Below are 144,179 nucleotides of genomic sequence, written 5' to 3'. Positions count from 1 at the left end.
TAGGTCTAACTATAGGGGGCAGAGGTAACAGTTATAGCCGGGCCTGGGTACATCAGGGGTCTACATAGGTCTAACTATAGGGGGCAGAGGTAACAGTCCCAGGCCCTGGTGACACATGTGACAAGTACATACAAGTAAAGGCCTAGTCAAACCCTTCAGTACTGACTAGGCCTGATGAACCCCATTACTGTTGCCCACAGGACATCATGTGACATGAAATCACTATGGACGCCTCTTCGCTGTGGCCTAGTCATTTTATTGGGGACCAGCAGCAGTCTAAGGACTTTTGGTGTCCTTAGTGGTTTCTGGCTGTCATACAAAGACGCCATTTTTAATGTTATTAATATCATGAGATCCAAGCCTTGTCCATTTTTGATAGAAACAATCAGTATATGGAGGCGCTATTCATCTTCACACCGTACAATCCCTATACTATTTGCCGTCATAGTCACCATCTTTTCTCTGCATTACTGCCCAGAAGGTACCAGTCACAGGCTCATCTGTTGCCTTCATTGCCCCCTCCGGGCCTCCTAAAATGTCACGATTGGGGTCATAGGTCAACTCTGAAGTGCTATTCACAAACAGCGCCACTTTATGGCCACATTAGACCCGGCTCTGTACAGTTGTCTTGGGCCGTCATAGTAAAAGTCTCATAGACATGGCAATGGCAATGGCTGCTGTGAGGGGCAAGTAGAACAATGGGGCATTAGTGGGCACTGGGACCTAAATACAGCGCTGGGCCTTTGTCTCTCGGCAGAAGTCTAGGGCCTGTCAGCGTGGTGCGGTCATTACGTTACGAGGGGCCTTTAGTGCTACAATCTTTTTATTGTCGTGTAGGTGATAATTTGACCCTCAAGTACCCGAGTAAATGTGAACCATCTGTTAGCGGAGACTTCAGCTGTTAGAAGAAGACTTATGACTTCCTCCAAGGCTTTGCACCAATTAGTTCTGTACTTAGAGGTGGTTGTTCTCAGGCTGTAATCCATACCCCTACCCGGGACGTCTCTCCCTAAAGTCACCCACATATACAAGGGCCGCAGTGTTATAAGGTTCAATTCACACCTATGTCCATACACATGTATGGAGATCCTCCGGAGTATTCCTAGACCATCTGTCAAATATCACTTTGGTGTGTGTACACACCATATTAAAGGGATTCTACGATTAAAATCACATTTTTTCTTGATCACACGATGGAATAGCCTTAAGAAAGTCTATTCTCCTACCTTTAGATGTCTTCTGCGCGCCGCCGTTCCGTAGAAATCCTGGGTTTCATCTGTATGCAAATGAGTTATCTCGCAGCACTGGGGGCGGTCCCCAATGCTGCGAGAGAAATCTTGAGCGCTGCCTCCATCTTCTTCAGGAACAGCCTCTCCCTGCGTCTTCTTCCAAAGCTGCTACGCCTGCGCAGCCGGCTCTGCCATTGGGCCGACTGTGCATGCCCACAGGCCACAAGAAAATGGCCGCTTACACAGTGCTGCGAGAGAACTCATTTGCATACAGACGAAAATCGGGATTTCTACCGAACGGTGGCGCGGAGAAAACATCTAAAGGTTGGAGAAGAATAGTCTTTCTTAAGGCTATTCCTATGTGTGATTGAGAAAAGTTTGTTTTAATCCCTTTAAGGCGCCATGCTAGCGCTAAGGTGTATGGAGTTGTAAGACTGAGGTTCTTTGGGTACCACCAAATAAAATGACTCTACAGCCCACCCTCCAACAACCCCCTAGGAGATAGACCATAGCAGCGTTCAGATTTGGGTGTCTTCTACTGGGCCATCATTGTCTTAGATCCTATCATATTGTATAAGCAGATGCAGCAGAGCTGAGTGTGCTATTTAAAGGGATCAAACCTGTCAGGTCATTTTTCGAGCAGGTCTATGAACCATACCCCAAAAAAGTTATAAAGTTTTAATAAGCTTATTGGAATATACAAAATTTACCTAGTTAGTCGCGGTGGGCGGTTTTTACTACTGATGGAGCCAGACGGTTGTCACAAACTGGTGGCTTATCTTAGAGATAGGTCATCAATATATAAGTCCTGCAAACCCCCTTTAGGACCCCTCCATTGAGTCATAGTGGAGAAGAAGCACACTGCGGTGGCGTCTACTCCAAGAAAAATCATCCTCTTGCTGCAAGATGCTTATCTTATAGGACTGGTTTTAGTTCAATAGAAAACAACAGATAACAGAGTTTTCTATTGCTATGACTTGCACAAATAACAAACCCATCACTGCTACATTACACAAGTCAACAACACTGTGTAAACATAGACCTATATACTGTAGTACTGGTAGAAGACAGCAGCCTGCTTTTATCATTAGAAAGAGAATGGTCATTCCTCTGTCCAGCCCCGGGGCCCCGCTCCACACCTAGGGCCATCTGTCAATCATTCGTCCATCTTGTACAAGTGTCCATGTCACTGCCCCCAGACTAGATAGCTGGCTATACCCCCAGGGGGGGAACAATGATATAAGGAAACACATTAAACTCCAGCAGGGGATTGTAATGGCCCCATCTCTGATCCCTGGGGACACAACTGTTCTAATGGTTTGAGGATTTACACAATTGCAGAGGATGTAACACACACACACACACACACACTAGACACACAGACACATACACACACAGACACATAGACACACACACATACACTCATAAATACACATATAGACATATATAAAACACACATAGATACATACATAAACACACATATAAACACATATAGACACATATACATACACACACACATACACAGACACATACACTCATAAATACACATATAGACACATATAAAAGCACACATAGATAAATACATAAACACACATATACACATATAAACACACATATAGACACATATACACACAGATAGACATATATATGCACACACATACACATATACACACATACATACATACACATGCACATATCATGCACACATAAACACACATACATGCACACACATACACATATCATATACACATACACACATACACATATCATACACACATACACATATCATACACACATACACACACATACAAATGTATACACACAATTCCTTTATGTACACTGTAACGAAGATTTGTTCCAGAGAACTAGAGACGTTTTCCTCCTGTTTTATATGTTGATTTTGGGTTAATAGAAGGAGGTTCCTCTGTGTAGGATCTTCATCTCTTGACCAGAATAAAGGAGGAGGACAAAAAGAATCGCTCGCTCTGGAGGACCCGTCCTGTCCTGCATTGCACATGAAAGCCCCATGATGTTGCAGCTTCTCACCTGACCACTGAGACCCCTTCACCGGCCTCAGCTTTGACCCATGGCGCATGACATCAGCCAAAAGTCGGAACATGACGCTAGGGGACCTTCGGCCCAAAATTAACCTACGCATATTTTTTGTAACAAATCTCTAGTGGAAACAATTTTTGCATAGAGGAAATTAAAGATTGGATAGAGTATAATCCAAACTGTCCAATCCTTGTTTTAATCCCAATTTGTCGGTTTGTTCATATATCCAAGTACGTGGCCAAGAGCCACCAACAAAGAGACACGTGGAGCAATAAATTATATGATTTGTCCCCAATTTGACTAGTTCACTTTCAATATTTTTTTTTTACTATTGGAATGGTCTTAAACATTTCATGGCTAGTGCCTACAGATATCTCTATGGTTTCCTTTCATTCAATTGCTCTTCAACAAATCCAGAAAAAAAAATTCATACTCAAAATGTTGTGTACTAAAAATAAACCCAAGATTACACAAAATTACAGGCCAAGAGGTCCAAGAAATTTGTCTACAGACTAATTGTTGCCAAGACAGATGGGACTACACCATTCGCATGCACACACAATGCCCCACAGTGGAGTGGCCTTGAGGGATTGACAGCATAAGATGGATCTCTTGTAGATTGGTCGTCCATATCAATGTCCTATATTGTAATTCTAAAGTCAGGCATAGCCATGAGACCGAATCTTCAGGGATGAAATGAAGATCTGGACTGACCTATGGAAATGTGTTCCATAATCAATAATTATCTTATAGGACTCAAGTCAGAATCGTATTGGCTAAGAAATAACATTTACAGGAATGAAAATTTGCAGATTGTTATCCCCATTGTTTCAGATTTCTCTTTCAATGATGTTCTTCCAATTGGGCTAAATGTGGCTGACCATGTCCAACATGGATGGGCTAAATTCTCATGGTCAGAAAACCTATGACATCTCCCTTCAGGTGTCCAAATCTTCTATGGATTTTGTATCATTGCCCCATCTCTTCAAAAAATGTCTAATAACCTTCTTTTCTTTCCCAAGGCTTCGTTACAAACCTCAAATTCCAGCTTCTCCACCCATTGTATCTAGAGTTTCATCCTACATGGCAAATTCTCTTGTCTTGGATCTTCTTCTCAAAAAGTCCTTTTGTAATAATGCCATATAGTGCCCCCAAAAATACTGAGATTGAATTAACATATTAAACAATGGTATGATCCACAGTCCAAATTGAGATTGAAGCTAATCTTTCTTAAAGAGTCTGGAAGCCCCTGTAGATGTCAACCAACACATGGGTATCACATCCAATAGATCATTTTAACCCATGACTCAGTGGTGGCAGGGTAATTTTAGACTCGAGAAGATGTAAATTCGAGCATAGTCCAGAGAAGCCTAAAGAGTTGCTCCAACAATTGAAGGAGACAGCTGTAATGTCACAGTCATATCAAGTGAGGCAATACATGATGTAGACCCATCATGGAGGTTGGTGAAAGGCTCCACAGTCCACTAAGGATTCAAGGGTAGAAGAATTATATAATATCTATAGCCATGCTTGAAAGAAACCTGGGTCTCGAAGGGTGGAGATGGTAGGGAGAAACCAAAGAATACATTGGAGGAAAAGGAGCAATTAGGAGACTAAAATCTTACACTCCATTGTCAAACAAATATTTCAGACATGATCAACTTCTTTCCTCACAATGGTGGTCATCGGTTGGCTAAAATGATCGTCTGGTGAAAATTTTTTGTTATAGTTGGACTCGTCCACGTTAGACCATTTTGTATGGGCACCTTAAGACCTCCAACTAAAGTTCCCAATGAGCTCAACTCATTGGTCATGTAAGGGACATCTGAGGGGAGCTTTGGTCTCCTAGTATCATCTTAGATCACCATGTTGCTTGGAGTCTGGGCCTCCTGACTGGGTTTGGGCCGATAAATACGTCCAACGTAGGTACCTGATTTTCTGCCCCATATTGCCCTGGGTGTAGGAGGCCTAAGGAGGCAAGAGAGACTTGGATAAACCATGAATTGGTTTGTGTACAAATTTATATCTGGAACCCTTTATACTAGGGCGTACAAAATCTACTAAAAGTAGGCCTCACTCTGGGGTACACGGCTCATTTTGGTCATTTGTGATCTGCAATGGTTTTACTGGGGCTAATACTTGCCAGCTTTGACAAATCATGTTTTATTAGAAAGGATATACAAAAAAAGATCTGATCACATGGTGTCCTAATGTTAAGACTCCACCGATCAATTAAAAAAACCTATCTACAAATGTTTATGTTTTTGCAGCGCCACCACTGGATAAATGAAGCATTACGTGGTCCTCATTGAAATTTATTGGATGTCCACCTACGGGCATAGATGTGTCTGGTCTTCGAGAGTGATATCAAAGGAGGAGTCTCCTATATTATCTAAGAGGGTCTCCAATGTCTACAGGGCCAACCGGTGTAGGACTGGCCCACCTAAATACTAGAGGATCCTCCAGTGGGCCCAAGCTCTAACACAATATGGTCCAGCAGAAGACACCCAAATTTGAAGGGTAATGTGGTCTGTTCCATGTGGACCCCAGAATCATTTTATCGTGTAGGTCTAAGATACAGTTTCTGTAATGTACAGCGCTCAACTGGGGGATGACAATTCCCTTCTGGACCATAGAGTGGGGGATGCTCGATGATGTCCAACTGGAGTCTATATACTCACCACCCGTGTAAAATTCACGAGTAGCTTTTTCCAGAGACAACTGCATGGAGAACTCCTTACCCCCTTCCACCATGAGAATGACCATCCTTGAAAGCTCGGGGAACACGAATTGCCTGTTCCTTGCCGACTACCATCTAAACTGTTGTGACATCCGAATCATTCTTGAGGCCCTTCCAATGAGATAACCTAAGGGAAATCTAATCTCTCATCACAAAGGACATGATCTTAGATGAGTTCTTCTCTTAGTGTCTATTGTCCAACCTCATGTACATTGAAAGAAAGTTCACAATTGACTTCTATAGGATAATAGGCAAGACAATGATTGCCTTCTCTCACCAAATTGCAAACCTCACACAAATGGCTGGAGACCAATTGAAGGGAATTACGAATGCAGATTCCTTCCTGTCAGTCAATGTGTAGACAGAGAATCATTAAACAGGTAGTTCAGTCTAACTGGGTCAATCCCTGGGAGACAAATGCATTTACATCTGTAATTAGCCTATATTCCGGAGAGTTCCACCGCCGAGAACTCCATGGCCAGGCCGGGCAAAAGTGATACCGCACCAGATAAATTCATAGAACGCAGATTAACATGAGCCGAAGGGATTAACTTTATAGAGAAAGTTCATTTCATTTATCAAATCATTAACAATTCAAAAGCAACCGACAGCAAGATGAGTCCGAGTAGTGAAATAGCCCCAGAGGTAAGTACCTACCCCCTGTAATAAGTCATCACCTACCCGGAGCCATGGCCATCATTCACACTCACAGACTTCTTCATGTAACTGCTACAGAACAAGGGGCAGTACTATAGACTTATTATAGTAGTTATATTCTTGTATATAGCAGTATTATAGTAGTTATATTCTTGTACATAGGAGCAGTATTATAGTAGTTATATTCTTGTACATAGGAGGTAGTATTATAGTAGTTATATTCTTGTACATAGGAGCAGTATTATAGTAGTTATATTCTTGTACATAGGAGTAGTATTATAGTAGATATATTCTTGTATATAGGAGGTAGTATTATAGTAGTTATATTCTTGTACATAGGAGTAGTATTATAGTAGTTATATTCTTGTACATAGGAGTAGTATTATAGTAGTTATATTCTTGTACATAGGAGTAGTATTATAGTAGTTATATTCTTGTATATAGCAGTATTATAGTAGTTATATTCTTGTACATAACAGGTAGTATTATAGTAGTTATATTCTTGTACATAGGAGCAGTATTATAGTAGTTATATTCTTGTACATAGGAGGTAGTATTATAGTAGATATATTCTTGTACATAGGAGCAGTATTATAGTAGTTATATTCTTGTACATAGGAGTAGTATTATAGTAGTTATATTCTTGTACATAGGAGCAGTATTATAGTAGTTATATTCTTGTACATAGGAGCAGTATTATAGTAGTTATATTCTTGTACATAGCAGGTAGTATTATAGTAGTTATATTCTTATACATAGGAGGCAGTATTATAGTAGTTATATTCTTGTACATAGGAGTAGTATTATAGTAGTTATATTCTTGTACATAGGAGGTAGTATTATAGTAGTTATATTCTTGTACATAGGGGGCAGTATTATAGTAGTTATATTCTTGTACATAGAAGTAGTATTATAGTAGTTATATTCTTGTACATAAGAGCAGTATTATAGTAGTTATATTGTTGTACATAGGAGCAGTATTATAGTAGTTATATTCTTCTACATAAGAGCAGTATTATAGTAGTTATATTCTTGTACATAGCAGGCAGTATTATAGTAGTTATATTCTTGTACATAGTAGGTAGTATTATAGTAGTTATATTCTTGTACATAGGAGTAGTATTATAGTAGTTATATTCTTGTACATAGGAGCAGTATTATAGTAGTTATATTCTTGTACATAGCAGGCAGTATTATAGTAGTTATATTCTTGTACACAGGAGATAGTATTATAGTAGTTATATTCTTGTACATAGCAGGCAGTATTATAGTAGTTATATTCTTGTACATAGGAGTAGTATTATAGTAGTTATATTCTTGTACATAAGAGCAGTATTATAGTAGTTATATTCTTGTACATAAGAGCAGTATTATAGTAGTTATATTCTTGTACATAGGAGCAGTATTATAGTAGTTATATTCTTCTACATAAGAGCAGTATTATAGTAGATATATTCTTGTATATAGGAGGTAGTATTATAGTAGTTATATTCTTGTATATAGGAGGTAGTATTATAGTAGTTATATTCTTGTACATAGGAGTAGTATTATAGTAGTTATATTCTTGTACATAGGAGTAGTATTATAGTAGTTATATTCTTGTACATAGAAGTAGTATTATAGTAGTTATATTCTTGTATATAGCAGTATTATAGTAGTTATATTCTTGTACATAGCAGGTAGTATTATAGTAGTTATATTCTTGTACATAGGAGGTAGTATTATAGTAGTTATATTCTTGTACATAGGAGCAGTATTATAGTAGTTATATTCTTGTACATAGGAGGTAGTATTATAGTAGATATATTCTTGTACATAGGAGCAGTATTATAGTAGTTATATTCTTGTACATAGGAGTAGTATTATAGTAGTTATATTCTTGTACATAGGAGCAGTATTATAGTGGTTATATTCTTGTACATAGGAGTAGTATTATAGTAGTTATATTCTTATACATAGGAGCAGTATTATAGTAGTTATATTCTTGTACATAGGAGCAGTATTATAGTAGTTATATTCTTGTACATAGCAGGTAGTATTATAGTAGTTATATTCTTATTTTTAGGAGGCAGTATTATAGTAGTTATATTCTTGTACATAGGAGTAGTATTATAGTAGTTATATTCTTGTACATAGGAGGTAGTATTATAGTAGTTATATTCTTGTACATAGGGGGCAGTATTATAGTAGTTATATTCTTGTACATAGAAGTAGTATTATAGTAGTTATATTCTTGTACATAAGAGCAGTATTATAGTAGTTATATTGTTGTACATAGGAGCAGTATTATAGTAGTTATATTCTTCTACATAAGAGCAGTATTATAGTAGTTATATTCTTGTACATAGCAGGCAGTATTATAGTAGTTATATTCTTGTACATAGTAGGTAGTATTATAGTAGTTATATTCTTGTACATAGGAGTAGTATTATAGTAGTTATATTCTTGTACATAGGAGCAGTATTATAGTAGTTATATTCTTGTACATAGCAGGCAGTATTATAGTAGTTATATTCTTGTACACAGGAGATAGTATTATAGTAGTTATATTCTTATACATAGTAGGTAGTATTATAGTAGTTATATTCTTGTACATAGCAGGCAGTATTATAGTAGTTATATTCTTGTACATAGGAGTAGTATTATAGTAGTTATATTCTTGTACATAAGAGCAGTATTATAGTAGTTATATTCTTGTACATAAGAGCAGTATTATAGTAGTTATATTCTTGTACATAGGAGTAGTATTATAGTAGTTATATTCTTCTACATAAGAGCAGTATTATAGTAGTTATATTCTTGTACATAGGAGTAGTATTATAGTAGTTATATTCTTGTACATAGTAGGTAGTATTATAGTAGTTATATTCTTGTACATAGGAGCAGTATTATAGTAGTTATATTCTTGTACATAGGAGTAGTATTATAGTAGTTATATTCTTGTATATAGCAGTATTATAGTAGTTATATTCTTGTACATAGCAGGTAGTATTATAGTAGTTATATTCTTGTACATAGGAGTAGTATTATAGTAGTTATATTCTTGTACATAGGAGCAGTATTATAGTAGTTATATTTTTGTACATAGGAGGTAGTGTAGTAGTTATATTCTTGTACATAGGAGGTAGTATTATAGTAGTTATATTCTTGTACATAGGAGCAGTATTATAGTAGTTATATTCTTGTACATAGGAGGTAGTATTATAGTAGATATATTCTTGTACATAGGAGCAGTATTATAGTAGTTATATTCTTGTACATAGGAGTAGTATTATAGTAGTTATATTCTTGTACATAGGAGCAGTATTATAGTAGTTATATTCTTGTACATAGGAGCAGTATTATAGTAGTTATATTCTTGTACATAGCAGGTAGTATTATAGTAGTTATATTCTTATACATAGGAGGCAGTATTATAGTAGTTATGTTCTTGTACATAGGAGTAGTATTATAGTAGTTATATTCTTGTACATAGGAGGTAGTATTATAGTAGTTATATTCTTGTATATAGGGGGCAGTATTATAGTAGTTATATTCTTGTACATAGAAGTAGTATTATAGTAGTTATATTCTTGTACATAAGAGCAGTATTATAGTAGTTATATTGTTGTACATAGGAGCAGTATTATAGTAGTTATATTCTTCTACATAAGAGCAGTATTATAGTAGTTATATTCTTGTACATAGCAGGCAGTATTATAGTAGTTATATTCTTGAACATAGTAGGTAGTATTATAGTAGTTATATTCTTGTACATAGGAGTAGTATTATAGTAGTTATATTCTTGTACATAGGAGCAGTATTATAGTAGTTATATTCTTGTACATAGCAGGCAGTATTATAGTAGTTATATTCTTGTACACAGGAGATAGTATTATAGTAGTTATATTCTTGTACATAGTAGGTAGTATTATAGTAGTTATATTCTTGTACATAGCAGGCAGTATTATAGTAGTTATATTCTTGTACATAGGAGTAGTATTATAGTAGTTATATTCTTGTACATAAGAGCAGTATTATAGTAGTTATATTCTTGTACATAAGAGCAGTATTATAGTAGTTATATTCTTGTACATAGGAGCAGTATTATAGTAGTTATATTCTTCTACATAAGAGCAGTATTATAGTAGTTATAGTCTTGTATATAGGAGCAGTATTATAGTAGTTATATTCTTGTACATAGGAGGTAGTATTATAGTAGTTATATTCTTGTACATAGGAGCAGTATTATAGTAGTTATATTCTTGTACATAGGAGGTAGTATTATAGTAGTTATATTCTTGTACATAAGAGCAGTATTATAGTAGTTATATTCTTGTACATAGGAGAAGTATTATAGTAGTTATATTCTTGTACATAGGAGTAGTATTATAGTAGTTATATTCTTGTACATAGGAGGTAGTATTATAGTAGTTATATTCTTGTACATAGGAGGTAGTATTATAGTAGTTATATTCTTGTACATAGGAGGTAGTATTATAGTAGTTATATTCTTGTACATAGGAGGTAGTATTATAGTAGTTATATTCTTGTACATAGGAGTAGTATTATAGTAGTTATATTCTTGTACATAGGGGGCAGTATTATAGTAGTTATATTCTTGTACATAGGAGGCAGTATTATAGTACCGTATTTTACGGACTATAAGGCGCACTGGACTATAAGCCGCATTGCCCATGAGCGCCTTATAGTCCGTCTCGGTTCATATATAAGGCGCACCGGACTATAAGCCGCAGTCCGGTGCGCATTATATCTTATTGAAAGCGGCGGCAGGCAGACTTTGCCAGCGGCCGCTTAACCCCCCACGTGCCAGCCGCTTCTATTGGAAGCGCTCGGCAGGCGAGGAGGGGCTCTATCAGCAAAATCATGCTGACAGAGCCCAACCGTAAACGTTAGGTTAAACTACCCCCCCCCCCCCCCGTTTTAAAATAAAAGCCTGAAACAGAATGTGAAACTTACCGAGCGGTGCAGGGTGGGCGGGCATTCAGGCCTCCTCTTCCTCCGATGTTCCGTTCTCCTCCGGCGCTCGCAAGCTGATAATGGCCAGGGCACATGCGCAGTAGAAGCATTATGATATTGCGCATGCGCCCCGGCCATTATCAGCGAGCGCCGGAGGAGAAGGACGGAACATCGGAGGCAGAGGAGGCCTGAATGCCCGCCCGCCCGCCCTGCACCGCTGGGTAAGTTTCACGTTCTGTTTCAGGCCGGCGTGACAGCAGGGCTGCCGGACACTTCCTATTCATTTCTATGGGAGCCGACATGCGAGCGCTCCCCATAGAAATGAATGGACTGCTTTTTTCCATTCATTTCTATGGGGAGCGCTCGCATGCCTGCTCCCATAGAAATGAATAGGAAGTGTCCGGCAGCCCTGCTGTAACGCCGGCGTGTACGGCTGTGATACACGCCGGCGTTCGGTAGTGTGAATGCACCCTTACGGTGCCTTTTATGTATGTATGGAAGCGGCACGCAGTCTTTGCCGCCGCTTCCATCCATATATAAGCCGCACCGGACTATAAGCCGCACTTACGATTTCTGAGGAAATCGTAGGTTTTTATGTGCGGCTTATAGTCCGGAAAATACGGTAGTTATATTCTTGTACATAGCAGTAGTATTATAGTAGTTATATTCTTGTACATAGGAGGTAGTATTATAGTAGTTATATTCTTGTACATAGAAGTAGTATTATAGTAGTTATATTCTTGTACATAGGAGGTAGTATTATACTAGTTATATTCTTGTACATAGGAGCAGTATTATAGTAGTTATATTCTTGTACATAGGAGGTAGTATTATAGTAGTTATATTCTTGTACATAGGAGCAGTATTATAGTAGTTATATTCTTGTACATAGGAGCAGTATTATAGTAGTTATATTCTTGTACATAGCAGTAGTATTATAGTAGTTATATTCTTGTACATAGGAGCAGTATTATAGTAGTTATATTCTTGTACATAGGAGTAGTATTATAGTAGTTATATTCTTGTACATAGGAGCAGTATTATAGTAGTTATATTCTTGTACATAGGAGTACTATTATAGTAGTTATATTCTTGTACATAGGAGTAGTATTATAGTAGTTATATTCTTGTACATAGGAGTAGTATTATAGTAGTTATATTCTTGTACATAGGAGCAGTATTATAGTAGTTATATTCTTGTACATAGGAGTAGTATTATAGTAGTTATATTCTTGTACATAGGAGCAGTATTATAGTAGTTATATTCTTGTACATAGGAGGTAGTATTATAGTAGTTATATTCTTGTACATAGAAGCAGTATTATAGTAGTTATATTCTTGTACATAGGAGGTAGTATTATAGTAGTTATATTCTTGTACATAGGAGGTAGTATTATAGTAGTTATATTCTTGTACATAGGAGCAGTATTATAGTAGTTATATTCTTGTACATAGGAGGTAGTATTATACTAGTTATATTCTTGTACATAGGAGCAGTATTATAGTAGTTATATTCTTGTACATAGGAGTACTATTATAGTAGTTATATTCTTGTACATAGGAGTAGTATTATAGTAGTTATAGTCTTGTACATAGGAGCAGTATTATAGTAGTTACATTCTTGTACATAGGAGTAGTATTATAGTAGTTATATTCTTGTACATAGGAGCAGTATTATAGTAGTTATATTCTTGTACATAGGAGTACTATTATAGTAGTTATATTCTTGTACACAGGAGTAGTATTATAGTAGTTATATTCTTGTACATAGGAGGTAGTATTATAGTAGTTATATTCTTGTACATAGGAGCAGTATTATAGTAGTTATATTCTTGTACATAGGAGTAGTATTATAGTAGTTATATTCTTGTACATAAGGGACAGTATTATAGTAGTTATATTCTTGTATATAGGAGGCAGCATTATAGTAGATATATTTTTGTAGATAGGAGGGAGTATTATAATAATTTAGAGATTATGTTCTGGTACATAACAGTGGAGTGTTTACTTTTTCTACATTATTTTAGGATCAGATAAAATATTTAAAGGGACTGTCTCACAGACACAACCCTTATCTATATATTATGTTCTTGGTGGATCGGGTCTGTCTATGTGTTACATAGTTGATTATTATTTTTAATGGCTCACATATAATATATATATACAGATGATTGTGAGATACAACCCCTTTATTATATATTAATAGTAAGAAATGGATATTATACTTGATGAATATATACATGGTATAATATGCCTGTAATACAGAACAGTACATATTCGTCTAAAAAAGTGAAAAATGAAAGTTTGTGAGTTTGAGCTTTTTTTTGCTAAAGATAACATGCTATTTTCTCTGCACTTGCTGTTTACCACTATCTTCCAGGAAATCTCGCTGACACCCACCCAGGAAGCACAAAGTGTTCAAATTCTAAGAAAGTTACAAACACTTAACATGTGTGTCCTGTGTACACGTTTGTGTGTTGTCATATGTGTGTACTGGACAAAGGAGATTATGTTTTTTGCAAAGTTTTACAGGAAATTATAGTAAAACTCAGAGTGTTTTCTGCCTATATCTGCCATTCACCACCTGCGGTATGACAGTATAGCATCAGCCCAATAGTGGCATGGCTTTATTAATTTGACTATCACTTTGTTGTATTACGGGCTTTATGCCTGCAGATCTCTGCCTGACGTTGACTTCGATTTGCTTCCATTACAGATGCTCTCTGTTGTTTCATCATCTCTTTCCGATTAGTTTTTGGCAGCTGCTCTCTGTAGCTGATTCATCAGTGGAGCAGCTGATCACGAGCAGGATTGTTAAGGGTAAGTTCATACGGGGTTTTTTGGTCCGGAACCTGAGGTGGAGGCCGCTTCAGGTTCCGGACCAAAAACCAGGTAGCCTTGACTGAAAGCTGGTGCACTACATTGGGATCCAGTCGTGCACTAGAGTATAATAGAGTATAATAGAGTATAATACATAGAGTCCCAGGGTAAAAAATAACAAACAATTATACTCCCTTCCCTCGCCTCTTCTAGGCTTCCTCGCGGTGTCCGTGGCTCTCTCTGGGTCCTCTGGGTTTCTAGTAATGTCATGCACCCGGGGTCCCTGCTAAGTCCTTTGATTGGACCTTAGGCTCACATGGGGCATGTACCAAGCCTGTGAAGAGACCCCAGAATATAATAAGTTCACTTATTTTGTCTCAAAGTTGCAGGCTTGGGACAAACCTGAAATTTTTGGAATATTCTAGTCGCATATGATCCGATTCGCCCATCTCTACCCCTAACCTTTCTGTCTGCGGGGCTGGGTTGAGACAGACTGTCTAGTAACAGACTCCCTTTAACTCAATGGCGATGTGACCACATCTTGAGGAGAAGTAGAATATTAGCAAAGAAGGTCTGAACTCAATATAGTAAAAGCAAATGTTCTAGTAAGTGTCTGCGAAAGCTGCTTAAGCAACGTCTACGAAGTAACCAGATATGAGAGACGGCGAAGAGTGGAGAGGGAACCATCATAGCCAAAACTACATGGGCTGTACTATCATACTCTGCAGCGTGTTCCTCTATAAGCCATTGTAGCCAAAACCACCCATTGATTTTTTGCTCATGTGCAGGAACCGCTGCGGGACTCCACAAAGGATGGAAACCTTCGGCAATAACTGACTGCTGAAGATGTAATACCTGAAGGCAAGTCTTTGCACACTGCATTTTTTAGCCACGGCATGTGGATGAGATTTTTGGATATCAGGACATGCTCGGCGTTGGTCACTCTTATGGTTAGGATGGCGACTGCACGAAATGCAAGAGCTGAAACCATCAAAGTTCAAGTCAAGCGAACCTAGATCCATATGATAGTCTTAGTTTGGATCAGCTGAACCTCAGGGGTGGAGTAAAGGAGTCTGAATCCGCCCCCTTCTACAAGCGCTACAGGGTGGCCATATTATAACTGAGTGGAAAGTGAAATTTTACATTAGAGATTCTTACACTGGTCACCGTATAATGTTGTTCCTATAAATACCACTCCATGTTGTCTTAAGCATCTTCCCTTGCTCTGAATTCACACCTGCAGGAGAAGGTAGTTTGGGCCCTTTAGACACTAGGACCCCATCAGGGAGGAGGTGATGCCTGGATACAATGCAGAGTTGTTACACAGTAGTCGTAGTCAGGTGGGCAGAGGTCCGGGTTGGCAGAGTTTAGGCAGTGTGGGAGACAGGCAGAAAGTTTGGACAAAAGTATTGGTCCAAAACGAGTCGGGTCAGTAGTACTGGGTGAAACAGAACAAGACAGCACCTTGGCCTAGTATGGGTATCAGAAGGGCTTTATAGGGGGTCCCTTTAATAGATTGGATACAAGGGCATTAAATGATGGATACAATGTTGCCATTTACTGGTTCATGGATGTGTGCCCTCGAGCCCACACCGTAGTCTATAGGGTGCGGCAGAAAAGCAAAAGCTGCCAGACAAGGCCATAAAGATGGTAAGAAAAGCCAAAAACCGCATGAAAAAAAACACTGTATGTGTGTTTACAGCCTAAGGGAGCCTTCACACAGAGTTACGCTGCGCTCATTCTGATCGTAAAAACACCTTCAGAATGAGCACGTAAAAAGCAGCTCCCATTGACTTGTTTGGGTGCCGGCATACGTGCACTCCCCATTGAAATCAATGAGAGGCTTTTTCCCTATTGCTTTCAATGTATTACGCGCGCATGTCGGCACCCAATCAAGTCAATGGGAGCTGCTTTTTACGTGTTTTTACGATCAGAATGAGCGCGGCGTAACTCCATGTCAAGGATCCCTTAAGCCACAACTCTAACCAGTGGTCCAGACAGGCGTCCATTAGACTTTTACCACCAAATGTATCCCGTTGGTCATTTAAGGGTTAACAGGACTGGCACGTAGATGTCAGGTAACAGGGAGCGATTTGCCTTTCCTTTTTGGAAATGGAGCGTGTTGACAAGCCCTGGGCTATCTGCTGATGGTCTCCTCATACCCGCCTGTCAGGGGACCGGATGTTCCACTTTCATTCCGATTGCTGTTGGGAATTCGCATGCAATAAACAAACATCTTTGTGAGGCTGCGGCGCCCCAGGAAGCTTCACCCAACCTCATGACAAGTTCCGGGTGACTTCTTCTTACAAGGAGCTGTCACCTTTAACATGTAGGCTACGTGTCCATGTCATGTGCTGCTAAGTGAGAAGGAAAATACATGTGTAGATAAGGATTAGGCTCTCTCAATGTGGCATCGCAAAAGCAAACACGGATGTAGCAGAGCCGAGCTTGTCACATAGGACTGCAGTTACACTCACTGACCAAAAAATACCGCACCTAGATGTAGGGGTCGCTGTTACCCTCATCCTGCAGTGATGTCTCAGGCTGATATGTAAATGATTCCAGGAGAGGGCTGGTCAGATACTGGGGCATGCCACAAGAGGGCACTGCCCTATAAAAAGGCTCTCAGAGGCTCCTTTTGGGTAGTGTACTTCTTGGTGAGACATTGTTGACGCTGGACTTGTCACATTCTGTCCAGTTGACCTGCTTTGAGAGGGGACACATCATTAGACTAAGAGAAGCAGGGTGGTCGGTCATTTTGACAACTTGGCCACTATCTAGACCGGTCTGACCTAGCTGTTATTAGGTGCTGGGGCAGTGTAAGGGCACACGCACAGTGAACAGGTTCTGGATATCCCAGACAGATCAGTAGAGGATTGTTGGACCCCCCAACCAGCACCAGCAGTTCACATGGTACCTTGCCCTCCATCCAGTCATAGGGGCGCCTTCATTACACCCCCTTGTCTCTGCCCAGACTATTTCCAGGTTCTTAGCAGAAGGAAATTTGTTATTATAGCACCCGTCACATATCCTGCCATTGACAGTCAGCCACCGTCACCTTCGTCTGCAGTGGTGTCAGGAACGAGAAACCAAGACTACTATGGACTGGAAACATATCATCTTTTGCAAAAAAACCCGGGTCCTGTTTGGGATCCAATGATGGTTAGGTTGAAGTATGGAGGCCTCATGGTGAAGAGCTTCAATCCTACCTTTGCAGTGGAACAACACACTGCCCCCTGCTGGTGTGATGATGTGGGGGCCATCACATAGGACAGACGGTCTTGGCCCTTTGAATACATGTGGCTATGGTAAATGGTGCCCAGATAAGATGTGCAATACAAGGCCCAGGAACATAATAAGTGCACCATATAATGCCAGGCGGTGTTTGGATGGAAAGTGATCTATAGTATCGTGTAGTGCCTATAAATACAGTAAAAAGTGCCCAAAAAGTGATTGATAGATAGATAGATAGATAGATAGATAGATAGATAGATAGATAGATAGATAGGAGATAGATAGATAGATAGATAGATAGATAGATAGATAGGAGATAGATAGATAGATAGATATGAGATAGATAGATAGATAGATAGATAGATAGGAGATAGATAGGATATAGATAGATAGATAGATAGATAGATAGATAGATAGATAGATAGATAGATAGATAGGAGATAGATAGATAGGATATAGATAGATAGATAGATAGATAGATATGAGATAGATAGATAGATAGATAGATAGATAGATAGATAGATAGATAGGAGATAGATAGATAGGATATAGATAGATAGATAGATAGATAGATAGATATGAGATAGATAGATAGATAGATAGATAGATAGATAGATAGATAGCGCCCATATCATTCATACTATTATTAGCTGCTTATATGTGAGACATTGTAGGGATCAGCGAGGGGCAATGACTTGTATGTGAACGTCCAGTCCCCCATCCCATAGAGAAGAGCACGGCCGGCCTGTAGATAACAGAGAAGATTTGGGCTGAGGGTTTCTGTAATACCGCCTGTCCTTCTGTGCCATGTATTACTCATATTCACTGATGTCCAGCTGAAGAATTTATAAGGATTCCCGGTCAGGGCGAGGCCGATGTGTGGAAAGAAGTAACAGGCCGAGGTTTCTACATTTCCACAGAATTATGTGATATGGGCTCATTGTGCGGAAATATCTGATCTGTGTTATCTATCAGGAGCTACGGACTCAATGGGACTATAAAAGAGGGTCAGTCTGACAGAGAGTAAAGAGATAGATGAATAGATAGTATAAACTAACATTTGCCTGCGACTTCGTCCGCGTGTTGTTGGTGGCGACGATTTGTGCATGCAATTGCTGCTGGCAATGATCCGCCTTTGTCTGTGTCTCGGCTGTGGTACATCTCTGTATATACGCAGTATACCGAAGTGTGCCCCCCAACCCACCTCCCGCGTACACCCCCAAACCCCTTTCCTGTGATCCCCCCCTCCCCAGGCCCCGCTCCCGTGCCAAAGGTTGCAGAGCAGATTCATCCGGCGTACTCACTGAATCTGTACACCTGATACCCTATGCGACGGCCCATATAGGCGGCATGTTCGCTACAGTGCTGACCTTGTCTTAGATTCCATTTCCCGCTGCTGGCACCAGCCGGTGCGGCGGAGAAGACCACACGGATGCTGCCGACATCTGTGTAATTCCCCCATCCCCCCCCGGCAGAGGCCGAATACTACAGTCCCCCATCATACTCACAGACCCGGCACACCCGATACAGACCAAGGCTGCATGATCGCTACTTTCCGGATCTTCCAGTAGACGCCATTTTCTTCATCTTGCACATTCTCCATAGCCCCGACCACACAATGCTGCGATCCTATCGGAGAACGGCTCAAGGACCTGTGATGACGTCATCTCGGGTCCTTTAACCTAGTGTGAGCATCAATTTGGTGGTAGCGGTCATACCTCCCAACTTTTGAAGAACTGAAAGAAGGACAAAATGTGCGGCGCGCTATGCGCGCCGCGGCAAATTTAGCCCCGCCCACTTTTGTGTTGACTCCGCCCACTCATTAATTTTTCGTGTGCCCGCACACAGTATAATCCTCCTACAGTAACCCGTAAATTATATGCCCCCCTCTATCTCTTCCCCAGTTTCATATACACCCTTCATCTGCCCCCAGTTTCATGTCCCCCTTCCATCTCTGCCCCCAGATTCATGTCCCTCCATCTCTGCCCCAGATTCATGTCCTTCCATCTCTGCCCCCAGTTTCATGTCCTCTCCATCTCTGCCCCCAGATTCATGTCCCTCCATCTCTGCCCCAGATTCATGTCCTTCCATCTCTGCCCCCAGTTTCATGTCCTCTCCATCTCTGCCCCCAGATTCATGTCCCGTCCTACTCTGCCCCCAGATTCATGTCCCCTCCATCTCTGCCCCCAGATTCATGTCCTTCCATCTCTGCCCCCAGATTCATGCCCCCCATCTCTGCCCCCAGATTCATGTCCCCTCCATCTCTGCCCCCAGATTCATGTCCCCCATCTCTGCCCCCAGATTCATGTCCCCTCCATCTCTGCCCCCAGATTCATGTCCCCTCCATCTCTGCCCCCAGATTCATGTCCCCCCATCTCTGCCCCCAGATTAATGTCCCTCCTTCTCTGCCCCCAGATTCATGTCCCCTCCATCTCTGCCCCCAGATTCATGTCCCCCCATCTCTGCCCCCAGATTCATTTGCCCCCTCCATCTCTGCCCCCAGTTTCATGTCCCCCTTCCATCTCTGCCCCCAGATTCATGTCCCCCCATCTCTGCCCCCAGATTCATGTTCCCTCCATCTCTGCCCCCAGATTCATGTCCTCTCCATCTCTGCCCCCAGATTCATGTTCCCTCCATCTCTGCCCCCAGATTCATGTCCCCACATTTCTGCCCCCAGTGTCATGCCGTCCTCTCCATCTCTGCCCCCAGATTCATGTTCCCTCCATCTCTGCCCCCAGATTCATGTCCCCACATCTCTGCCCCCAGTGTCATGCCGTCCTCTCCATCTCTGCCCCCAGATTCACATTCCACCTCCACATTACACTTACCTTCTCCTCCGCTCCCTCGCCGATCTCTGCGCGCCTCTCTCGCTGACACATGTGGCTGAAGAAAGGAGATGACACAGGTCAGCTCCTTGCTTCGCCGCTGCGTGGCCGGCTCCTGGCTTGTAGACGCGATGAGGAGCCGGCGGCAGCGGCGAAGCGAGGAGCTGACCTGTGTCAGCTCCTTGCTTCAGCCGCATACGTGTTCAACTCAGATCTGCGTCCTCTGGACGCAGATCTGAGTTGAAATCGGGACATACCTCCCTCCAACCGGGACCGCGGGACATGTCACCCAAATTGTGACTGTACCGCGGAAATCGGGACGGTTGGGATGTATGGTAGCGGTCACGAGGTCCGGGCATTTACCAGCATAATACGTAGCCAATGTTTCATTCCTGGTTCCAATCTATGTATGTGCCACATGTCAGCCAAATCCGTGCAGCCATTTTTATCTAGATAGATAGATAGATAGATAGATGATTGATAGATATTGTATCGCACTGTTATTAGATGACTGTATTATGATCCTGGTATGTTGACACTATTAAGGATAAATTGTATATACCATAGATGTATGTCAGTGGCGTAACTAGGAATGGCGGGGCACCGTGGCGAACTTTTGACATGGGGCCCCCCCAACCGACACCGACGCCGAAGACCTTGACCGACCCCCTCCTCCGCACTCTATTATGTCCCTTAGTAAGTCCTGCACACAGTATTATGCCTCATAGTGGTCCCTGCACACAGTATTATGTATCAAGTAAATAGGGCCCGTAACGGCCTATTAAAGAAAAAAAAAAAAAGGAAGCGTTAGCGGCTGTCACCGGGCCCCCTAATGGCCCGGACCCTGTGGCAGCCGCCTCCGCTGCCTCTATGGTAGTTACGCCCCTGATGTATATACTAGAGATGTATGTACTATAGATTGACAATTGACCAACCCATCTCTGCGACTCCTGGATGTACAGCCCTTCTTTGTGTGACACATCTGCTCTGTACATAAGCCATTAGCAGAGCTCTCTCTTGTTTGTTACATATCTAGTGGGAGTTGGAATTTGGTTTGTGCTCCAGGTAAAACTAAGGGATGGAACCGTTCCAGACTGAGCAGAACATCCGTTGCGGCTCCTCCCGAGCGCCGCTTTCATCGGGAGCTCATGCATGAAGTGCAATCAATTCTGTGCGGACAATACAGGGTAGAAAAATGTATAGCCACCAGCAACAGTGATTGATGGGAAACCGGAGGATTTGGGTGAAACCACAAAAAAGCGTTAATGTGAACATGGATACAAACACACGGCATTGTGGGAGAACAATGGATAGAATAACACACTTTTATCATGTGAGCCTGTATTTATAGAACGACTTCTCTTACATACAGTTCACACTCCAGGTAAAGATAGCTGTGGTTGTGCAATGTCAACAAATCTCACATTGTGAACATTCATATCATGGGGAGCCCTGTAAAGGGTAGATAGATGGATAGATAGATGGATAGATAGATAGATAGATAGATAGATAGATAGGAGATAGATAGATAGATAGATAGATAGATAGGAGATAGATAGATAGATAGATAGATAGATAGATAGATAGATAGGAGATAGATAGATAGATAGATAGATAGATAGATAGATAGGAGATAGATAGATAGATAGATAGGAGATAGATAGATAGATAGATAGATAGATAGATAGATAGATAGGAGATAGATAGATAGGAGAGATAGATAGATAGATAGATAGATAGATAGATAGATAGATAAATAGATAGAAGATAGATAGATAGATAGATAGATAGATAGATAGGAGATAGATAGATAGATAGATAGATAGATAGATAGATAGATAGATAGAAGATAGATAGATAGATAGATAGATAGATAGGAGATAGATAGATAGATAGGAGATAGATAGGAGAGATAGATAGATAGATAGATAGATAGGAGATAGATAGATAGATAGATAGATAGATAGATGATAGATAGATAGATAGATAGATAGATAGATAGATAGATAGATAGGAGATAAATAGGAGATAGATAGATAGGAGATAGACAGATAGGAGATAGATAGATAGATAGATAGATAGATAGATAGATAGATAGATAGATAGATAGATAGGAGATAGATAGATAGGAGATAGATAGATAGATAGATAGATAGATAGATAGAAGATAGATAGATAGATAGATAGATAGGAGATAGATAGATAGATAGGAGATAGATAGATAGATAGATAGATAGATAGATAGATAGGAGATAGATAGATAGATAGATAGATAGATAGGAGATAGATAGATAGATAGGAGATAGATAGATAGATAGATAGGAGATAGATAGATAGATAGATAGATAGATAGATAGATAGATAGGAGATAGATAGATAGGAGATAGATAGATAGATAGATAGATAGATAGATAGGAGATAGATAGATAGATAGATAGATAGATAGATAGATAGATAGGAGATAGATAGATAGATAGATAGATAGATAGATAGATAGATAGGAGATAGATAGATAGATAGATAGATAGATAGATAGATAGATAGGAGATAGATAGATAGGAGATAGATAGATAGATAGATAGATAGATAGATAGGAGATAGATAGATAGATAGATAGATAGATAGGAGATAGATAGATAGATAGATAGATAGATAGATAGATAGGAGATAGATAGATAGATAGTCAGGAGATGGGACCTTGTCTACCATTATATCTTCAGTTTTGCACTGGTTTGTAGTTGTCTTTCTTTGAGGGGAACCCCACTGGTAACCTCACCCTACAAATAGTGTAATAAATCTATTATAGACATGGAAATGATGCAGCCACAAAGATTCAATAGATAAATTGAGCTCTGCTACATCTACAATAACCTCTCCACTTCTCGTGTCTTATTTCCATATCTTCATGCAGTTCTCCATCCATGGACATGCCCCTTGCATGCGGAGCCAGATTGCAGAAGTTAGTACATCCTGTCTGAAGGGAGAAGTGGACACCATGACTAGCCTGCGGCTCAACATTGTCTCCCAAGGAGGAACATCCAGAGCAGAGTCCTCAGCTGATGTTCTCACAATATGGTTTTTTTTATGAATGAGACCTACAGGAGGGGAAACTGTAAGTGTCACTGTAAGGTTTGAGGTCACGGATCACACCATTCATCTCTGCTCTGTCAATGAAGAAACCAGCCGTGATGGGATTGGTCTAGTCATAGGCAAGAGTTAAGTCCGATGAAGATTCTCCGGCAGACTCGAAATGTAGAAGATTGTTCTGGCCAACTGTTCAAGTGTCTTGAAGAAATTACAGTAAAAAAAGGGAGTTTGCAAAGCTCTAATTGTCTCCCGTGTGCTTAATCCTTTGTGTACATCAAGGGCACCCCAACCACCATCAGATGGTAGACATTATCTCAGGGTAACGACCAACCACCATAGTATGGGCCCGTGCTTCACTGCCCCAGCCCTGAAGAGTGCTGTAGGTCCTGGTAGACTACAACCTTGTGGAAACCAACTACTACTCCATCTTCTGCACACTCCTCCACAGGAGATGCAACCATCTCAGAAGGTCACCTACTATCTACATGGGTGCTAATATCTTCGTTCCATAGATAAAAGCAGTATTCCAAGGCTACATCATGATAACTCATCAAAACTGGACCCTTGTGCCCTCGGCCATCGGTATCAGATTGGTGGCAGTCCGACTCTGTGCACGGGACTGATCTGCAGTACCGTTTCTGGCCACTATACAATGTCTGGAGCTGTGTTTGGCTCTGGAGCTCCACCTACTCCTCAATCAGATGATCAGCGATGGTGCTTGGACTTACCTTCCACCGATCTGAATTTGATGACCTATCCTAAGGACACCATTTTGACCTCCTTAGGTTGTGACTTGTTACATAACTTATTACATAACACTTTCTTCTAAGAGCTAAGCAAAATTTGACAAGGTCATACAAGATAATACTGACTTTCTGTTCCCCAAGGAGAAAAGGAACCCGAAAGAAGAGATTAGATTTCGATTTCTGGTGGTTCAAGTGTTTCCGAATCCAGACAAAAATGTCAGCTCATCCAGTTAGCCGAGATCTCTTCGAGACTTGGCATTTTTGAGGCCATGACACATCGAACACTGGATCAATTGGGGTACTGGATCCATAGTGATCAGGAGGATCCATAGTATGATGCTCCATAGCATGGTAGATACATAGGAGATGAGGTTGGATGAAGACATCAATCCATCTGGTCCAACCCATCCCCTAGAGTATTGATCCAGAGAAAGGCAAAAATCCCCATTTCAGGGGAAAAAATTCCTTCCCGACCCCAATCTAGCAGTCAGTATAAAAACCCTGTAAAGCCCTTTACAACTTTGTGCCCCTTAGGGGTTCTCCAAAATTTGACCAATCATATGTAGACATCCCACCTCGGGGATACTCACCGAACCCCAAAATTTTACCTTCTGTAACGCCTATTGACATGTGCCCTGTTTATGGCCGGGGCCACAATTTTTTGTATATCAAATAATAGAATTTTTTTTTTTTTTTTTTAGCAAATAAAGATTTACTTAAATTTTTTACATTTTTTGCAAACAATGAAGTTCCTAGATGTATAATACGATATTGCAATTAATTCTTGGAGGGTTAAATCCGTGACCTCCACGCGCAGGAAACATCTGACGCTGTCGGGGTCACCCTGATGATCTGGTTTTATGCTCGCACAGATTAAAAAGATGCAATTGAAACAGAATCTTGCCAAGGGCAGGGCCAGTAAGAGAAGACGGATGAAGGAGACACCAGACTGCCTTGCCCGGAGCCACATTGCAAACCGTGTGTGACCATTTGGAAGCCGTGCCGTGCGGATGGTGGCCACAGTGAGAGATAAATGGATGACAGATACGGGGCCATTCAAAAAGACTCAACATTTGGTGAACGGACCGTCCCTTCCACCCTGAACTGGGATATCTGTGATACTGGGATTAGATGGACACTGAAAGACTTACAGTATTTGATGATTACCAGGAGAATTTTAAATTCTACCTCAAATTTAAAAATTTGGAAAATTCAAAAAAATTCAAAAAAATTCTAATAAATACAAAATTTGAACTAGACCTTACCTGTCACTTTGTCGTAATCTGTCTTAAAAATAGTTTCCCAGGACTTATTTGATGATCTGTCCTTCGGAGAGGGACTAACATTCACGATCCCCTGTTTGTAGCAGCCTCATGTTCCCAGGCCAGTTCCCTTTAAGTGAATGGGCGAAGCTGCAATACCAATCACAGCCACTATAAGATCTACAGAGCTGTGTTTGATCAGTACATAGCTGACTGGCAGGGGTCCTGGGTGTTGGACTCCCACCGATCTTCAGTTGATGGCCTATCCTAAAAATAGGTCATCAATTAATAAGCCTTAAAAAAATTCCTTTAAAAAAGTCCGGTCACCACCTCCTCCAACTCCATGCATCCTGCAGTAGGCGCCTTCCACTTGAAATTTTTTTTCTAGCCCCCACTCTTCCTGAGCAATCAGTTCTGTTAGTTTCAGCATCCAATCTACTACTTAGTCTCCACACTGTAAGGTAGGCCGTTCTGGGCTGGAGAAGAGAGTTTGGGACCGCCTACTTGACAGTAGAGAGCTTCATTAGCATATTGGATGCTGAAACTAAGCACTGATTGCTCAGGAACGGAGGAAAAATTCCAACTGCGTCGGAATCAGTGGAGAGGCGGCTTTTGAACAATGGAACAGTTGGAGTTGTTGGTAAAAGATCCTCTTAACATCATGTTGACAATCAACATAGCTGCCATGACAGTCTGCAGACTGTTTTGTGAAATCGGAGTTGTTGGCCATATTCGTTGCCAATTATGTTTCTCATAAACCTGATAATGACCTGAATTTATTTTTATGGAAAATATTGGCCTACTGATACGTGGAGAATGGAGCAGGAAGCAGACAGCTCCGTTCTCTATGTAGTGGCCAGACCAGGTACTGCAGATCAGCTACTATTTATTTGAATGAGAGCAAATCTGCAATGAGTCAGTTCAGCCACTGCACAGAGAATGGCGCTGTCTGCTTCCTGCTCTATTCTCTGCACATCAGCAGGTTTTAGTCTTGAAATCCCCTTTAAGTGATGTATTCTAATTGTTTCCCAAACCAAGGACAGTAAAGGCATTATTAATCGGAAGAACATTATTGTGGTCTATCTGGTCGCTGACTAGCTACACTTGGCAAGCTAACATCCTAATTCTACATTTTGACCTCTATACATTTCCCGTTAATTCCATCCAGATATCAGTCCTACACGTTAATCCTATTTATTTGTGTAGCCCTATAGGACGGGGGGAAGTTGGGTAATACGGTCTGAACTTTTAGGAAATGTATGAATCATCTGTGCAGCTCTCCTCCACCCTATGTGGAGAGAATACGCCACCCCAAACACAGACAGACCCTGAGCCGGTACAGACTGAGCGCCCACAACCTAGAGATAGAGACGGGGCGATACAGGTAGACGTACAAGCCACGGGAGAACAGACTGGCCGACACTGTGACCAGGGGGCCCTAGAAGATGAGACCCACCCACTTCCTGCTACACTGCACCAAATACTCAGCTGTGAGGGCCGTCTACTACCAAAGACTCTCTGCCCACATCCCAGACTTCATATCTGCAGACGAGAAGAGGAAACTCTACATCCTACTGGGAGAAGAGGAGGCCACTGTGGAGATCGCTGCCCAGTACGTGTCCAGCTGTCACCAAACAGAGGAAGATGAGACTCCATGGATTGTTATACCCCAAACCATCCACCCCACCCCACCCCACCTCCCCATATAGCAGCCACCAACTAAGAGGAAGATGAGACTCCACGGACTGTTATACCCCAAATCAGTCCCCCCCATACTCTCCCCCTTGACTCCAACTCCCCCACCCCCCACTTTACTAGATCTGGCAGTGCCAAATATCTATTCGGACGTGCCAATAAAGCCGATTTGATTTGATTTGTATTTGGGAGAAGGGAACTTACAGATACGAAAACAGGTCAGGACAGGGACCAGGGGGCCCTAAAACATGGCTGGTGCTAATTCTGGGATAGCTGAACAGATTTGCATAAAGAAAACACCAAGGATTTCCAGATTGATTCCAATACCAAGTATCTAGCGTTGAAGACATGTATACATAACAAACACTTACATGTGACACGTTTCGCAAGTACTTGGGTCTCTTCTTCAGGATGGTTCTCAATGAAACCTACCCAATCATTGCAATACTTACTAGATACAATGTATTGATTGTAAATTCTCTGTATATCTATGGTGGACTCTGTACGTTCCACAGATGACACATCACATTTACCACTTTTCTCCCATGGTCTTTGATACTGAAAGTTTTTGTAGATGACACAATGTTTTTGTATTATTGCTCGGCCGTTATATGACCCCCTAATAGATAAGTAAACAAAATATGGGAACAAACTTCTAAGGAGAACATTCTCCAGGTATAATTCATTGGCTCAACAGCCAAGGTCATGGAGATACCTCACCGGCGATGGCCGTGTTGACAAATGAGTGAAAGACGACTATTACACTTGTCAGGTGGAGATGAAGATACCTTGTTAGCCTGGATGGCTGGAATTGGATAATCCCTTGAGTGCTTGGGGTGACCAAGGAATGTAACAAGGGGTTAAAGGTCACCTTTGCCGGATTCCTCTATGTTATGAATAGCCGCGTAGAGTTGAATATTTTGAGACTTGATGGTTTCTTGATTTGGGCTTCTTAATGAAGAATCCAAAACAACTGAAATAACTGAGAATTACTAATTCCCGAATTTAGCCACAACAAATGGACCCTACTTTTAGTGGCCAAGACATTTCATTAATGAGCAACAGGTGGAGATGTGAAGCCAAAACTAAGCTGAGATGTGACATCCATATTGTCCTCTCAAGGGCGCACATACTACAAAAGCAAGTCCTCGAGAAGTTTCCTTCTATATCAATTGAGACATGTCCCATTGGGCAATAATGGGTTATCCTCGTTATGTTTAGAGAAGACTCCCAAAAGACAATGTTTCTGAGGACATTGCTAACTTGACCAAATATACTATGACAGACGTTGCTTTCTCTCATATGCTTTGTATGCTGATCAATCTCTTTGAGAAGACGACTCTTCAATTTTTGTAGACCATAATGCAACACATCGGTACGTTGTGTCAAAAAGAAATCAATAAGGTTTGTATGATGACACATTCTTCTCACCTGTCCAAGGAAAACCATAGAAAGCCAATGCAACTGATGAAGAAAGTCAATGGGATTGATATAGAATAGAATAGAATAGCAAAGAATAGAAAAGAATAGAAACATAGAATAGAATAGAATAGAATAGAATAGAATAGAATAGAATAGAATTCTTTATTGATCCACAAGGGAAATTCATTGTCTAACAGCTGAACATTACCTTACCTTCCATTACATGGTGCAGTATGGGGGAATACATAGCTAGAGCGTTCAAAAGGAAGACGTTGGTGGGGAATTTGGACAAGGAGAACCCCCTATGCAAAGAGATATAGTAAACAGTTCAGTTGAAGCAAAGTTGTGATAAAGTGCCATCTGGTTTATGTGGGTATAGATAGATAGATAGATAGATAGATAGATAGATAGGAGATAGATAGATAGATAGATAGATAGATAGATAGATAGGAGATAGATAGATAGATAGATAGATAGATAGGAGATAGATAGATAGATAGATAGATAGATAGGAGATAGATAGATAGATAGATAGATAGATAGATAGGAGATAGATAGATAGATAGATAGATAGATAGATAGATAGATAGATAGGAGATAGATAGATAGATAGATAGATAGGAGATAGATAGATAGATAGATAGATAGATAGATAGATAGGAGATAGATAGATAGATAGATAGATAGATAGATAGGAGATAGATAGATAGATAGATAGATAGGAGATAGATGATAGATAGATAGATAGATAGATAGATAGATAGATAGATAGATAGGAGATAGATGATAGATAGATAGATAGATAGATAGATAGATAGATAGATAGATAGGAGATAGATAGATAGATAGATAGATAGATAGATAGGAGATAGATAGATAGATAGATAGATAGATAGATAGATAGATAGGAGATAGATAGATAGATAGATAGATAGATAGATAGATAGGAGATAGATAGATAGATAGATAGATAGATAGATGATAGATAGATAGATAGATAGATAGATAGATAGATGATAGATAGATAGATAGATAGGAGATAGATAGAAGATAGATAGATAGATAGATAGATAGATAGATAGATAGATAGGAGATAGATAGTAGATAGATAGATAGATAGATAGATAGATAGAAGATAGATAGATAGATAGATAGATAGATAGATAGATGATAGATAGATAGATAGAAGATAGATGATAGATAGATAGATAGATAGATAGATAGATAGATAGATGATAGATAGATAGATAGATAGATAGATAGATAGATAGAAGATAGATAGATAGATAGATAGATAGATAAGAGATAGATAGATAGATAGATAGATAGATAGGAGATAGATAGATAGATAGATAGATAGATAGATAGATAGGAGATAGATAGGAGATAGATAGATAGATAACGTTCCTAAAGCCACATATAATATAGAAGTGTATGCTATGAAGGAGGCATAGCCCCACATTTCATTGTCTGGCATCTCCCATGCCTTGGTGACATAACATACTACAATATTTATACACAAAGAAGTTGTCATTAATGACCCAGAACTAATAACTGCTCCAATAATGTGACATCACAGAGCCGATCATAAGGCTGATACATGACTGCTTAGTAAGAACGTCCTAGATGATAAATCCTCACCCAGGGTAATTGTGTAGAAAATATCAGTAATCTGTAACTAATCCTTTATTGACTGACAAGGACGTCTACAAACTGCACTCTCAACGGGATAGTGTAATTGTGATCAGTGATGTGACAGTAAAACATAACAGCAACCATATACAATACAAGGAATTACCAACATTATTAGGAAATCTAAAATCTATTGATAGGATGAGTATAATTCCATTTGTGGAATTTGTAATATAATACTGCCCCCTATGTACAAGAATATAACTACTATAATACTGCCCCTATGTACAAGAATATAACTACTATAATACTGCCCCCTATGTACAAGAATATAACTACTATAATACTGCTCCTATGTACAAGAATATAACTACTATAATACTACTCCTATGTACAAGAATATAACTACTATAATACTGCTCCTATGTACAAGAATATAACTACTATAATACTACTCCTATGTACAAGAATATAACTACTATAATACTACTCCTATGTACAGGAATATAACTACTATAATACTGCCCCCTATGTACAAGAATATAACTACTATAATACTGCTCCTATGTACAAGAATATAACTACTATAATACTGCCCCTATGTACAAGAATATAACTACTATAATACTGCTCCTATGTACAAGAATATAACTACTATAATACTACTCCTATGTACAAGAATATAACTACTATAATACTACTCCTATGTACAAGAATATAACTACTATAATACTGCCCCTATGTACAAGAATATAACTACTATAATACTACCTCCTATGTACAAGAATATAACTACTATAATACTACTCCTATGTACAAGAATATAACTACTATAATACTACTCCTATGTACAGGAATATAACTACTATAATACTGCCCCCTATGTACAAGAATATAACTACTATAATACTGCTCCTATGTACAAGAATATAACTACTATAATACTGCCCCTATGTACAAGAATATAACTACTATAATACTGCTCCTATGTACAAGAATATAACTACTATAATACTACTCCTATGTACAAGAATATAACTACTATAATACTGCCCCTATGTACAAGAATATAACTACTATAATACTACTCCTATGTACAAGAATATAACTACTATAATACTACTCCTATGTACAAGAATATAACTACTATAATACTGCCCCTATGTACAAGAATATAACTACTATAATACTGCCCCCTATGTACAAGAATATAACTACTATAATACTGCCTCCTATGTAAAAGAATATAACTACTATAATACTACTCCTATGTACAAGAATATACCTACTATAATACTGCCCCCTATGTACAAGAATATAACTACTATAATACTGCTCCTATGTACAAGAATATACCTACTATAATACTGCTCCTATGTACAAGAATATAACTACTATAATACTGCCCCCTATGTACAAGAATATAACTACTATAATACTACTCCTATGTACAAGAATATAACTACTATAATACTACTCCTATGTACAAGAATATAACTACTATAATACTACTCCTATGTACAAGAATATAACTACTATAATACTGCTCCTATGTACAAGAATATACCTACTATAATACTGCTCCTATGTACAAGAATATAACTACTATAATACTGCCCCCTATGTACAAGAATATAACTACTATAATACTATCTCCTATGTACAAGAATATAACTACTATAATACTTCCTCCTATGTACAAGAATATAACTACTATAATACTACTCCTATGTACAATAATATAACTACTATAATACTGCTCCTATATACAAGAATATAACTACTATAATACTACTCCTATGTACAAGAATATAACTACTATAATACTGCTCCTATGTACAAGAATATAACTACTATAATACTACCTCCTATGTACAAGAATATAACTACTATAATACTACTCCTATGTACAAGAATATAACTACTATAATACTACTCCTATGTACAAGAATATAACTACTACACTACCTGCTATGTACAAGAATATAACTACTATAATACTACTACTATGTACAATAATATAACTACTACACTACCTGCTATGTACAAGAATATAACTACTATAATACTACTCCTATGTACAAGAATATAACTACTATAATACTACCTCCTATGTACAAGAATATAACTACTATAATACTACTCCTATGTACAATAATATAACTACTATAATACTGCTCCTATATACAAGAATATAACTACTATAATACTACTCCTATGTACAATAATATAACTACTATAATACTGCTCCTATATACAAGAATATAACTACTATAATACTACCTCCTATGTACAAGAATATAACTACTATAATACTATTCCTATGTACAAGAATATAACTACTATAATACTACTCCTATGTACAAGAATATAACTACTATAATACTACTGCTATGTACAAGAATATAACTACTATAATACTACCTCCTATGTACAAGAATATAACTACTATAATACTGCTCCTATGTATAAGAATATAACTACTATAATACTACTCCTATGTACAAGAATATAACTACTATAATACTACTCCTATGTACAGGAATATAACTACTATAATACTACTCCTATGTATAAGAATATAACTACTATAATACTGCTCCTATGTACAAGAATATAACTACTATAATACTACCTCCTATGTACAAGAATATAACTACTATAATACTGCTCCTATGTACAAGAATATAACTACTATAATACTACTCTTATGTACAAGAATATAACTACTATAATACTGCCTCCTATGTACAAGAATATAACTACTATAATACTACTCCTATGTACAGGAATATAACTACTATAATACTACTCCTATGTATAAGAATATAACTACTATAATACTGCTCCTATGTACAAGAATATAACTACTATAATACTACCTCCTATGTACAAGAATATAACTACTATAATACTGCTCCTATGTACAAGAATATAACTACTATAATACTACTCTTATGTACAAGAATATAACTACTATAATACTGCTCCTATGTACAAGAATATAACTACTATAATACTACTTCTATTTACAATAATATAGGTTTTATTCACACTAGCACTACACAGTACGTTGGTCTTTTGTCTTGTGTCTGTACATTTTATTACTGTATACTGGCAGTAGATCACATTCCCCTTGTTACATTAGACACAGACATGTCTTTCCATGTTATTTAGCTCATTAATATTCAGGTATTTTAAGTGAAGACGTTAATTATAAGTCATCTCAGTCTGTTGCTTTTTCTCCACATTTTTGGGTGTCTCCATAGATAGATAGATAGGAGATAGATAGATAGATAGATAGATAGATGATAGATAGATAGATAGATAGATAGATAGATAGATAGATAGATAGATAGATGATAGATAGATAGATAGATAGATAGGAGATAGATAGAAGATAGATAGATAGATAGATAGATAGATAGATAGATAGATAGATAGGAGATAGATAGTAGATAGATATATAGATAGATAGATAGATAGAAGATAGATAGATAGATAGATAGATGATAGATAGATAGATAGAAGATAGATGATAGATAGATAGATAGATAGATGATAGATAGATAGATAGATAGATAGATAGATAGATAGATAGATAGAAGATAGATAGATAGATAGATAGATAAGAGATAGATAGATAGATAGATAGATAGATGATAGATAGATAGATAGATAGATAGATAGATAGATAGATAGAAGATAGATAGATAGATAGATAGATAAGAGATAGATAGATAGATAGATAGATAGATAGATAGGAGATAGATAGATAGATAGATAGATAGATAGATAGGAGATAGATAGGAGATAGATAGATAGATAACGTTCCTAAAGCCACATATAATATAGAAGTGTATGCTATGAAGGAGGCATAGCCCCACATTTCATTGTCTGGCATCTCCCATGCCTTGGTGACATAACATACTACAATATTTATACACAAAGAAGTTGTCATTAATGACCCAGAACTAATAACTGCTCCAATAATGTGACATCACAGAGCCGATCATAAGGCTGATACATGACTGCTTAGTAAGAACGTCCTAGATGATAAATCCTCACCCAGGGTAATTGTGTAGAAAATATCAGTAATCTGTAACTAATCCTTTATTGACTGACAAGGACGTCTACAAACTGCACTCTCAACGGGATAGTGTAATTGTGATCAGTGATGTGACAGTAAAACATAACAGCAACCATATACAATACAAGGAATTACCAACATTATTAGGAAATCTAAAATCTATTGATAGGATGAGTATAATTCCATTTGTGGAATTTGTAATATAATACTGCCCCCTATGTACAAGAATATAACTACTATAATACTGCCCCTATGTACAAGAATATAACTACTATAATACTGCCCCCTATGTACAAGAATATAACTACTATAATACTGCTCCTATGTACAAGAATATAACTACTATAATACTACTCCTATGTACAAGAATATAACTACTATAATACTGCTCCTATGTACAAGAATATAACTACTATAATACTACTCCTATGTACAAGAATATAACTACTATAATACTACTCCTATGTACAGGAATATAACTACTATAATACTGCCCCCTATGTACAAGAATATAACTACTATAATACTGCTCCTATGTACAAGAATATAACTACTATAATACTGCCCCTATGTACAAGAATATAACTACTATAATACTGCTCCTATGTACAAGAATATAACTACTATAATACTACTCCTATGTACAAGAATATAACTACTATAATACTACTCCTATGTACAAGAATATAACTACTATAATACTGCCCCTATGTACAAGAATATAACTACTATAATACTACCTCCTATGTACAAGAATATAACTACTATAATACTACTCCTATGTACAAGAATATAACTACTATAATACTACTCCTATGTACAGGAATATAACTACTATAATACTGCCCCCTATGTACAAGAATATAACTACTATAATACTGCTCCTATGTACAAGAATATAACTACTATAATACTGCCCCTATGTACAAGAATATAACTACTATAATACTGCTCCTATGTACAAGAATATAACTACTATAATACTGCCCCCTATGTACAAGAATATAACTACTATAATACTGCCTCCTATGTAAAAGAATATACCTACTATAATACTACTCCTATGTACAAGAATATACCTACTATAATACTGCCCCCTATGTACAAGAATATAACTACTATAATACTGCTCCTATGTACAAGAATATACCTACTATAATACTGCTCCTATGTACAAGAATATAACTACTATAATACTGCCCCCTATGTACAAGAATATAACTACTATAATACTACTCCTATGTACAAGAATATAACTACTATAATACTACTCCTATGTACAAGAATATAACTACTATAATACTACTCCTATGTACAAGAATATAACTACTATAATACTGCTCCTATGTACAAGAATATACCTACTATAATACTGCTCCTATGTACAAGAATATAACTACTATAATACTGCCCCCTATGTACAAGAATATAACTACTATAATACTATCTCCTATGTACAAGAATATAACTACTATAATACTTCCTCCTATGTACAAGAATATAACTACTATAATACTACTCCTATGTACAATAATATAACTACTATAATACTGCTCCTATATACAAGAATATAACTACTATAATACTACTCCTATGTACAAGAATATAACTACTATAATACTGCTCCTATGTACAAGAATATAACTACTATAATACTACCTCCTATGTACAAGAATATAACTACTATAATACTACTCCTATGTACAAGAATATAACTACTATAATACTACTCCTATGTACAAGAATATAACTACTACACTACCTGCTATGTACAAGAATATAACTACTATAATACTACTACTATGTACAATAATATAACTACTACACTACCTGCTATGTACAAGAATATAACTACTATAATACTACTCCTATGTACAAGAATATAACTACTATAATACTACTCCTATGTACAATAATATAACTACTATAATACTGCTCCTATATACAAGAATATAACTACTATAATACTACTCCTATGTACAATAATATAACTACTATAATACTGCTCCTATATACAAGAATATAACTACTATAATACTACCTCCTATGTACAAGAATATAACTACTATAATACTATTCCTATGTACAAGAATATAACTACTATAATACTACTCCTATGTACAAGAATATAACTACTATAATACTACTGCTATGTACAAGAATATAACTACTATAATACTACCTCCTATGTACAAGAATATAACTACTATAATACTGCTCCTATGTATAAGAATATAACTACTATAATACTACTCCTATGTACAAGAATATAACTACTATAATACTACTCCTATGTACAGGAATATAACTACTATAATACTACTCCTATGTATAAGAATATAACTACTATAATACTGCTCCTATGTACAAGAATATAACTACTATAATACTACCTCCTATGTACAAGAATATAACTACTATAATACTGCTCCTATGTACAAGAATATAACTACTATAATACTACTCTTATGTACAAGAATATAACTACTATAATACTGCCTCCTATGTACAAGAATATAACTACTATAATACTACTCCTATGTACAAGAATATAACTACTATAATACTACCTCCAATGTACAAGAATATAACTAATCTAATACTGCTCCTATGTACAAGAATATAACTACTATAATACTACTCCTATGTACAAGAATATAACTACTATAATACTGCTCCTATGTACAAGAATATAACTACTATAATACTACTCCTATGTACAAGAATATAACTACTATAATACTGCTCCTATGTACAAGAATATAACTACTATAATACTACTTCTATTTACAATAATATAGGTTTTATTCACACTAGCACTACACAGTACGTTGGTCTTTTGTCTTGTGTCTGTACATTTTATTACTGTATACTGGCAGTAGATCACATTCCCCTTGTTACATTAGACACAGACATGTCTTTCCATGTTATTTAGCTCATTAATATTCAGGTATTTTAAGTGAAGACGTTAATTATAAGTCATCTCAGTCTGTTGCTTTTTCTCCACATTTTTGGGTGTCTCCATCATTCTATCGTTTCATAACGTCTCTTGTCTGCCGTTGCTGATCTCTGCCAGGTATTTGGGGTTGTTCTGCCCTGTTATGTGCCGGGGTTAATGTGGTTATTCATTAGGTATAGCCGGTGCCAGCTGGCATTCCTGGGTCCTCACATTGTTCTGTGGCCACAATGCCAGGGAGACGCTTCGTACGGTCCGGACCGTATGGCAAGTAATAGCCACAGACGTAGGATTGAGGTGACGCAGGGTCTATGAAAGCCATAAAGCAGCTGTGATGACATAGTAAGAGCGCTGACAGCGAGAGGTGTTTTGCTGATGTCGCAGCGGGTTATGTAACAATATACGGACTTATATAACTGCTATTGTGTAACATTTCTATGAGCTAAGTCGGGATGAGAACAGCGATGTCTGAATAGTGTCTGAGTGCTGGGGATGGAGAAATATAGGAAATGGTCAGGAAATGGAGAAATTGTAGTCTAGGCCTAAGCAAAGACATCTGGCTTAAGATCCTGAGACCCTAATGCAAGTTTAGCCGCATCAAGTGCCATATATAGTACCCTATAGGGGTGTAACATGAGGCTCATGGGCCCCAGTACAAAATCTATACTTGGCCCTCCAAATATAATGGGACTGGCATTCTTAGATTGGGAAAAGAGACCTTATGTAAGTCTCCTGCACCCTCTAAAATCCTTAAAGACATTGGTTGCCTGTTCATGAAATGAACAATGTCAGGGAAATCCTGCAGAGAACATGAGGTTATCCTCTTGATTTGTTACAATTATGCTCCCATACGCCTCAAAACTACTTGAGCAACACGTCCACTCCGAACTCTCCTCCTATCTCTCATCCAACCTGCTCTGTGACAGACTTCAGTCAGGCTTCTGACCCCGGCACTCCACTGAAACTGCCCTAACAAAAGTCACCAATGACCTGCTAACCGCCAAAGCCAAGCGCCATTACTCTGTCCTCCTCCTCCTTGACCTCTCCTCTGCCTTTGACACAGTTGACCACTCCCTCCTGTTAGAAATTTTCTCATCCCTTGGTATCTCAGACCTGGACTTTTCCTGGATCTCCTCATACCTCACCGACCGCACATTCAGCGTCTCCCACTCGCACACCACCTCCTCACCTCGCCCTCTCTCTGTAGGTGTCCCCCAAGGCTCTGTCCTAGGACTCCTCCTGTTCTCTATCTACACCCTTGGCCTGGGCCAACTCATAGAATCTCACGGCTTTCAGTACCACTGCTATGCTGGTGACACCTATGCTGGACCAGACATGACCTCCCTGCTGGCCAGAGTTCCAGATTGTTTAGCAGCCGTAGCCTCCTTCCTCTCCTCCCACTTACTCAAACTGAACATGGAGAAAACGGAGTTCATCATCTTCACCCCACCCCGTATGGCCCCTCCACCTGACCCATCTATCAAAGTTAACGGAACCACAATTACCCCTGTCCCATGGGCCCAATGTCTTGGAGTAACACTGGACCCCGACCTATCCTTCAAGTCACACGTTCAAACCCTCAACACCTCCTGCCGCCTCCAGCTCAAGAACATCCACCGAATTTGCTCCTTCCTCACCCAGGAAACTACCAAGATGCTCGTCCAGGCCCTCATAAACTCTCGCCTAGACTACTGCAACACCCTTCTCCATGGACTCCTGGCTAACACCCTCATCCCCTCCAGTCCACCTTAAAATGCGCTGCTCGTTTAATCCACCTCACCTCCCGATCCTCATCGGCTGCTCCCCTCTGCCAGTCCCTCCACTGGCTACCTATAGCCCAGCGAATTGAGTTCAAGCTACTAACACTAACATACAAAGCCATCCACAACCTGTCCCCTCCATATATCTCTGACCTCATCCACAACCTGTCCCCTCCATATATCTCTGACCTCATCCACAACCTGTCCCCTCCATATATCTCTGACCTCATCCACAACCTGTCCCCTCCATATATCTCCGACCTCATCCACACCTGTCCCCTCCATATATCTCTGACCTCATCCACACCTGTCCCCTCCATATATCTCTGACCTCACCTGTCCCCTCCATATATCTCTGACCTCATCCACAACCTGTCCCCTCCATATATCTCTGACCTCATCCACAACCTGTCCCCTCCATATATCTCTGACCTCATCCACAACCTGTCCCCTCCATATATCTCTGACCTCATCCACAACCTGTCCCCTCCATATATCTCTGACCTCACCTGTCCCCTCCATATATCTCTGACCTCATCCACAACCTGTCCCCTCCATATATCTCTGACCTCACCTGTCCCCTCCATATATCTCTGACCTCATCCACAACCTGTCCCCTCCATATATCTCTGACCTCACCTGTCCCCTCCATATATCTCTGACCTCACCTGTCCCCTCCATATATCTCTGACCTCATCCACAACCTGTCCTCTCCATATATCTCCGACCTCATCCACAACCTGTCCTCTCCATATATCTCTGACCTCATACACAACCTGGCCCCTCCATATATCGCTGACCTCATCCACAACCTGTCCCCTCCATATATCTCTGACCTCATCCTCACCTGTCCCCTCCATATATCTCTGACCTCATCCACAACCTGTCCCCTCCATATATCGCTGACCTCATCCACAACCTGTCCCCTCCATATATCTCTGACCTCATCCACAACCTGTCCCCTCCATATATCTCTGACCTCACCTGTCCCCTCCATATATCTCTGACCTCATCCACAACCTGTCCCCTCCATATATCTCTGACCTCACCTGTCCCCTCCATATATCTCTGACCTCATCCACAACCTGTCCCCTCCATATATCTCTGACCTCATCCACAACCTGTCCCCTCCATATATCTCCGACCTCATCCACACCTGTCCCCTCCATATATCTCTGACCTCATCCACACCTGTCCCCTCCATATATCTCTGACCTCACCTGTCCCCTCCATATATCTCTGACCTCATCCACAACCTGTCCCCTCCATATATCTCTGACCTCATCCACAACCTGTCCCCTCCATATATCTCTGACCTCATCTGTCCCCTCCATATATCTCTGTCCTCATCCACAACCTGCCCCCTCCATATATCTCTGACCTCACCTGTCCCCTCCATATATCTCTGACCTCATCCACAACCTGTCCCCTCCATATATCTCTGACCTCACCTGTCCCCTCCATATATCTCTGACCTCACCTGTCCCCTCCATATATCTCTGACCTCATCCACAACCTGTCCTCTCCATATATCTCCGACCTCATCCACAACCTGTCCTCTCCATATATCTCCGACCTCATCCACAACCTGTCCTCTCCATATATCTCTGACCTCATCCACAACCTGTCCCCTCCATATATCTCTGACCTCATACACAACCTGGCCCCTCCATATATCGCTGACCTCATCCACAACCTGTCCCCTCCATATATCTCTGACCTCATCCTCACCTGTCCCCTCCATATATCTCTGACCTCATCCACAACCTGTCCCCTCCATATATCTCTGACCTCATCCACAACCTGTCCCCTCCATATATCTCTGACCTCACCTGTCCCCTCCATATATCTCTGACCTCATCCACAACCTGTCCCCTCCATATATCTCTGACCTCATCCACACCCTGTCCCCTCCATATATCTCTGACCTCATCCTCACCTGTCCCCTCCATATATCTCTGACCTCACCTGTCCCCTCCATATATCTCTGACCTCATCTCCCGCTACCTGCCCACACGTAACCTCAGATCCTCCAATGACCTCCTACTCCGCTCTGCTCTCATCCGCTCCTCACACAACCGTCTCCAAGATTTCTCCCGTGCATCCCCCATACTCTGGAACTCCTTACCACGACACATAAGACTGACCCCCACAATCACAGGATTCAAGAAGGCCCTGAAGACTCCCCTATTCAGGAAGGCCTACACCCCCCAATAACACTATCACCGCACCGCCATCTGTACAGTCTCCCCCTCTCCTTCTGTCTCTCCCGCCTTCCCTCATAGATTGTAAGCCCTCGCGGGCAGGGCCCTCTACCCCACTGTGCCAGTCAGTCATTGTTAGTATTATATCTACCTGTATATTCTGTGTATTGTATGTAACCCCCAAATGTAACGCACCATGGAATTAATCTAATAATGTAAAGCACCATGGAAATAATAGTGCTATATAAATAAACAATAATAATAATAGGCTAAGGGGGTGGGGTTTAGAAAAGTGGCTAGGCAGGAGCAGGGGTGAACCTACCCCTGTCGCCGCCCGAGGCGAACTACAGACCCCCCCCCCCGGGAGGGGGCGGAGCTAGGGGTGTGGTGGAGCAAAGGGGGCATGGCAGAGCGAAGGGGGCGGGGCTTAGCGCCATTCGCAGGCACGGAGAAGACCTGCTCTCTGCCTGAGCGTGAGGGGAGGCTGCTGGAGCAGCGCTGCTTCAGTGGCCTCCCCAAACCACCGCTCGGTGCTAAGCCAGTCCAGGACAGCTTGTCCTGGACTGGCTTAGATAATCAAAAATGCCGCCCTCCCTGGGGTCCTGACATAGCGCCGCCTGAAGTGCTCGCTTCAGGTCGCCTCATGGGAGGTGCAGCACTGGGCAGGAGGGGGGGAAGCTCCTGCTGCAGCTGGTTGTCTTACAGGCTGTGACAGGACAGTGAGGAGGAAGAGGAAGGACATTGATATGCTCCTGGGACACACAGAGAAGGTTTCTTTATATATTTTTCAGTTTAATTGCAATTTGAGATAAAAAATAGAATTTAAAAAATAAAAAAGATATAATAATAATAATAATAATAATAATAATAATAATAATAATAATAATAATATATTTAAGTTATGTAAAATTACATCCATATATATCCAAAAAATGTGATATTTAAGTAACCGGGAATTTTTTTTTTTTTTTTTATAGTCTTCACAACTGCATGGACCAGAAAACCCCCAAATGCGTCATGGACCAGTAAAAATGGCCCGGCCATGAGGTGGTTACTAAGATGGAGTCCTGCGATAGAGCATGGTATGCTGGGTCTTGTGGTCCTGGAGAACCCCGGGTGGTCTCATCTCCGCTTCCAGAACAGAGTGTAATAAACCAGATTAACCCCGCGCCTGCTGAGACCCTGGCTCCCTGCGACATGATGTCATATCCTCATAGCCTGTTACACGTAAACTCTTATTTGATGTCTGATCCGATGTCGCGGCCTCATAAAGCGCCAAACATGTCGCAGCCTATTTAGCAGACGGATTTCAAAGCCTTTATAGTGTTCATATAAAATGCAGCAGAACGTGGGGCGTCGTATAAACCTACAACAATCCGAGCAATAAAAACTCGGATTAATCAAATCGTAAGACACAACAACCTCTTACACTAACTATTAAACTTTAAGTAAGGCCTCAGAAGTTGCAGACGGGAAGAAATTCATTATGTCTGGGGCTCTGGTGCGAGACGTCTTATTGTCCGCCAGGTCCCGGATTTGTTCAACATGAAACGGTTTGAGCGCTAAGAGCTTGTGTCATAAAAGTGGGAATATGAGGCCGACCTGCTGAGGTCAGGGGGGATTAGGCATTTGTTACAGTATATTCTTTATAATTTCACTAGTTCATAGAATTTTGGGCATAGGGGGCGCTGTTTTACTGCCAGTGAAGAGTTGCACTCCTGTTGTTTTCCCTTCCACAGCAGCGCTCATGTCTACTCACTGTGCACGGACCTAAAGAACAACCCACTAAACATACAGATGACTAGATATAGTATAGGCTGTCAGGGAATGAGAAGTCTGTTGTGCAATATTCTTTGCCCTTAAACTAAAGGACACAGTTTAAAAACCCGTTCATAGTTATATACTACCGCCATAGTGTGAGCAGAAATAGTGCTGCATAGATAGCGTCCTCAAAAAGAGTGCCATAAAGATAGAACGACTAGACGTAGTAGAAAAAGATCACCCTGAATAAGGTAAATGCAACCTAGTGCACCTGTAAATAGTGCTACACAGATACTGCCCTTATAGTCAATGCAACATTGTGCACCTGAAGATAGTGCCCTTGTAGTCAATGCAACATTGTGCACCTGAAGATAGTGCCCTTATAGTCAATGCAACATTGTGCACCTGAAGATAGTACCCTTATAGTCAATGCAACATTGTGCACCTGAAGATAGTGCCCTTGTAGTCAATGCAACATTGTGCACCTGAAGATAGTGCCCTTATAGTCAATGCAACATTGTGCACCTGAAGATAGTGCCCTTATAGTCAATGCAACATTGTGCACCTGAAGATAGTACCCTTATAGTCAATGCAACATTGTGCACCTGAAGATAGTGCCCTTATAGTCAATGCAACATTGTGCACCTGAAGATAGTGCCCTTATAGTCAATGCAACATTGTGCACCTGAAGATAGTGCCCTTATAGTCAATGCAACATTGTGCACCTGAAGATAGTGCCCTTATAGTCAATGCAACATTGTGCACCTGAAGATAGTGCCCTTATAGTCAATGCAACATTGTGCACCTGAAGATAGTGCCCTTATAGTCAATGCAACATTGTGCACCTGAAGATAGTGCCCTTATAGTCAATGCAACATTGTGCACCTGAAGATAGTGCCCTTATAGTCAATGCAACATTGTGCACCTGAAGATAGTGCCCTTATAGTCAATGCAACATTGTGCACCTGAAGATAGTGCCCTTATAGTCAATGCAACATTGTGCACCTGAAGATAGTACCCTTATAGTCAATGCAACATTGTGCACCTGAAGATAGTGCCCTTATAGTCAATGCAACATTGTGCACCTGAAGATAGTACCCTTATAGTCAATGCAACATTGTGCACCTGAAGATAGTGCCCTTATAGTCAATGCAACATTGTGCACCTGAAGATAGTGCCCTTATAGTCAATGCAACATTGTGCACCTGAAGATAGTGCCCTTATAGTCAATGCAACATTGTGCACCTGAAGATAGTGCCCTTATAGTCAATGCAACATTGTGCACCTGAAGATAGTGCCCTTATAGTCAATGCAACATTGTGCACCTGAAGATAGTGCCCTTATAGTCAATGCAACATTGTGCACCTGAAGATAGTGCCCTTATAGTCAATGCAACATTGTGCACCTGAAGATAGTGCCCTTATAGTCAATGCAACATTGTGCACCTGAAGATAGTACCCTTATAGTCAATGCAACATTGTGCACCTGAAGATAGTGCCCTTATAGTCAATGCAACATTGTGCACCTGAAGATAGTACCCTTATAGTCAATGCAACATTGTGCACCTGAAGATAGTGCCCTTATAGTCAATGCAACATTGTGCACCTGAAGATAGTACCCTTATAGTCAATGCAACATTGTGCACCTGAAGATAGTGCCCTTATAGTCAATGCAACATTGTGCACCTGAAGATAGTGCCCTTATAGTCAATGCAACATTGTGCACCTGAAGATAGTGCCCTTATAGTCAATGCAACATTGTGCACCTGAAGATAGTGCCCTTATAGTCAATGCAACATTGTGCACCTGAAGATAGTACCCTTATAGTCAATGCAACATTGTACACCTGAAGATAGTACCCTTATAGTCAATGCAACATTGTGCACCTGAAGATAGTACCCTTATAGTCAATGCAACATTGTGCACCTGAAGATAGTGCCCTTATAGTCAATGCAACATTGTGCACCTGAAGATAGTACCCTTATAGTCAATGCAACATTGTGCACCTGAAGATAGTGCCCTTATAGTCAATGCAACATTGTGCACCTGAAGATAGTACCCTTATAGTCAATGCAACATTGTGCACCTGAAGATAGTGCCCTTATAGTCAATGCAACATTGTGCACCTGAAGATAGTGCCCTTATAGTCAATGCAACATTGTGCACCTGAAGATAGTGCCCTTATAGTCAATGCAACATTGTGCACCTGAAGATAGTGCCCTTATAGTCAATGCAACATTGTGCACCTGAAGATAGTACCCTTATAGTCAATGCAACATTGTGCACCTGAAGATAGTGCCCTTATAGTCAATGCAACATTGTGCACCTGAAAATAGTGCTGCACAGATAGTGAGGTGGTACAGGCCAAGGATCGCCTTGGGCATTTGCTAACTGATCCAGAGAGACATTGCCTTTGGGCACCATAGCCCAGGGACCCAATTCTATCTGAACTGTTAACCACAGGGGCCTGTACCCTATAATGGGTCAAGATGCCAATAATAGTGGAATACACTAACCAACTGGCTCTGTGGATTGGAAGAACCAGACAGAACCAGCCACATCCCCCCCATGGCCCTTGCAATAATAGCCCATCTGCCTATCTCCTTGCAGTAGATGTCTTGGCCAGGTGGTTGGTATCTTCATCTCCGTGGTCTATGTCCCATTGATGAGCGCCAATAATTTTACTGATCTCCTGCTGATCTAGAGTTTGCTCCTCTCTGTCTTACATGAAACCTGATGCCGGACCCGGGGGATCAGGAGCCTGTGCGGGGCCAGGTGGGCGTACGTGCAATTCTCGAGTGGTTAATGGTTATTGGACAAAATAAGAGGCTCGAGAACGACGGCCGTAAACATACAGCGATCCATGAAAGAATGTGCCCCTTTGTGTTACCTGGAGGTAGATCAAGTGCACAGATCGCCCTTGGCCTTAAAATCTGACAGGTGACTACGAGAAGGCCCCTTAGTCTCGCCTTTGGGGATCGTACAGTTTGTTCCCTTCCATTTACCCTACTTCATCATCCTCGGTGAGAGTCTTCGTAGCCTGCACCTTACCCTGACCCCCTGACATCTGCCTGTTGTTTGTAGTCAGACCACATCAAAGGAGGCAAAAAAACTCTGCTCACTTGTGATAGGGTAGAAGGTTACAAGGGCCACAAGCAGAATCCTTCTGATTGACGGGGGACAAACCGTTTGATCTAGATCATTTTTCTTTTTCCAGCTCCAAATTTGTCACGTCAACTTGTCCTTAAGTTGTATGCACTGATGTGATCTTGTAGAAGGGGCGTGGAGACTTCATCTATGCACCTAGACTCAAACAAAAACACCTTTACAGTCTTCATAACAAATATCTTAAAGTTTTAGGGCACATTGACATATAGGAATCCACCATGGATTCCGATCTTGAATCCGACCCGAGATCGTAGCAGGAAGCAGAAAAAAATCAGAAGTCTCCGCCTGTTAAACAGATCTTTTTGTCATGGGGGACCTCAAGGTTGGACCTTCACTGATCAAACCTGATGAGGTTAGGCATCAATGTTACCATCCTGAAGAATCCCTTTAAGATATTATGGCTTGGGCACAGTTCTAGTAGAGCTAAAAATTGGTTCCACTTCTGTTCCACCATCTGGATTCTTGGAGACCACTCATGGCCAAGTCTTCATCAATCTTCAGGAGGATGTCCACTGATGAAAGAGCGCTGGTGACGGTGTGAGAGCCTTGCCTGTTAAACAAGACGTCTACATCCTCAAGGTTGCACCTACACTGATCATACTTGACCTATCTTGAGGTTAGCCATCATCTTAAGACTCCCGTTAACATATCATGGTTAGGTCACATTTCTAGTAAAGTCCTGTGTCTGTGGGAACTTCTTATTCTATTTCATGGTTGATGTTCTTTGCATAAGCTGAAGACCTGTATGGGGCAAGCTCTTCATGGGTTCTATTTCTTGTCCAACCTCTTAGGGATTTGTAAGGTAATTACTAGACATATCATGTTTACATACGTCTGACCGGCTCTTCCGGTATGGATGTCTTCTTGTCACCCAAGTTACTAATTGTAACTGGAAATTTGCCAACGTTACATCCTTCAGGAAACTCGATTCCCCTTGGCTAACACTTTTGTTGTTTTAGTCTATCAGGTTTTGCTGGTCTTTTGTCTTTTCTTCTACTGTATGTCATGAGGTTATCCTTGGTAAGGATCCAGGAGAATAGGGGCCTACACGAAACCTTCTTGGGCTGGATCTTCTCTTTGTATCTCCAATAGGAGAACTTATTGGTTCCCTATCTCTTCCACTGTGTACGAGAACAAGTGGATGCTATCATTGATGGGATAGGAGACCACTGGCATGTTCATACAACCCACAGGGATTAGGACAACCTAAAGAGGTCCTATCACCACCTCCACCATTTTCCACTCTTCTGATTTTGGTGCAGTTGGAATCTCTTGTGTAGCCCCAACCATTGCTGAGAAATCACTTCTGATAGTTTCAGCACAGTTAGGCTCTCTACTATCAAGTGGGCTGTCCCAGGCTAACCTGCTCCAGCTCAGGACCGCCCACTTGTCAATAGATAACCTAATTAGCATACAGGATGATGAAACTGACAATACAGATTGCTCAGGAACGGTAGGGGCTAGAGAAAAAATTCCAACTGTGCTGGAATCAGCGAAGAGGCGACTACTGAAGGTTACAAAGAACTGGAGTTGGTGGAGGTCCTCTTTAAAGGGGATTTCTCACTACAGATATTAGTGGCATCTTTGGAATTGGTGGGGTTTGATTGCCAATACCCCCAACAATCCCTAGTATTCAAGTAAATGAGCTAGTGCTTCAATTCCTAGCCTTGCCAGGAGGGGCGCTATGTCAAGAAAAAACCCATTAAGTGATGATACGGCCCCCACCGATATGGCCCTGATCTTAGTATCTTCCAGTCTGTCTGGGATAACAAAAAGAGACAGACGGATTGGAGCAAGCCTACATCCACGAAAGATCTGTGCTTAGTTCTCCAAGATGGCGGCGGGAACATCTTCGCTGCCCAGTTCTGCCAAAAACTGACCGAGAAGAACTGATGGAAGGCAAAGGGCAAAGGTCACACCGAATATTGACGGGATTTACAAATCAATGATTACCCCTTCAATTTCGGAAAGCATTCTTACTGCACGTCATTTTCTTTCTCCACGCCTGCCTAAAACTTTTGCACAGTGCTGTATGTCAGTAGCACCCGGGATCAGGCAGCAGAGCTGAACTGTTACGCTCAATTACAAATAACAAATTGTGACATTGACATTGATGTTCTGCCAGGTAACACTCTTAGCTCTGCTACGTCACGTCTTCTACGACTATATTTGCAGTCAGGAATCCTGAACGTCTCAATGAGAAAGGGCTGCAAAACTTTAAAGGGATCTCTCATGCTGGACGTGCTCCGACCGGCCATCTACTAGTCACATAGGCCATAGGATCCCTGGCGTTATGTCCTAGGGATCAGTATTGGACAAGTAGGGATCTCTTCCAACTAGTAAACAGTCTCTTCTAGAGACGCCGCCCGCTGTCTTGACACGTCTGTCTTCTCATCTTAGAACTCTATATTGAACTGTCCCTCTGCTATTCCTCCTGGAAATGTATAACTAAACGGGCAAACCTGCCCCTTGTTAAAGGAGGACATGTCCAATAAGTGTCAATATAGATTTTGATAGCTGCAGTACTGTGCAAAAGTATTAGGCAGGTGTGGACCTATATGAACACACAGGATAAGGTTATACCCCAGAAGAATGATCGTGTCTAATTATCGAATTCTTAAGATTTCCAGGAGGAGTAACGTTTTGGAAGATTTTGGATGCAGATGAGATCCCCGGGCGCAGGTTCCCTCGCCAGCGCTCGCTATGACGGTAATAGAATAGTAAACATGGTGACAATTCTGGGAAACGCCAGTGTGACCTGTGACCCGTGCGGAGGTGCCGGCCCTGTTAATGAGTGATGGCCGACATCTGCTCGCTCACACGGGAGAGCTTCAGCAAGTTGGCACCAGGATACAAATGACTTGAAGAGGTCACTGTGAAAGGTGGGAAGAGGTAAAGGGCGAAATCAGGCCGTGAGGGCGACCTGGATACGGAGAGGGCAGCGGTGGTGCCAAATAAAAATTAAAGGGGTATTCCCAGTTTAGAAAGTGATGACATATGGCCAGGGTGTGATTAGTGGGGGTCTGACCTCCGGGACCACCACAGGTCATGGGAACGAAGGTGTTGCCATTGGATCCCCAATAACGTGATATTGATGACCTACCCTAAGGTTAGGCCATACATGTACAGCACATATGGATGTCGGCTATAGGTGACGCCTGACAGATGTGACTGTTTAACCCCTTCAATGCCACTTTTAATTGTGACCATAACATCTAAGCAGGGGGTCGGTGCCGTACCAGGATCGGTCCTGGAGATTGGATCCCGAAACATTGGTGGAGAAATCACCCTGTGACATGGAGGGCAGCCATTATTTTTGGGCATTTGGCTGTAGCTTATAGATGGGTCTCAGTACATGCATCCTTGGACGTTGCGACATGACTGGAACCAATGGAGAAGCCAATGAGAAGTCCAGGACAGGTGGACATTGGGGTCACTTTCTCCAGTTTACGTTGGGACCCCAGGACTTATCATGGAGCCACCATGTCTGTATCACTACAACTTACTGACATGAACCTTTCTCGTACCACAGAAGCTTACAATCTAATTCCGTGTCTGACAAGCCGGAGTCTCAGATAAAGGGAGAAGCAGCTGTTCCTCATAGTATTTCAGGACATAAATCTCCTTGCTCTTGGACATGTTGTTAGTGAAACCTCTCTGCCTTCATGTTTACCCAGGGGTCATCTCTCCTGGTCAGACAGGTTATCAGGTTATCCCAGCCTTGCCCTCCTGACCTCAGGAGACTTCAGTAGCCGCAGTAAATCCTCCCTGTAGATGAGTTTTGCAGCAGTTGGCTCAGGAGGACATCACTGCCCCTGGTGCACTTTACCTTTAACTCTCAGGGGATAGTGGGTCTTTAATGGAGGTTACTAATAAAGTGCTGCAGGTACCATCTTTATGCTGATGACACCCAATTATACACATCTTCCCGGGACATCACCCCTGCACTCATACAGAACACCAGTGACTGTCTCTCTGCTGTCTCTAATATCATGTCCTCTCTCTATCTGAAACTAAATCTCTCCAAGACTGAACTACTACTGTTTCCACCATCTAACAGATCTGTCCCTGATATATCCATTGCAGGCCTCAGGCCTTACTAATTTATTCCCCCCCTCCTCAGTCTGTATTTCCTAACAGAACTTTGAATCACTAAATAGAGAAGAATTCTGCTACTTTCTGATATATTTTATATTTCGTGTCATGTTCCTGTGCTCGGCCTCCCATCACAGATCTCTTTCTTGCCCTTGCAATCTGTTACAATGTATCAGCCTGGAGCCCGGGCCTCGCAGCTCAGACCTTTACCTGCGCCCGGATTCTCTTCAGGGTTTCCGTCCCTGAATCCGCTTAAGCAGGACTTTTGTCTCCAAATTTTTCCACCTTTTTCGGGACACACGGCGACCCCATTATGGTCTACAGGGTCCGCAGGTTTCCGCCAGGTAAGAAGTGGAAGCAGAAATCTTAGGGCTAGTTCACATGGGGACATGGACGCTGATTTTGACAGCGGATTTCGCGGCCAAATCAGCGTCCATACAATGTATCCCTATGTGAACTGCTCGCTTTTTTTTTTTCCTGCTAGCGAGCTAGCAGTAAAAGAAGCAACATGACCTTTCTTCAGGCGTTTAACGCCTGAAAAAATGAATAGGAGTCTATGGGGCACTGAAAAAACCGCTAGCGGTTTTTGGTCGCTTATTTTTGCAGCTGTTTTGGCAAAAACAGCGACTGAAACCGCTAGCGGTTTTTTTATCATGTACTTTTTTGTAATGCAAAAAAAACAGCTTCAAAAAAACAGTGACTGAAAAAGCGTCAAAAACAGTGTCAAAAACAGCGTCCAATGCAAAAAACAGTGTCCAAAAAAAGCGACGCTGAAAAATCAGTGACTAAATCAGCCAGGCTTTTTTCACGTGTGAACTATCTTTCTTAAAGAGGACCTTTCACCATATCCGGGCACAGGCAGTTCTATATACTGCCAGAAAGCTGACAGTGCGCTGAATTCAGCGCACTGTCGGCTTTCCCGATCTGTGCCCGGTGTGAAGAGCTTACGGCCCGGTACCGTAGCTCTTCTATGGTCAGAAGGGCGTTTCTGACCATTAGCCAGGAACGTCCTTCTGCCTCGCGGCGCCAATCGCGCTGTGCTGTGGAGTCGGGAGGAACGCCCCCTCCCTCTGCTCACACAGCTTGTCCGTAGACGAGCATTATCAGGAGAGGGAGGGGGCGTTCCTCCCCGCTCCACAGCACAGCGCGATTGGCGCCGCGAGGCAGAAGGACGTCTCTGGCTAATGGTCAGAAACGCCCTTCTGACTGTAAAGCGCTACGGTACCGGGACCGATAGCGCTTTACACCGGGCACCGATCGGGAAAGCCGACAGTGCGCTGAATTCAGCGCACTGTCAGCTTTCTGGCAGTATATAACACTGCCTGTGCCCAGATATGGTGAAAGGTCCTCTTTAAGTAACTTTTTTTATTATGTAATCTCTTGTATCTGCCGCCCGGTCATGGTTATTCCTAGGCGGACGCTTTCCCTTCAAAGTCACCTGCTGTGTGTGAATGAGACCTTGCGTAACAGTTGCACAAACAATAGTGCTGGAGGCCCAAGTCTTGTAATCTACGCTCTGCACAAGGGAAGATAACACAAGGAGATCATAAAAGACTGGAGAAGTTAGAGGAAGACTATTATTGAGCAATAAGGACCCTGCGGAGGAGGGGTAGGGGGGGCCTAGCAGAGATAACATGTTCTTCAAAGCCGGCAGGTGGGTATCAGCGGGCCCCAGCCATCCCTTTATCTATGTCAGGGGCCTATCAGCAGAACATACTGTATGTCAGTGCAACCCTGGGATGTTGTGCAATGCTCCTTGTACGGCTGCGGTGACCACACAAGTACACAAATGGTCTCCACATTATAGAATGAAAAGTTCTGCAACTTTCTAATATACTTTGTGTTTCGATTCTTCATCATTGACTCTGCTTGCTGTACAGATGTAAGACTTCTCCCAGCTGAGGGTTTGTTACAGGTGTATCCAGTCTGGATAATGCTATACATGGCCTGGACCTCAGACTGATACATGGTAGCAAAACCTCAAGACACGAGATTGCTGAGATAGTCAATGGGGAACATTGGGCTCTGTATGCAACCAACATTGTCGGGGTCCTCCTATCCATCGGAGGACTAGAACAATGGAGAGAGATTGTTTAGACTGGATTACAATTGCAGCGAACCCTCAGCTGTGAGAAATAGTTGGTACTAGAGATGAGCGAGTACTATTCGAAACTCACGCACCCATAGGAATGAATGGAGGGGTTTAAGCGACAAAGTCGGTACATGAGTTTATGGAGGGATCCATGAACATGGAAATATAGGACATGACCTGTATGATGACTAGTCAGTATTATATAGACTCAGTGTACCGCTATCATACATGTCATCCATATACAGTCACTGCGTTGCGGTACTGATGATGTGAGGCTGATGTACTGTACGCCATGTAAGCCGGGGTCAGTATACATTAATGCTGAGAAACTATTCATTGTATGGGAACAGAATAAACTTCTACAAAGAGCTGAAGTGCTGGGTACGAAATGTCCCGGAGTCAGACGCCCCCGCGCAAAACACGGGAGAAGTCTCTGTTCTGTTTACAGATCAGCTGAGGCGACTACGTGAAATATTATAATGTATCCCCGCGTGTATATACATCTGACATCACTACATGTGGGGAGCATTGGGATATGGAATGTAGCATGTAGGGGCAATTCAGGGAGGTGACCCCCTTTATATGCACTATTAGGGTATATGGAAACGATGGGAGTGGGGGAGGACTGCATATATGAATGTTAATGGGATAGGAAGGATACAGAGTTTAGAGCAAATCTAGTGCACATGTTGCATGATAGAACATTCATTGGAAAGTTTGGCATGTAATACTGCAATTTGCCTGTAGTGGCCACTGTAGGTAAAAACAACGGCTGGTTTCTCTGAACCTGGAGCGATCAATGGTTAGCAAATCACAGGGAGAGCTTCAATAACAATAACAAGGGGGTCTCCGACCAAACTGACTTATATTGTTGCACATTGATTTTTTTAATCAGAATTTTTCATTATAGAGGAACCAAGATAGGGATTTTTTTCCCAATTTTAGATAGATAGATAAATATTTCTTCAAACCAGATAGTGAAATCTATCACTTTTTTCTAAAAAAAATTATTTATTTTTATTGTAGATTTTCTGTCCATGATTATGGGGGCGGCCATCTTGTCTGAGCCTCTCCTCTGCTCTATTACAGCATTTAGTGATCTGCTTTACAGCATAGTCATGACCATAGGCAGCACTTGTCTGGAGACGACTCATTGAGGTCTATGGGAGAGTTTTCTAGACATGCCCAGCGCAGCGAAGAGTAGATCAGCTGTGACATTATCATCAGAAATGGTTGTAATGACGAGTCACCTGTAATATCTATCGAGGTGTTATCTTCTATTGTAATCCAGTCGGTGAGGTAAATGAGATGACCACTGCAAAGAAAATTGGAAAATATCGGTCTATTATTAGGTTTAGTGGGCAGAGTGAAAGTTTCTTAAAATATATTTAAAATATATTCAGAGGTAGCAGCGAACTCACTGCTGATTTCGTGTGCGGATTTACATATCTGTTATGTAACGTTTGCAATGGTAAGTGGATGAGACGTTACAACCCTGAAGGACACGTGTAAACGCAACCTTGGCCATGTAACCTATCAGTTTCCCCAGAACTAGTGACATACAGTATTGGCTCCCGTCCAAGTAGTGTAAACCTATCACTTTCCCTTCTTCGCGGGCCTACTTTCCCCGTAGGTAGGCGGCGTGCACAATGTACACAAGAACATATTTCACGTTCCACCTGCATGAAAGCCTCCTGTTCCCTGTAGTAAGCCGTATTTCCATGAAGTGCGTTGTGCATTGATAATACCGTCCTATAGCGCTGCGCAGGGAAAAGCAAACTTCAGCATTAGTATGTGCAGCAGCGTGACTTTCGCCTATGCTTGCGCCGCTCGTCTTTTTTTTTTGCCATTGCATAAAGTAATGTAATCTTTGCAAAAAGAAAACAGGTTGAACGAGTCGCTTGACTTTAGAAGGAAGGACAGGTACAGGATGGTAACATGATGTGTATTTGCATTTACAGATTTGTTCCAGTAGCTGCGTACACATCCTGTACTGGGTCAGGTATGCGAATCAGATGTACAGGATGAGAAGCAGAGGTGGGGGGTGGGGAGCGGGGGGGGGGGGGGGGAGTTGCGAGGCTTGTATTAAAGATCCAAGGATCCGGGCCCTGCTAAGTATTATAGTACAGTACAGTGCAACATGTGCGGGCAAAATGATGCAAAATAGAAGGGTTAATTGCAAATCCTATCAATATTTGGTGTGACCTTTGCCCTTCGGAGGTGGAGTCTTGGAAGTGACCATATGCCCCCTCCCCGAGACGGATTGGAGCAAGCTTATATCCACAGAAGATCTGTGCTTAGTTCTCCAAGATGGCGGAGGGAGCAACCTGCCTGTCCAGGTCCTTCAGAAACTGCAAGTCAACTGGGAAAAATGGATGGAAGGCAAAGGGTTAATTGACAAAAATAAACTATAAACGCTTCTATTTTTGAAGGTTTTCTTACCCTAAGACTTCCACTACCAACACAACTGGAAAGCCGAAGCTTGTCCATCATGACGCTTTCCCATAACATCCAAACCCTCCTGAGATATCTCCAGAGATGATGAGTGCTAACAAGATTTCTCCTGGAGACTGAGATAGGAGGCCATGCACATGTCAACCTTATCAAGAATGATAGTCATGCAGGCAAATGCTCCTTATCTATCTACACTTAGGGGTTTCTTCTGATCAGTGGTGACCATTCTTGTGTCTTCCCAGGTGCCTCCATGGGTGGTCATTTCTGATTATGCTCCAGACCTTCTACTGTCAGCAGGTCCTAACCCAAATAAGAAGCCTGCAAGTAACTGTAAAAGAAATGACTCCCGGTTATCATTGATCTCTGGAAGCAATTACAATGTGTCCGGTCTTCTTTCATGGTCTTCAGGAATGTTCTTGTCTGGCCCCACAAAATGTCGTAACTTCATGAATATCTTGAATTGTCTCCATATCGTGGCTTTGTGGTCCCAAAATGTCCCCGACCATTGATAAATTTCCAAACAATAGTGACCAGACCTTGAGGAATGCTTGTAAACCTAAACTTCATAGGACTTGTTTTGGCTAATATGGGTCATCACAAAGCTAGGTTCACTTCAGCGTTCTCGGATTCCATCCCCGATTCCAGAAAAGTCCAGCAAGTCTTTGCGTTTTTTGGGTGGAAACCCAGCGGGCCCCATTATAGTCTATGGGGTCCTTGGGTTTCTGCAGGTAACCACTTTTTAAGCGGATTGGTTTTCCATTTTTCGGGTCCCCAAGCAGACCTGAAGAACGGAAACCCCAGTGCAGGTAGCAACCTAGCATAAGGGCAGCCTAGCGGGTAGAATGCTGCTTTGAAAGAGCTTGGTCCGGTTTCCAAATCCAACCAAGTGCCTCCGCATGGTTTGAAGGTTCTGCCTGGGTTTCCTTGAGGTTCTATGATTTCTCCCTTACTCCAAAAACATCATAATCAAGAAATTCACAGAACATAAAAAGTTGAATACATTTTTGGAATAGTCAGGAAATGAAATAATTTCTAAAGTGCAGAAGTCCTATTGAAGTGCAGGACTCCTAAAGAAGTACAGGGCTCCTAAAGAAGTGCAGGGCTCCTAAAGAAGTGCAGGGCTCCTAAGGAATTGCAGGACTGTTAAAGAAGTGCAGGACTCCTAATAAAGTGTAGGACTCTTAAAGAATTGCAGGACTCTTAATAAAGTTCAGGACTCCTAAAGAAGTGCAGGACTCCTAATGAAGTGCAGGACTCCTAATAAAGTGCAGGACTCCTAATGATGTGCAGGACTCCTAAAGAAGCACAGAGCTCCTAAAGAATTGCAGGACTCTTAAAGAAGTGCAGGACTCCTAATAAAGTGTAGGACTCTTAAAGAATTGCAGGACTCTTAATAAAGTGCAGGATTCTTAAAGAAGTGAAGAACTCGTAATAAAGTACAGGACTCCTAATAAAGTGCAAGACTCCTAATGAAGTGCAGGACTCCTAAAGAATTGCAGGGTTCTTAAAGAAGTGCAGGACTCTTAATAAAATGCAAGACTCCTAATGAAGTTCAGGACTCTTAAAGAATTGCAGGACTCCTAAAGAATTGCAGGACTCCTAAAGAAGTGCAGGGTTCTTAAAGAAGTGCAGGACTCTTAATAAAATACAAGACTCCTAATGAAGTGCAGGACTCTTAAAGAAGTGCAGGACTCCGAAAGAAGTGCAGGACCTTAAAGAAGTGCAGGGTTCTTAAAGAAGTGCAGGACTCTTAAAGAAATGCAGGACTCTTAAAGAAGCACAGGACTCCTAAAGAAGTGCAGGACTCCTAAAGAAGATATGACCATGGTGTTATGCATGGACTCTTCCTACGGACACCCACATGGAACCATTGGAAAGTTACCTATAGGCACAATTCAATCCCACAATTGTGATCTAGGGAAAGGGAGGTCAAATATATATATATATATATATATATATATATATATATATATATATATTTATTTTTTACCTTCTCCCCAGTAGACTTGAACCTGCAATCTTTAGATCCCTTCTCCCATGGACTGCAATACAACTGTGTTGCAGTCTAAGTGGAAATCCCTTATACACCTATTGACATTATGTTCCCATCTGCGCCCTTGTGTCCAGAGGACCAGAACAATGGACATACAGACGACTAAAATAGTGGATACCAACGTGAACCGATGGACCCCATTGACTATAATGAGACTCTTTTAAACTGAAACCGCCGGACACAAAAGTGGAACTTGCAGCCGTTTTCCATCTGGCAATTTTTGACTGAAATAGAGACTCCAACGCAGATGTGAACATAGCCTGAGGCTTTCTCCAGGCAAGCCTTAATACATATATACCTATGACAGGCCGGGGAACATTCACAAGGCTCCTGGTTGTCACAAACACTGGACGGTTCCTGCGATCCTGCTACATGGGAGCCGTACTTGAAGAAGCTAGCAAGCAGACGGGGGCTGGTGTGCCACGGGAGGGTGACTTTTTGGTGAATTTAAAAGGGTTAATGCCTATAGAACATCAGAGACCCGGCGGGTCAACATGTCCCCATCACATTATACACTTAAAGAAGACCTTTCACCACCTCCTCCATCTTCAATACTTTACCTTTCCAATAGGTGGCGCTCCACTGATTCTTCACAATTCGAATTTTTTTCTCTAGCTCCTACCATTCCAGAGCAATCATTTCTGATCGTTTCAGCACCTATTATGCTAATTAAGCCCTTCACTGCCAGATGGGTAGGTTCTAGACCGCCCACTTGACAGTAGACAACCTAATTAGCCTATTGGGTGCTGAAATGACAGCATTGATTGCTCAGGAATGGTGGGGGCTAGAGAAAAAATTCCAACTGTATCGGAATCAGTAGTGCGCCGCCTATAGAAGGATATAAAGGTGGATAACCGTTTTCTTCCTATTGACTAATTTGCATATTTTTCCAATGGAGCATTGCTTCTAGTACTCCAGTTGGATCTCCTTAAGTAGAGCCGGTACCCCCCCCCCCCCCAAGTGTTAAGTTTTCAGACAAGATTCTTCCTGCGGTATTCAAGAAGTGTGAAAAGCAGACATGCCAGGAGCGCCGTCTGATCCTCCTTAGGAATATTATATCTGAAATGTTATTTTCAGCGCTGGCGCGGATTATCCTTTCTTCTCCACATTTGCCAAGAAGCTTTTATCGGCAATTTGCATATTTGTATCTGAGCGGCTGAGAGATTCATTATTAATTATCAACTTCTGTGAGATTAAGCATCTCCATATGAGAATCCTCAGCGGCAGGTAACCTTGTATAGGGCACTTACCGCGCTCTATAGTCTTCCTCCCCAGGATAGCAGATGACTTGCGGCCATTGACGCTCTCTAGGACTCGTCTAGACAGATTTACATTACTAACGTTCCCATCTGATATTAAGGGGTTGTATATAAAGTGTTAAATGTACTCTACTATACATAGCCCTAGGATAATGGTGGCTTCCCCCAGCCAACCCAGATCGAATGGGACAGTCCTGCATTTCGAGCGCTGTCCCGCTGTCCTGGCTGTTCCTGATTTCAACTCAATTTGTGTCCATAGAGCACAGACAACGATGAATACCATGGTGGAGCTCAGACCCTGATAATTGCAGGAGAGACCTCCAATGAGAGGACAATGTACTGAGTGGGCCACTGAGAGAACATTGTAGTATGTGGGGGGCCATGGAGAGGATATTTTAGTATGTGGGGGCCAATAAGGGTGCATAACAATGGGTGGGGACAATGAGAGGACATTGTAGTATGTGGGGGCCAGTGGAGGGACGTTATACTGAGTAGGCTACTGAGAGAACATTGTAATATGTGGAGGCCAATGAGAGGATATACATTAAGAGGGCCAATGAGAGGACATTGTGGTACGTAGGCGCCACTGAGAAGACATTGTAGTATGTTGGGGACAATAAGCGTACATTACAATGTGTGGGGCCAATGAGAGGACATTGTGGTACGTAGGGGCCAATGAGAGGACATTGTAGTAGGTGGGGGCCAATAAGGGTACGTTACAATGGCTGGGGCTAATGAGAGGAGATATTGAGCGGGCCAATGAGAGGACATTGTGGTACGTAGGGGCCACTGAGATGACATTGTAGTTTGTGAGGGCCAATAAGGGTACATTGTGGTACATAGGGACCACTGAGAGGACATTGCAGTATGTGGGGGCCAATAAGGGTACATTACAATGGGTGGGGCCAATGAGAGGACATATTGAGTGGGCCAATGAGAGGGCATTGTAATATGTGGGAGCCAATGAAGAGACATTATACTGAATGGGGCCACTGAGGGGACATTGTAGTATTTGGGGGCCAATGAGAGAACATATAATGAGTGGGGACACTGAGAAGACATTTGACTGTGTGGAAAAACCAAGATGGTATTATACTTAGCGGAAGGTATAATACTGTATAATACTGTGCCAAATCATTTGGGGGCATTCTAGTGTACGGTGGGAACTAAGGAGGCATCTAAGGGTAAAAAGAATCTTGGTAGGAATGGGTGGGATCAGAATGGGGAAAAGGGTGTGGTTAGGTACATGGCTTGGCACAAACAAATTGCTACAGAGTACCATTGGACTTGTCCATCTTTGTGACCCCTGAAAGTTAGGAAGTTCGTTGTAATTGGTGGTTCTAAGGGCCATTTATGAAACCTTTTGCTCTCGGCCCACCAAAACAGCTCCACAAGTCACAGGTCAGTGTAGGGACTTATAAGCATCCCGATATTATTAATATAAATGTCGGTACCTGTGTCTATTCCTGGAAAAATCCCCTAAATTGGTTATTTACAGCTAAAAATACAATACTGAAATAGTTAAATAACCAAAGTCAAAAAAGTAAATCGGCGTTCATGTAAATTCATAGTTCACGAAAAAATATTATTTTCTCGGGTATCTAAAGCATTATAAGAAATTCATCTAAGCATTTCATTTCCATGCTGAGAAAAAAGTCAGCAAAAGACAAATGTTATGTACGTCGCCAGAAATTCAGAGGGGGAAACCCAGCAGAGATGTGAAAGCTTCAGCCGATTACACAGATACCTACTGCGTGTGATTCGCTGAGAGATGCTAAAGGCTTTCTATAGCTGCGGCTCCGCCATAGCGTCACGATTCATCTCTGGAAATCTAAGGCATAAAAAATGTATTTCGTAAACACCAAATTTATAAAAAAGGCATAAAAATAAACACGAATTTCACCAAAGTAACGTTATGTGTAGAGATGAGCGAACACTATTCGAAACAGACGTTTCGAATAGCACGCTCCCATAGAAATGAATAGAAGCGGCCGGCACGCAGACTTTGCCGGTGGCTACGTCCATTCATTTCTATGGGAGCGTGCTATTCGAAACGGCTGTTTCGAATAGTGTTCGCTCACCTCTAGTTACGTGCACATAGCGTAGCGAGGATTGCGGTATTGTCATTTGTATCACAAAATTGTAAATTGTATCAAAATTTGTAATCGCCATGATTTCTGCCAACTGTCGTGTCGCGGCTGTGGAAACTTGTGGGCTGCAATGTGAACACATTCACTTTTGTTAGATTGCGATTAGACATGGGCGAACCTCTCAAGATGTGTTTAGTTTCGGGCTCGGGTGGCTCGTGCCCAAGATTAATTTCAGGTTGGGCTCCTAGGAACCTGTCTATAAAACATAGTGTATGGCACTGTCAGGGCTCCTAGGAACCTATCTATAAAACATAGTGTATAACACTGTCAGGAGTCCTAGGAACCTGTCTATAAAACATAGTGTAGAACACTGTCAGGGCTCCTAGGAACCTATCTATAAAACAGTGTATATACTGTCAGGGATCCTAGGAACCTATCTATAAAACATAGTGTATGACACTGTCAGGGCTCCTAGGAACCTATCTATAAAACATAGTGTATAACACTGTCAGGACTCCTAGGAACCTATCTATAAAACATAGTGTATAACACTGTCAGGGCTCCTAGGAACCTATCTATAAAACATAGTGTATAACAGTCAGGAGTCCTAGGAACCTGTGTATAAAACATAGTGTATGGCACTGTCAGGGCTCCTAGGAACCTATCTATAAAACATAGTGTATAACACTGTCAGGGCTCCTAGGAACCTATCTATAAAACATAGTGTATAACACTGTCAGGAGTCCTAGGAACCTGTCTATAAAACATAGTGTATGGCACTGTCAGGGCTCCTAGGAACCTATCTATAAAACATAGTGTATAACACTGTCAGGGCTCCTAGGAACCTATCTATAAAACATAGTGTATAACACTGTCAGGGCTCCTAGGAACCTATCTATAAAACATAGTGTATAACACTGTCAGGGCTCCTAGGAACCTATCTATAAAACATAGTGTATAACACTGTCAGGGCTCCTAGCAACCTATCTATAAAACATAGTGTATGACACTGTCAGGGCTCCTAGGAACTTATCTATAAAACATAGTGTATAACACTGTCAGGGCTCCTAGGAACCCATCTATAAAACATAGTGTATGACACTGTCAGGGCTCCTAGGAACCTATCTATAAAACATAGTGTATAACACTGTCAGGGCTCCTAGGAACCTATCTATAAAACATAGTGTATGACACTGTCAGGGCTCCTAGCAACCTATCTATAAAACATAGTGTATAACACTGTCAGGGCTCCTAGGAACTTATCTATAAAACATAGTGTATAACACTGTCAGGGCTCCTAGGAACCCATCTATAAAACATAGTGTATGACACTGTCAGGGCTCCTAGGAACCTATCTATAAAACATAGTGTATAACACTGTCAGGGCTCCCAGGAACCTATCTATAAAACATAGTGTATAACACTGTCAGGGCTCCTAGGAACCTATCTATAAACATAGTGTATAACACTGTCAGGGCTCCTAGGAACCTATCTATAAAACATAGTGTATAACACTGTCAGGGCTCCTAGGAACCTATCTATAAAACATAGTGTATAACACTGTCAGGGCTCCTAGGAACTTATCTATAAAACATAGTGTATAACACTGTCAGGGCTCATAGGAACCTATCTATAAAACAGTGTATGACACTGTCAGGGCTCCTAGGAACCTATCTATAAAACATAGTGTATAACACTGTCAGGGCTCCTAGGAACCTATCTATAAAACATAGTGTATGACACTGTCAGGGCTCCTAGGAACCTATCTATAATACATAGTGTATGACACTGTCAGGGCTCCTAGGAACCTATCTATAATACATAGTGTAGAACACTGTTAGGGCTCCTAGGAACCCATCTATAAAACATAGTGTAGAACACTGTTAGGGCTCCTAGGAACCTATCTATAACACATAGTGTATGACACTGTCAGGGCTCCTAGGAACCTATCTATAAAACATAGTGTATAACACTGTCAGGGCTCCTAGGAACCTATCTATAAAACATAGTGTATAACACTGTCAGGGCTCCTAGCAACCTATCTATAAAACATAGTGTATAACACTGTCAGGGCTCCTAGGAACCCATCTATAAAACATAGTGTATGACACTGTCAGGGCTCCTAGGAACCTATCTATAAAACATAGTGTATAACACTGTCAGGGCTCCCAGGAACCTATCTATAAAACATAGTGTATAACACTGTCAGGGCTCCTAGGAACCTATCTATAAACATAGTGTATAACTCTGTCAGGGCTCCTAGGAACCTATCTATAAAACATAGTGTATAACACTGTCAGGGCTCCTAGGAACCTATCTATAAAACATAGTGTATAACACTGTCAGGGCTCCTAGGAACTTATCTATAAAACATAGTGTATAACACTGTCAGGGCTCCTAGGAACCTATCTATAAAACATAGTGTATAACACTGTCAGGGCTCCTAGGAACCTATCTATAAAACATAGTGTATGACACTGTCAGGGCTCCTAGGAACCTATCTATACAATTTACAGCGCTCTAAGACAAACACAGCTGAATTCATGCCAAAGAGAACGTGACATGTATGTCTATGGAAAAACAAATGGTAAATAGAGGATACAACTCTTAGTTTAACCAGACATTATGCTGACATTTGCTTTTACACATTTTAACATTTAAAATTATCCTTTTTTCGGGTGATTTTTTTTAGACACGTTGTGGATATATTGGAAAAAGCAATAGACTTGTAGAAAAATTAACCTGTTTTGATGGCTTGTAAGTGCTACAGGGGTTTTGAGACGCGTGAAAAGTGATGAATAATTGGATATTCACAAAAGAGACACCAAAAATGATTAGAAATCAAACAGTATATATATACGGAATAGTAATAGAGTAATATGATGAGCGGGCTGCAGGACATGCACAGATATTCTCTCCTCACTATCTGCCTGCCAGTGAGTAATCTGACTAAACTTTCTTCTTCTTCTCCTACTCCTACAACTCTGTATCTGTATTATAAGCTTTGCTCTGTATCATGTAGTGATGAAATATACACCCATCAGCACTATAAGGGTAAGTTCACATGGAGTAACGTGCCGCGTGATGTGGCACGTATACGCTGTGTGAGACTTTGCGGGCCGTATACGATCTCATTGAATGGGAGCTTTTGCGGAGTGCAATCTGCCGACACGTGTATACGTGCCAGATTGCGCTCCACTTTCCTCCGTGTGAACTCACCCTTAGGTGTCCACCTACATCTGACTATTGGCTGAGAGGCTGTAGGTGATGTCAGGGTAAGGGCAATTTATAATATGGTAATTAAAAATAAAAATTGGCTATCATTTTGTAGTGCACAATTCAATTTATTAAGAATTCTATGCAAATAACACTTTGTACAGAATCACAAACTGTTTTTGGTAAAATCTCATTTTGTGCCAGATTTTTTTGTTGTCAGGGTTCATGATAGAAGGAAAGTTTCAAAAAATAAAAAGTTACATTATCTTTTTATTTTCAGTTTTAGAGTGCTAACACCTGTCTGTCTATCTGTAGTCTACATTTGTAGTCTGGACCTCCCCCTATAACAGAAGTCTGGCTATGTAGTCTGTAGCGCCCCCTATAACAGAAGTCTGACTGTGTAGTCTGGACCTCCCCCTATAACAGAAGTCTGGCTATGTAGTCTGTAGCGCCCCCTATAACAGAAGTCTACCTGTGTAGTCTGGACCTCCCCCTATAACAGAAGTCTGGCTATGTAGTCTGTAGCGCCCCCTATAACAGAAGTCTACCTGTGTAGTCCGGACCTCCCCCTATTACAGCAGTCTGACTTTCTAGACTATAGCGCCCCCTACAACATCAGTCAGCTATATTCTGTTTTACCCCCGTGTTGAACGCTCCAGCCATCTCGTGGCTACATGTGGGAAATGCTTTCAATGTTCTCCAGCCTCTTATGACACAACCACAATGAGGAGACCAATTCTTCTTCTTAGTGAGATTTGCTGCCGTCAGCAGCTCACATTTTCCTTCCAGTAAAGATTTGGAAGACATATATCTATAGCTCAAGAGATTCTTGGAAACATTTAGCAATATGAACTAAAATCAGGTCACGAGGTCTTCTGCTGGCATCCAGAACCACTATTAACATGTGGAGGAAGTTAATGACATTTCTTAAAATTGAAGTCAAGACGGAGCTAAAATTAGTCATAAAACACATAAACGCCGACAATTTATAACCCGCAGTTTAAGTAACATTTCAGATTTCACAAAATTTAATGAAGTTAATACATTAGAAGAATCTTCGCCGTCCCCGGTGCTTGCAGAGAAATCAAAGCCGAGAGCTGGATGGAGGAACTTGGCCCTAGTGTCTAAATTGGGGATGTCAATCATTGACTAAATGCATTTTCCATTCATCCTTTGCTGTCGCAGTGCATTATGGGTATTGTTTTTTTATGGATCTGACTTGGATCGGGGTTTGATTTTTCTTAAGCTAGAATATCTCTTCCCTCTTCTATTGTCTATCTAACAATCGGGACTTTTTGGCTTCCCAAACTGAAGGATCAGAAGACAAACATTGATGCCAGTTGTCAATCCAACATGAAATAATGTGATATTTTTAGGCTACCTTATAATTTACAAGGTATCTAAGACATCCTACAAACCTCTGTAGCGGGGAATCTTAAGAAACACGACCCTTCTCCATAATGATTTTGTGTCTGCACTGACCAGTAGTATACTAGAGAAGAAGCTGATATGGAAGGTCCTGGATTTTCTTGATTATAGATTTGACAATGGGGGTGTGTAAAAACATTTACAAGGTTCTTTGACATTCCCATTATGTTGATGCTATTTGCTCTTTTGCTACTTAATGTCAACTTGTAAGTCTTAAAGGGGCTTTACCAACTTTTCAATTTGCAAGTTACTAGCATCTGCCCGTGACTTCGTCTGCGGTTCAGCGTTGGCGCTGAGCTGCGTACATGTAGGCAATTGGCGGTGGTTATGGTACGCCGTGCCTAGGCCCCTCCCACCCTCCTGCATCACCCAGCTTCGGTGGCACCCCCTTCTCCCCCACCGCCCCCCCTCCCGTGGCGGCCCCCACACCCACCTCCGCCCCCCCTCCCCCCTCTCCCGGCAACCCCTGTCCCTCCTCGGCCTCAACACCGACCTCCGACCCCCCCTCCCCACCCGGTCTCCCTTCCTGTGGCGACCCCCCGCGCCTATCTCCGGGCCCCTCTCCTGTGTAACCCTCCAACCCTGCGGCGGCCTCCTGGATTTTGAAATCTCAAAATCGTCTCAACCCTGCTGTATATATAATATACAATTTGGATTGAGCAATCAGGATCGGGAAAGATCGGATCCCGATTGGCGATCAAGCAAATTGCACGATCGGGATCGGCTGTAAAATTATCAAAAATTGGATTTTAAAATCGATCCTGAAATCTCAAGATCGGCTCAACCCCAGGTCCAACCCCTTTAAGTATTTTATATTGGCTTGGCGGATAGGTTTATATTACTACAGACTATATCAGCAGTTCTTCAACCTGGCCTGAGTTATAATAAATTGGACCAAGACATGGACGCCTCATCGCAACGCTATCCCTACACCGCCCATATTCACACAATGTACTGGGTAAGGCGCGGAACAGGGCTTGAGGTTCACATTTGGTGCAAGAAAGGGCCTTGTGCCTCCATATCGAAAAGTGGCATCGAGAGAACGATAAATTTGCCCCATTGACTTACCACTATCCTGGACATGGAGCCATCTGCTGTATGGTAGGTGCCAAAAGTGACCCCCAACATCTAATTCATGACGATCAAACATTGATGGCCTAATTTAAGGATCAGCTTTAAATAAAAGTTCCTGCACGATCCATCTAATGATAGAGTGATGGTGGGTGATAGATATCCCTCACTTCAAAAAAAATGGGGCACCATGTAAAATCTAAAAATGGAGCCAGAAATGCAGGGAAAGCCCTCAGGGCAATACGGTGACGCCCTTGGGATAGCGATCATGTAACACAAGCTATATGTATTGACTAGAGGGTGAGAATGGAAGGCTCGGGGCCACTGTAATCTGACCATAGGGGCCACCATTGTACTCCAGAGCTGGCCCTGCTTCTGGACTGATACATTTGCTGAAGTCATCTTACTCTTGGCCTGTTCTCTGTAGGACGGGAAGTCATAGGAACAGGGAAGTGACTGCTCAGCTCTGCCTTTGACCCATCTTTGCTCCCTGTATTCAGGGAAGGACTCTGCAAGTATTGCATGTTGTGGTGCAAACCGTGTGTTGTGAAAATTATTCAGTACCCGTATAATGTATAATATATTTAGCTACTATTAGAGATTGACCAGAATTTCAACACACCCCGTCCGCTTGCTCTTAAAGTGTAAGTATACTTTAATCTATGTTTTTCATAAATCCATGGTGCAGGTGAAGGGAACAAACTTTGTAATATATAAAGGACACTGCCTGTTTCTGCACTTATTTGTCACTGATCGAATTTGTACAATAGAAGTCTATGGAGAAGGGAGGGGAGGAAGAGAAAAAGCAGTACTGTAGAGAGATGGTTTTCTTTCACAACACAGCTGGGTTATCCGGAATTACAGCCTTCCCCTGACAGAAATGATACATTCAAAACTGTAGACGACCTCATATCTTTGTCTCTCCTCTTCTCCTCCTCCTCCCCTCTCCATAGACTTCATTGTGTGCAGAGTATGGACTAAATTCACTGAAACAGAAGTAATAGTTAAAGACCCAGGCACTTTTGTATAGTACAGCAGTTTACTTCCCCTATTGAAAATACATGCACACTCGGCCTATTCCTTAGTCAACGACTCTGCTTTGTGAGGTCTATAACAGATGATGGTGTACTGTCCTGAGACAACGTCACAAGAGAATTACTGGGGTAGGGTCGACCCCTTGACCCCTCCATGTCTTCAGTTGCTATTGATGATGGTCATCGTGTGGAGGGTGAGGGTTTTTTAGGTCCACATCATTGCACCTCCGCTTTGCACTTGCCAAAAATTACAAAAACTAGCAACATTTTGGATCATTCTGACATTATTTCAGGGTGCTAGACCCGCATTCAGACAGGGTTTTACGGCCCCAATACAGGAACAAATAGGCAAATACATCAAGGGCTTCAACACAATATAGGAAGTTGCTTTGCATAGATACAGAGCTGAGTTTGTCATTTGGAACAGCAAGTAAACTCAAATCTATATCTTGGTCAATCCACACCCAAACTGTAAACTCAGCTCTGCTACATCTGTATGAAAGGAAAAATTACTAAAAATTAGGAGTGGTAAATACTGAGTAGCAGCCTTGTATGAAGGTCATTGCACCAGATGACCTATGCAAGTTGGCCGGCCGGGGCGATATGTTGTGTGTCTTCATTTGGCGGTCTGTTTCCTGGGGATATCCGATCGCCTGCAAAAAATCCTGATTCTAAGGTCTTCCTAATCAATGAATGTGAGGAATTTCCATCTGTTCCTTGAAGTTATCCTGGAGAATTTGCATAGAGTCGTGTTTTCTTCCAATCAGTAAGATAATGGGATGCATTCTCCAGAAGATGACGTTGGTGCTTCTGCCATGTTGGTGGCCCTTCCGGACTGGTAAATCCTTGTCTTTGTTTAGAAGTGGATGAGCCTTAAATACTATGTTTGATCCTGGGAGACGGAAAAGGTGCTGTTTGTATAAGCAGGGATCCAGATCTGCCCCCGCTTGACCTATAACGGCAAAACAAACAACATGGAGAAGGAACAGTTGGAAGTTCTTCAACCCAAAAGTGACAGGATAATTGACTTCCTTGATTAATACGATCCCTGGAAAACCATAGTAAGACCCACCAAGAACCAGAAGACAAACAATGATGGAGATTGTTCATGTTTCACCCTAATTGTCCAATGATGTAGCCCAAGATTAGTTGGCCATATTGGGGGGAATTTACTAACTCATTGACCCCAATTTTTTGGAAGAGGACCACAATGGACAGCTATACACAACAAGAGAGCCCAGGGGAAGTTGACCCAAGCCCCAGAAGTTTAGGTCAAACTCAAAGCTTGTGGAAAATTCGGCACAAATCTGGTTTGCTCATCTCTAATAAAGACTTGTATAGGAAACGCCCATCTTAATAAATTGCGTTGCATGACTATCGACTGACAATTTCGGTGGGATCGGCTGACCATCTAATTTTTTACAGGATTGTCCTCTGTCCTCATGCACTATTGTCTGAGACAAGCATGATTTTCTATTGGGATTGGAAGGAATATCTGTCAGACAACCAAGCCCTTATATCAGTGATGGTGAACCTTTTAGAGACCGAGTTCCCAAACTGCAACCCATAACCCACTATTTTATCACAAAGTGCAAACATGGCAATTTAACCTTAATAATGTGCGGATCCACAATTGCACAAAATTACAGACCTGCAAAATATGGTCATACGAATGGGGATTTATAGAGCTTTCTGCTCCACTGTGACCCCCAAACAGTACAATTTGCTTCACAGTGACCCCCACACAGTATAATCTGCTTCACAGTGGTCCCCACACAGTACAATCTGCTCCACAGTGGTACCCACACAGTAAAATCTGCTGCACAGTGGTCCCTACACAGTCCAATATGCTTCACAGTGACCCCCACACAGTATAATCTGCTCCACAGTGGACCCAACACAGTACAATCTGCTCCACAGTGGACCCCACACAGTACAATCTGCTCCACAGTGGTCCCCACACAGTATAATCTGCTACACAGTGGTCCCCACACAGTACAATCTGCTCCACAGTGGTACCCACACAGTAAAATCTGCTGCACAGTGGTCCCTACACAGTCCAATATGCTTCACAGTGACCCCCACACAGTATAATCTGCTCCACAGTGGACCCAACACAGTACAATCTGCTCCACAGTGGACCCCACACAGTACAATCTGCTCCACAGTGGTCCCCACACAGTATAATCTGCTGCACAGTGGTCCCCACACAGTATAATCTGCTGCACAGTGGTCCCCACACAGTATAATCTGCTGCACAGTGACCCCACACAGTATAATCTGCTGCACAGTGGTCCCCACACAGTATAATCTGCTGCACAGTGACCCCCACACAGTATAATTTGCTCCACGGTGGCCCCCACACAGTATAATCTGCTGCACAGTGGTCCCCACACAGTATAATCTGCTGCACAGTGGCCCCCACATAGTACAATTTGCTCCACGGTGGACCCCACACGGTATAATCTGCTCCACAGTGGTCACCACATGGTATAATCTGCTGCACGGTGGACCCCACACGGTATAATCTGTTCCACGGATGGGTGCCCAAACAAGGGGCTCTGATTGCCACCTCTAGCACCCGTGCCATAGGTTCGCCATCACAGCCTTATATTTTGATCCTTCATTCTCCATGGAGAGAAGTCCCATACTAATACACGACTTCTTCACAGTCCCAAAATTTAGACGCCTCTGAGCCTTCCATCAGATTTATAGATTGACAGTGTTGCCAGATGGACGGCTCTGAGGGGCGCAGTTACAGTTACATCGCCCTTTGACTCTCTAACAATAATCTGCGTGCTCCACTTTTAGTTTTTTTCCACATTTTTTGCAGGAATGTATTACAAGGAATGCTTTTCTATAGAGCACAAAGAAAATGCTGACATGTACCAGCCCGACACGGGCCAACACTAACCGCCATTGTGGAGACCCTTTCCAGATTTTTGCAGGTGTTCTTCTCGCCACTTGCGCAGATTTCTCGTCTTGTTCTGACGCTCATGCTAGCGATTTCTTGGATTGCTGTAGCTCGCAGTCAGCATTGTGCAGGCCTATTAAGTGAATGAATGTACAAGTGTTTCCAACATATGGCCGTCTATCTGGGATAGTTAAATAGTGTGTAGCTTGCAGCATCTGTTCCCCGAAGCACCATGTGGTCGCTCATTGTAGGCAAAGTGATTTATAAGAATTTGTCCTGTCAGACTCGTCCTGATATGAATTCCTATATAGAGATGAGAAGTGATTTTCGGATTCTGTCCATCAGGAGCGGCCACCTTGTATCAGATTATCAGGCTTTGTCATAGGCCAGTGATCTATGGCAGCGCAGTATCAACCTTGGGTTTCGGTAGAATTGGAGCATTATCATCACGGCAATGAAGGTTTCCTTTGGAAATACAATATATATTGTCCATTTTGCAATGTGTTCCTTACGTAAATATGGCAGGGAAGTCGATGTACATGGTTGCAGTGCCCATCCCTGGCGGTGTCTATAGGTGCCTGGAAACCGAGTATTCATGATTCAGGTTGGCTGCAGATGACCATGTGCAAGCAGCCTGCCGTGAATTAAAACATAGGTGGCACCCGGGGGACATGCAGATGCGGCCAAGGTGCGGCCATATAACTCATACTCACCTCTCCTGGGCTCGGCTGCAGAATACAATGCAGCTCCCCATACTTTTCTGGCCTCTTCCAGTCTTCTAAATGACATCAGTTCCCCGCATGACCATGGACACCTAATACAGGACTTAGAAATCAGGGGGCAGCACCAGACACCATGACGGAGCCCGGGAGAGGTAAGTACAGAGTTAGATTGGGATGTCTAGGTCCCACCAGGGGACCCAATGCAAGATTTGCTCAGGTGCAAAATATTAATGGAACATCCGCTCACGCCTCTACGATCCATGATCTATTCAGCCACGTATCATCTGGTATTGGGTAAGTACGGTCCTTTTCTGTGATCTACCGTTGTATATTATGTCTAATTACCCCACACACTTTAATGTCCTCCCAATATGGCCCTCATCACTGCCCCCATACAATATAGTGGCCTCATCAGGGTCCCCATGCAGTATGAGGACTAGAGAAGGCACCATTGTGTGTGTGGGCCAGTGAAGTGGCCATTAGGGTTGAGCGATCGGGATCGGGAAAGATCGGATCCCGATCGGCAATTGAGCAAATTTCACGATTGGGATCGGCTGGAAAATCGGATTTTGAAATCTCAAGATCAGCTCAACCCTAAAAGTGACTTTTCCCATAGAGAAGCATTGACTAGGGTTGAGCGATCGGGATCGGGAAAGATCAGATCACGATCACCGATCGATCAAATTTCGCTGGAAAATGATCAGAAATTGGATTTTAAAATCGATCCTAAAATCTCAATATTGGCTCCAGCCTAGTGGCCATTGTTTGGAGGGGGGGGGGGGGGGCACCGGTGAAGAGGACACTGTATGGTGAAGGGTCATACGGTAGCCCCTTCATTGGCCCCCCTTATAGCAGTATTACATCATTACTTACCTGTCTTCTCCCGATCTTGCTCCCTCTTGCAGGAATGAGCAAGAGAAGCCGGCGAGCAGACAGATTGGTGCTGATACTACCCCATATCCCATGCAGTCTATGTCCAATTTGTCTTCGGCCTAATGGACTTCATGTTGGATTGGGCACAAGCTTCTACAGAGGCTTCTTCATAATATCTAATAATGCTAACTAATCTCGTTGTAGATCTGCCAAGTTTTTTCCTTATTTATTTCAGTTTGGTGCGAAATTTATGGAATTAGGATTTATCGCTTTTTAGTCATTACGGCGCGGAGTCTGATTCACAATCTAAGTGCTTTTCTCCATCATTCCTAAGGTGACGAATGGCGGCACAGAAACTGCAGAAGACAGCACACTATATATCAGACGCCAGTCAATGGATTCATCTAAACTCCCTGGCCAAAAAGAAAAAAAAAAGAAAAAATTTCAGCATGAGGCTCCTCTGTACGCAGAAGTCCCAATCAGTCCCAATGTGTTGTATGAGAGACACCAACAAAGCCCAATGGACTCCAATGAGCCATAATGGTGGAGTCTGTCTGGTCTCCATCATGGAAGAATATCAGTTAACTTTGACAACATGAACAACCGAGGCTTAAAACAAAGGCAAATATGAAGACTTTGGCCATACACATTAGATTTTCGTAATCCAAAATGACCAATATCAGCCATTTCGGCCTACAAATGGCCAGTGATGAGCCATGTTGGGTCGATGGCAGACTTTAATCTGTGAAATGTAGATCGAACATGCTGGATTTATTGTGCTGGGTATTTTTGGCTGAAATTTCCTTGGCATAATCAACCACTTTTGGCTGATCATCGTGGCATTTGGTGCTCCATTGTGTTCATTTTCAGTCATTTTTCAGCCTCCTGGTTGACGTCTCAGACCTTAGGGAACCACTGAGGACTGCGATTGAGACTCAGTGGTCATGTAGGGTATGTGGACATCTCCACTTTCCTTACCTCTCCTGGGTTTCTACGCGGCATTTGGTCCTCCATTGGGGTCATTTTCAGTCATCTTCTGGCATCCTGTGTGACGTCTCAGACCTTAGGGAACCACTGAGGACTGCAATTGAGACTCAGTGGTCATGTAGGGTATGTCAACATCTCAACTTTCCTTACCTCTCCTAGACTTCTTCTCATTTGGTGCTCCATTGTGGTCATTTTTAGCGTTCTTCTGGCCTCCGAAGATACATCAGGGCCTCAGGTGACGTCAGGTGTCTCAGGCCGGATGACAACTCAATTGAGATTCAGTAGTCATGTGGGGGAAGTCAACATCTCAACTTTCCTTACCTCTCCTGGACTTCTTCTCAACATTTGGTGCACCATTGTGGTCATTTTCAGCCATCTTCTGGCCTCCAAAGTGATATCAGGGCCTCAGGTGACGTCAGGTGTCTCAGGCCAGATGACAACTCAATTGAGATTCAGTGGTCAAGTGGGGGTAAGTCGACATCTCAACTTTCCTTACCTCTCCTGGGTTTCTTCACAGCATATGGTGCTCCATTGTGGTCATTTTCAGTCATCTTCCGGCATCCTGGGTGACATCTCAGACCTTAGAGAACCACTGAGGACTGCGATTGAGAGTCAGTGGTCATGTAGGATATGTCGACATCTCCACTTTCCTTACCTCTCCTGGACGTCTTCTCAACATTTGGTGCTCCATTGAGGTCATTTTCAGCCATCTTCTGGCCTCCGAGGTGACATCAGGGCCTCAGGTGACGTCAGGTGTCTCAGGCCAGATGACATCTCAGTTGAGATTCAGTGGTCCAATGGGGGTATGTCGACATCTCAACTTTCCTTACCTCTCCTGGGTTTCTTCACAGCATATGGTGCTCCATTGTGGTCATTTTCAGCCATTTTCAGGCCTCCCAGGTGACGTCTCAGGCTGGGTGATATCTTACTTGAGATTCAGTGATTGTGTGGGGTATGTTGATGTCGATGTCTTTGATGGAAGGACCTTAACACTAAACATGTCTGGTCACTATGTCGCCAACCACCCCTCCAACAGCCTATAAGGAGCTGGTGGTGGAGTCCCATTAACATTTTAGGCTTTCCATTGCTTACTTTCACGTCTTATATTTTTTGGTTGATTATCATAGTGAAAAAAGTTAGCTGCAGAGGAGACAAGGAATGCAAATGTCGCCCCGAGAATCCTCTAAGGACGATGTCAGATTGTAGCATGCAACCAGCCTAAACGTTAGAAACCAGGAATGTAATAGTGAACGAGACAACATAATTGGCACTTGTTTCATTTCCAGCCATCGGGTTCTATGTTTCTTTGTGAGCTCGGTGGAAGATGGATGACAGGTGCACCGCATAAGTCAATCAAATCTCTCTGGCAGTAGAATTGCCAGTGCAGCCTTCTGCTAGGGTTACGTCCTCACGGATTACTTTTTTTGGGTGTCGAGCTCGAGCTGAAGCACGAAGGACCGTGACAAATCATGCAGGCGGCAAAGGAGTATTCACAGGGGTATAGTCGAAAATACAGACACCAAGACAATGCATTACTCCTGAATATACCAAGCGGGTGGAAGCCATTTTTACTTGTAGCTCTGTCCTACGTGATCGGTTTCCTAAACTTTGTCTTGACAGTCCCACAGAGCTTGTCATCTCCAACCGCTCATAAATCCTAGCAGTGATAGAATTTCACTTGGTGTCAGACAGATGTGACAATTGACAGGGACTCCTACGTAAAAAAAAAAAAGAATCTGTCATACCTTGTAAACCAAACTGAATGTGCCTACAGGTTGGAATACTAATCTGGGCTCGCGACTATACCGTCTGCTAACTTGTAGTTGTTCGCGTGTTGGCCAAAAGTCACACAGAACTTTAGCTTAGGGCGTACCATGGAAACTATATACACTGTAGCTACCATACTGAGCAAAATTTTTAGGCACAGTAAAAATGTTTTCATGTAAATCTCACCAATATTTGGTGTGACCTTTACCCTTTGGAGGAGGGATCCTGGAAGAGATGATCCGCCCCCCCCCCCCGCAGCTATAGCTCTGATCTCATCATCATCCAGTCTGTCTGGGATGTCAAGAAGAGTCAGATGGATTGGAGCAAGCCTACATCCACAGAAGATCTGAGCTTAGTTCTCCAAGATGGCGGCCTGTCCAGGTCCTTCTGAAACTGCAAGTCAACTAGGAAAAATTGAAGGAAGGCAAAGGGTTAATTGACCAAAATAAACTATAAACACTTCTATTTTTGAAGGTTTTCTTACCCTAAGACTTCCACTACCAATACAACTGGAAAGCCAAAGCTTGTCCACCATGACGCTTTCCCATAACATCCAAACCCTCCTGAGATATCTCCAGAGATGATGAGAGCTAAAAACTGTCTGCAAGTACCGAGAGGAAGGCAAAGGTCACACCAAATATTGATGGGATTTACATCAAGTCACAATGGGTTTTATAACTAGGACAACCCCATAATTTGTTGGGATTAATGCTTAGGTGAAGCCCCAATCTCAGGAATGGACATGGAAGATGGTTCATTGGGTAGCTAATGGATGAAATAAAGTGACTTGAGGATCTCCAGTGACAATGTTCAATGATTGTAGAGTTTTTGTCCAAAGAGAAGGAATGGCCCATAAGTTCATTCTTGATGAAGTCATGTTTTTGGTTGTGGTAACTACCAAAGGACTATGTCTAAACCCTAGCTAGCCATACCTTCTTCAAGTGAAGATACAATATGGAGGAATCAGGACTTGGGAGAAGAATTAAATAAATCTAAAGAAGGTCATGAAGATGGTTTCATGGTCTACAAAAGAGGGAATATGCTGGCTTGATGGCTGATGTAGGGTTGGTTGGTTAGAAGGATCAATCTTAGTTATGTTTTGAGGATCTCAATTGACGTCAAACCAAGATGTCTTGGAGATAGAGATGCCAAACCATGGTTTTTCTAACTTCATTAATTGGGTGAAGTTCCATTTGGGTTTATGTAGCAAGGTCTTCTACTGACTTGTATGTCCTCAATTTTTAAATTGTAGTAAATTTTAATGGTTGATATTTTTACGTCTAGGTTGTGAATCAACAGGACCCTAAAGAATCTGCATTGGATGTTCTCCTATCCTATGACGTTGGCTGGATATTTATTTTGAAAGTGACAGCTGTGTCCAGGATTATGGACCAATATATCGAAATGAGTGTTATGAGATAATTTTTTGTTTAGTCTTTACGTCTTTATGCTATAGGTCTCTGCATGAGAATTTATCAAAATTGTACTTTAAGTCCTTAAGTTTATGGACCTTGATGCCAAAATTTGACCAGGAGGTTTTTCACATATGCTTTCCAACTTAAAAGTCAGGCATTTATATATGGAAATTGGTCTGTAAAGCTGGTGGTCTGTGAACTAAAAAGAACGCTTCTTTGTCTTAGAACACCCAGAATATTGACATCATGTAATGCTTCCTTTGTCCTGCGGGGGTGCTGTAGAATAATTAAACACTTGCTTCTGGGCAGCTGATCATGGGAGGTCTCAGGAACAGGACGTCATTGGACCGCAGTGGACAACCCCTGTCCATCCAACAACACTATATGATCAATGATACAATATAACAATATAGTAAGCAGTCGTTTTCTTTCTTATGATACTTTGTAACACTTTGTTCATGAGTGATGAAACCGACAAGTCAATATTTCCAACCAGCAGGGAGAACCCGGCCGTCTGACTATGATTCATCATCAGTTTTCTAAGTGTGAGCCACTCATCGGTGCTGTCCCATTTCAGGGCTCTCAAGAAACTGAGGGCAGTTACTTAGTCACCTTCTAACAGCTTCTGGCTACAGATATTGCTAGATCGGTCACAAACATAGAGACAGGAATAGGCTCGAGAGCAAAGAAATGCGTCAAAATAATAATTTCTTCTTGGAAGCGTAGGATTACGATTGTCTGAAATGGGAGGTGTTCATAGTCTACAGTTGGTGAAATGAAAACCAATGGGTTAAAAAATGTCCCATAGCAGTAAATAGAAAAATATTTCTGAAAACTACCTTAAAAAAATACAAAGTGCTTTATACAAATGTTTGGGGCCGTTTTGTTAATCTCAGTATCTAAAAATATTTTACTGAGACGACAAAAAAGTTGTCATTTCCTTTCAGCTTTTATCTTAATATGATCAAAGAGCAGAATTATAATAAGGTAACATCTCTACTATGATCCTGGAAGAGGAGAACACGGGATCAGAACGATTACTATAGGGGATGTATCAGTCCAGCTCCTCCTCCCACTCCCAGCAATTTGACTAGAGAAGGGCCAGGTGGGTACAGGTCCAAGATTTGTTTTAAGTTGAACAAGTTCAGTTTGAACCATAGCTTAAATTGGCTTAATACATAGTGTATAACACTGTCAGAGCTCCTAGGAACCTATCTATAAAGCATAGTGTATAACACTGTCAGGGCTCCTAGGAACCTATCTATAAAACATAGTGTATAACACTGTCAGGGCTCCTAGGAACCTATCTATAAAACATAGTGTATGACACTGTCAGGGCTCCTAAGAACCTATCTATAAAACATAGTGTATGACACTGTCAGGGCTCCTAGGAACCTATCTATAAAACATAGTGTATGACACTGTCAGGGCTCCTAAGAACCTATCTATAAAACATAGTGTAGAACACTGTCAGGGCTCCTAGGAACCTATCTATAAAGCATAGTGTAGAACACTGTCAGGGCTCCTAGGAACCTATCTATAATACATAGTGTATAACACTGTCAGGGCTCCTAGGAACCTATCTATAATACATAGTGTATGACACTGTCAGGGCTCCTAGGAACCTATCTATAATACATAGTGTAGAACACTGTCAGGGCTCCTAGGAACCTATCTATAAAGCATAGTGTAGAACACTGTCAGGGCTCCTAGGAACCTATCTATAATACATAGTGTATAACACTGTCAGGGCTCCTAGGAACCTATCAATAATACATAGTGTATAACACTGTCAGGGCTCCTAGGAACCTATCTATAAAACATAGTGTATGACACTGTCAGGGCTCCTAGGAACCTATCTATAAAACATAGTGTAGAACACTGTCAGGGCTCCTAGGAACCTATCTAAAAAACATAGTGTATGACACTGTCAGGGCTCCTAAGAACCTATCTATAAAACATAGTGTAGAACACTGTCAGGGCTCCTAGGAACCTATCTATAAAACATAGTGTATGACACTGTCAGGGCTCCTAGGAACCTATCTATAAAACATAGTGTAGAACACTGTCAGGGCTCCTAGGAACCTATCTATAATACATAGTGTATGACACTGTCAGGGCTCCTAGGAACCTATCTATAATACATAGTGTAGAACACTGTCAGGGCTCCTAGGAACCTATCTATAAAACATAGTGTAGAACACTGTCAGGGCTCCTAGGAACCTATCTATAATACATAGTGTATGACACTGTCAGGGCTCCTAAGAACCTATCTATAAAACATAGTGTATGACACTGTCAGGGCTCCTAGGAACCTATCTATAAAACATAGTGTATGACACTGTCAGGGCTCCTAAGAACCTATCTATAAAACATAGTGTAGAACACTGTCAGGGCTCCTAGGAACCTATCTATAAAGCATAGTGTAGAACACTGTCAGGGCTCCTAGGAACCTATCTATAATACATAGTGTATAACACTGTCAGGGCTCCTAGGAACCTATCTATAATACATAGTGTATGACACTGTCAGGGCTCCTAGGAACCTATCTATAATACATAGTGTAGAACACTGTCAGGGCTCCTAGGAACCTATCTATAAAGCATAGTGTAGAACACTGTCAGGGCTCCTAGGAACCTATCTATAATACATAGTGTATAACACTGTCAGGGCTCCTAGGAACCTATCTATAAAACATAGTGTATGACACTGTCAGGGCTCCTAGGAACCTATCTATAAAACATAGTGTAGAACACTGTCAGGGCTCCTAGGAACCTATCTATAATACATAGTGTATGACACTGTCAGGGCTCCTAGGAACCTATCTATAATACATAGTGTAGAACACTGTCAGGGCTCCTAGGAACCTATCTATAAAACATAGTGTATGACACTGTCAGGGCTCCTAAGAACCTATCTATAAAACATAGTGTAGAACACTGTCAGGGCTCCTAGGAACCTATCTATAAAACATAGTGTATGACACTGTCAGGGCTCCTAGGAACCTATCTATAAAACATAGTGTAGAACACTGTCAGGGCTCCTAGGAACCTATCTATAATACATAGTGTAGAACACTGTCAGGGCTCCTAGGAACCTATCTATAAAACATAGTGTAGAACACTGTCAGGGCTCCTAGGAACCTATCTATAATACATAGTGTATAACACTGTCAGGACTCCTAGGAACCTATCTATAATACATAGTGTATGACACTGTCAGGGCTCCTAGGAACCTATCTATAAAACATAGTGTATGACACTGTCAGGGCTCCTAGGAACCTATCTATAATACATAGTGTATGACACTGTCAGGGCTCCTAGGAACCTATCTATAATACATAGTGTAGAACACTGTCAGGGCTCCTAGGAACCTATCTATAAAACATAGTGTATGACACTGTCAGGGCTCCTAAGAACCTATCTATAAAACATAGTGTAGAACACTGTCAGGGCTCCTAGGAACCTATCTATAAAACATAGTGTATGACACTGTCAGGGCTCCTAGGAACCTATCTATAAAACATAGTGTAGAACACTGTCAGGGCTCCTAGGAACCTATCTATAATACATAGTGTAGAACACTGTCAGGGCTCCTAGGAACCTATCTATAAAACATAGTGTAGAACACTGTCAGGGCTCCTAGGAACCTATCTATAATACATAGTGTATAACACTGTCAGGACTCCTAGGAACCTATCTATAATACATAGTGTATGACACTGTCAGGGCTCCTAGGAACCTATCTATAAAACATAGTGTATGACACTGTCAGTGGCCATTTTAGTTTGCCCGAGATGAATCACCATTTTGTAACAAACCAGAAAATTTGAAATATTGTGGTTGAACTTGGCTTATATTCACACATATCTAATAGTGACTACAGCACATGACACAGAATATTCTCATAACTACAGATATACAAACCAATTTGTAACAAGCAGCTTTATTCTGAATTTGCTAAAATTTTAGATTCATCTGAGCCCAAAATTCCTGGGGTTCACCACCCACATATGTATATTACATATAATAAGCGGATACCCTCACTCACCATTCCCAGACTCACTCATGGTCTTTTCTGGTCATTTTCCAGCCCCCTCCAGCTTTCTATGTGACTTTAAAAGCCCCATGGGACTATTACGACCTGTGTCATGACGTCGGCACATCTCATGTGGTCAACCATAGGTTTCACCAGTTCCCTGGGGTCTGTAACATCACCCAGTAGGCTGGAAGATGACCAAAGAGGACTGTGATGGAGCTGGGGGGAGTCACCTCCTAAAGACGACTACAAGTATCAGTGTGCACAAAGAGTCTTCTGTACTGGAGAAAGGGTATATATATACCATAGACACAGCCAAGATGGCTGCCATGGACCCTACGAAGAACAGGAGTCCAAAACACATAGTAATGGATAATGAGGACCTGTACTAGACTTCCCCTTCATAGAGAGCTCCAAATTTGTAAATAAATGAAAGGGAAATCAGCCCAAGGATTTCTCAAGTCGGTTTGCAAGAGATGTGTATAAAGGTCACCCAACACCGACTGTCCTATTATCACACACGCAAGATGAACCATCCCTAAGAGAGGGCTTCATTCTGTTCTTGCTTTGTCCTTTCTTCTCTGGAGGACTCACCACATGTATTTGTAACATGAACAGCCCATTGATGTCTAAGAGCACCGTGCAGTACTTGGTTTGTCCTGAAGTGGCACTGTAGGGAAATGTAACACCTGCTGCCAGGTTCTTATGCAGATCGCAGCTGATCGTTGGTAGTCCCCGCAGCAAAGTCACCTGTGAGCTCCGTAAATGGGGATTATTCAATGCAGATAACTCTTTTAGACCTTTAGAGATAGAACCAGACGTATTTTTAACCACATTTTGTCATAGTAAGAATTTTCGAAAATTGTGGAGTCTCCCTTGAAGGTCTAATAATCAAATACATAGTAACTGCTTATGTCTAAAGGTCACATCATGTGCTGACACCTTCCATACACTTCAATGAAATCTTACATCGTAGTAAATTACTGTAAGATACGGCAGAGAACTAACCCAGGTCAGAAGAAGAGGAAGTATGCAGAGAAGGTTTCCTTTGAAGTGGCATCGGTGCTACGTTCCGGGTGTGTTTCACGGAATAACTTTTTCATGGGTATGAGAAAAAGCTGAAAATATCTATTTTCGTTTCTAAAAAATTTCCATTTCCATTAAGTGATATTGATAATGAGTTTTATGCGTCACTATAGTGGTCCCTGACCCCAATTGGAGAATAATGGAAATCCATGTCTGGTGGGCCCAGACTCTAATGGTTCAGAAGAAGACATCCAAATTGAAGGCTATTTTTGAAGGGTTGTTGGAGAGAGGGCCCATGAATCAATACATCAGCGTGCCCAAGGAACCTCAGTCTACTGCCCAATCAAATAACTAAGAAATATAGCTGGCTCTGTTGCAGGTGCCAAGTGGACAAACTCTCCGGGTGCCCAAGTTTTATAATCAGTGGTATCTTCCTCCATAGTGATGGGTGCAAGAGCGGGGATCTCATACATATCTGTATGGAACACATGGACCAACCATGGATCTACTGAATGGAATTCTAAACATTGTAGCACTGTAGTTTTGGTTCCGTAGAACCAAGGGCAACCTTCCATTCCACCAATTTTTCAGGTGACACATCCAAGCCCGTAGCCTTTCCTGCCACCTCTGATTCAATAAAATTTCATGAATCTACCATGTCCATGACCTTTAGTCACCCAAAAGACTTATACTATACCCCACCTAGACTATGGCAATAACTATTTGCAGGGCTGGAATGATATGCCGGGTCCTGGTGATAGGCCTGGTTTCCAAGACCCCATGTGTATCATGATACTGATAACCCATTAGCTGGTGGTCAGTCCCATTGTTTGGCTGACATTTGTCTATCATGTATGGTCAGCTTAGGGCTAGGAAACCTTCAACTGGTGCTACCTTCACATCTGCACTGGTGCAAATCCATCAATGGATTCATCAAAGAACGCCACGTTATCAGTTCTGATTTGGGTACTTGGGTCTCATCCGCTCCACTTTATAGACTCTGTCATGGTTGGGCTTCGGTCATGGTTGGTTTTTGCACTAGAATGTAGGCCCAGCATGAATTCCCCAGGTAGGCCTGGCCAACCCGGTATTGCTCATACTTAATAATAAATTTTTTGAAAAAATTCTGAAATTTGAATCTCTCTGAAGCGGGGGAATCTTCTATCTCTGTGAGCATCAGGTATAAGAACTATTTTTGTTTCTTTGTATAACCTACATCAAAAAACTATGGAGGAAGTTGGGTTGTGAAGAGAGCGGATGAAGAAGGAAGTTTTACAAAAAAAAAAAAAAAAAAAAAGCAGAAGTGTATTGTGGTCGCTGAAAATAATGAAACATCACATTTTCCCCTAGGAAGGAAGTCAAGCATGACATGGAAATCGCATGATAAGTCATTTATTGTTCAAAAAATTCTATACATTTATTTATGGGTTCTGTGTCATAAAAATCTGAGGAATTGCCCTAAAATTTTACTAAGTGGGGCTATTTTTTTTTTTTTTTTGCCTGCAGGTGCCTTAGCTACAATATGAAAACTTCTCCAAAGGGTTCACAAAAAATACAATGAATATACTAAATATTGCAAAAATTTATTTTAAAAAATTACATAAAAACAAATATATATATTAGAGAATTCAGGACCCATCTGTAGACTACAAAGAGTGTATCTTGCTTTGAAGGATCCAACATGTTTACACGTTACATTTGAGTGCAATGAGAACAATGCAATACTCTGTTGCTCCTCTGGAGGCGCTGCAGGGATGTTGAGCACTTGCTATCAGTTTCTAAGGAACAGGAAAAACTGCAGTTTCCCTATCGTCCTCAACAGCGGCACAATGTGGGGTATTTCTGCCCCTGTGTGCTGGTAGGACAGGCGGATATTTAATTAGCCAATAAGATGCGTGGCAGGCCCTATAAGAGGGCACAAGAACCTCCCCTCTGCGTGTTTTTTTCTGTCCTGTGTGGACAGAGGACCAGAGGACAGGTGTGAGGACTTGTGTCCTCTTACAGGGCTCAGCTGTTGAGCTTGATGTTTTTGTTCAAAGTCACCCTCTTTCCTAAGGAAAGAGGGTGCTAGTTAGCCTGCGTTGGTTTTTTCCCCCTGAATCCTCCTTCTCCCCTCCCCCTCCCTCCCTCCCCTCTCCTCCTTACCCTTTCAGCGTCTGTTGAGCGCTGATCCTCAGTGCCGCACCACGCCACTGCGTCCGTGGTTACGGCGGGTCCGTGCGGCAGCCGGAACTTCTGTGTATGGCTGCATTCGCGGCGGCCGCACTTTGCTTGCGCTCACTTCCGGTTTTGACCGGAAGTTCGCGGCGCGGCGGCCGCAGCCAGCCCTATCTTCACTTCACTTCAGGCTCCACTCCCAGTACTCGGAGCCCTAGCGGAGGAGAGGGTGAGTGTTCCCCTGGCTTGGGGATTGCTGGGGAGGGGAGATAAAAGTCTTTATTAACTCCTGTTTGGGGTAGTGGATGGGAGCGGTTAGCTCCTCCCATTTCCGGCCGGCCAGGTTAAAGGTCAGGCCGGCCGTGTCACTTGTACCTTCCTGCTGCACCTGGAAGGCTGTGCTATTGTTGTGAGTCTGGTTATTGGTCTCACTAGCTTAAATTGCGTTTGTTAACCTTGAGTCTGGTTATTGTCTGTCACCTTTACTGATCCGGTCTTCTGAACCTGGTAAGATCTACCCTTTTTTAAAGTGCAATGGTATGATGCATGGTGACAGTATTGCATGGTCTATTATCTCTTTATTGCAGGATATGTCATCCTCTACTACCCCTCCTGGGGATGGTAGGAGGAAATCCTCTGCCAAGAGGAAACACCTTTCCTGTTTTAATTGCGACACACCGCTCCCTGATGGTAGGTAGCGGTTTAAGGGGTTGTTCCCTTTGATGTATTGTGGTCCTATAACTTGCCTATTTTCAGGCTATGAGTGGGCCCGTTGTCGCAGGTGTAGAGGTCCTCCACCTGAGGAGCCCTCTCCCAGAGATATGATGGCCTGGGTCAAGGAGATGGTGAGTTTGGGCATCGCTTGGGTAAATAGGTTTTCCCTTGCTTGTATTCTCCTTTTGTTTTGCAGGATGATTCCCTCAAAGGAATCCATGCCACCTTGTCTCAGCTCACCAAGAGACCATGCCCTGAGCACCGTTCCTCCTCCCTGCCACCTTTGGAACAGCTGCGGGTGGCAGAGGATGATTCCTCTGAGGACGACTCAGTAATTTCCGGCAGACCTGTGTTCCACTATGAACAAACAGGCAGGCTGCTGAAGTCCATCCGGTCTACAGTGGGCCGAGATGTTGACGGGGAAGCCTCCACGTCTGCCTCTGGGGGACATATTGCCTTCCATGCGGACGCCACGCTGTCCGACCTTATGGCACAGCAGTGGAAACAGCCAGAGAAGGGACACTCTCCAGGATTTTCAAGACTCTGTTTCCTGTTGACACTGCCCAGTGGGATTCCTGGGGGCCTCCCCCGAAGGTGGATTTGGCCGTAGCCAAGCTGTCCCGCAGAACCCTGGTGCCCTTAGAAGATGGTTCCAATCTTCAAGACCCTCTGGATCGTAGGGCGGACTCTGTTCTAAAGAAGATCTACTCCGCTTCCTCTGCACAAGCCTCTGTGGCCAAAGCCTCCTCCACGGTTGGCGACTTTCTGCGCAACCGTTTAGCCGCCTTGGAGCGGGATATAGACGCAGGCGTGGATAGAGATGAAATTCTGACCTCTATGAAGAGAGTTCATAGGGCTGCAGATTATCTGGCGGAAGCTTCCCGCCATCAATTGAAGATCTCCGCCAAATCTATGGCGTTATCTACCGCTGCCCGTAGACCCCTGTGGCTAAAGCCTTGGCGTGCAGATTTTGCATCTAAGGCAGCTCTCTGCGCTCTCCCCTTTGAACCGGGAAGAGTGTTTGGCCAAAGTTTGGATGCCATTATGGAGGGTTTAGCTGAAGGTAGGGGAAGGTCCCTACCTCAAGCATCCAGGGGCAGACGTGCTCCCTCTAGAGGCAGAGGTTCTTCCTCTAATTATAGACGCCCGGCTCAGCAGCGGCGTTCTAGATACCGCCCTAGGGGTGCCGGACGTGGCGCTTCCAAGGAGGATGCCAAGAGGAAGCCTGAGTTTTGACGTGGGGCTGCTCCCTGTGGCCCCTCTTCCTGTGGGAGGACGTCTCTCCTCCTTTTTCAAAGCATGGTCCACCCACATTCAAGACCCATGGGTGTTGAAGATTATACAGCACGGGTATCATATCGATTTTCACCTTCCACCTCCAGATCGGTTCGTCATCACCCGAATCCTTCCACCTTCTCAGCAGTCCAGTCTGGAAGCCTCGGTCGCCGATTATGTTACCAAGGGCGCCCTGGAGAAGGTACCAGCCTCAGATCACAGTCTGGGAGTTTACTCCCCCGTCTTTCTGGTCCCCAAAGTCACCGGGGGCTGGAGAATGATAATAGACCTGAGCTACCTCAACCAGTTTATCAGAAAGAGGTCATTTCGAATGGAGACCGTGGATTCCGTGGCTGTTTTTCTTCAACCAGGAGAGGTGATGGTTACCCTCGACTTGAAGGACGCTTACCTACATGTCCCTATTGCTCCTTCCCACAGGAGGTTCCTCAGGATTGCCGTTTCTATGGCCGGCCACAGGGAGCACTATCAATTCACAGCTCTGCCTTTCGGCATCACATCCGCCCCACTGGTATTCACCAAGGTGATCGCTCCGGTCGCCGCAGCCCTCAGACTTCAGGGTCTTTTCATCGTCCCTTATCTAGACGACTGGCTATTGAAAGCTCAGTCTCCTGCTGCCCTCCTCCAGCAGCTCAACCTTGCCACCAACTTCCTACAAGAATTACGATGGATTATCAATTGGGAGAAGTCCGAAGTCGTTCCATCCACCCGAAGGAAATTCCTCGGTTTTTTAGTGGATTCAGAAGCGATGCAGATCTTCCTCTCCCGTCCAAGAAAAGAAAGGATCCAAGCCAGTGCACGATTCCTATTGCGCACTCGGCAGGTAACCATCCGGAACGCCATGAGAGTCCTGGGCTTGATGTCATCCTCGGCCAGGGCAGTCCCTTGGGCTTTATGGCATTTGCGTCCCCTACAGATGGAAGTGTTGAGAACCTGGAACAGGTCTCCACGGGGACTGCACAAGAAGATCTGCCTTTCTCCCGCTACCCGTCTTTCCCTCAGATGGTGGATACACCTGAAAGACGGAAGGTCCACGGTCCCGACATTGTGGACCCTGTTGACAACAGATGCATCCCAGTGGGGATGGGGAGCCCATTGTCAAGACAAAACTGTACAAGGACGATGGAGATGTCCGGAGCTGGGGTCATCCAATCTCAAGGAACTCAGAGCAGTGTACCTGGCCCTAGTACACTTTGCGCCGGAATTGAAAGGCAAGTCAGTCAAGATCCGGTCAGACAATACGACGGTGGTTGTTTATATAAACAAACAAGGGGGCACCAGGTCACCAACCTTGCTGAGAGAGACGAATCTCATATTCACCTGGGCAGAGAAGAATCTGGTCCAGTTGTCCGCTGTTCACATAAAGGGCTCCCTGAACATAGTAGCGGATCAGCTGAGTCGGGGTATTACCGTATCAGGAGAATGGTCTCTCAATCCAGACATATTTCAACAGATCGTCCAGAGATGGGGTCTCCCGGAGGTCGATCTTATGGCTACCCGACTCAACGCCAAGGTAGGGACCTTCTGCTCCCTGTACCAGGAGGACAATCCCTTGGCAGTGGATGCCCTGTCCATCCCTTGGAGGTTCAGGCTGTTTTACATTTTCCCTCCAATTCCAATCATACCGAAGGTATTGATAAAAATAAGACAGGACCAAGCCTCGGGAATAGCCATAATCCCGTTCTGGCCAAAAAGGGCTTGGTTTGCTCAGCTCATACAAATGAGTCAGGGCATATATTGGAGGCTTCCCCCACTCCCAGACCTGGTAACCCAAGGAGAGCTGAGATGCCAGGATCTGAGGAGACTCAACCTGACAGCCTGGAGGTTGACCAGTCCCTATTGAGAAATAGAGGACTGTCACAAGCCGTCTTGAAGACCCTATCCAGCGCCAGAGCAGATTCGACTAACAAGAACTACCGTCGAATAAGTAACATCGTTAATGCCTGGTGTCTGCAGCATCAAGTGGACTCCACCGATCCCCCTACGGAGGCGATCCTGGACTTCCTTCAAGACGGACTAGACAGAGGTCTTGCTGTGGCCACACTCAAAGTACACGTAGCGGCCCTGTCCGCCTATCTGGGGAGGCGTTTGTCTCAAGATTCCTTAGTGAGCACCTTTATTAAAGGGGCAACTAGGCTGAGACCGGTGGTAAACACCCCTGTCCACCAATGGGACCTTATTCCGGTCCTAAACGCTCTATGTGTTCATCCATTTGAACCTTTGGAGGAAATCTCCCTCAAGTCATTAACCGGCAAGATGGCGCTACTATTGGCAGTAACAACTGCCAAACGGGTTGGTGAACTACAAGCCTTGTCCGCTGAGGAGCCATATACCACCTTTTTCTCTGACCATGTGCAGCTCAGGTTCCTCACGGGTTTTCGTCCCAAGGTTCCATCCGCTGTAAACAGAAACCAGATAATCTCCCTTCCGGTATTTTTTCCTTTCCCTTCTTCTGCTGAAGAAGAAAGATGGCATAAACTGGACGTGGTCAGATGCCTACAGATTTACTTACAGCGCACTCGCCCTTTTAGGCGAACTGAAAACTTGTTGGTCAGCTACACGGGGAGAAACAAGGGCGCCAAAGCCGCTAAAGCCACAATATCCCGGTGGGTTACCGAGACTATTAAAATCGCCTATACCACCCAAGGTTTGTCGGCTCCAGCATTTCTTCATGCCCACTCAACCAGGGCAGTGTCCACCTCTCAGGCAGAAAAAAGTGCCTTGCCGGTGGATCAAATCTGTGCAGCGGCCTCCTGGGCGTCGGAATCTACCTTCATCCGGCATTATCGCCTGAAGGACCAAGTGGCAGATTCCACTGCTTTTGCCCATACCGTTTTAAGTTCGGTTATGGGTTAATCCCACCCATCTTGGGGACCTGCTTGCTATATCCCCACATTGTGCCGCTGTTGAGGACGATAGGGAACGAGTGATTATGAAGATAATCTTGTTTCCCTTAGTCCTAACAGCGGCACAAGATTTCCCACCCTGGGAATCATATCTTATGTCTAAAAGCTGTATATAAATATTATGGAGGTACTTTTGTATTTACACGCAGAGGGGAGGTTCTTGTGCCCTCTTATAGGGCCTGCCACGCATCTTATTGGCTAATTAAATATCCGCCTGTCCTACCAGCACACAGGGGCAGAAATACCCCACATTGTGCCGCTGTTAGGACTAAGGGAAACAAGATTATCTTCATAATCACTCGTTATCTCCAGTGACCCATCTGACAAAAAGAAATTGAGAACCCCTTTCAATATTGAAAAACAAAAACAAATTAAAGCCCAACTCCAACCCTATTTATTATTCCTTAGCTTACTAAGATAAAGTGAATGGAGAACTCACCGGTAGGGTTGAGCCGATCTTGAGATTTCAGGATCGATTTTAAAATCTGATTTCCGATCATTTTCCAGCTGATCCCGATCTTGAAATTTGCTCGATCGCCGATCAGGATCTTTCCCGATCCTGATCGCTCAACCCTAATTGTATATTATACAGTATATACAGTGGGGTTGAGCCGATCTTGAGATTTCAAAATCTGATTTCCGATCATTTTTCAGCCGATCCCGATCGCGATTTGCTCAATTGCCGATCGGGATCGGGATCCGATTTTTTGCAATCGCTCAACCCTACTCACCGATTGTATCGTTCACTTTATTCAGCTTCCGAAGGTTCCCCAAGCTGGTCATTTGATCAGTAAACTGACCTGCCGATTCACACACCAGCCAGAATTCAGTCCGTGTGAATCGGCAGGTGAGTCTGATGATCACATGACCAACCCGAGGACTGTTCATAGGCCGGATGTGGCTTCCTCCAGATAATACAGTACTGAAAAGCGGACACATACGAGTCCTTTTTACAAGTTGTCCCATGACCATCGTAAGGAGGAGCTTAAATGGAGCTCCAGTCCAATCTGCTCCACTCAAAGTCTATGGGACTGACGGAGGTGGGGCGGAATCGGCCTTAAGATAGGGAAAACCCTTCCCCCCTGTAGCTGCTACAATCTAGAAGGAAAGATCCGCCACCAACTCCCATTGAAATGAACCTGACATTTTTTGAGGAAGGGTTCGTAGCAACATCTGCCTCAAAATCCATCTGCAAAAACTTCTCGTGACCATACCCTTGTTGTATGTCAACTGTTGTAACTTTTTGGTTACCAACTTAGTTTCTCATTCTTACCGAGTGTAGAGTCTAGAGCCTAGAGTCGTCTTACTATGGTCTCTCTCATCTCGACCACCCAGATATCTGGGACCAGTTTCTGATTTTTGACAGGACCATCCATCAATATCCTACAACGGGTCAGCTGACCATGACAAGGACCAGTAGGGTTTAGTTAACTATGCAGAATCCCATTGTGTAATAGCTGTCATGGCGCCCGTCTCTACTCATATATTGACTATATATCCGAGCTAATTATTTTCTTGACCCGTCTCTGATTTCTATCACTGAGGATCACAAACACAATGGAGACGGGTGGAGGCGGTTGTATATGAGGCATCTCCTGTCAAGCTTCTCTCCATGGGGTCAGGGGAAGGTATTCCAGTATCAAGACTCCTAATCCTCTCTGGTTACAAAGGCCGGGCTTATCTCTCTAGGGATGTGTACTGCTTCATTGTCCAACCTCTCAGTCCTACAGAAGGTCCCGGCCCTTCATGTTAATGAGATATTAGAAGTATTTCAGCCAAGAAAAAAAGTCTTGATGTATCGGAATGTTTTTGTTTTTTGCAACATTGTAGAAATCCTAATTTAACTAATAACAGGTTTATCTGTTTCCTTCTCCATTTATTTGGCAGCTCTACTCCTCCTCAGGCTGTGTTGATAGACTCCATATACATATCTATCTGATACACAGAAGTCTATGGAGAGGGCATAGGGGGCAGGAGGCTGGTAGTTGATTCATTGCCTCGTTCTGTGCAGTGGTAGAGTCTTATCCCCAAAGTACAGCAGTGTCAAATTAGTCCCCCCCCCCCCCGACTTTAGCAGTTGCAGTTATTTGTGTGTCTTTTCTATTCGCTTCCTCCTCCATAGACATCTATGTAAAAACTAACTCAGCCTGATAAATGGAGAAGGAAGCAGATTTCTTTAATACGATGTATTATAAAGATTTTTATATTCACCTGCACTAATCGCTTATGGAAAGATGATTTATTACTGGAGGTCCACTTTAAGTCAAGCTATGGTCAATTGTGGTAAACCCTAGTAATAAAAAACAAGCAAGAGACGCCGCACAGGCATTGGTGACATGTACAACATTTGGCGCATTTATCTTGTAGACCATCTTAATAAAGTTCGGACAGACTGGAATTTGTTTAACTGGCCCATCTTCACACCAAACAAGGGAAAACAATAACAAAGGGAGGGAATTTTTTGCAAATGGGATAATAAAATTCAAAAATAGCAAAACAAGGGAATGTAAAATAATACGGCAAATGTACACCGAGCCCTGGATCGTCCACATGTACACCGAGCCCCGGATCATCCACATGTACACCGAGCCCTGGATCCTCCACATGTACACCAAGCCCTAGATCTTCTACATGTACACTGAGCCCTGGATCGTCTACATGTACACCAAGCCCTGGATCCTCTACATGTACACTGAGCCCTGGATCGTCCACATGTACACCAAGCCCTGGATCCTCTACATGTACACTGAGCCCTGGATCCTCCACATGTACACCGAGCCCTGGATCCTCCACATGTACACCGAGCCCTGGATCCTCCATATGTACACTGAACCCTGGATCCTCTACATGTACACCGAGCCCTGGATCCTCCACATGTACACCAAGCCCTGGATCCTCCACATGTACACCGAGCCCTGGATCCTCCATATGTACACTGAGCCCTGGATCCTCCACATGTACACCAAGCCCTGGATCCTCCACATGTACAATGAGCCCTGCATCCTCCACATGTACACTAAGCCCTGGATCCTCCACATGTACACTAAGCCCTGGATCCTCCACATGTACACCAAGCCCTGGATCCTCCACATGTACACCAAGCCCTGGATCCTCCACATGTACACCGAGCCCTGGATCCTCCACATGTACACTAAGCCCTGGATCCTCCACATGTACACCAAGCCCTGGATCCTCCACATGTACACCGAGCCCTGGATCCTCCACATGTACACCAAGCCCTGGATCCTCCACATGTACACCGAGCCCTGGATCCTCCACATGTACACTGAGCCCTGGATCCTCCACATGTACACTGAGCCCTGGATCCTCCACATGTACACCGAGCCCTGGATCCTCTACATGTACACCGAGCCCTGGATCCTCCACATGTACACCAAGCCCTGGATCCTCCACATGTACACCGAGCCCTGGATCCTCCATATGTACACTGAGCCCTGGATCCTCCATATGTACACTGAGCCCTGGATCCTCCACATGTACACCGAGCCCTGGATCCTCCACATGTACAATGAGCCCTGCATCCTCCACATGTACACTAAGCCCTGGATCCTCCACATGTACACTAAGCCATGGATCCTCCACATGTACACTGAGCCCTGGATCCTCCACATGAACACCAAGCCCTGGATCCTCCACATGTACACCGAGCCCTGGATCCTCCACATGTACACCAAGCCCTGGATCCTCCACATGTACACCGAGCCCTGGATCCTCCATATGTACACTGAGCCCTGGATCCTCCATATGTACACTGAGCCCTGGATCCTCCACATGTACACCGAGCCCTGGATCCTCCACATGTACAATGAGCCCTGCATCCTCCACATGTACACTAAGCCCTGGATCCTCCACATGTACACTAAGCCATGGATCCTCCACATGTACACTGAGCCCTGGATCCTCCACATGAACACCAAGCCCTGGATCCTCCACATGTACACCGAGCCCTGGATCCTCCACATGTACACTGAGCCCTGGATCCTCCACATGTACACTGAGCCCTGGATCCTCCACATGTACACCGAGCCCTAGATCCTCCACATGTACACTGAGCCCTGGATCCTCCACATGTACACTGAGCCCTGGATCCTCCACATGTACACCGAGCCCTGGATCCTCCACATGTACACTGAGCCCTGGATGCTCCACATGTACACCGAGCCCTGGGTCCTCTACATGTACACCAAGCCCTGGATCCTCCACATGTACACCGAGCCCTGGATCCTCCACATGTACACTGAGCCCTGGATCCTCCATATGTACACCAAGCCCTGGATCCTCCACATGTACACTGAGCCCTGGATCCTCCATATGTACACCAAGCCCTGGATCCTCCATATGTACACCAAGCCCTGGATCCTCCATATGTACACCAAGCCCTGGATCCACCACATGTACACTCAGCCTTGGATCCTCCACATGTACACCAAGCCCTGGATCCTCCACAACATGTACACTGAGCCCTGGATCCTTCACATGTACACTGAGCCCTGGATCCTCCATATGTACACTGAGCCCTGGATCCACCACATGTACACCGAGCCCTGGATCCTCCACATGTACACTGAGCCCTGGATCCTTCACATGTACACTGAGCCCTGGATCCTTCACATGTACACTGAGCCCTGGATCCTCCATATGTACACTGAGCCCTGGATCCTCTACATGTACACCAAGCCCTGGATCCTCCACATGTACACCGAGCCCTGGATCCTCCACATGTACACTGAGCCCTGGATCCTCCACATGTACACCAAGCCCTGGATCCGCCACATGTACACCGAGCCCTGGATCCTTCACATGTACACTGAGCCCTGGATCCTCCATATGTACACTGAGCCCTGGATCCACCACATGTACACTGAGCCTTGGATCCTCCACATGTACACCAAGCCCTGGATCCTCCACATGTACATACATTTCACTTTTATTACATTTACTAGTACTATGACTTGTTATTGTACTTATTACTACCACTATTTCTACACCTTTCAGTGCTTATTACTATTACTATTGCAATTACTACATTACTACTGTGGTACTACTACTACTGCTGCTACTACTACAATACTACTACTATTACTACTACTGCTATTATTACTATTACTAGTACTGCTATTACTACTATAGTACTCCTACTACTACTACTACTACTACTACACTATTAAAATACTACTACTGCTACTATAGTACTACTACTTCTACTACTACTATTACTACTATGCTACTGTTATTATTACTATTACTACTACTGCTATTCTTACTACAGTACTTCTACTACTATTACTATTACACTATTAAAATACTACTACTGCTACTATAGTAATACTACTGCTACTACACTACAATGTTACTACTGCTACCGTTATATTAATACAGTACTACAATGGTACTACTACTACACTATTACAATACTACTACTGCTACTATAATACTACTTCTACTACATTATTGAAATACTACTACTGCTGCTGCTATAGTACTACTTCTACTACGTTATTATAATACTACTACTTTTCCTATAGTACTACTGCAATACTACTACACTATTACAATACTACTACTGCTACTATAGTACTACTACTGCAACTACACTACAATACTACTACTGCTACTACTACTACACTACCACATTACTACTATGATACTACTACTATTATTACTACTACTACTACTACTACTACTACTACTACTACTACTACTGCTACCACACTACTACAATACTAATACTACTAATACACTATTACAATACTGCTACTACTACACAACTAAAGTACTGCTATGGTACTACTACTACCACTACACTACTACAATACTACTACTGCTACTACTACACTACAATACTACCACTACTAATACACTATTATAATACTAATACTACTGCTGTATGTAACCCCCAAATGTAAAGCACCATGGAATTAATGGTGCTATATAAAGAAATAATAATAATAATAATAATAATAATAATAATAATAATAATACTGCTAATACTACACTACAACAGTACTACTGCTACTACTACACTACACAGTACTACTACTGCTACTACACTACTACAATACTACTAATAGTAATACACTATTACACTACTACAACTACTACTACTACACTAATACAGTACTACTATGGTTCTACTACTACTACTACTGCTACTACACTACGACAGTAGTGCTAACACTACTAAAATGCTACTATACTACTAAAATATTACTACTGCTACTACACTACTACGATACTACTACTGTTTTTACTACTACACTACTATTACTACTACCACTACAATACTACTACTACTACTACTACTACTCTTAGTACACTACTGTACTACTACTGCTATTACTACTATCACTACAATACTACTACTACTCTTACTACACTACTGTACTACTACTGCTATTACTACTACCACTACAATACTACTACTACTGCTATTACTACACTACTGTACTACTACTGCTACTACAACTACTACTGCTATTACTACTGCTGCTATTACTACAACTGTTACCATATTTAATAATCCTACATTTTAGTCGTCTACTATCAGTCACCTAACAGGTTACATGTACGTGGAAATACTATATGAAGAGCGGTGATATTACATTGTGATTCCACCCGTAGATTCTCAGGATTTTAGGATCTTTAGGTCTAGGGGCAGAAATATCTTTAATGTTCTCAATAACTTCCTACAGTTTACATGACTGTAAAGAACACAAGTGATGAAGCGGAGGAAGAAGCGAACCCTTCCATGAGTCACTGACACTCTGACACTATCTGTGGCTTCTCTCTGATATCGGTCGTATTGTGGACGTGAGTCATTATCAGATTAATTCTTCTTCAACTGAAAGGAAATTATTTCATTTTTATGGTGAAACGAATAACTGAAATACACAAATCACTATGGGGGCTAATAATACCCTCTACATATACCGCCTATACGCCTATATACCTCTATATACCTCTATTCCAGAATAGAATTTAGGGTAAGGGTCCATTCACACGGAGTAAGAGACAAAGAAACCCAAAGACAGACTTTTTGATTTTTAGCCTGAATCGGTCTCACTTACTAAATTTCAGGGTCGTTGTAAATTTTTGGAATTTTGCATTTCGGTCTAGAATGATCTTCCATTGTAATAGACGTTGAGTCCGTCGCAGTCAATGTAAGGTTGTCATACAAAATTCCAAAAATGTACTTAGAATAACTTATCTATTGTGTTCTATTTTTTATTTTTCTAAGCAGACAATTCTCACTCGAGTTGTTTTCACAAATCCACTCAGTAGAACAAACATGTGCGGGGCGTTAGAAGTGGTGACTTGAGGGATGGCGGCCATTTGTTACCCATGTGATCTCTGACAGCGAGGATACAGCTGTCCGGGCTGTCACTGACACTTGAGCAGGCGCATCCTGTGAACTACAGACGTTGTATCCATGACACACTGTAACGTTCTGTGCTCAGTATAAATGTAGGAAAGAGATCCTAGTGATTGTGGCCAAAGGGAATAAAAATCAGTAAAACACCTTCAAATTGGGGTTAGAAAAAGTTTGGGGTCCTGAGTTTGTATCTGAAAAAGATGGAGCTTCTATATACTGCCCGTGTTTGTACAGGTTTTCTGGGTACTTTGATTATCTCCTACACACCAAAAATATACTCAGAGAGGAATTGGAGAAAGAAACCCTAATGGGCACTGGGGATGAGCGAGTGTACCCGGCCACTGACTACACAACACAGAGATCCAACAGAGCTGAGTGTGCAGCAGGGTTAACATCTCCGGTGTAGCAGTGCTGGCCGTGCGCTCAGCTCGGCTGCATCTCTGGTACTGAGCGCACGGCCAGAACTGCTACATCTCAGCATAGGAATGCATTGACCAGCGTTGATTGGCCAAATGCCATATAGAGTCTATCTATCTATCTATCTATCTATCTATCTATCTATCTATCTATCTATCTATCTATCTCTCTCTCTCTCTCTATCTATCTATCTATCTATCTATCTATCTATCTATCTATCTCCTATCTATCTATCTATCTATCTATCTATCTATCTATCTATCATCTCCTATCTATCTATCTATCTATCTATCTATCTATCTATCTCCTATCTATCTATCTATCTATCTATCTATCTATCTATCTATCTATCTATCTATCAATCATCTATCTCCTATCTATCTATCTATCTATCTATCTATCTATCTCCTATCTATCTATCTATCTATCTATCTATCTTCTATCTATCTATCTTCTATCTATCTATCTATCTATCTATCTATCTATCTATCTATCTATCTATCATCTCCTATCTATCTATCTATCTATCTATCTATCTATCTATCTCCTATCTATCTATCTATCTATCTATCTATCTATCTATCTATCTATCTATCATCTATCTCCTATCTATCTATCTATCTATCTATCTATCATCTATTTATCTATCTATCTATCTATCTATCTATCTATCTATCTATCTTCTATCTATCTATCTCCTATCTATCTATCTATCTATCTATCTATCTTCTATCTATCTATCTATCTATCTATCTATCTATCTCCTATCTATCTATCTATCTATCTATCTATCTATCTCCTATCTATCTATCTATCTATCTATCTATCTCCTATCTATCTATCTATCTATCTATCTATCTATCTATCTATCTCCTATCTATCTATCTATCTATCTATCTATCTCCTATCTATCTATCTATCTATCTATCTATCTATCTATCTCCTATCTATCTATCTATCTATCTATCTATCTATCTATCTATCTATCTTCTATCTATCTATCTATCTATCTATCTTCTATCTATCTATCTATCTATCTATCATCTATCTATCTATCTATCTATCTATCTTCTATCTATCTATCTATCTATCTATCTATCTTCTATCTATCTATCTATCTATCTATCATCTATCTATCTATCTATCTATCTATCTATCTTCTATCTATCTATCTATCTATCTATCTATCTATCTATCTCCTATCTATCTATCTATCTATCTATCTATCTATCTATCTATCTATCTATCTCCTATCTATCTATCTATCTATCTATCTATCTATCTATCTATCTCCTATCTATCTATCTCCTATCTATCTATCTATCTATCTATCTATCTATCTTTCTATCTATCTATCTATCTATCTATCTCCTATCTATCTATCTATCTATCTATCTATCTATCTATCTATCTCCTATCTATCTATCTATCTATCTATCTATCTATCTATCTATCTATCTATCTCCTATCTATCTATCTATCTATCTATCTATCTATCTATCTCCTATCTATCTCCTATTAATCTATCTATCTATCTATCTATGTTATCTATCTATCTATCTATCTATCTATCTATCTATCTATCTATCTATCGCCTATCTATAATTTATCTAGATGATATTATCTCATTCCACTTGCAGGACTTTTCTTTCTGCATTTTTTGGGCGGAAACCGGGCAGGGACTTGGTGGACCCCATTATAGTCTATGTCGTCTGCGGGTTATTAAGCGGATTGGGTTTCCATTTTTGAGTCCCAAACGAACCATAAGCACGGGGCCCCCCAATACTGGTGTGACTGGTCAGATGACTGTACGGCCCTTCTGTATCACGGCCCAGGCGTTACATCATTCTGCCGTGTACATACAATGTAACATATATATATCTCACTGGAAATTCTACTGAAGACGTTTTACCCTCTCACAAGACGCCTACTTCTCCTTTTTCAAAAAGTTATAAGAACACCTGGAATCGTCCGCCCCGACCCCCGAGTGCGCAGAGACTTTCCATCCGTCTTTATGTAGAAGTGACTTGTTTGCTGTTTCATTTACCCATTCACTGGGTAAGAGAGAACCAAACCTTAGGCTTCGTACCGTATTGGTGAAAGTATTGATGTGACAACTTTTTGTACATAGCGGAAGTGGGTGGGCGGCCATTGAGGCCTCAGGTTTTCTGCTATGACTCATGCAGAGTCTCCCGCAGTGAAGTGTAAACTACTGAATTAAACAAGACATCAGTAAGTTGTAGTATCGGCCTCATTCAGGAAAAATCTCGAGTTGTACTTTTTTGTATTTTGCGGTTTTTCGTGATACGTGTCCCATGTACGGTATATTAGGTGAACGTCGCCACCTAGAGTTCAAATGTTATGAACTTTCAAAAAATTACCCAATCCTATTCTGTGTTTTGTAAAAACAATCAAGTTACGAAAGGGAAAGTTTAAGTGCAAAAAGTTTACAAAAAGTAAAAGATTTGTTTTGATCTTCTGCCCAGCAACAATGCTGCGGCACCGACCGAGGGACCCCAAGGGGTAACATAGGGCTGCCCAGTGCTCTGCCCTAGTCTGTGGCGGTATTATGTGTGATGTCTATGCTGTATTGTGTAGGATCATTATTTAGGAATTATATATCAGATTTATATGGGCGATGAATGATACTACAACTGTACTCTATGGTAGTATTATTTAGGCATTGTATGCTGGGAGACTGTATGGAGAAATTATTTGTTGTGGACTCTGTATGGGAGTATTATTTAGGAACTATATAGCAGTTTTATATGGGCAATGAATGATAGTACAAGGGTACTCTATGGTAGTATTATTTAGACACTGTATGTAGGTATTATTTGTGCTTCACAGTATATTCAGTGTTATGTGGACACCATATGGGAGTATTATTTAGGTTTTATATGGGCAATGAATGACAGTACAAGGGTACTCTATGGTAGTATTGTTTAGTCACTGTATGTAGGTATTATTTTTTGCTGTACAGTATATTTAGTGTTATGTGGACACCATATGGGAGTATTATTTAGGTTTTATATGGGCAATGAATGACAGTACAAGGGTACTCTAGGGTAGTAGTATTTAGTCACTGTATGTAGGTATTATTTTTTGCTGTACAGTATATTTAGTGTTATGTGGACACCATATGGGAGTATTATTTAGGTTTTATATGGGCAATGAATGACAGTACAAGGGTACTCTAGGGTAGTAGTATTTAGACACTGTGTGTAGGTATTATTTTTTGCTGTACAGTATATTTAGTGTTATGTGGACACCATATGGGAGTATTATTTAGGTTGTATATGTGCAATGAATGACAGTACAAGGGTACTCTAGGGTAGTATTATTTAGACACTGAATGTAGGTATAATTTGTGCTGTACAGTATATTTAGTGTTATGTGGACACTGTATGGAAGTATTATTTAGGTTTTATATTGGCAATAAATGACAGTACAAGGGTATATATAGCTCTATAGTAGTATTATTTAGGCATTGTACAGCGGTATTATTTAGCGGTATTATTTAGATGATGTATGCTGGGAGACTGTATGGAGACATTATTTGTTGTGGAGACTGTATGAGCGTATTATTTGGGCAATATATAGCAAATTTATTTGTGCAATACTATAATGTCGTATTATTTAGATACCATACTGAGATATTTAGGCACTGTATGGTGTTATTGTTCAGCCATTGTATGTTCCTGTTCACATTAAGCAGTGTTATTTTGACACTATATGGAAGTATTATTTAGGAATTATATGATGAGTTTTCTGGACACTGGATGACAGTACATGGGTACTACATGGTAATATTATATGGACACTGTATAGAGGTATTATTTAGGCATTATATGGTGGTATTATTTATCACAGTATGATGAGATTATTCTATATAACTGTCTACTTTTCAGCCGTGTGTTTCTAGTCCCTTTAAGTCCCTTTAAGTGCAGTGACTTGTTGATGTGTCTTTACTTCACTGTGGTTTTCTGATATCTCATGTGTAGGACGTCTCAGATGTAGGTGATCATTCATGGGACATAACACCTACACCCCTCTCCTAATACTTGGTGTAGTCATGGGGTCCCTGGAAATACGGTGACATTTGCTATCAGGTTGACGTTTCTCAGCTTAGTCCTTCATTACGCACCGCGCAGGTAAAGTCCCAGCACCTACTTGACATGCACAAACAACAAGCGGCCGTACGAGGCGTTCGCTCCCACACGTGAGAAGAAGCCGAGCCTCTTGTAGGAAAACCACAAATTGTTTCATGCTTTACATAAAATCAACAAGAAATGAGAAGGGTTTCTTTTTTTGACAATTTCTCCTAAAATATAATGATCACAGGATTAGATCCTCGGAAGAAAGTGTTCAATTTCCCTAAAGCGCCACCAACAGGAGAAACACAGCATTACACAGTGATCACTTCAATGAATAGAAATGCATAGAAGGTGTTGAATTCATCTGCAGCACCACCACTGGTGAAATGAAGCATTACACTATGTCCAGTGACATCTGCAGATTGTTATGGACAATGGACAGAGACGGAGTTGTCATGTCAGGTGGGGAGTGAATATGTTAGGTAACTAAATCAAAGGAGTGTCAGATTTTATAGGGACAGTGATGCGACCACTGGTGGCAGTCTTGACCTCAAGGATGGGAGCCAAGCGGTGGCGCTCTATGCTGTTTCCGTAACGCTACACATTGTCCTTACCTCCACCATTACAATACCAGCGTGCTGTAACTAAATGTGTTACATTGTTTCCAATGTAACTTTGGAAACTTTGGAACCAATGTAACACATTTAGTTACAGCACGCTGGTATTGTAATGGTGGAGGTATGGACAATGTGTAGCGTCACTGTCCGACCACTGGTGGCAGTCTTGACCTCAAGGATGGGAGCCAAGTGGTGGCGCTCTATGCTGTTTCCGTACCTCTCATAGAGCTATATGGGAACTTTGGAAACAATGTAACACATTTAGTTACAATACGCTGGTATTGTAATGGTGGAGGTACGGACAATGTGTAGCGTCGCTGTCCTGTGCTGTTTTCTTACCTCTCGTTGACCCCTCCACAGATCAGCACCACCTGACTTTTCCGTAGGTCCCGCCCTGGTGGTGGACACTTACACCCAGCTATACCCATCTGAACCATGAGAAGCCAATAACCCTCACACATGGAGAGTTCTGTAAAATTCATCGGATGCTTTTTGATATAAAAAGTTAGCATTTATGATCCGAATTACTCCCAACGGCGATGGATGGATCTGGGATACTTGGCATTAAAGATCATTGACCCTGATTTATTTATTTTGCTTACTTGTATAGCGCCAGCGCTTTCCAGACTTTGTGGACATCGTCCCATACAGGGCTCACAATCTACACTTACTATATGTATGTCTTAGAAGTGGTGGGAGAAACCAACCAAACATGCGGAGAACATACAAACTCCTTGAAGATGTTGTCCTTGGTCAGATTCGAGCCTAGGACCCCCCCGCACTGCATGGTTACAATACTAACCACTGGGCCGCTATGGTGCACCATCATGGCCTTGATGTACTGGTCTCTATTGCATCATCACCAAAATGTATGGAGAGTCGTAACTAAGGCCAGGTTCACACTATTACTCGGACCTGAAGGACGGAAATCCTGCCGCCTAAGAAAACGGTTAACTGCAAATCCCTTGGGCCTCATAGACTGTGATTGGTTTCCACCGATTTTATTATATGACGGGAAAAAAGAGAAAAGTCCTTTAAGCATTTAAGTGGAATCATGGCCGGATTCACCTGGACGCTAGTGTGAACCCAACATACAGGGGGCGCTGTGCTCAGTAACTGTACAGTCCTGACACCTGGGACAGAAATTGTATCACTTGCAGGGGATAGCTGTGGTTAACAGCGGATACCCAGCCATTGCCTTATCATTTATAAAAATGCCATAAAATACATAAAAAATGCATTAATATGGTGCCTAAAAAATGCATCATGAAAGCCAAAATTTGCTGTACCCCTAAAGGGGTCACAACAGTCCTGTACGTTAATGCATCCCATTGACCACCCTTTATTTGAATGACCATCATGTAATGCAACATTTCCCCTCTAGTGGCCGCTGCAGGGAACCTGTATTACTTGTCACCAGCGGATAAGAATAGAAATCCGGACCCGCAGAGATTGTCTGATTTTTGTGCTGACTACTTTGTAACAAATGGCTGATTTCATGAGACAACATTTGTAAGGGTTTATTTTTATTTTAGAAATTTTCATGCAAATTTTTTTTTTTTTTTAAAAACCCACCCCGTATAACACGTCAGATGGAAAAGAGGAAATGAGGTGCGAGCATTGATGTGCAGTTCACCGCTGGCCAGCTGTTGTCAGCTATAAATGACAGTGATCTGGAAACGTAGTAAGAGGAAACCATAGTGCCAAGGGGGGTTGTTGTTTTCTAATTAGCAGAAGTTTGCGCGGTACTTTCCCTTTACTCGCACTCATTTATGAATGTCTCAGTCCCACATAGTTCGGTATTTCTCAGGCCCGGGGTATTTCCAGTCACAGTTTATTATTGCCTAAAATAAAGGTCATTGATGTTGACTTGAAATTGATAAACATACAAATAATATAAGATTTTGCAAATATCCAAAAATGTAGCATATGGACCATACCAAAATTTGTTAAAGGGGAGAGCAATCTGACGCGACATTGATATAGGACGTCAAGGAGGGAGGTCTAAAATACTAGGAAGATCTGTAGACCATGGAAGAAGATTGATGGACACCATTGAGCAAAAGCCCTGATGGAGTCCTTCTTTCCACGTCTATAGCCCAAATGATCTGACCCCCTATAGAACGGCTAAGGACTCTAGGAGGAAACAACTCTTGTAGGACCCTGTTACAAATTTTGCATTGGGTCCAGCAGAATTAAATTGTTCTTTCCACCACGTTTGGTCCAGGAGGTTCCTGCAAAAAAAGTGGCAACGTCCTTGAGTTCCCGGAAAGTGGGCAAATCTCCTGGGCCTGGCAGAATAATCTAAAACCTGCCAGTCATGAAGAATTGGTCACTTTATGTGCCGGTCACAACATGGAAAGGGGTATGGTCAGAGCATTGACCATTGGACAATTTTTAGAACCTACTTCGAACGCCAGATCTCTACGAAGGCCAATGTTTAAAAGTTGACAAGTAGGGTTGAGCCAATCTTGAGATTTCAGGATCGTTTTTTAAAATCTGATTTTTGATCATTTTCCAGCCGATCCGATCACGATCGTGAAATTTGCTCGATCACCGATTGGGATCCGATCTTTGCCAATCCCGATCGCTCAAACCTATTGACAAGTAAAGATCTACTGTGCGAATATTTGCAAGGCTCGACAACCAGATTTGCTTCCTGAATCAGAAATTCTATTCTTATACTCTAGGGTAATGCGTGCCATGCAACAAAAGGGGGGGGGGGGGGAGTGCTACACCCAAAGGGGCAAGGCTTTAGTAAAAGGTGCATGGTCATTAAAAAATGTCCTTCCTCATATCCCTCATCTAACATGTTCCCACTAACAACATTAATACCCCATGGTATGGATAGCTGGTAAGGTGTTTGGGGTCCTGGGGGATTATGAGAATCAGGGTCTGCAATTGCCCCCAAGCACCCCATGTCAAAAGAATGTGTTTTGAGTGGTGTCCAAGCATGTACACCTTGTCTCCATTCACATGGGACACTTGGAGGCACTTGCTGATCCCTGTTCTCATGGTCAAAGAGGGACCCCAGTTATCAGGCACAGCCATTTGGTTATAGGAGGTGCAGTGGTAGCGGTAGAACCCCGGGTCCTGGATCCTAAGAGCACATAATATACAGCACTATTGTAAAGGCACACGATAGGGGCCCCATTACAGATTTTGCATTGTGGATTAGTAGTAACTAACAGCAAGAGGTTGCGATATTCTGTTGCACCAACCTCTTTTATCTAGTCCCCTATATACCGGTATGAGTAGTGCGGTCTGGTAGATGATATTTACCATCACCATTGTGACCTATCAAATTTTTTAGCAGAACTGTTTTTTTAAGTGACATGTCTCTGTAATTCTGAGGTTTTGTGTCTCGGTATCTTTTAGGCTTTTTGTCTCGCTATTTTTGATTTGACAATTTATGGCTTAACAGAAAACCCTGCATAATCTGAGATCATTGTGAAATATTTCCAGTGACTCATTCCTATATCAGTTGTAGTGTAAAATGTGAATTTATGTGCAAGCGCCGAGACGGTAACACTTCCGGGCAAAGATTGACATCTTATTGACCTTAAGAATGGACTTGTCCCAAGAAATATCTCAGAATTTTTTGATTCCATTCGTAACATAATGCTAGTACTTGGAAATAGACCTGTTTGTGGCCGTAGACTTAAACCTCTGTGTCTTCGGGAGGAGATGTCCCAATTACCAGATCCCCATTGCTCAGTAGATGATACTCTTCTTCTTAGAACTTCTTAGGACACTTCTTACGACTCCAATATGTCACATCATCTCTCACAATGTTGAGTCGAGAGATATTTCTTTCCGACATAAGACAATACAGTACAGGGGGTAATTTTGGTACCAGATTTTTTCAACCCATGATATAAGGGCCCGGTGTCAGCTTCCCTCTTATGCTCTTGTAGGCCCATCCCTGGTCTACTAGAGAGTGGTGGTCTCACTTGGCCACTGGAGAAGTGATTGTAGAGTCGGTGCACATGCGAGAGCGAGATTGTGCCACCCAGTGGTGGGTGAGGCCAGAATTAGGAACTTGCCTGGGAAGGAGGACTTGACGTAACACTAGGGGTGATGGAGTCGAATACAAGTTCTTCCCTTCATGTAGTAAAGGGGTTGAGATAAATCAAGGTTAAGCTCCTTCCAATGGACCCATAGTAGCTCTATAGTCTTCTATAGTATGTGCTCCCTTTATCACCAGTATCATACAATCGCATCTTCTTTCATCTTTGTCTAAAGCTGGCCATACATATCCAATCAACTTTCCCCCAATGGAAGATGTTGGGTCATAAGAACCGGTTTTGGGGAGATACAGGAGTCTGTCAATGGTTCTACCACTATTCTGTCATTCGCCCTATACTATCATGCCCAGAAGCGATCTCATCTGATCTCCCCATAGACATGCAAGTTTGGTTCAACCAGTGCATATGTACTGAATGGGAAGAGGGAAAAAAAAACCCGTCAGACACTTCCGATGGTGGCCATTCTCCCCAGAAACTAAGAAGATTGGGAAGTCGAAAGCCAACTACTCAATCCTTATTTTACCCCACCATCTACTCTTGTACACTAGATAGTAATTGATTCTGTTGAAATCTACTCATAATGTGCAGGGGTTAAAGGGGGAACACCAGGGAGTCTTACTTTGCCCTAAAATTTGTTAATTTCTGCAAAAAGTTGTTTAAAAAAATAACAAATTCTTGACATTAATTTACAAAAATTTGCAACATTTGTAATCCATGCAAATAATGTAACATAAAAAAATCATAAAAATAAATCCGCTTGTAAATTCTGTTTACTGAACCACAGTGTCCCTTTCTGATTTATGCTTTTCCATTAAAATTAGCACCTTTAAAGGGCAGAGAAGCCGCGGTCAAAAGTCCACCAAGACTTAATAGAATATTGATTTTAAAATACTTAATTTTGGTTATATTAAGTCTCGGCTTCCCATGAGATTCCAAATCAGATGAATTCCATCAGAATGGTTCACCCTATAGAAGATCTTCAATGATGTTGAACTTCAAAGTTGACCCAAAGAGCGCCACGACAATCCAAAGTAAATGTCCATGCTGACCTCTTGGGCCTGAGGTTGGAACTTTGATGCTGTAGGTGGTAGAAACCTTGTTGTTCATGTGGTTTGTGATGAAAGGGCAAATCTCACGCCTCTCGATGGAAGAAACAAAACAATTTCAGATGGTTCATGGAATTAACCTCAGGTATTGAAGGGATTTTCAGTCCCAGGACTATTTACCATATATCTATAGGGCTCAGCCATACAAAGCTGTTTCTACTTTCTGAATCGTTACAAAGAATTAGGAATGACCTTTAGAGGAAATCCAGTCAGTGACCTCTCTGTAGTATAGGAATGCCAAGAGGTCAAATAAAGTGGTACAAATATACTGGATAGTAGAGACTATGATGAGTCCTATGCACAAAAAATAAAAATGTGCTAAATGCAAAATATCATTCACCATGATACAGTATGTTACACTGAGCACCTTATATGTCTTCTATACAAAAAATGTGTATATCAAATCTAGTACACCTACTATAACAGCTTCCCTATATTCAAGAATGCAACCACTATAATACTGCCTCCTATCCAGAATATAACTACTATAATACTGCTCCTATGTACAAGAATATAACTACTATAATACTACTCCTATGTACAAGAATATAACTACTATAATACTACTCCTATGTACAAGAATGTAACTACTATAATACTGCTCCTATGTACAAGAATATAACTACTATAATACTGCTCCTATGTACAAGAATATAACTACTATAATACTACTCCTATGTACAAGAATATAACTACTATAATACTGCTCCTATGTACAAGAATATAACTACTATAATACTGCTCCTATGTACAAGAATATAACTACTATAATACTACTCCTATGTACAAGAATGTAACTACTATAATACTACTCCTATGTACAAGAATATAACTACTATAATACTACTCCTATGTACAAGAATATAACTACTATAATACTACCTCCTATGTACAAGAATATAACTACTATAATACTACTCCTATGTACAAGAATATAACTACTATAATACTACTCCTATGTACAAGAATATAACTACTATAATACTACCTCCTATGTACAAGAATATAACTAATACTTTTAGAAAAAATAGAGAAGTAGCTAACCTATCTTCCGTTCACCTGTCCTCCTGTGGTGCACGACCCTGTTCTCCTTGACCTCTTGGAGCAAAACGATGAGAAAAAATTCCAAAAAGGATTCAAACAAAGTTTGAAGGATCTGCAGCTCAGAGGAGGTTAAAACTCAAAAAAACTTTATTTCATACTTTTAAAAGGACTCACCCCAAGTGGGTGAATACATTCAGAGGTTTAACAACAGAACATAGTGAGAAAAAGATAGAAAAATGTGGAAATAAAACCAAAAACCGCTGACGCGTTTCGGGACAGATTTTTAGTGTCCCTTAATCATAGCGGAATACAGCCTGTATTTTTCTCACTATGTTCTGTTGTTAAACCTCTGAATGTATTCACCCACTTGGAGTGAGTCCTTTTAAAAGTATAAAATAAAGTTTTTTTGAGTTTTAACCTCCTCTGAGCTGCAGATCCTTCAAACTTTGTTTGAATCCTTTTTGGAATTTTTTCTCAAGAATATAACTACTATAATACTGCTCCTATGTACAAGAATATAACTACTATAATACTACTCCTATGTACAAGAATATAACTACTATAATACTGCTCCTATGTACAAGAATATAACTACTATAATACTACCTCCTATGTACAAAAATATAACTACTATAATACTACCTCCTATGTACAAGAATATAACTACTATAATACTACTCCTATGTACAAGAATATAACTACTATAATACTACTCCTATGTACAAGAATATAACTACTATAATACTACTCCTATGTACAATAATTTAACTACTATAATACTGCTCCTATGTACAAGAATATAACTACTATAATACTACCTCCTATGTACAAGAATATGACTACTATAATACTACTCCTATATCCAAGAATATAACTACTATAATACTGCCCCTATGTACAAGAATATAACTACTATAATACTACTCCTATGTACAAGAATTTAACTACTATAATACTGCCCCTATGTACAAGAATTTAACTACTATAATACTACTCCTATGTACAAGAATATAACTACTATAATACTACTCCTATATCCAAGAATATAACTACTATAATACTGCCCCTATGTACAAGAATATAACTACTATAATACTACTCCTATGTACAAGAATATAACTACTATAATCCTACCTCCTATGTACAAGAATATAACTACTATAATACTACTCCTATATACAAGAATATAACTACTATAATACTACTCCTATGTACAAGAATATAACTACTATAATACTGCTCCTATGTACAAGAATATAACTACTAAAATACTACCTCCTATGTACAAGAATATAACTACTATAATACTACTCCTATGTACAAGAATATAACTACTATAATACTGCCCCTATGTACAAGAATATAACTACTATAATACTACTCCTATGTACAAGAATATAACTACTATAATACTACTCCTATGTACAAGAATATAACTACTATAATACTGCTCCTATGTACGAGAATATAACTACTATAATACTGCTCCTATGTACAAGAATATAACTACTATAATACTGCTCCTATGTACAAGAATATAACTACTATAATACTACTCCTATGTACAAGAATATAACTACTATAATACTACTCCTATGTACAAGAATATAACTACTATAATCCTACTCCTATGTACAAGAATATAACTACTATAATCCTACCTCCTATGTATAAGAATATAACTACTATAATACTACTCCTATATACAAGAATATAACTACTATAATACTACTCCTATGTACAAGAATATAACTACTATAATACTGCCCCTATGTACAAGAATATAACTACTATAATACTACTCCTATGTACAAGAATATAACTACTATAATCCTACCTCCTATGTACAAGAATATAACTACTATAATACTACTCCTATATACAAGAATATAACTACTATAATACTACTCCTATGTACAAGAATATAACTACTATAATACTGCTCCTATGAACAAGAATATAACTACGATAATACTACCTCCTATGTACAAGAATATAACTACTATAATACTGCCCCTATGTACAAGAATATAACTACTATAATACTACTCCTATATACAAGAATATGACTACTATAATACTACCTCCTATGTACAAGAATATAACTACTATAATACTGCTCCTATGTACAAGAATATAACTACTATAATACTACTCCTATGTACAAGAATATAACTACTATAATACTACTCCTATGTACAAGAATATAACTACTATAATACTACCTCCTATGTACAAGAATATAACTACTATAATACTACTCCTATGTACAAGAATATAACTACTATAATACTGCTCCTATGTACAAGAATATAACTACTATAATACTACTCCTATGTACAAGAATATAACTACTATAATACTACTCCTATGTACAAGAATATAACTACTATAATACTGCTCCTATGTACAAGAATATAACTACTATAATACTACCTCCTATGTACAAGAATATAACTACTATAATACTACTCCTATATCCAAGAATATAACTACTATAATACTGCCCCTATGTACAAGAATATAACTACTATAATACTACTCCTATGTACAAGAATATAACTACTATAATCCTACCTCCTATGTACAAGAATATAACTACTATAATACTACTCCTATATACAAGAATATAACTACTATAATACTACTCCTATGTACAAGACTATAACTACTATAATACTGCTCCTATGTACAAGAATATAACTACTATAATACTACCTCCTATGTACAAGAATATAACTACTATAATACTACTCCTATGTACAAGAATATAACTACTATAATACTACTCCTATATACAAGAATATAACTACTATAATACTACTCCTATGTACAAGACTATAACTACTATAATACTGCTCCTATGTACAAGAATATAACTACTATAATACTACCTCCTATGTACAAGAATATAACTACTATAATACTACTCCTATGTACAAGAATATAACTACTATAATACTACTCCTATGTACAAGAATATAACTACTATAATACTACTCCTATGTACAAGAATATAACTACTATAATACTACTCCTATGTACAAGAATATAACTACTATAATACTACTCCTATATCCAAGAATATAACTACTATAATACTGCCCCTATGTACAAGAATATAACTACTATAATACTACTCCTATGTACAAGAATATAACTACTATAATACTACTCCTATATACAAGAATATAACTACTATAATACTACTCCTATGTACAAGAATATAACTACTATAATACTGCTCCTATGTACAAGAATATAACTACTATAATACTACTCCTATATACAAGAATATGACTACTATAATACTACCTCCTATGTACAAGAATATAACTACTATAATACTGCTCCTATGTACAAGAATATAACTACTATAATACTACTCCTATGTACAAGAATATAACTACTATAATACTACTCCTATGTACAAGAATATAACTACTATAATACTACCTCCTATGTACAAGAATATAACTACTATAATACTACTCCTATGTACAAGAATATAACTACTATAATACTGCTCCTATGTACAAGAATATAACTACTATAATACTACTCCTATGTACAAGAATATAACTACTATAATACTACTCCTATGTACAAGAATATAACTACTATAATACTGCTCCTATGTACAAGAATATAACTACTATAATACTACCTCCTATGTACAAGAATATAACTACTATAATACTACTCCTATATCCAAGAATATAACTACTATAATACTGCCCCTATGTACAAGAATATAACTACTATAATACTACTCCTATGTACAAGAATATAACTACTATAATCCTACCTCCTATGTACAAGAATATAACTACTATAATACTACTCCTATATACAAGAATATAACTACTATAATACTACTCCTATGTACAAGACTATAACTACTATAATACTGCTCCTATGTACAAGAATATAACTACTATAATACTACCTCCTATGTACAAGAATATAACTACTATAATACTACTCCTATGTACAAGAATATAACTACTATAATACTACTCCTATATACAAGAATATAACTACTATAATACTACTCCTATGTACAAGACTATAACTACTATAATACTGCTCCTATGTACAAGAATATAACTACTATAATACTACCTCCTATGTACAAGAATATAACTACTATAATACTACTCCTATGTACAAGAATATAACTACTATAATACTACTCCTATGTACAAGAATATAACTACTATAATACTACTCCTATGTACAAGAATATAACTACTATAATACTACTCCTATGTACAAGAATATAACTACTATAATACTACTCCTATATCCAAGAATATAACTACTATAATACTGCCCCTATGTACAAGAATATAACTACTATAATACTACTCCTATGTACAAGAATATAACTACTATAATACTACTCCTATATACAAGAATATAACTACTATAATACTACTCCTATGTACAAGAATATAACTACTATAATACTGCTCCTATGTACAAGAATATAACTACTATAATACTACCTCCTATGTACAAGAATATAACTACTATAATACTACTCCTATGTACGAGAATATAACTACTATAATACTGCTCCTATGTACAAGAATATAACTACTATAATACTGCCCCTATGTACAAGAATATAACTACTATAATACTACTCCTATGTACAAGAATATAACTACTATAATCCTACCTCCTATGTACAAGAATATAACTACTATAATACTACTCCTATATACAAGAATATAACTACTATAATACTACTCCTATGTACAAGAATATAACTACTATAATACTGCTCCTATGTACAAGAATATAACTACTATAATACTACCTCCTATGTACAAGAATATAACTACTATAATACTGCCCCTATGTACAAGAATATAACTACTATAATACTACTCCTATATACAAGAATATAACTACTATAATTCTACCTCCTATGTACAAGAATATAACTACTATAATACTGCTCCTATGTACAAGAATATAACTACTATAATACTACTCCTATGTACAAGAATATAACTACTATAATACTACTCCTATGTACAAGAATATAACTACTATAATACTGCCCCTATGTACAAGAATATAACTACTATAATACTACTCCTATGTACAAGAATATAACTACTATAATACTACTCCTATGTACAAGAATATAACTACTATAATACTACCTCCTATGTACAAGAATATAACTACTATAATACTACTCCTATGTACAAGAATATAACTACTATAATACTACCTCCTATGTACAAGAATATAACTACTATAATACTGCCCCTATGTACAAGAATATAACTACTATAATACTACTCCTATGTACAAGAATATAACTACTATAATACTACCTCCTATGTACAAGAATATAACTACTATAATACTGCTCCTATGTACAAGAATATAACTACTATAATACTACCTCCTATGTACAAGAATATAACTACTATAATACTACCTCCTATGTACAAGAATATAACTACTATAATACTACTCCTATGTACAAGAATATAACTACTATAATACTGCCCCTATGTACAAGAATACAACTACTATAATACTACTCCTATGTACAAGAATATAACTACTATAATACTACTCCTATGTACAAGAATATATCTACTGTAATACTGCTCCTACATACAAGAATATAACTACTATAATACTGCCCCTATGTACAAGAATATAACTACTATAATCCTACCTCCTATGTACAAGAATATAACTACTATAATACTACTCCTATATACAAGAATATAACTACTATAATACTACTCCTATGTACAAGAATATAACTACTATAATACTGCTCCTATGAACAAGAATATAACTACGATAATACTACCTCCTATGTACAAGAATATAACTACTATAATACTGCCCCTATGTACAAGAATATAACTACTATAATACTACTCCTATATACAAGAATATGACTACTATAATACTACCTCCTATGTACAAGAATATAACTACTATAATACTGCTCCTATGTACAAGAATATAACTACTATAATACTACTCCTATGTACAAGAATATAACTACTATAATACTACTCCTATGTACAAGAATATAACTACTATAATACTACCTCCTATGTACAAGAATATAACTACTATAATACTACTCCTATGTACAAGAATATAACTACTGTAATACTGCTCCTATGTACAAGAATATAACTACTATAATACTACTCCTATGTACAAGAATATAACTACTATAATACTACTCCTATGTACAAGAATATAACTACTATAATACTGCTCCTATGTACAAGAATATAACTACTATAATACTACCTCCTATGTACAAGAATATAACTACTATAATACTACTCCTATATCCAAGAATATAACTACTATAATACTGCCCCTATGTACAAGAATATAACTACTATAATACTACTCCTATGTACAAGAATATAACTACTATAATCCTACCTCCTATGTACAAGAATATAACTACTATAATACTACTCCTATATACAAGAATATAACTACTATAATACTACTCCTATGTACAAGACTATAACTGCTATAATACTGCTCCTATGTACAAGAATATAACTACTATAATACTACCTCCTATGTACAAGAATATAACTACTATAATACTACTCCTATGTACAAGAATATAACTACTATAATACTACTCCTATATACAAGAATATAACTACTATAATACTACTCCTATGTACAAGACTATAACTACTATAATACTGCTCCTATGTACAAGAATATAACTACTATAATACTACCTCCTATGTACAAGAATATAACTACTATAATACTACTCCTATGTACAAGAATATAACTACTATAATACTACTCCTATGTACAAGAATATAACTACTATAATACTACTCCTATGTACAAGAATATAACTACTATAATACTACTCCTATGTACAAGAATATAACTACTATAATACTACTCCTATATCCAAGAATATAACTACTATAATACTGCCCCTATGTACAAGAATATAACTACTATAATACTACTCCTATGTACAAGAATATAACTACTATAATACTACTCCTATATACAAGAATATAACTACTATAATACTACTCCTATGTACAAGAATATAACTACTATAATACTGCTCCTATGTACAAGAATATAACTACTATAATACTACCTCCTATGTACAAGAATATAACTACTATAATACTACTCCTATGTACGAGAATATAACTACTATAATACTGCTCCTATGTACAAGAATATAACTACTATAATACTGCCCCTATGTACAAGAATATAACTACTATAATACTACTCCTATGTACAAGAATATAACTACTATAATCCTACCTCCTATGTACAAGAATATAACTACTATAATACTACTCCTATATACAAGAATATAACTACTATAATACTACTCCTATGTACAAGAATATAACTACTATAATACTGCTCCTATGTACAAGAATATAACTACTATAATACTACCTCCTATGTACAAGAATATAACTACTATAATACTGCCCCTATGTACAAGAATATAACTACTATAATACTACTCCTATATACAAGAATATAACTACTATAATTCTACCTCCTATGTACAAGAATATAACTACTATAATACTGCTCCTATGTACAAGAATATAACTACTATAATACTACCTCCTATGTACAAGAATATAACTACTATAATACTACTCCTATGTACAAGAATATAACTACTATAATACTGCTCCTATGTACAAGAATATAACTACTATAATACTACCTCCTATGTACAAGAATATAACTACTATAATACTACTCCTATGTACAAGAATATAACTACTATAATACTGCCCCTATGTACAAGAATATAACTACTATAATACTACTCCTATGTACAAGAATATAACTACTATAATACTACTCCTATGTACAAGAATATAACTACTATAATACTACCTCCTATGTACAAGAATATAACTACTATAATACTACTCCTATGTACAAGAATATAACTACTATAATACTACCTCCTATGTACAAGAATATAACTACTATAATACTGCCCCTATGTACAAGAATATAACTACTATAATACTACTCCTATGTACAAGAATATAACTACTATAATACTACCTCCTATGTACAAGAATATAACTACTATAATACTGCTCCTATGTACAAGAATATAACTACTATAATACTACCTCCTATGTACAAGAATATAACTACTATAATACTACCTCCTATGTACAAGAATATAACTACTATAATACTGCCCCTATGTACAAGAATACAACTACTATAATACTACTCCTATGTACAAGAATATAACTACTATAATACTACTCCTATGTACAAGAATATATCTACTGTAATACTGCTCCTACATACAAGAATATAACTACTATAATACTGCCCCTATGTACAAGAATATAACTACTATAATACTGCTCCTATGTACAAGAATATAACTACTATAATACTGCTCCTACATACAAGAATATAACTACTATAATACTGCTCCTGTGTACAAGAATATAACTACTATAATACTGCTCCTGTGTACAAGAATATAACTACTATAATACTGCTCCTATGTACAAGAATATAACTACTATAATACTGCCCCTATGTACAAGAATATAACTACTATAATACTGCTCCTATGTACAAGAATATAACTACTATAATACTACTCCTATGTACAAGAATATAACTACCATAATACTACTCCTATATACAAGAATATAACTACTATAATACTACTCCTATGTACAAGAATATAACTACTATAATACTACCTCCTATGTACAAGAATATAACTACTATAATACTGCTCCTATGTTCAAGAATATAACTACTATAATACTACCTCCTATGTACAAGAATATAACTACTATAATACTACTCCTATGTACAAGAATATAACTACTATAATACTACTCCTATGTACAAGAATATAACTACTATAATACTACTCCTATGTACAAGAATATAACTACTATAATACTACTCCTATATACAAGAATATAACTACTATAATACTACTCCTATGTACAAGAATATAACTACTATAATACTACCTCCTATGTACAAGAATATAACTACTATAATACTGCTCCTATGTTCAAGAATATAACTACTATAATACTACCTCCTATGTACAAGAATATAACTACTATAATACTGCTCCTATGTACAAGAATATAACTACTATAATACTACTCCTATGTACAAGAATATAACTACTATAATACTACCTCCTATGTACAAGAATATAACTACTATAATACTGCTCTTATGTACAAGAATATAACTACTATAATACTACTCCTATGTACAAGAATATAACTACTATAATACTGCCTCACAGAAAATATCTGTCCAAAACAGTAAGCTGAGTTTAATTATATTACATTATCTGGGTGTTCAGTACAATTTCTAAGATAATTTATACGGTTTTATTTAGGTTGCAGGTACATCTATTGTAGCTCTAGGACAACAGCTGAGCAGACTGTCTTGCAGTCCAATATAACATTACGTTAGATACTCTTATATAGCCAGTAGTGGTGCCCTATTGCATCCTCAGCTCCTCTACACCACACAGCCTTAGCTCTGCTACATTTACATTCTCGGTTGTGTCTCATATGAATGCCTGGTTTGCCCAGAGTCTGTCTAGGGCCTGTGAATAGCCTGCAGCGGCTTCTATGTCTGCAGAATGTCAATGTTCCTCCCTGTGCGCGGCTGCGGGGAGAGAATTCACTGTATTAGGATGCAGACCAAGATTTAATGATGCATCAAATGATCTTCCCCGAATGTGTTTCTCTGGGAATACACCACTAACGGGTGAGGAAGCGGCTCTGCCTCCCGGCCTGTATTAATATCAGTCAGCAGCACTAGACATCGCTGCACCATCCGGGGAAAGTGCTTGCTCACACTGACAACAGCTGGTAGAATTTAGATAAATGTGTGTAAGGGATGTGCTGCTGCTTGGATTGAAATTCTGCTGCGTCCTCCCCTTCGTGGGTAATTTGCCATTCTGCTCACTCCGTGCCAGGACTGTCAACGATGAAAATAAAAAAAAAAAAACGGAAGAATAGGGAAGCTTGCAGCTGTAACGGTGAAATAATGATCATAATAATAATTCATGGAGTGTTTCACGATTCCGCAACGCCGCGCCTTCCGCAGGAATAGTGACAACATATTTCATTCCGAGGTGGAGGTAACGAGAGAGGCGAGAGCTCAACGAGGAGGAACACAATACAGATCAGTAGCGGGGAAAAAGGCAAATAGCAATTTTATTATTACGGTATAATGGCTGTCATTCGCCAATCACGAGACTCAACTGGTGGCGAGTCATCCAATGTTCCTTCTAGACATATCTAGAAAAGCTATGGTGGGGTTGAGGGTTTCAGTTCTACAGAGATCCTAACATGGAACCCTCAGGTTGTATTGAACCAACTGTAGGAATCAATGTCATCTGGCTCAACTGGTGGTGGAATGTCAAATATTTCAGCAAATATTTCACATTATATAGAGGAACTAGGGTTGGGTTGAGGCTTCCAATTCTACAGAGATCCTACTATGGAACCCTTGGGTTGTATGGAACCAGCTTTAGGAACCAGTCTCATCTGGAAATCACAAGACTCAACTGGTGTCCTCTGCCAATCATAAGTCTCAACTGGTAGAGTGCAAAATATTCCATATAGACACATTGTATATAGAATTAAGGTTGGGTTGAGGTGTCCAATTCTGCAGAGAGCCTACCATGGAAATCTTGTGTTGTATGGAACCAGCTTTAGGAACTATTCTCACCTGGCAATCATAAAACTCAATTGGTGTCCTCATCCAATCATAAGATTCAATTGGTGTCCTCATCCAATCATAAGACTCAATTGGTGTCCTCATCCAATCATAAAACTCAATTGGTGTCCTCATCTAATCATGAGTCTCAACTGCCAAATATTACATTTAGACATGCTCCATATAAAATTATCGTTGGGTTGAGGCTTCCAATTCCGCAGAGACCCTACCATGGAACCCTTGGGTTGTATAGAACCAACTTTAGGAACCATTCTCACCTGGCAATCATAAGACTCAACTGTTGGTAGATTTTAATATATTCCATGTAGACATACTATATATAGAACTATGGTTGAGTTGAGGCTTCCAATTCCACAGAGACCTTACCATGGAATGCTCAAGTTACATGGGACCTACCGTAGTAACAAAAGATACGAGAGCTCAGTGAGGAAGAAAACAATACAGATTAGTAGTAGGCAAGGCAAATTTTATATGACCGTATTTTAGCACAGAATTTTAGTATTATGGTATGACTGTCATCCACCAAGCATAAGATTCAATTGGTGGTGGATTAAAAATTTTCCACGTAGACACATGTAGAAGGTCTATGATTAGGTTCAGGCTTCCAATTCTACACAGGATTCAACCCTACCATGGAACCCTCAGGTTGTTTGAAACCAACTTTAGGAACCATTGTCATCTATTAATCATAAGACTCAACTCATGCTGGTGTTGTCCACCAATCATAAGACCAAATAGTGGTGGATTATCAAATAATCCATGTAGAAATTTATAGAAAACTATGGGTGGGTTGAGATTTTGAGTTCTACAAAGAATTCTACTCTCCCATGGAACTTGGGTTTTATCAAACCAACTTTAGGAACCATAAGACTGAAATGGTGGTGGATTATCAAATATTCCATGTAGACATTTATAGAACTATGGTTGGGTTGAGGTTTCCAATTCCACAAAAAATTCTACTCTATCTGGGAATTCTTGGGTTGTATGGAACTAACTTTGTTATCATGGGCAAAGCAGGTCATAGTGGAGACTTAAGTCAACGCAAACTCACGTGCTTCAGTTGGTTTATCTGTGGAGCCCCATCGTTACTTGTCACACCTTTGGTGGCATTTTCATTCTTCTGATCTTCAAAGTTAAAAAACAAGACCCCAAACCCTTTCCCTATTGCATTAAGAAGACAATCCTTATCCACCACCACAGGGAATCACCAGACCTAACAACAGGTTTCTTCATAGCCAACATTTTCTTAAAGACTCCTGTTACATCTCCGTAAATTGTGCCATAAGCCAAAAGAGGTTTCGCGACAATGTATCAAAGTCAATGGGTTAAAACTTCCTTCTTACCCAGCTGGAGGCCTAGACATCCATGTATATCCCATTACTCTTGACCATCCGTAGACCCTATGTTGTCTATAGATGTCTTATCCCTATATAATGGACTTATAGACTACTGGTGGATCGGATTAGCTTCAAAGCCTTCTTCTCACTCTGAGGATTTGCTCGTTGGATCTAATGAAGCTTGTTTAGCCAAGATGATAAATTAGATGGTAATAAGATTATAATAAAGGGAAAAAGCCAAAAACATCAGAACTAAAAAAGCAGATGGAGGTAAATATGGCGCAGATAGAGTTGAATACAACGGCAGAGCAAGGAGAAGTGATCCATCCCCGCTGTCTGATGTCATCACGCCCTTTTGCAACCAGGCGTCATCCATTTTTGACCCCAGTGAAAAAAACATAAAAGACATCCATTTATCTGAAATTTGCCCCAAAAATAGTCTCCTAGTCGCAGATCCATGAAAAATGGACAGCACTTGGATGAGCTCCAGCTGTGTTTTTGATTCCACCTTTCAGGGGTTGTAGGTTGGCTTCTCATGGTCATATTTGGTCCTCGAACTATAGACCTTATGTCAGTTGTATTTCCTGGACGGAACACTGCCAGATTGAGAGTCGGGAAGGGATTTTTTCCCCTGAAATGGGGCAATTGGCATGAGCCTCATGGGGTATTTTGCCTTCGCCTGGATCAACACTGTAGGGATTGTAGGTTTATAGGTTGGACTTGATGGACTAATGTCTTTATCCAACCTCATCTACTATGTAACTATGTAACTGAGAAGGGAACAAGACTCCGAGGCTCATAGTCATCTATGAGGGTGGAAGTCCCATGTTTTCAGTATAACACCAGTAGACCAGCGGGGAGGGAGACCCCTTACCATCATGGATGAATATAATGATTGACGTTCAGGTCCAAGGAAATTCGGCCAACATTCAGTTTGTATTTCACAGGCCTAGTGTGTCAAATAGTCAATCACTGTTTTTTTACCGACAAGTGTGTATTTTGCGTACCATCTCCGTCCACCATCTTGATCTGTGCAGGTAGTGAAAATACATGAGGAATATTATCCCGACTAAGTGTAAGAATTCTGTATCCTCCAAGTCAATGATTATTAAATTTATTATTATTTTTATTATTCCAATTCTTACAACTCGTTGCGACCGCACAGGTCAGGTGACAACATATGGCAGAAGCCTAAATACCATTCTCACCAGGTAAGGGTTAATTTGACTAATGTGTAAACTAGCACTAAGGGTCCAGCTGCGGCAGCGCTCTGCTCAGTAGCGTTATATGGTTCAGATTAAATCCGCTGCCTGGGACGTTGCCAGCAAAGCAATTAAGGTTTTCAGGAAGTATGATCAATGGTCGTGTGAATTATTAACAACCTATTTTGGCTGTCTACAGACAAAGCGGAGAACTCACTTCGCGACACATGAAAGGCTGCAAGATTTTTATAGCACGGTTTACATGAAAATTAGCAAGCAGGTCCACTCGCCTCGGGTAAACATATGACCGTGTTGGCACCAGAGCAGGCACCAACTGGTGCGGCCAATAGAGCCCTGGCTGGTTTAATGTTACTCGTATGTGACCTCACATGATGTTCTCCGGCAAGAGTTACTACAGGTCGGCCTGGGGATTGCTGATACAGATGTGACATTATAGCTGCGCCGCCTAAATGCTATTTATATCCGTCTTCCCACAATTCCATGCACTTTAGCTCAGTATCGAACACTTGTCTTACAAGGCTGATCCTATTGTACTGCTTGTCCTGATGTTCTGGTGCATGAATAGAATACTAGAGTTATAGTGAAGACTGACACTGATAAGAATAAAGGGGAAAGAAATTGTCATCGGAGATATGTATGTGTAAGTGACAACCTAGAGCCATTTAGGACATAGGGAACTGATATAGGGCATATTCACATCTTCCATCACAGAGCTTGTCTAGTTCATGCATGACTTTTTCCTCCAGTGATACCAGGAAGAAAACAATGGATAGCCCCTGATAGTCAGAGGTCGGTCCGTGGGCATCCATTGTTGTATATCATTAGATGGATCAATCTTTATTGTTTATCCATTCTCCAGTTCCTATGAAACAGAGGAACAGATTAAATAACACAGGTGTGAATATACTTGTAGCAACTCATGCCAGTTTTGGGTTAATGCCATTTTGGATTCTTAAAGGGATCTTTTCCCGGGGGATCGAGATCAGAGGTTATCTCAAGATCGGCTCAACCCTGTTCATGTCTATATCATTAATCGGGTTGAGCGATCGGGAAAGATCAGATCCCGATCGGCGATCGAGCAAATTTTCGGCTGGAAAATGATCGAAAATCGATTTTAAAAACGATCCTGAAATTTCATGATCGGCTCAACCCGAAACAGCAGCTGGTATACATCCACCCATTCCTTTTTCCAAAGGATTGTCCCCGAAATGCCTCATAAGTGGGCGGGCTTATGCAAATATAAACACAGTGAGCATTCTAGAATGTTCTGTGGGTGTTCCACATGGGAACTGGGTAGGAGGAGCTTAAAAGTGAATGATGATGTTTATGATAGTTTTAAAGTTCTGGTGTCAAGGTAACTTGATTTCAAGACTAAGGTTAAGGCTCCATGTTGACAATTGGAATTTGTATCGATTCGGGGGGGTTCTTAGGACCGAGCTACAAAATGGCTACAATAAGATATTCACGGACCTTACCAATTTATCTAAGATTCGTAGAAAACACTGACTACACATGGATACCATCCCCTTCCATGGTCGTCTACATGGGTACTAACCTATTTGAATGCTTGGGATCTCTACAGGGCCATTGTGCCTACGAAGACCAAAGGACCATGGCCATAACTATAGGATAAGTAGCTGGTATTGGGACCATCGGATCACAGAACTGATCTACACTTGGAGGACTCATACTCTGTACTTATTTGCAGTTATGGAAGGCCCCAGCGGTATTTGTGCCATCACCCTATTCCATAAGTATAACATTCCTGAAGAAGACACTTCTTCATTGGCACCACGAACCATAAAGGGGAACCAGCCAGAAGGATCATATAAGGCAAGGATAGGGAATAGAGATGAGCGAGTACTATTCGTAACGGCCATTTCGAATAGCACGCACCCATAGGAATGAAGCCGCTTCCATTCATTCCTATGGGTACGTGCTATTCGAAACTGGAGTTTCGAATAGTACTCGCTCATCTCTAATAGGGAACCTTTGGCTCTAAAGCTGCTGCGAAACTACAACTCCCAGTAGTTTTGCAACATCTGGAGAGCTGTACTTTCCCTACCCTTGATATAAAGGGTGAAGTATTGGGGCTTCTTTACCCAAGGTAGGAGGTGTTGGGGTGACTATGTGGTCCTTAACCGCTATATAGTCCTCCATTGACTCCATATGATAAGACCATCTCATATCTTGGATCCAATATCACATTTAACCCATATAACATCCAGAAAATATCCTCGTATTATCCATGTCCAAGGCTTGTAGAGCCCAAAGGTCCAAATTCAGAATTTTTTTAAATCCATGTTCGGAGTTACCAAGAATATTTTACTAGATGTAACAGCTGAAGAGAAGTTTTGCATTTTCTCCCTTTAAATTCTTTTTGTTGACTGCGTAGACTATAATTACAGTACAATTTATTGTTGCTGAAATCACAGGTTTCTGAGTAATTCCAACCACTAATAGTAGCTTGTAAATTCCTAAGAGAAAAGATCTATTTATGCCACAAACATTCTTTTTTTTTTTCGCTGCATCTCCTGTTTAATGCAATAAACCAGGAAAGAAAAGAAATAAATTAGAAATAAAAAAATAAATAAATAAATAAAATTGCTAAATAAACAAACTGAGCAAAAATGAAAAAACTTTAAAAAAATAAAAAAAAAATAAATGAAAATTAAAACTATGGAATGTAAAAAAACAATACATTTTGCAAAACTAATACAAATGTAAACCAATAAAATGGAGAAAAAAATGGACAAAAGAAAAAATAACATTGAAAAAAATAAAGTGAATAAAAGCTGCACAAAAAAAAAAATAACAAATTAATGTAAAATAACACAAATCTAAAACAATTTAAAAAAAAAAAAAAATCAAATTGTTAAAAAATTGCTATCCAAAGTTTTCAAAAATTGAAAGAGTTATTTATTTTATTTTAATTCCAGGAGCCTAAGGCAATAGAAAAAATAGTAGGAAAAAAAAGAAAATAATAAATAATAAATTAATAAAAAAAAAATTGAATTAATATAATTTATCAATTATGTTTAAAATTTGTATACCGTATATACTCGAGTATAAGCCGAATTTTTCAGCCCAGTTTTTGGGCTGAAAAAGCCCCCCTCGGCTTATACTCGAGTCAGCAAAAAAAAATAATTTTTTTTTTTTTTTTTTTTTTTTAGGAGGGGGGTCTATGACCAGCCACAATATTAATGTATAGAATCTCCCATAAAATAGTGCAAAAAAAAAAAAAAAATTTAAAAAAAATAAAAAAATAAACGTTCTGAATCCCTCCTTTCCCTAGAATACATGTACAAGTAGAACATTACTGTGACACACATACACATTAGGTCCCCCTGTGTCTGACAGTGCCCGGTCTACTGAATATAGGGGATCTGCAGTGCTCCTGTTCCAGGAAGGGGTTAATAGGAGCACTGCAGATCCCCTATATTCAGCCAGACTGAATTCCAAGTGGAGGAAGAAAAAACCCAGTCCTCAAGCTCAGGGAAGGGGCAGACAGACAACCAAAACACCCCCTCCCCTTCCCCAGCAACTACTGCACCCAAAAACTCCGACCATTTTAATTTTTGAAATTTTCCAGTAGCTGCTGCATTTCCCCCCCTTGGTTTATACGCGAGTCAATAAGTTTTCCCAGTTTTTTTGTGGTAAAATTAGGGGCCTCGGCTTATATTCAGGTCGGCTTATACTCGAGTATATACAGTATATATATATATATTTAATTTAAAAAATTTCTGTCTTAATTTTTTTTTATTAAATGGTCTTCATATTATAGAATGGATGTTTTGTCTAATATAATAAGCCAATAAATTTAAATTTTATTAAAAAAATAAAAAAATAAAAAACATCAGAAATTGCATTTAAAACAATAATAAAAAAAATCTGAATTTTAATAGGACTTTTATAAAGGACACGTCTTTCCCTTGCGGAAACTGTTGCTGTCAGGCTGTCAGATACAAGCGATTGATCGTGTCAGACTGCCATAACCTGTAAAGCGAACACTTGTCACATTTTATGACATGGGCTTTAGTAGGGTAGCCCTGAAATCCTAATGCTTGCTCACCCTTAGGAAATGGCATCATTAGGGATATGGGATATTGTATTTGTTACCGCTGGGCAGGATTACCGGGCCTTTCAAAGACATTCCTACTGCCTAATTCTTCTCTGCTTTCAGAGGTTGAGACCCCGCCTGACCTTTGGGAATCCTAGTTTAACCCTCATCATTAGCCACAAATATAAACATATGGGAAAGGCGCTCGTGTGAACTGAAAAATGGCATCTCCCTGTCCAGAAGAGGCCACCAAGAAGCCAAAAGTGAGCATTCTTGGGCTAATTCCACGTCAAGCATCGCTCTACCACATTTCACCGTCTCAGATATATTGACTACAAAGGAGGCGAGCATTCGTCTTCCTCTGGTTACAAAGGTGAACTACATCGTCTTCATTTGATATCTGTGTCATGTAAATAATGAAGACGATGGCCGGCTCCGCAACTCGTAAGAAATTAATTCGTTAAGGTTTTGGTGAGTCTAAAGGACGAAGTCCTTGAAATGAGGGCGTATGTAAATCACGGCAATAAGTAATCTGGTGGATACAATGTATCCATTAAAGAGCGTTCATTAATCGCGTGTTTCACTGGCTCATAGCAAAGTGCGCCATGAATATATATGGGGGTCATGAATCTTTTGAGGACTTCTAAAGCCGGCCATAAACCTTCATCAGCTGTCAGTCGAACACTTATTTGGCCAATAGCTATTCCTCCAGATCTTTACCACATACAGGCATGCATAGATGAACGTGCATGTGTTATGAACAAGGGGAAAGAGTTGGGAAGGCCCCAACTAGTCCTGTGAAGAACAACAGATTGAGATGGCTTTGGTGGCCTTTAGATGTTTAGGACTACTAAGTCTAAGTGCTGTTGACTGACCTAGAATAAAGATAGAACTACAAGGGTATAATACCAGGTATAGAAACTTCTATGGGACCTAGTTTATGGGATGGGAAATAAGGAGTAGAGATGGGCAACCCTTGCAAGACTCATTTCGCAAATATTCACAAGGTTGGTCCACCAGATTTGTTTTGGACCAACCAGAAATGAAATATAATTATACTCTTGGGTCTGTTCCGATTGGTGAGTAGAAGCGGGGGTCCAGGGGAGGTGCCAAAAATTATTAAAGCTCACCTTCCCTCATCTCTCGTTGGCTCCATCAAGGCATCCAGGTCTCTTAAGTCTTCTTCCAACCTTCAGGGTAATGACGCCTAGGTCTGTGATTATAACCAATGGGGCAATTAGGAAAGGGCCGCGTCATCCCTTAAGGGTCTTCACCTTCAAGTCCTCTCAAGACCTGACCCCAGGGGCGTAACTACCGGGGTAGCGGCTGCCACAGGGCCCGGGACATTAGGGGCCCGGCGACAGCCCCTACCGCTGCGTTTTTTCCCCCCCGTTACCAGCTAGAGTTACTCCAGGCCTTATTTACTTACCGATCCTGGCAGGGGCCGGGATCGGTAAGTGACGCTGCGTGCTCCACAAACATCATTATTATACTCAGGGGTCTTTTCAGGCCCACAAGTATAATGATCGGGGGTCCAGGAAAGGTAAGAGAACATAAAATACCATGTTACTTACCGTTCCTTGCTCCAGGCAGGTTCAGGCCTACTTCTGGACGCTCCCTGACGTCACATGACCTGGGATGCAGGGCCCGGTCATGTGACGTCCCGGACGTCATTCAAGAAGGTCAACACCACTGAGGACTGCAAGGGAGTCGGAGATAGGTAAGTAACATTGTTTTTTATGTTTGTATCTCCTCTCAGTCTCCGATTATTATACTCTGGGGTCTGATAGAGTATAATAATATAATAGAGTATAATAATTGTTCATGGGTGTCCACAGTGGGGCATAATACTGTGTGCAGGGGCCACTATGGGGCATAATACTGTGTGCAGGAGCCACTATGGGACATAATACTGTGTGCAGGGACCACTATGGGACATAATACTGTGTGCAGGAGCCACTATGGGACATAATACTGTGTGCAGGAGCCACTATGGGGGATAATACTGTGTGCAGGGGCCACTATGGGGGATAATACTGTGTGCAGGGGCCACTATGGGACATAATACTGTGTGCAGGGACCACTATGGGGGATAATACTGTGTGCAGGGGCCACTATGGGGGATAATACTGTGTGCAGGGGCCACTATGGGGTATAATACTGTGTGTAGGGGCCACTATGGGGCATAATACAGTGTGCAGGGGCCACTATGGGACATAATACTGTGTGCAGGGGCCACTATGGGGCATAATACTGTGTGCAGGGGCCACTATGGGACATAATACTGTGTGCAGGGGCCACTGTGTGGCATGCGGGGGGGGGGGGGGGTGTCGGTCATGGTCTCCAGCTTGCGTTGGTAAGGGGGGGGGGGCATGTCAGAAGTTCACCGCTGTTCATAGTTACACCACTGCCTGACCCCACAGTAGACATGGGGGACAGCTGGGCAGGCATCATATGCATTAGATTGTTGGGACACCTTTCTGACATTGGTGAAATTTGCCATCAACTATTTTGTACGTTGAGCATAACAGGGTTGTCCAGGAAATATTTTACCTATGACCTTTTTTAGGATAGGCCTCCACATTTGATTGGTGGGGGGCGACGGACTGCACAAGATGGATCAGCTCAGGATAAATCTGGTCTGAGAGTCTATAACTAGATCAACTTCCAGTAAAGTCCACCTCTTTAAATTAAAGGGCACTGTAAGGGACAATATTGGACTGGCTGAATATTTTGTGTACATGGGGCTCCCCGCTCGTATTTATCGCAACGGGTATACAAGGTCCTGCCAAGCAAAAATCCGTTCTTTTGCGATAAGTCTGCTCTGGAAGTCTGTATGTTTCATAAGAAATGTCTGTCTTGCTCCCCTCTCCGTAGGGATCGGGTACGATGGAACACGCGTTTATCCAATATGGAAGTGTATGTCCAGATTTACCCGTGAAGGCCCTACTACCAGGCACCACCTGTATAAAGGTGGGGGCGCTGTTTTGGGAAAAAAAAATCAAGCAGGCTTTTTATAATTCTGCACAATCCCTTTAATGCCACCATTAAGTAACTGAGTTCTGTATGTTATTTCACATCATGTTCCCTTTTCCCTCCATCCCTCTATTGACTTCGCTGTAATGGCCTCTCTGCATTCATTCGCCATCACCGTTTATGGGGATAATATGTTTTTTTCTTCTGATGAAATATCATCAAATTGCTTTTCTCCGCTCACTTCAAGATCATGCTGTTCCCGTTCGAGCTCTCGGTGGTGACTGAGCTGGTCACAGTCTTTGCTTCTGCAGATACAGGGGAGACGGAATTTACTAGACGTTATACGCACGTTTTCTGGTGCAAAAATGGCGCATTTTTTGGTTGATTTTATAACTTGTATGACACATCTTTAAAAAACTGGTGGAAAACTGGGGTGTTATACTCAAAATCTATGCCAATACCTGGGTGATGTAGATCTTATTTCTGGTACACGGGATTTCCTGCGATGTGCCACCATCAAGTTATCCACCATCAATGGTGTAGGGATAACTCAATGATTGGTGGGGCTGTGACTGCTCCCAAGTACGGGGATCGGGTTGCCCCATTGATTAAGCATTAGGTCATGCAAATTAAATGTCCAACCCATTAACATGGTCACCAATTTCTTCCTTCTATAGGAGAGCTTATTTGCAAAACAACAGATGGCCTCCTTGTCTACAATGAGGACCAAAGTGGTTGGATTCTCCAATGGTCTGTAGGATAGGTTGTAGAGGATTTGAAAAACATGGTTGGTTTCTTCCAGAAAGGACCATGCTGGTCTTTGGTTTCCACTGAAATGAATATACAGTCCTATGAAAAAGTTTGGGCACCCCTATTAATCTTAATCATTTTTAGTTCTAAATATTTTGGTATTTGCAACAGCCATTTCAGTTTGATCTATCTAATAACTGATGGACACAGTAATATTTCAGGATTGAAATGAGGTTTATTGTACTAACAGAAAATGTGCAATATGCATTAAACCAAAATTTGACCGATGCAAAAGTATGGGCACCTCAACAGAAAAGTGACATTAATATTTAGTAGATCCTCCTTTTGCAAAGATAACAGCCTCTAGTCGCTTCCTGTAGCTTTTAATCAGTTCCTGGATCCTGGATAAAGGTATTTTGGACAAACAATTCAAGTTCAGTTAAGTTAGATGGTCGCCGAGCATGGACAGCCCGCTTCAAATCATCCCACAGATGTTCAATGATATTCAGGTCTGGGGACTGGGATGGCCATTCCAGAACATTGTAATTGTTCCTCTGCATGAATGCCTGAGGATTTGGAGCGGTGTTTTGGATCATTGTCTTGCTGAAATATCCATCCCCGGCGTAACTTCAACTTCGTCACTGATTCTTGAACATTATTCTCAAGAATCTGCTGATACTGAGTGGAATCCATGCGACCCTCAACTTTAACAAGATTCCCGATGCCGGCATTGGCCACACAGCCCCAAAGCATGATGGAACCTCCACCAAATTTTACAGTGGGTAGCATGTGTTTTTCTTGGAATGCTGTTTCTTTTTGGACGCCATGCATAACGCCTTTTTTTATAACCAAACAACTCAATCTTTGTTTCCAAAATGAAGCTGCCTTGTCCAAATGTGCTTTTTCATACCTCAGGCAACTCTATTTGTGGCGTACGTGCAGAAACGGCTTCTTTCTCATCACTCTCCCATACAGCTTCTATTTGTGCAAAGTGCGCTGTATAGTTGACCGATGCACAGTGACACCATCTGCAGCAAGATGATGCTGCAGCTCTTTGGAGGTGGTCTGTGGATTGTCCTTGACTGTTCTCACCATTCTTCTTCTCTGCCTTTCTGATATTTTTCTTGGCCTGCCACTTCTGGGCTTAACAAGAACTGTCCCTGTGGTCTTCCATTTCCTTACTATGTTCCTCACAGTGGAAACTGACAGGTTAAATCTCTGAGACAACGTTTTGTATCCTTCCCCTGAACAACTATGTTGAACAATCTTTGTTTTCAGATCATTTGAGAGCGGGCTGTCCATGCTCGGTGACCATCAAACTTAACTGAACTTGAATTGTTTTGTAGAAAGAAATGGTCCAAAATCCCTTCATCCAGGATCCAGGAACTGATTAAAAGCTACAGGAAGCGACTAGAGGCTGTTATCTTTGCAAAAGGAGGATGTACTAAATATTAATGTCACTTTTCTGTTGAGGTGCCCATACTTTTGCACCGGTCAAATTTTGGTTTAATGCATATTGCACATTTTCTGTTAGTACAATAAACCTCATTTCAATCCTGAAATATTACTGTGTCCATCAGTTATTAGATATATCAAACTGAAATGGCTGCTGCAAACACCAAAATATTTAGAACTAAAAATGATTAAGATTAATAGGGGTGCCCAAACTTTTTCATAGGACTGTATATATGAGGTGCAATACCAAACACAACCATTGGATAGATGTGGCATTGTTTCTGGAAGAAAGCAGCCATGTTTTTTTTCTCAAAACCTTATGTTCAAAATTCTAGAGTTGTCATCTACAGTAGATGAAGTCACTGATGCCTTAGGGGTCCATTAGCCCTTCTGCCTCTTCTGTCTCATATGATTTGGGAGCCTCCTCAGCCATAAAGGCGGCCATATTGGTTGCCACCCAGCTTCACTAAAGGGGACCTTTTAAAGGACTTCTATTTACTGAATCCCTCTCAGACTAATATCTCGTCTAAGTGACCAAATTTGCAATAATATTTCTAGCAGAGCACATTTTACTACGGGGCAGAAAGAGCCAAATCTAGAATAGAATCTCTTTTATTAATCTATGATTTTTTAATGATGGTTTTTATGCAGAGCTGGGGCGAGTTTAATAAAACTAAAGTGGTATCTCTGGATTATTAAAAGAGGAGAACGGCTGCCAAGTAAGGTCCACTCCCATAAAAAGAACATACGTTAGTAAAGTGACGTTCACATAGGAAGTCTGTACTGGCTAATGGTGCCGTAAAACTGGATAAGAGATTGGGTGGGGGGTGGGGGGGGGTATGTTCCCAGACAAATCCACTGTAGGGTCACAACATTGATATAGCATCTGACAGGTGGATGGTGGGTTGTGCCAAACGTCTCCCACTAACAATTCCTAAACATGAAGTTCTCCTACAAACCTTCATTCTTGTCCAACAAAGGTCCATCGTCTTCCCCTCTCAAGATCGCTACAGATTTACCTTTTTGTCCACCAAAGATCCACGGTCTTGTTTCCCAATGTTCCATCCTTTTTGTTAACCACAGGTCCCACCTAGTTTTACATTGGTCCACCTTCTTGTCTCCATCGCTCTTGTTTCCATATGTCCTTTTTGTCTCTAATAGGATTATCTTTTTGGGATCAGAGGTCCACCTTTCACAGGTTCCCTTCTTGTCTTTCACCCTAGTCTTCCGCAAGTATACTTTCTTATCTCTCATGGTTGGATCTCCTTGCCATCCACAGGTTCATCTTTTTGTGTCCATCTTTTTGCAGATCCGCAACATTTTTGTCTTCTCTACCTAAGGTTGTCTTACAACGGCTAGCTTTCCGTATCTCACAGGTTCACATTCATGATACCTTTCTCTTATTTCCCACATGTCCAGCTTCTTGTCTCTCACGGGTCTATCTCTTTGGCTCCAGTGGTCAACCCTTATATCTTCTATAAGTCCTCTCTCTTGTCTTCTGAAAATTCTCTTCTTGTCCTCTACATATTTTCACTATTAACCCACAGACCTACCATTGGTTCTCCATTTGTCTTTCACCCTCACCTTCTACAGGTCCACCTTCTTGTCTCTCACAGGTTCATCCTTTTTTGTTATTCATAGGTTCACCTTCTTGGCTTACACCAGTCCATCTTGTTGACTCTCGCAGATCCAAAACCTTACCATCTACCATTTTCTCTACGTGGACCTTCATGTTCCAAAAGTCCAACTTGTCCTACGATGGTCTCACAAGTCCAGCTTCTGGTCATGCACACGCTTGTCACGTACCTCGTGGACCCCTCAACTATGATCAGACTGAACCATGATTGGGATTCTAAGGATCTTCATGGCCTTTTCCTTGACCACTTACAAGAGGATTTGGACTTTGATGCAGGAAAGTTCCTAGGTTGTTGTCCCTAATGTAGTCCCTGATCGGTGGCATCTTTAAGGAAACCAAATTAGAAGAAGGAATTGGACAAGGATGAAGTCAGGACACAGTGAGTTCTCTAGCTGAGAGGTCGATCAGGTGCAGTGCCATAGGATCAGATGGTATCCAGAGTCCAAAAAAGAAGCGTGAAACTAGGTTTAGTAACTAGAGACTAAAAACAGAGACACCAAGATAACCAGAAGAGGAGCTCTCCTCTATGGACAAACCCTCTTGTGTTAGAAAGATCCCTTAAAGATAAACTGATCCTAGGTTGGGCCACCATTGGAGCCCCCAACAATCCGCTGTAATGTGCAACCCTGATTGATACTAAGTGTTCAATGTCCATGCAGTGCCCCCACAGGGGGAATGAAGCATTACACAGCACTAAATAAATGGTCTCTCTTGGTCATGGAGGGTCCTACAGATACTCTTTGCGGATGAGAATCCTGAATGGGGGCCTATCTATTAACTTGAGATTTGACAAACCTTCTAATAACACAGCGCCTCCTAGAGGCCAAATAATTGCACGAAATCACATTTCCCAAGTCTTGCCACACCATTATCCCCGCAACGGGATTATTTAATAGGGATTTTTATATACTGTATACTACTTTTTCTAAATACATGTTGTCTCTTTAATACAAGCCAGGCCTACAAATGGAAATTCCTGCTACCTCACAGTGACAGACGGAGTCTTATTTTCTATAAATAATCCCTTGGCTGCATGTCTTCCAAGACTCAGCGTACCTTCACACGGGGCCTCTGTAAACATTGAGTTTTTGACTTTTCCCCAATGCGCTCTTGTGACCCATTGAATTAACATATTGTTGCTGTTTGAGCAATTGCATACCAAAGTCTCGCGGAGTTAATGTATACACAACACGGACTCTTTCACAATTCAGAGCGACCCTTTAACTACGTACAGTCTGTTAGATGGGGAAAAGTTGTTTGGACAAACATGACTCGAGATGGGGATCTGGGTCAAAATTATGAGTCATTAGCGTAATATACAAAGTAGCAGAACAGAGCGGTATCTCACCTCCACTGACCTTGTTAGACCAAGCCAGGGAGACGGTGAAAGGACAAGAAGGGATGGGCAAATCGGTTTGTCCTGAATATATCAAATTGTTCGATTTTTTATGAAACTGAAGAAATGGTGAACAAAAAACGACACGCTAGAAGAAAATGGCCGCCGCCGCGTATTATACCAGGAAAAAGTGATCAGACAATGTCATATGTGCAATGACTTATATTATAGATAGGTTCCTAGGAGCCCTGGCAGTGTTATACACTATGTTTTATAGATAGGTTCCTAGGAGCCCTGACAGTGTTCTACACCATGTTTTATAGATAGGTTCCTAGGAGCCCTGACAGTGTTATACACTATGTATTATAGATAGGTTCCTAGGAGCCCTGACAGTATTCTACACTATGTTTTATAGATAGGTTCCTAGGAGCCCTGACAGTGTTATACACTATGTTTTATAGATAGGTTCCTAGGAGCCCTGACAGTGTCATACACTATGTTTTATAGATAGGTTCCTAGGAGCCCTGACAGTGTCATACACTATGTTTTATAGATAGGTTCCTAGGAGCCCTGACAGTGTTATACACTATGTTTTATAGATAGGTTCCTAGGAGCCCTGACAGTGTTATACACTATGTTTTATAGATAGGTTCCTAGGAGCCCTGACAGTGTTATACACTATGTATTATAGATAGGTTCCTAGGAGTCCTGACAGTGTCATACACTATATATTATAGATAGGTTCCTAGGAGTCCTGACAGTGTTATACACTATGTTTTATAGATAGGTTCCTAGGAGCCCTGACAGTGTTATACACTATGTTTTATAGATAGGTTTCTAGGAGCCCTGACAGTGTTATACACTATGTTTTATAGATAGGTTCCTAGGAGCCCTGACAGTGTCATACACTATGTTTTATAGATAGGTTCCTAGGAGCCCTGACAGTGTCATACACTATGTTTTATAGATAGGTTCCTAGGAGCCCTGACAGTGTTATACACTATGTTTTATAGATAGGTTCCTAGGAGCCCTGACAGTGTTATACACTATGTTTTATAGATAGGTTCCTAGGAGTCCTGATAGTGTCATACACTATGATTTATAGATAGGTTCCTAGGAGTCCTGACAGTGTTATACACTATGTATTATAGATAGGTTCCTAGGAGCCCTGACAGTGTTATACACTATGTTTCATAGATAGGTTCCTAGGAGCCCTGACAGTGTTATACACTATGTTTCATAGATAGGTTCCTAGGAGCCCTGACAGTGTTATACACTATGTATTATAGATAGGTTCCTAGGAGTCCTGACAGTGTTATACACTATGTATTATAGATAGGTTCCTAGGAGCCCTGACAGTGTTATACACTATGTTTCATAGATAGGTTCCTAGGAGCCCTGACAGTGTCATACACTATGTTTTATAGATAGGTTCCTAGGAGCCCTGACAGTGTTATACACTATGTATTATAGATAAGTTCCTATCTATACAGACCCTCAGCATAACAGTACTATAGAGAATTCTCCATTTCTCGCTATTTTGCTTTAGGTGCTGATTTATTTGATTGAAGTGAATGGAAATATTCTGAATGGTGAGAGTCTGCACAATGTACATATTACTTTTCATCATACCTCATATTTCTCCTTTAGAGTACCTATTCATGTCATGTTTCCTGTGCACCACCCACAGTTTCCCCCATGGAGGCTATTTAGGTAATGTGTAACATATTTACTGCACCCACAACAAAACCCTTCTAGTGCTGTGTTCACACAAGGAGCAGATACTAACAGGAAAAGCTAAAGCGAAAACACCAACACAGGAAGGTGAAGCTGTGATATATGTAAAGGAATTAGTGTATACCACACTACTACGCTATCAAGAGCCACTATAACAAACCCTTAACCCAAATCCTCCACTGTTCCCAACAACAATTTAAGTGATGGTCTAAATTCAGTATATTATATTATATTACATTATATCAGCTCTGTCTGCTCATGTTAGATGTAAATCGTGTATGTACTATATTAAGCTTTGTACATGCTCTTTTGTGTAGTATAGTAGTTATATTCTTGTACATAGGAGCAGTATTATAGTAGTTATATTCTTGTACATAGGAGTAGTATTATAGTAGTTATATTCTTGTACATAGGAGCAGTATTATAGTAGTTATATTCTTGTACATAGGAGGTAGTATTATAGTAGTTATATTCTTGTACATAGGAGCAGTATTATAGTAGTTATATTCTTGTACATAGGAGGTAGTATTATAGTAGTTATATTCTTGTACATAGGAGCAGTATTATAGTAGTTATATTCTTGTACATAGGAGTAGTATTATAGTAGTTATATTCTTGTATATAGGAGTAGTATTATAGTAGTTATATTCTTGTACATAGGAGGTAGTATTATAGTAGTTATATTCTTGTACATAGGAGTAGTATTATAGTAGTTATATTCTTGTACATGGGAGTAGTATTATAGTAGTTATATTCTTGTACATAGGAGCAGTATTATAGCAGTTATATTCTTGTACATAGGGGCAGTATTATAGTAGTTATTTTCTTGTACATAGGAGCAGTATTATAGCAGTTATATTCTTGTACATAGGGGCAGTATTATAGCAGTTATATTCTTGTACATAGGGGCAGTATTATAGTAGTTATATTCTTGTACATAGGAGGTAGTATTATAGTAGTTATATTCTTGTACATAGGAGTAGTATTATAGTAGTTATATTCTTGTACATGGGAGCAGTATTATAGTAGTTATATTCTTGTACATAGGAGTAGTATTATAGTAGTTATATTCTTGTACATAGGGGCAGTATTATAGCAGTTATATTCTTGTACATAGGGGCAGTATTATAGTAATTATATTCTTGGATATAGGAGTAGTATTATAGTAGTTATATTCTTGTACATAGGAGGTAGTATTATAGTAGTTATATTCTTGTACATAGGAGTAGTATTATAGTAGTTATATTCTTGTACATAGGAGCAGTATTATAGCAGTTATATTCTTGTACATAGGGGCAGTATTATAGTAGTTATATTCTTGTACATAGGAGTAGTATTATAGTAGTTATATTCTTGTACATAGGAGCAGTATTATAGTAGTTATATTCTTGTACATAGGAGCAGTATTATAGTAGTTATATTCTTGTACATAGGAGTAGTATTATAGTAATAATATTCTTATACATATGAGTAGTATTATAGTAGTTATATTCTTTTATATCGGGGCAGTATTATAGTAGTTATATTCTTGTACATAGGAGGTAGTATTATAGTAGTTATATTCTTGTATATAGAAGGTAGTATTATAGTAGTTATATTCTTGTATATAGGAGGTAGTATTATAGTAGTTATATTCTTGTACATAGGAGTAGTATTATAGTAGTTATATTCTTGTACATAGCAGGCAGTATTATAGTAGTTATATTCTTGTACATAGGAGCAGTATTATAGTAGTTATATTCTTGTACATAGGAGGTAGTATTATAGTAGTTATATTCTTGTACATAGGAGGTAGTATTATAGTAGTTATATTCTTGTACATAGGAGTAGTATTACAGTAGTTATATTCTTGTACATAGGGGTCAGTATTATAGTAGTTATATTCTTGTACATAGGAGCAGTATTATAGTAGTTATGTTCTTGTACATAGGAGTAGTATTATAGTAGTTATATTCTTGTACATAGGAGCAGTATTATAATAGTTATATTCTTGTACATAGGAGCAGTATTATAGTAGTTATATTCTTGTACATAGGAACAGTATTATAGTAGTTATATTCTTGTACATAGGAGTAGTATTATAGTAATAATATTCTTATACATATGAGTAGTATTATAGTAGTTATATTCTTTTATATCGGGGCAGTATTATATTAGTTATATTCTTGTACATAGGAGGTAGTATTATAGTAGTTATATTCTTGTATATAGAAGGTAGTATTATAGTAGTTATATTCTTGTATATAGGAGGTAGTATTATAGTAGTTATATTCTTGTACATAGGAGTAGTATTATAGTAGTTATATTCTTGTACATAGCAGGCAGTATTATAGTAGTTATATTCTTGTACATAGGAGCAGTATTATAGTAGTTATATTCTTGTACATAGGAGGTAGTATTATAGTAGTTATATTCTTGTACATAGGAGGTAGTATTATAGTAGTTATATTCTTGTACATAGGAGTAGTATTACAGTAGTTATATTCTTGTACATAGGGGGCAGTATTATAGTAGTTATATTCTTGTACATAGGAGCAGTATTATAGTAGTTATGTTCTTGTACATAGGAGTAGTATTATAGTAGTTATATTCTTGTACATAGGAGCAGTATTATAGTAGTTATATTCTTGCACATAGGAGCAGTATTATAGGAGTTATATTCTTGTACATAGGTGCAGTATTATAGTAGTTATATTCTTGTACATAGAAGCAGTGTTATAGTAGTTATATTCTTGTACATAGGAGGTAGTATTATAGTAGTTATATTCTTGTACATAGGAGGTAGTAATATAGTAGTTATATTCTTGTACATAGGAGTAGTATTATAGTAGTCATATTCTTGTACATAGAAGCAGTGTTATAGTAGTTATATTCTTGTACATAGGAGTAGTAATATAGTAGTTATATTCTTGTACATAGGAGTAGTATTATAGTAGTTATATTCTTGTACATAGGAGTGGTATTATAGTAGTTATATTCTTGTACATAGGAGCAGTATTATAGTACTTATATTCTTGTACATAGGAGTAGTATTATAGTAGTTATATTCTTGTACATAGGAGTAGTATTATAGTAGTTGTATTCTTGTACATAGGAGCAGTATTATAGTAGTTATATTCTTGTACATAGGAGTAGTATTATAGTAGTTATATACTTGTACATAGGAGTAGTATTATAGTAGTTATATTCTTGTACATAGGAGGTAGTATTATAGTAGTTATATTCTTGTACATAGGAGGTAGTATTATAGTAGTTATATACTTGTACATAGGAGTAGTATTATAGTAGTTATATTCTTGTACATAGGAGTAGTATTATAGTAGTTATATTCTTGTACATAGGAGAAGTATTATAGTAGTTATATTCTTGTACATAGGAGGTAGTATTATAGTAGTTATATTCTTGTACATAGGAGGTAGTATTATAGTAGTTATATACTTGTACATAGGAGTAGTATTATAGTAGTTATATTCTTGTACATAGGAGATAGTATTATAGTAGTTATATTCTTGTACATAGGAGGTAGTATTATAGTAGTTATATACTTGTACATAGGAGTAGTATTATAGTAGTTATATTCTTGTACATAGGAGCAGTATTATAGTAGTTATATTCTTGTACATAGGAGTAGTATTATAGTAGTTATATTCTTGTACATAGGAGAAGTATTATAGTAGTTATATTCTTGTACATAGGAGGTAGTATTATAGTAGTTATATTCTTGTACATAGGAGGTAGTATTATAGTAGTTATATTCTTGTACATAGGAGGTAGTATTATAGTAGTTTTATTCTTGTACATAGGAGGTAGTATTATAGTAGTTATATTCTTGTACATAGGAGCAGTATTATAGTAGTTATATTCTTGTACATAGGAGGTAGTATTATAGTAGTTATATTCTTGTACATAGCAGTAGTATTATAGTAGTTATATTCTTGTACATAGCAGTAGTATTATAGTAGTTATATTCTTGTACATAGGAGTAGTATTATAGTAGTTATATTCTTGTACATAGCAGTAGTATTATAGTAGTTATATTCTTGTACATAGGAGTAGTATTATAGTAGTTATATTCTTGTACATAGGAGGTAGTATTATAGTAGTTATATTCTTGTACATAGGAGGTAGTATTATAGTAGTTATATACTTGTACATAGGAGTAGTATTATAGTAGTTATATTCTTGTACATAGGAGGTAGTATTATAGTAGTTATATTCTTGTACATAGGAGAAGTATTATAGTAGTTATATTCTTGTACATAGGAGGTAGTATTTTAGTAGTTATATTCTTGTACATAGGAGAAGTATTATAGTAGTTATATTCTTGTACATAGGAGAAGTATTATAGTAGTTATATTCTTGTTCATAGTGGCAGTATTATAGTAGTTATATTCTTGTTCATAGTGGCAGTATTATAGTGTGTATATTATGTACTATATTATACTCTTGCCTTTGTGTATTATTATGTCTTCCTGTTACTTAGCAGTTGAATAGTTCATTCATTCATCAAAATGATCAAGATACAAGTGATAACATTTCTCTTTCCAACAGACATCAAACACGTTTCGTTACTTCCAGGTCACTTACTAGTTCACATTTCCGTTGTACTTTCTTTTTTATTCTATAAAATACCAAGAAGATTAGCAATCTCTCTATATCTGGTGTTATAAATGTCTATTATATGTACGTGACTGCCGGGGGAGATAAATGCTGATATTTTTTGATAAAGACATGACAAGTTCCTTATGCTAAAATGTGAAGTACACGCGGCTCGTCTTGGTGTGCGGATTCTCAGCATATGCTGCTTATTAATAGAGGAGAATTATGTCAATTTGTAATGAAGTTTTATGTTTATTTGCTGCTTAATAGATGTTCAGGAGAAATAAAAGTGAGTAAAACATACGGTAATGATCTGAGTTACTGAAGGATATCGGGCCTTCCCATAAACAGGTCTGTGCAGGAGAGAGGGACATACACTGCTAAATCTTTAGTAATTTCCTCTCCGTTTTCTTCACAGTTCCTTTACATCTAAAAATTTTAACTCTTTCATTATAGCTTCTTGGGTCATGTGATCACCAGTCCAGGTCTTGCTTACCTGTGTAGACTGGATGTCAATCTTTCCCATGTAACTGAGTAATCGTCCATCAAAACACTCCTTTGCCTTGTACAATCTCTCAAAACAGTTGTGTACATTGCTCATCTCTCTTTTTACCCCTATATTTTATTACAATACTGCTAAAGATATTATTTTTGCCTTATCTAAGGAACCAGGGGTGAAGTGATATAATGGGTAAAACTACCAAGACTTAGACTGTTTATAATACTTGTGAGTGCTGTGTGCAGCATCTCCAGTGTATCATATTATTTCTACCTTATCCAATGGACCAGGATTGCCTTGATATGAAAGTATCCCAACTTACTGTATTTTAACTGGGAGTGCTGTGTGCAGGATCTCCAGTGTATCATATTATTTCTATCTTATCCAATGGACCAGGATTGCCTTGATATGAAAGTACCTCCAACTTACTCTATTTTAACTGGGAGTGCTGTGTGCAGCATCTCCAGTGTATCATATAATTTCTATCTGATCCAATGGAACAGGATTGCCTTGATATGAAAATACCCCAGCTTACTCTATTTTAACTGGAAGTGCTGTGTGCAGAATCTCCAGTGTACCCCATGAGATGTTGCTTCATATTATTCACGCTCCCTCCTGCTTGTAAGAGCTAATAGGGAGAAATCTGTTACAAGCAGGAGGCATGGGGGATAAGCTGAAGTTACATTACTTGAGATACACTGAGACTCTGTGTGGGTTGAGGGGTAGTGGTTTTATGTCTCTAATCACTTACTATTCTTAAACTGGCCATATAAGAGTCCCCATGTTACCCTTTGATAATAGAGGGCAGGGGTGCAGCTGAAGGGGGCACTAATACCCCTCTGCTATATAAGAAGACATCCCTATTACAACTAGCACATGGTAGGTGGGGGAGACCTGCCATAGATTTTGCAACGGGTCCAATGAGCATCAATTAACGTCTCTGATCGGGATCTCATATTGCTCTATATGCAACCATCTATTATATCTCCTGTACCAGGGTTTTAACATTCTGGGCTGTCATGAGGACCCCAGCATTCATCTGGTTAATGTCCACTATTACCTGGCTCCTGCTACCGCGACGTTGCTCCTTATTACCACTAATATTTTGTACTTGCTCCTCTGTTCCCTGTAATACATCACAGTACAGGTTACAGAGTGGTGCAATTTCTACAAGGAGAGGCTTCTTCTCCTGAATTCCTTGTGCGAGCAGCAGACATGTCATCACAGATGTTCCACGATAACATATTTTCCTCAGCAGCTGACGGTTCTTTTGATCAAAAGCCAAAAACCGAGAAGCTCGGTAGGAATTCTGCACACCTTGCTATGACTTCTCAGCGGCTCCTTGCTATATATATATATATATATATATATATATATATATATATATATATATATATATATGTATACAGTTAAAGGGACGCATATCTGTAAGTGATCGAGCAGTGTGAGCCAATGCTAAGGCAGGGAGGAAACCCCAGGATGGAATTAAAATAGAAATCATTCAATAAATTTTGTGCATTTAACAGTCAGGTGACCAGGGACGGCGATAGACCAAGGGCTATGGGGTCTTCACCATGTAGTATTTGCAAACAGATCAGTCCCTCAAATCAGATTGTCAAAGGGGCAGTATAATAAATAGAGACCAAGGAGAGGTGCACAAAAATAATGAACACTAATACTCACCTCTCCTGGGCTCCCTGAAGAGGCCCTGAGGTCTCCATTGAAGCTTCTAATAACATTTACATGACCACTGAGGCCTGTGATTGGGACCACTGAAGCCCAATCACTGCTCTCATTGGTGTCCCCTGGACAAAGACAACAGGGAACGTGCACTGGATACCTCGAGGGAGCCCAGGAGAGGTGAATGAAGGCAAGTATCAGGGTTTATTATGTGCATGCACCACCCCTGGGCCTCTGATCACTATATTCTGGGGTCTGAAGAGGCACAGAGCATAATAATAGCACTTCTGATTTGGAATAAACAAGTTCGGTCCTAAACAACGTTGGGGCGAACCTTGTAAAAATTTGCGCAACAAATCTCTACCAGCCAACTTTTAAATACTGGGCTCTAGGAGGCCCGGCGCATCAAGATGGTTCTGGAAATTTTCCAGGGGCCCCGTACCCTTTTAGAATAGCCCTACCCATTTGGGGAATAGAACACAATTGTTTGCATGTTATGCCCCGTTTTTACGATATGGACACCAAAAAGTGCCTGTCATGCCCGGCCCATAAATTGTCCATGTCACATATTTTATGACCGGCACGCTTTCACATCTGTCAGTCTCAGGAGATTTGGACTCTGAACATTTCAAGAGAGAATTGGCAAGTATGTGTATAGCTAAGGGTGTACACATTATAGAAGCAGAGTTATGTGGCCCCCAAAAAGTAGGACCCAGACAAGGCCATATATTAGAAATAGGTCACACGACCTATTTGAAACCTGAAAGAGAAGAAGACCCAATCTAAGTTGGTGTGGGCCTTCTCTCTCTCCATGGTCCCCAGACAAGCACTTGGCCTACTTCAACTTTGCTATATAGGTGGAGGTGTGACCTCTAGGTCTCCCACAGATTTCCAGAATGGGGCATTCTAGTTGTCTGTATCCCCCAAGCTCAAGACCATGGCAAAGAGGAGTCTTAATGTTGTGGTGGTCTAATTTTTACCCTGCACCTCCATACATCTATAGCACTGGTAGAAATAGACTATGCACTACTCTGAGGCCCATGGAGAAGGAGGGCCCACACAACACAATGTGTAGGCCCTCTTGACTAGAGGACATCCAATGATCCAGACAATACTTAATAAATACGTATATCCCTTTCCACTTACTGGAATCAGCCACACATCAGTATATACTATGCAGTATAGTCTTACAAGGGCAGTCTATGTACTCTACACTGATACATCTGGGCTATGTCTCCACCTACCAGGTATCATACTTATGTATTCTTACAAGGCAGCTGGATCTCCCATGAGCATCCCTTTGTGTTTTTTATAACCCCAACCCAAAACCCAAACCCTTACATGAGTGGTTCAAGTATTCTACTCCTCTAACCTTCTCAAGACCTGCCCTGGAACCATTATAGGAGAAGATATATTTCGTAGATGGGTTCCCATGTGGGTCATGGCCACCACTGCTTGGACCTCCAAGCAAAAGTGATAGAAGAGAGTAAGTAGATCCCTTCCAGAGGACATTTGTAGATTCCTTGTGTCGCAAGGATCTTGTAGGCTAGACCTCGGGGTGCTCTGAGTGTTGGCCTCCGCCCGTTCATGTTCATTTTTCTTTTATTGTACCGTTAATATGGCATGAAGGAATAACCTCAAACTCTTGGCCTCCAACACAAAGCCTGCAACAGAGTCTCCATCCACCATTTATAGTACTGATGTGTTCTTATGAGGCCATTGGACCATTGGGCCCCCTTAAGCACCCACCTAGGCCCCCACATGACTGTACCACCACCATTCATATATGTAGCTGTATATTGCTACGTATTGTACTATACTAACCTCTGCCTGTGACTTCGTCTGTGGGCTGTTGGCGTCGATGATCCGCCTATATTTAGCAAATTGCTGCCTTCGATGGTTTGCCTGCTCTTAAGCTGTCCTGCTGCTGCACTTGTTCCTCACACCGTGCCTGTGCTTGTTCTGGCATCTCAGCAGCTCACTGGGACGCCATATAATGAGCCTGTTGTTGGCGTTGATGATCCGCATGCCCCAGCATTTCGGCAGTTCTCAAGCTGGCCAGCCACTGAACTTGTTTCTTGCACTGTGCCCGGGATTGTTCCGGCATCACAGCACTTCGCTGGAACATCATATAATCAGAGTGTTGTTGATGTTGATAATCTGCCTGCTCCGGCGTTTCGGCAGCTGTCAAACTGGCCTGCCGCTGAATTCGTTCCTCACGCTGCGCCCGTGATTGTTCTGGCATCTCAGCAGCTTGCTGGGACGCCATATAATGAGCGTGTTGTTGGAGTTGATGATCCGCATGCTCCGGCATTTCGGCAGTTGTTTATCAGCACTGGAGCAGATCAGATAATATGCAAAGGTTTCTCCACACTGAGGGTTAGTGTGTGTTTACACAGAGAGATAACAGGCTTGGCTGAAATAAGCTGCTGCAAAAGCAGTGTAATATAGTATGTGAACATAAATTCGTAACAGTAGTGAAGCCATGTTTACCAGGATAAAATGTAGCCTATATTTTAATGGAGGTTACAATCTATCTATGTGCCAAATTTCATTCAAATCCGTTCAGCCATTTTTGCGTGATTGAGTAACAAACATCCAAACATACAAATTAGTAGGATGCCAGTGTCAGGGCCGGCTCTCCGCTGTGATAACACCTTCCCAGCTTTTTGTGTACGTTCCGCCTCCGTGTTTTGTCTGGCGATGTTCGGAATGTGATTTTATGTAATAAAGCATCAGTAAGTAAAACCGCCATCAGTATTATCATTCTATTGTCCACTTTCATTCTAAAGATAATTGTAAAATTCTTCCTTATGGTATTTCAGACCGACAACCTTGAGTTGTTCGCGGCGTTCCAGGAATCTTTCTGTTTACAAGCAGCTCGCTTCTGAGGGCACAGAATAAAAAATACCGCCAGAATGTCACATTTCACTTTCGGATAATATTTGCATACACGTATTATTATTGTGCTATAATATACCGACTGTTATCTTTTTCTGCCTTGTTTGTAAAGGTTTTCTTCTTTGTTTGCCACCGTAGTTAAAGTCTGTTGTTTTTTTCTTAGCAAAGAGCAATGCATTGTGGGTTCTTGTCTACTTTCAAGGGCAACCGGCAGAATTTAGAATGCAGCTCTGAAGGTAACTGTTATTAGTTAGATAGTATAAGGTGTTTAGTTACCAATTTACTCAACATTTTATAAGATTCTGTTCCTCATTTCAAGGTTCCTCTATGACTTACGGTAAAATCACAGCATTGTGCAGAACCCCCGTTATGTTGCATGTTAATCTGGGTCGATGAGATCCTGGATGGAAATTTTTTGTTAGCTATTGACCCGTGGCGGGTTTATTTATCGGCTGAGGCTCCGCAGCTGTGAACCGGAATGCGGAGAAGTGGAGACGACCTGGCACAAGTGCGACAGATACGATCATAAAGAAATGGATCATTGGTGAAACAGAGCTCAGAAGGGGTTAAAAATAAGAGACTCCAC

This window comes from Leptodactylus fuscus, chromosome 4 (assembly GCF_031893055.1).
Source record: "Leptodactylus fuscus isolate aLepFus1 chromosome 4, aLepFus1.hap2, whole genome shotgun sequence".
NCBI lineage: Eukaryota > Metazoa > Chordata > Amphibia > Anura > Leptodactylidae > Leptodactylus > Leptodactylus fuscus.
This window is presented reverse-complemented; position numbering follows the sequence as displayed.